Source organism: Acomys minous (genome assembly GCF_964271855.1).
Source record: "Acomys minous genome assembly, chromosome: 13".
NCBI classification, from domain to species: Eukaryota; Metazoa; Chordata; class Mammalia; order Rodentia; family Muridae; genus Acomys; species Acomys minous.
The window spans coordinates 47,774,924-47,912,008 of NC_140495.1; the positions used below are offsets into that span (position 1 = coordinate 47,774,924).

Here is a 137,085-nt window from a genome sequence, read left to right on the forward strand (position 1 = left end):
GTACCATATGGTAAGCATCCAGTATACATCTGCCTGGGGTCCTCTGGAAGCCATATGGACCCTACCCCCTTCCACAGAGGCCTTTCTGGTCTATAGTTGAAGTTCCCAAGGGCTGATGGCAGCCCGAGAAGGAGAGTGAGCCACCAAAGAGGCGGTATGAGAATTTATCTTGAGACCAAGGCCTCCTCAGTGAGCCTGCAGGGCTTGTGAAAAGGGACTCCAAGCATTCCACACAGAGGGCTGCTGGGAAGTGGTCTAGATCAAATGTCTTTGTGGGAATCACAATTTGAGATGATGCTTGGAATTTCTAAGCCAAGAAAATAATTGCTGCTCGATGATCGTTGGCCCATTAGAATGTCATGCATTGCTTAAGGGGACGGCTGGTCTAACCCAGAACAAAACAGGAGATTGAAGGTCTGAGCAGTTTGTGTGTGTGTGTGTGTGTGCCCTGGGATTTTTTTTTTAAGACAGGGTCTCTCTGTGTAGCCTTAACTGTCCTGGACTCCCTTTGTAGACCAGGCTGGCCTCGAACTCACAGTGATTCACCTGCCTCTGCCTCTCGAGGGCTGGGATTAAAGGTGTGCACCACCACGCCCGGCCCTGGGATTTCTTGTTTCAGATGCTGTCTCACCACCGTGTGCATCCAACAGAGGCTAGAGGTGTGCACCTTGACATGGCCGTGTGTGTTTAAACCCAGGGTCAGCACATGTGCCTGAAAGGGTACACACATACCAGGTTTGAAGTTTATGGCTACAATGACTCAAATACAAAGACATTTAGCTTGGTTTGTATGCCAGTGAAACCAGAAAGTGCTAAAAACATTTCACGCTGCCTCTTTAAGGGAATGTAGATACTTCTAGTTTAGACCCGTCTTTTGGGAAAAAGCAACTGAGATTCACATTTAGTTAAGTTAGAATCTATCTTTAGGCAGTCCTCAGGCATTCTTTCCCTCTTCACCTCAGGCTGAGCGCAAGTGGCAGGTGGCAGGTGACCATCACACCACCTAGTTCTGAGCCTCTGCTAAGATTTTTTTTGTTTTTTTTTCTGGGCTGGAGAGAAGGCTCAGCAGTTAAGAGCACTGCCTGCTCTTCCAAAGGACCTGGGTTCAATTTCCAGCACCCACATGGCAGCTCACAACTGTCTGTAACTCCAAGATCTGACACCCTCACACCAACGCACATAAATTAAAATTAAATAAAAAATATTTTTTTTTAAAAAAAGATTTTTTTTTCCTTTACTGTGGTTAGCATTTGCTGCTGGGACTGCTGTCTCCTGGCCTGGATGCTCCCCACCCCCACCCCCCGCCCCCGAATTTGCCTTGGTCTCTTGCTTGGCATATAGGCCCTCCCAGACTCAGTCCAATCCTTTGGGGTCCACAGGTCTGCACAGTACTTGTGGACCCCACCCAAAGGCCCCAAACTTATTGTAACCAGCCTAGCAGGATGACTGCTATTCTAAAGAGACACTGTGTTCTTCACTCTCCTCATCCGACTATTGAAACGTTGGGCCCCAATAAACTGGAATTCCTCCAGAGCCTCATGCCGGGAGAAGAGAAAGTCTAAACCCTGGGCCAGTCAGAGGGGGGAAAAATACAGGACAGAGATTTGCAATTTGTCAGACTGCCTTACAGGGAGGGGCCTGATGGGACAGTGGTAGGCAGGACCACAGCTTGTGTGGCCCCCTTCACCCCTCCCCCCAGATTGCTTTGCCTGGCCCCTACTCAGCCTTCCTTCAGGGCCCTAAAATAAACGTGAGGGGGGTCACTAGATCTCTTTGTCCCTCTTCTCAATGTGGCCCCATTGAATAAAAAAAAATCTCTTCCCTCTGTTTTCATTATTAATTTGGCTTCTTTAATCAGTTTACGGAGGATGGGCGTTAAAGCCTGGCTTGTTGAGGTGCAGGCTGGGACCTCAAATCCAGCAACATCGTCGGTCTTAAGTCAGGATTCTTTTTTTTTTTTTTTCTTCTTCTTCTTTTTTTTTTTTTTAAGTCAGGATTCTTAGGATCTTTGAAAGCTCACAACTCCCAGCTACACAGCTCTCTGCTCACCCACCCCCCTCCAGCCCTGCTGTTCGTTTGAAACCCTCCTTTGGTGTGTGGTGTTTTTCCAAGTCCCCGGACAGAAAGAATGCCTGAGCTGCCTCTCTCCTAAGATTCCCTTTCACCCAGCTGGAGAATTCCACCCTCCTGGCCTTCTCCCTAGGCTCCTCCTCCCTAACCAGGAAGGGCTTTTATTGCCTTTTTGTGTGACAGGAAATTGCCATGACCTCATGTCTTATGGTTTATATTAAAAATTATACTATACCACGTCTCAGATCTAGATATTTGAGGATATTTTCTAAGCTTGAAACAGAACAAGCTGGCCGTTCTTATCAGCAAGCAGGCCCCGAGTCTGTTTGCGCTGCGGGTCATTCCTGCCCTCCCCCCTTTCCAGCTCTGGAGCTGGCCGCTTGCTGGTCACGTGGTCTGCAAAAGCCTAGCGGGGTTCGGCCCTCTGAGAACAGTGTGAGTGGCGCTGGGAGAAGTCTGGGTATTTCCTGAGCTGGAGCGGTGTGTTGTGGGTACTGCTGTGCGCCACGGTGGATCCAGCTTCGTCCTAGGATCTTCTCCCTGCCTCTCAGGTCTTGATGTTGTGACCAGTTTCTGAGCGAACGTCAGCATTCAGTCTGCTTTTTCACTGCCTCCATTTCCTGCGTATCTAATTATCTGTTCGTTATTGAACCCTTCTGTAAGGTTTTCGTTGTTCCTTTGTGTTTCTTTTGTTGTTGTTTGATTATTTTGTTTTGTTTTTGTTTTTGTTTTTTGAGACAGAGTTTCTCTGGGTAGCCTTGGCTGTCCTGGACTCACTTTGTAGACCAGGCTGGCCTCGAACTCACACGATCCACTTGCTGGGATTGCAGGCGTGCGCCACCACGCCCGGCCCGTTGTTGCTGTTTTGAGACAGTCACCTGTATCCCAGGCTGGCCTCAGGCTCTCACTAAGTAGCAGAGGGCCTCTTTGAGCTCCTGATTTCCTCCACGTCCTGAGTGTGTGCACCGCCATGCCTGCTTGATATGGTGCTGGGGACTGAACCCAGGGGTTTGTGCATGCCAGGATACCTGAGTTGCTGCTTCTTTTTCCTCCTCCTCCTCCTCCTCCTCCTCCTCCTCCTCCTCCTCCTCCTCCTCTTCCTCCTCTTCCTCTTTGGTTTTTCAAGACAGGGTTTCTCTGTGTAGCCCTGGCTGTCTTAGAACTCACTCTGTAGACTAGGGTGGCCTCAAACTCAGAGATCTGCCTGTGTCTGCCTCCTGAGTGCAGGAGCAAACGTGTGCCCCACCACCAACCTGTTCACTGGAGGTTCTTGAATGTGTTTTTTCTTGGTTAGAATCTAATAGAGAGACCTGGCTTTGAACACTTTTACTTCTGAAATGAGGTTAAAGAGGAAAAGAGTCATTCTTTGCAATCCTGTTGTAAAAATCCTAAACCTTTTGAAGGCAGTGATGTTTACGCTAGGGGGGAAGTCATGAACAAGAAACACAAAAATAAAAATGCACATCAACGCCGAGTGTGGTGGTGCAAGCCTTTAATCCCAGCACTTGGGAGGCAGAGGCAGGTGGATCGATATGAGTTTGAGACCAGCCTGCTCTAAAGAGTGAGTTCCCATGACAGCCAGAGCTATACAGAGAAACCCTGTCTCAAAAAACAAAAACAAAAACAAAAACAAAAACAAAACAAACCAACCAACAAAAAGCATATCAACATAATTCAAAACCTCTCATTACCAAAGCCCCCAAGGGTACTGTGTCCATCATATTGCTCCATGAGCAGCCATTTGCTGGCCTCTCTGCTCATGAGCAGAGTCCTCAGCTGTTACACTCATTTGACTATTTTGGTCCTGTACAGCTATGTCATATCCCAAGTAAACAGTTTTTAACCTCTATCCTAACTGGACATTTTTTGTTTGTTTGTTTGTTTATTTTTTGTGAGACAGGGTTTCTCTGTGTAGCCTCGGCTGTCCTGGACTCACTTTGTAGACCAGGCTGGCCTCGAACTCACAGTGATCCGCCTGCCTCTGCCTCCCAAGTGCTGGGATTAAAGGTGTGTGCCACCATGCCCGGCTCTAACTGGACATTTTTATTGGAACAATATACATTAGATGCTCAAGTAATGCCATCTCAAGAACATTTGCAGGCAGTTTTTTTTTTTTTTTTGGTTTTTTGAGACAGGGTTTCTCTGTGTAGCCTTGGCTGTCCTGGACTCGCTTTGTAGACCAGGCTGGCCTCGAACTCACAGCGATCCACCTGCCTCTGCCTCCCGAGTGCTGGGATTAAAGGTGTGTGCCACCACGCCCGGCCTGCAGACAGGTTTTAAAGTTACGTTCATAATAGTATATTCATTTGAATATTTTCATTTGTGTGTAACCTAGATTCCTTCACTTAGGTTAATTTTTTACATCTGCTATTGTTGCTATTGTTATTATTATTGTTGTTGGTATTATTATTATTATTATTGTTATTATTGTTGTTGTTATTATTATTATTATTGTTATTATTATTATTATTATTATTATTATTATTATTATTATTATTATTATTGTCTTTTGAGATAGGGTTTCTCTACATAACCAAGTCCAACCTGGGATTTGTGAGTCCCCAAATTCAGTCTTCTGAGTGTTCAGAGTATAGGCAAACAATGCCATCTCTTGTTCTCTCTCTCTCTTTTCTCTCTCTCTCTCTCTCTCTCTCTCTCTCTTTGATACAGGGTTTTTCTATGTAGCCCTAGCTGTCCTGGAACTCACTATGTAGACCAGGCTATTGAGTGCTGGGATTAAAGGCATATACCACCACCACCATCTGTCTCTCTTTTGTGTGTTTTTTTTTTTTTTTGGTTTTTCGAGACAGGGTTTCTCTATGTAGCCTTGGCCATCCTGGACTCACTTTGTAGACCAGGCTGGCCTCGAACTCACAGCGATCCGCCTGCCTCTGCCTCCCGAGTGCTGGGATTAAAGGCATGCGCCACCACGCCCGGCTCTCTTTTGTGTTTTTAAGCATCTCAAATTAATAGTGTGAATATCTTTTATAATGGAAAAAAGGTAGGGAAAATTAGCTTGGGCTTACATCTTCTCTCACTTTACCATCTTATATATGTATTTATTGTAATGCATTCAAGTCTGCCTCTGAAATGCCTCTGCACCACATCCTCACTGAGGCCTTCCCTCTTCAGTCATTACAAGTTACCCTGGTTAAACTGGTCCAATGCTTTCTCACTTCTCCAGGATTCCAGGCTCTGCATCTTCCTTTGGAGCAGCTACTATAACAGGCCCCCAGATCTTAGCTCCACAATGGAAGTATCATTCAGGCTGTGAAACTCAGCACATAGATAGATAGCCCACCTGCCAAAACAAAAACAAAGACCTAATCCATCAAAACTCATAGTTCTGGGAAAGTCTCTAAATGTACTAACTAGCTTTCTGGCTTCTGTAGTTCTGCCTCTGGCTAACTGTTCTTGTTAGCTGAAGTATGTTAACCAAAGATATGGTTTTTGTGCTTACAAGTTCACCCTGAGAAGGTTTCAGGGCTTCCCTGGGACCCTGAGCATTCAATAAAGACTTTCTACTGGCTTAAACCCAGATCCAAACGGTCTTCTCTGGTGGATACCCCACAGCACTACCACACATCAGGAACAATGCTATGGATTTTCTGCCCTCAAGAAATTCATATTCTAGTCACTCCAGTGGGGAGTATATGATGCTATGTGGGAAAGGGGGCTCTTAGTGATCCCAAGGATGGGACATGGAGGACCAGGGCCACACACACAGACACACACACACACACACACACACACACACACACACACACTGCGATGATGCAGTTTTGAGTTTATAGCACACACCACGGCTGAATGTGTTGGTAAACATCTGTCCCCCCCAGCTATCCAGGAAGCTGAAGCAGAAGATTATTTGAGTTAAGTTCCAAATCTGCCTAGACAGCACAGGAAGAAAAATAGTACTGTTTTAAATTTAGAAATAGATTGCTATAAGTCAGGAGCAGTGACACACACCTTTCAGGAGGCAGACGCAGGTGGATCTCTTCGAGTTTGAGGCCAATCTGATCTACATAGTGAGTTCCAGGACAGCCAAGGCTATACACAGAGAAACCCTGTCTCAAAAAACAGAACAAAAACAAAAACCAAACAAAACTTTATAAATTTAGAACTATAAAATGAGAAATTTAAAGCTCCATGTTGCTTTGAGGCGTAGCTTCTTGATTTCCTGTCTTTCTCTACTGGACTATAAGGCTGCTCTTGCATTGTCTGCGTTTTGGATTTGGTCTCAAATGGCCCCTAGTGCTGCCCCACACAGATGCTATTCAAGATTTGTCTTGAGCTGGTGAGAAGATAGATTCTCCATCTAGTGGTCAGACTGAGAAACTTCATGTGGCTTTGTGCTTAGCTGACAAAACTGTGGAGCAAACCTGGAAATGGCAGCGAAACGTAACAAAAACTAGAGGAGCACCTACTTGACAGCACAGGTTGCTTCACTCTTGGTCTGTTTTGGGGAGAACCCAAACAGGTACAAATCCTTCTTGATGCATTTTCCATACAAATTCCTAACATGATAAAAGAAATCATTACGACTGTTTTCAATGGCTGGCTGGGTCTACCTCCCCCACCCTGCTCTTCCCTTTTCTTCCCTCCTCCTCCTTCTTCTTCCTATTTCCCCATAGCCTTGTAAGAAAGACGAGTTCCATGTATTGCAGACTGGCCTCTCACTCCATATATAGCTGAGGATGACCTTGAACTTATGACCCTGCTGCCTCTATCCCCCGGTTCAGTAACTGAATCTAGGGCTTTGTGGGATGCTAGGCAAGCAGTATACCAACTGAGCAGCATCCCCAGGCCCTAGGTTTACTTAAAGAAAAAAAAAATCAAAGCCGGGTGTAGTGGTGCATGCTTTTAATCCCAGCACTCGGGAGGCAGAGGAAGGTGGATCTCTGTGAGTTCAAGGCCAGCCTGGTCTATAAAGTGAGTCCAGGTCAGCCAGGGCTACACAGAGAAACCCTGGCTCGGGGAAAAAAAGAAAGAAAAAAACAAAAGAAAAAAGAAAAAAAAATCACAGACAAGAATTTGTTACTAGTTTCTGATCCACGACAAGGGACAGATGGTCTCAGACTCCTCTAAGTTCTTCAACTTCTGTGCAATTTGTGAACTGAAGGTTTCTTTTTGATACCTGATTTTCGACACTACGCTTTGTAGAATTCAAGGACGAATCCAGGAAGTCAAGGCTAACACTAGGAAGTGCATGTCTTAGGGCAGGCCTGTGAGTAGCTTGGGACCTGCCCATTGACCTGGGGTCTCATCTGGCAAGGCTTCCATTCTCTGCTGCTTTCTGGCTTAGCCCCCACCTGTAGCCTCGGCCTTACCAGGACGCTTCCATTCTGCTCAGAGACACATGAAGACTGAGGTCCAGAGTTGAGGAAAGGCTCAGCACAGCGTGAAATGCTTTGCAGAGCATGTTACTATGCTTGGTGTTCTTTTCCAATTGGTTCCAAAAGATGTGGGGATTGGAAAGTTGGAGGAAGAAAGAGAGGAAAGGAGCAAGCAGAAGTGGGTGAGGGGAGGAAGGAGAGAGGAGAATTGATGGAGGGAGAAGGTTAAGATAGTTTTGACATAAAATAAAAATTTATGCTATAAGTTCCTATGAAATGAATGTGTTTTCGGTGCTGGGGAATGAATGCAGGGCCTCGCATATGCCAGGCAAGCACTCTATCACTGAATTCTATCTCCAGCCCATACATGAGACTCATTTTTTTTTGGTTTTTCAAGGCAGGGTTTCTCTGTGTAGCCTTGACTGTCCTGGACTCACGGCCTGGAACTCACAGCGATCCGCCTGCCTCTGCCTCCCGAGTGCTAGGATTAAAGGTGTGTGCCACCACGCCCGGCTCGAGACTAATTTTTTTGTTTTGTTTTGGAGACAGGGTTTATCTGTGTAGCCCTGGCTGTCTTGAACTTGCTTTGTAGATCAGGCTGGCCTGGAACTCACAGCGATCCACCTGCTTCTGCCTCCCTGAGTGCTGAGATTAAAGGTGTGCACCACTACACCCAGCTAATGAGGCTAATTTTTAAAGTCATCTATTTTATTTTAATCAGTCCTGTTCTATTTAGCACTTACATTATTTCTTTTTCTTTTCTTTTTTAAAAAATAAAACATTTACATTGGCTTACTGCACCAGAGGGCTTCCTGTCCACAAAGCAGCATGGGCAGCTGAGTTTCTCTGTGTAGCCTTAGCTGTCCTGGACTCACTTTGTAGACCAGGCTAGCCTCAAATTCACAGTGATCCACCTGCCTCTGCCTCCTGAGTGCTGGGATTAACATTAATGTTATTTACATTCTTAACGATTGTGTTTTCTAAAGTTTTTTGAGAATAGTATGATTCTCTTAAGTATTTGTTGCACTTCTGGTCTAGTGGTCTTGAATTCCCTTAAATTATTCTTAAAATGCAAGGCCTTTACTTCTCCTTCTAATATATCCTTGCTGGGTACAATAATCTGGGTTGGCAGTTATTTATTTATTTATTTATTCATAGAATACATCATTCCATACCGTCCTGGAATTTAAGAGTTCCTTCTGAGAAAACTGATGCCAATCTGAATGTATTTGTCTTTATTTATTTATTTATTTTTGAGACAGGGTTTCACTGTATAGCCTTGACTGTTTTGGAACTTGCTCTGTAGATCAGGCTGGCCTGGAACTCACAGAGATCTGCCTGCACCTGCCTCCCGAGTGCTGGGATTGAAGGCGTGCACCACTGCTCAGCTTGTCCAATATTTTTAACAACTTAACTAAAATAGGTCCTAGCAATGTGCTTCTATAAAGTCATGTGTGTTTGAGGTTCTAAATGCTTCATGACCATGTCTTTCCCAAGATTAAGGGGAGTTTTCTACTGTTGTTTTCCTGGGGAGGTTTTCTCTGCTCCCAATCTGTACTATTTCTCCCAATCATCTGAATAGTTCAGCTTTTAAGAGCATCCAAAATCTCTTGCATTTTCTCCTCATGCTTTTTAAAAACCTCTTTTTTTTTCTTTCTGTTGGCTACTAACAACTCAGAAGATCTGTCTTCAAGCTGTTATTTTTTCTTTCTTTTTTGTTAAGTCCTTGTGCTCACAAATAAGCACTAGGGAAACTAGGAATGTTAAACAAACAGCATATATATATATCAAACCTGTTTTCTGCCCAAAAGGCTGGAAACAATGTGGCTAAGTCTAGTGACTTCTGCACTATCTGGGTAGCCATGCCACACTAGCTCCCCCAGACTCTTATCTTGAGCTTGCTTGCCTTAGCCTATAGCTATCCTCCTCAAGACCCTAACTATGTGTTTGCTTATCTTGAGTCTGCTTCCTTGGTTAATCTGTAGAACCTACCTTTGTGGAAGAAGTCACTTGTACTTTACAACAGTTTCGATGTAGTCATGTCTTAAGCTTTGTTGTGCACACAGGATTGAGTTAATTATCACTAGGAAATCTTTCCCTAAATTGTTCTGTGCTTAAATATGCCTAAAATAAACTACCCAGTGTCAGACTCTTCTTTTTTATGAGGAATGATTTATCTTTGAAGCTACGCAATCTCCTACAGGAAGACCTCTGTGCTTTGGAGATGAGGTCCCAAAACATATCCTATAGCAGAATTCTCAATTTGACCTTGGAGATTAAAGTCACATCTTGTGGGACGGTTTCTGAGGCCTACCCTTCCTTCCTTCCCTTCTTGCTCTTTCTTTCCTTCTTTTTTAAAAAATAGATTTTATTTATTAATATGAATACAGTGCTCTGCTGCATGTACACCTCCAGGCCAGAAGAGGGCATCAGATCACATTATAGATGGTTGTGAGCCACCATGTGGTTGCTGGGAATTGAACTCAGGACCTCTGGAAGAGCAGCCAGTGCCCTTAACCTCTGAGCCACCTCTCCAGCTCCCACTGTTTTTATTTCTAAAAATTGTTTGTGTGTGCTTGTGAATGCATGCAACTGTGCTCTACTGTACACGTTGAAGTCACAGAACTGCTTGGGGGGCAGTCAGCTCTCTCCTTTCACCTTGTGGGTCTCAGGTCTCAAACTCAGGTCATCAGGCTTAGTGGCAGGTGCCTCTCCTTCTGGAACCATCTTGCTAGCCACCCAGGCCATTTCTTGCTGTGAGAATCCTCAGGAAAAGATTAGAATGAAAAAGAATTCTGTTTTTCAATTCAACAAGCTCTATGTTGGAAGTATTTACTCTAAATTCAGCTTGAAAACTGCATTTCTCCTTCCTTGATTCACGTCTCCTTCCAATATTTTAACATAGGCAGCTTAGAAGAAGCAAATTAGTTTTGTTATTTGTCATTCAATTCGAAATTTTTGTTTGACCAAATCCACAGGCACATCATGTTACTGTAGGCATCAAGTTCATTTATCGGTCTAATATCTTTTTTTTTTTCAAGACAGGGTTTCTTTGTGTAGCCCTGGCTGTCCTGGGCTCACTCTGTAGACCAGGCTGGCCTCAAAGTGCTGGAACTAAAGGTGTGCACCACTGTACCTCACTGTCATTCTGTTATCCCAAAGCACAGACGAGCATCCTCCCTGTCACCAAGAATAATTTCCTTACTGGCTTCCTGACATGCTGGCATCAAATCACCTGTAGCCACCACATCTCACTTCAAATACTTAGTTTTAGTAACCTACTGACATGTAAAACACCTACATCAGATAACTTGTTATTTCCTAGGCCTTGTGGGGTTACTGAAATAATAGATACATACATCTAGTGGTCTACAGTGTACAGAGATACATTCTATTAGGTATCAAATGAAATGTCACCTTCCTTCCCAGTTACTGCCACATTGTTGTCTTTGATTGTTTTGAAACTGGGTTTTATGTATCACAGACTAGCCTTACACTAGCTTTGTAGTCAAGGACGATTTTGAATTTCTGATCCTTTTACTTCCAATTCCCAAGGTGTGCATCGCCAAGACCATGTAAGATGTATGCAGTGCTAAGGATGGAAGCCAGGGCTCTGTGCATATGAGACAAGCACTCAATCAAGCAAGCTACAGTCCCAGGCCACATTTTTTCTTTGACATGATAATCTGTTAATTAACTTTTAAATTATTGTTCCTTTCTTTATAAAAATATGAGTTCAGGGTTGCCTGTGTTACTTACTCACAGTATTCCCAGAACCTCAAATAAGCTGTGAATCAATGTAAAAGATTATAATGTCTGAATGTCTATAGAGACTGTGGAGATGGACCAGATGCTAAAATGCTGACTCTGTAAGCATGAGGATCTGAATTCAGCTCTCCAGAACCATGTAAATGGGTGTTTACATCACACACACACACACACACACACACACACACACACACACACACATACACACACGTGCACACAAATGCATATACTGCACATACACAGGTGTTTTGTTGTTGTTGTTGTTGTTTTTGCTTGTTTTTTTTGAGACAGGGCTTCTCTGTGTAGCCTTGATGTCCTGGACTCACTTTGTAGACCAGGCTGGCCTCCAACTCACAGTGATCCGCCTGCCTCTGCCTCCCAAGTGCTGGGATTAAAGGTGTGCACCACCACCGCCTGGCTCCCACATAAACAATTTTTAAAATAAGTATTTCTACTTTTATAGAACTATCTCAACATTTAAACAACCGTGTCTCAGAAAAAAACAAAACAAAAAACCAAAACAAAACAAATAAAAAACTCCAACTGCTGACTAGTACAAGCCAAGAGTGAATGATTAAAATGTTAAAATAAATGGTTTTTACATTGAATAGAGCTTTGGGATATATCTGAAATTTGTTTCAATAATCTGGAGAACAGGGAAAGGTGTATTAAAATACAAATGAAATGAGGTTATGAGTTTATATCTATTAAAGTTGAGTTAAGGCTTCATAAAGGTTCTCTATACTTTTAATTTTCATATTAATTTTATATATAGGGTTTAAAAACACTTGTAGATTGCTGAGACTGAAGAATATTATAATGATTGTAATGTCCCCATAACTATGAATTAATTTATATATCATTACTATTCCTCCAGCTTCTTTTAGAGTAGTGGTTCTCAACTCACAGAGGTCACCTAAGACCATTAGAAAGCACAGATATTTACATTATGAGTCATAACAGTAGCAAAATTACAGTTGTGAAGTACCAACAAAAATAATTTTATGGTTGGGGCGTCACTGCAACAAGAGGAGCTGTATTGAAGGGTCACAGCACTAGGAAGGTTGAGACCACTGTTTTAGAGATTATTTTTTCCGTGTTACCATCTTTACTAATAAGACTTACACAATAGTGGATAATGATTAATTAACTTTTTTTTTTTCAAATCAGGGTTTCTTTGCACAGCCTTGGCTGTCCTGGAACACTCTGGAGAACAGACTATATAGCCTCAAACTGAGAGATCTGACTACCTCTGCCTCCCAAGTGCTTGGAATAAAGATATCTGCCACCATGCTCAGCTAACTAATTAGCTCTTAGCTAATTCTGTGGATATATGAATGGTTCTTCCTTTTTTTTTCTTCTTCTTCTTGTTTTTCTCCTCTTCTATTATGGAGTACAGACATCTCTTACATGCCAAAGCTGCTTTAAGCTTCTTGATCAGAGCTGGGACCACCCGACAGTTCATGGCATCACTTCTCTTCCCAGAGGCCCAGATCCAGGCAAACTGCCAGTGCTTACAACATCGTCTGCACTTCCTTTGCGCTGCCCTGAGCTATAATTAGCAGTCAGAGAAATCAACAGGAGGCAGGGAGAGTTATGTTTCAAAACTACATGGAAACCCATTAGGAAATGGCTTGCTTTAAACCCAGAGTTCCAGGAACATCTCAAGCGATGCCTGTTGCACTAATGAGAGATCGGAGTGGATAGTGGGGTCTAGTGAATGGCAGTATAGAAAAGAACTCGGCTATAGTTATTGTTTTCCAAGCCAGGGTTTCTCTTGTAGCCTGGCTGTCCTGGGCTCACTTTCTAGCCCAGGCTGGCCTCAAACTCACAGAGACCAGCCTGCCTCTGCCTCCCAGAGTGCTGGAAGCACAGGAGTGTGCCACCACACCTGGTTTTAGTTATCTTTAAATGTCTCCTCTTCATTGGTGTACTGGCCTTTTACTCAATTTCCTTGCCTGTCCAAACCTCATCTTTCCACTGAGGACAGAGGGCCTAATCCATTCTTTGCAACATTACTGGGCCCTAAAGCACCAGGAGTCACTGAGCACTAAGTCAAGCATTTGCAGACTGTCTCAGAGTCAAGCTTAGAGGTAGTTTTGTATTCAGAGCCTCAGGAGACTCTGGGCTCCCTGAGGTAGGGAAGGGATCATTAAGAAGCGGGAGGAAGCTGGGAGTGGTGGCGCAAGCCTTTGATCCCAGCACTTGGGAAGCCAGAGCCTGGTGGATCTCTGTGAGTTCAAGGCCAGCCTGGTCTACAAAGTGAGTCCAGAACAGCCAAGGCTACAGAGATAAACTGTCTCCAAAAACCAAAACCAAACAAACCAAAAAAAGTGAGAGGAAATAGTTTCTTAGTTTGTGATCCATCCATCCAAAGCACTTGGATGTTCAGAACTTGGTGTTCTTTCTTTTTTCCTTCTTTTTTTTTCCTTCAAGACAGGGTTTCTCTGTGTAACAGCCCTGGCTGTCCTGGACTCATTTTGTAGACCAGGCTGGCCTCAAACTCACAGAGATCTGCCTGCCTCTGCCTCCTGAGTGCTGGGATTAAAGGTGTGTGCCAACACACCTGGCTCAGAACTTAGTGTTCTGTACTGAGTTAATGGAAGATTTTGCATAGCTAGTCTCTGTTCCTTTCACTTTCCATCCATAAGACCACCATAACCAGAAAAGACAGAAGGCAGGAGCTTATCTGACTGTCAAAGTCAAACAGGCCTACATTGAGTCTTCCTGGAAAAATCTAAGCACTTATCAAAAACATTTTTTTAAACAATATACTTGGATAGGACAGATTCACAGTTGGGATTGTATACTGTGGATCAGTGATCAAATTAAAACCACAAAACATTCTCACTTAATTTTCTTTCAGTTTGAAGATGTTCTCAGGAGTATATAGTAAAATGGTAGTTTAATCAAAGATTAGTTTAATGCAAATATTTAGCCTCTTCCCAGAAAGACCATATGGTTATTGTCATATCAGTTAAAAATTTTGTGGAAAGCAGTCAGGGTGGCCATCTGCTGGGGCTGGCAAAGAAAGTAACATATTTCAAAATGCAAACACATCAAAATCTCCCCCTGCAGATCCGTAAGCAGGCATCGTGGCTGTGGATGCCGTCTTAGGCATGGCTCATCCCACTCACTCGCTGTTTGTTAGCTTAGTACTCTTCTCATCCTATGCCCAGTCTTTGTTACCTTCCTACTGTGGTAACAGGGTCTCGTGGCCAAGGCACTTACAAAAGAAGCCATTTAACTTGAGGCTCACTGTTTTCGGTTATAGTCCATGACCGTCATGACAGGGAGCATGGCAGCAGCAGGCACGGTTCTGGAGAAGTAGCTGAGAGCTTGCACCTGATTCACAAGCACAAGGCACAGAGGGGCGTGGGATGGGACTGGCATAGGCTTTTAAAACCTCAGTGACACACCTCTACCAGCAAGGCTACACCTCCTAATCCTTCCCAGACAGTTCTAACAACTGTGGATTAAAATATGAGCTTATGAAAGACATACTCAAACCAATCTCTCTCTCTCTCTCTCTCTCTCTCTCTCTCTCTCTCTCTCTCTCTCTCTCTCTCTCTCTCTCTCTCTCTCTCTCCTTTGTGAGTTTATGTGCATCACATGCATTTAGGAGTTCAGAGGCCAGAAAACTATGTTAGATCTCCTGAAACTGGAGTTACAGGTGTTTTAAGCCATTGTGTAGGTGCTGGGACCTAAATTCAGGTTCTCTGTAAAAGCAGTGATGACTCGTAACTACTGAGCCATCTTTCCATCCTCCTTCGTGCCCTTGCTACAGGAGTTATTAGGCCTGTGTTCTGATGTACACCAAGGAAGGAGACTCTAAGAAGCTACTAGTTTGCAGGCAGTGGTGGTGCACACCTTTAATCCTAGCACTCAGGAGGCAGAGGCAGGCAGATCTCTGCGAGTTTGAGGCCAGCCTGGTCTACATAGCAAATTCCAGGACATCCAGGGCGCACGCGTGCACGCGCACGCGCACACACACACACACACACACACACACTCACACACACACACACACACACACCTTGCCTCAAAAAAAGGGGGAGATAGGAAGATATATGCCTATATAGGGCAAAATATTGTTACAAACACCTCAATCTGATACTACTGGAGCCTTCTTAATGCCAGATGTAGAGACTGGCAAAGGCTTTCCCCTCAGATGGCAGTTGGTATGATTTTAAAGAAAAATATTTTTATTTTATTTTTTTAAAAGATCATTTATTTATTTATTATGTATACAGTGCTCTACCTGCAGGCTAGAAGAGGGTGTCAGATCACATTATAGATGGTCCAGAGCCACCATATGGTTGCTGGGAATTGAACTCAGGAACTCAGGAGAGCAGTCAGTGCCCTCAACCTCTGAGCCATCTCTCCAGCCCTATTTTATTTTTTGAGATAGGGTCTTACACATTTCAGGCTACCTAGCCAATGTTATTCCTTCTACCTTTTTTTTTTTTTTTTTTTTGAGATAGGGTTTCTCTATGCAGCCTTGGCTGTCCTGGACTCGCTTTGTAGACCAGACTGGCCTCAAACTAACAGTGATCCTCCTGCATTTGCCTCTCGAATGCTGGGATTAAAAGGTGTGCGCCACTATGTGCAATTTGGCTGCAACCCATGCCTTGTTAATGCTAGGCAAGCACTCCACCAATTAAACTGCATCTCTATATCCCCAGGTCAAAAAGTTGTTGTTTTTTTTTTTAAACGGCGCAGTTGAAGTAAGATAAGAGGCAAGAGTACGTCCTTTATTCAAGAAACACCAACTGTTTCTGTTTGGCAGGACAGGGTTTGACAGATAAGATGGGCATGACTGTTAGTGTGCATGGCATGATTTTCTGTTGTGATCAGCCCTACCCCCTTCTCATCTGGAAAAAATTTGAAGGAGTTGACTGCCCAGAACCCTCAGCAGCGCCCCAAAAGCTTGGATTTTGAGTTATGTCCATTAAATCTAGTATATGACAGAAAGTGGGGGATGATAAAAAACTGTTTCTCATGAAAACATTTAAATATAGGGCAAACCCCAAATCTGAACTATGATGAACTTGCACAAATTCATATGCAGATTAAATAACTGTCACAATCCTAAGCAACAGTCTTTCTGTTTTCCACCCCTACCCATCATCTCAACCTCCCCAGAGCATTCCAGAACACATCCAGGGCATCCTGTGTTCTCTGTATGTATTTCAGTATGCATCTACAAAAAAGATGAATAGTATTTATTTATTTTTCAAGAAAAGGGTTTCCCTGTGTAGCCTTGGCTGTCCTGGAACTCACTTTATAGGCCATTCTGGCCTGGAACTCAGAGTGCTGGTATTAAAGGCAAGTACCACTACACCCAACAGGTGGGTATTATCTTACAAACAAATGCCATTAACACACCCAACAATTTTTGGTATCCTTGAGTAACCGGCCTTTATTCAAATTTCCTCAATTATTCAGTTGTCTTGTTGTCTGTGAAACAGGGTCTTACTGTGTAGCTTTGGCTGAAGTAGAAAACACAGGGGTATTACCAGCAGGTATATACCTGCAGCGCCTCTCTAGAGCTGGATTAAAAGTAGAAAACTTTAACAGATTTTATTAAGCTGGATGGGTTGGCACATGCCTTTAATCCCACCACTCAGGGAGGTGAATTTGAGGCCAGCCTGGTCTACAAAACAGCAACGAAAAGATATTTTATTATTAATTATTTTCTAAGGGATGGCTCAACAGTTAAGAGCACTTGCTGCTATTGTAAAGGGCCCAGATTTGGTTCCCAGCACCCATATGGAAGCTCATAACCACCTGAACTCTAGGTCTAGGGGGACCCAATGCTCTCTTCTAACCTCTGTGGGCACTGAACAAATGTGGTTCACATGCAGACACTCAGGCAAGCTGGGTGTGGTGGTGCACACTTTTAATCCCAGCACTTGGAAGGCAAAGGCAGGTGGATCTCTGGGAGTTGGAGACCAGCATGGTCTACAAAATGAGTCCAGAACAGCCAGAGCTACAAAGAGAAACCCTGTCTTAAAAACAAACAAACAAACAATGACAAAACCCATTCAGGCAAGACTCATACACATAAAGCTAACAACAACAACAACTAAACAACCAGTCAAAACCAGAAAATGAGCCAAAGCAATCATGAAGGAAAAAAAAAGTTGAAAGGCAAAAGACTGAAGAGAGATACCTCTTCATAAAAGTCAACTCAATCCTAGTTTTAAAACTAGAATGAAGAACGTCAAAGGCTCTACCAGCTCAGATTACTGTAGTAGGTGGTGTGAGCAAGCGTCATATGGACAGTGCACATGAGGTGCAGCGCTGGACTTCAAGATGGAGGTGGCTCTAGTTCTACTTCGTAGTGCCGCTGGTGCCTCCATCAACTCATCGCTGGAATACAATTTTCTCATCTGACAAAATAATATTCTTTCAGGTTTGTTATAATCAGGAAATGAGAACATACGCAAACTATTTAGTATAGGATTTTATAGAAAGAAATGCTCTACACATGGCAGTAAGGTCATCTCAGGAAAGACGTGAGCCTTTCTGTCTCCATCCACTTCCTTCTCCTGAAAGATTACTAACTCTAGAGCAGACATACACTAAAATACACCTTTACATTATGTTACTCAGTTAACACATTTGTAATTATCTAAAAGTTGACTAAGAGCAATACATTAACATCCACTATACACCTTTAATAATAAAAGGTGGTCTACTGCAGTAACAGAAACTGAGACAATTTGTAGTCATGAGAATATCACTCAATGTGTCAGCTCACAGAGAAGGGTGGGCAGCAGCTAACAGCTGCTTCTAAATGAAGCCTTCAGAACGTTTAGCCGCCTTCTTGCCTTCTCGCTCCTTTTCTTCTATATAGCATGTTATGTATCTAACTTTGTGATAAATTCTTTAGTAGACTTTATGCTCCCCAATGGTGGGCTTAGTAACTTAAAAGGCTGGAGAGATGGCTTAGTAGTTAGGGGCCTGTACTTTAACTCCAGCTCCAGTAAATTCAGTATTTCTTTTAGCTCTGTGGGCACCAGCACACATAGTGGATAGACACACACACACACACACACACACACACACACACACACACACACACACATATTTAAAAAACCCATTGATTTTACTCAGCTGTTGTTTTCATTTCAACCACTAACTGTCATCTCCCAAAAATGAAGTCCTTAATATTTTTAGGCTATGAAATTCAAACTTACAGTGTTTTTGTTATTCTTTGTGTGTCCATGTCTATCACAGTGTGCCTGTGGAGGTCAGGGGACAGCTGTGGGAATCATTCTCCTTTCACCACATGGGTCCTGGTTACTGAACTTACACTTGGGGGAGGGTACCGTTACCTGGTGCGCCATCTCGGTGGCTCCACATGCCACACAAAGTAGCCTCCTCTTCCAATCATGAATGACCAAGAACCTAACAATTTGGCACTTTGGGCTTTTGCTTGTTCAGTGAGACTAGAAGGGTGTGAAGACTCTGGAAAAGCTGTTCTTTTCTGTTAACGGCAGTAAGAATTTCCCTCATTGGCCTCCTTAGAGTGAAGGATGGATTTAAGTCACAGAAGCAGTGACTATGAGATAACATGAAATCAAAGGTGGTGATGAAACAACTCAAATACAGAAAGCCAGAACCTGTCCTTGCAAACAAGCCACTGAATGAATTCCTTGAACCTTCTCTCAAATTTTACTTTCCAGGGCTGAGGTCTCATTATTTTGACCAAATTGGTCTCAATCTCCTAGGCTGGGTAAATCCTCCTGCCTCAGCCTCCCAGCAGCTGGGACTACAGTACATGCTACTCCTTTTGTCATTAAAATCGTTACTATGCTAAGTTTCCTTACAGCTTGAGGCAGTTTTAAACCATCATAATTAAAGTGACATCCAGGTGGTCCATAGCTTTCATCTTGTAAGACTTATCTTTTTCAGAGTTACTTTGATTTTCAAGTGCTTTGGAGTTTTGGGTTGTAGGTTCAATCTATGCAGCAGCCTTCCCGTAGTTCACCCACCTCCTTTCTCAAGCTTCATTCTCTTTTGTGACTGCTTCCACCTGTCTAATGTGTGGGTCTTCCTATAGTTTACCCACTTCCTTTCTCAATTTTCACCCTTTGTGACTGCTTCCACTTGTCTGAACTTGGGGCTCCAGCTCAGGGGTGGTGTTTGGACCGTCACAGGTATACTGAGATCTGCTTCACTGAGAACATGTCTGTGATGCGCTATAGTCCCAAGAAACTGGTTCTTGTTGGTTCTGTATCAAAAGTGACCAAATTCCATCCTAGACCCTGGTTCCAAGACTTTTAGTAGCTCAAGTTTCAGGTTCTTCTGTGTGCCTGTAGACTCATGACCTGTGTCCTGGCACTTGTGAACATATTTGGGACTTGAAATTTTTCATTTTTGTATTCAATGCTCATGAAATACAACAACATAGATAGTCCTCAACCTGACACCTGAAAGTAAATGTGAAAGAGCAAAAAGAAAAGATGGCGTTCTGGCAAACACACGCTCTATGTCATGTACCACTGGCAACAACATGCAAGTGAACAACGAAGTTCCAGAGAATGGAAAGAGTTGTCACTTCTTTTGGATCAGCAGAGATGTGGCACATTTTGTCAAGTATCATTTTTTTTTTTTCGAGACAGGGTTTCTCTGTGTAGCCCTGGCTGTCCTGGACTCACTTTGTAGACCAGGCTGGCCTCGAACTCAGAGATCCACCTGCCTCTGCCTCCCGAGTGCTGGGATTACAGGTGTGCGCCACCACGCCCGGCTTGCCAAGTACCATTTTTTACACACCCTGCCCCCCACCATTTCACCCGCTAAAGAGAAATACAGCATAAGGTGCATATTTATAAAATGGCAAATTGTCTGTAAAAATACACCCTATAAATCATCTTAACATCCAGTCAGTATAATATAAAATGTTTTTAATTGTTTTTGAAAACATTTAAAAAACAATTTGAGCACTTTTAATAAAAAAAGAGAACTGAAATGCTACTGCGCAATGCTCAACTACTGTAATCTCAGCAGGTACAACAGACAACAAAGCACCGGGGTCTGACTCTGCACTAAATGAAACAAACAACAGGGCTTGCTTTTGTCACCTCTGGTGTAGTAAGCACACTGTAGTACAAGACTGTTATCTGAACCTTAGATGCACTGCACAAAACACGCTCCTTCTTTCTCAGTTCAAAAGTCAGTGCTTATTGCAATTATATGCAAAATTATTTACTTCATGAAGTCCTATCATGATAAAACAGTATGCAAAATGTTTTAAACATCAAAACAACAACAACAACAACAAAAATCCCAAGAAAAGAACATATTCAACAACTAAGCAGAATTAGTAAACATTAAGAAAGCAAAATAACCTGTGAATAACTATGCTCACCTGGTTAACACAGAGCCAGTTTCAATACAGCCGAGAGGGGAAAAAAAGTGGTTACAGGGTTATCTAGTACTGTACAAGGTAAGCCAAGAACACTCATGCACATTTTGTGGTCATGTATTAACATGGTGAAGCAAACTAAACTTAATTCTTCCTGCTGTAATATTCTCGTGTATGAGAACAAGAATAGAAATATCTCATTGAGATCAGTGCACATTGCTACATAAGACAATTTCATCTGTCACTTTGATGATATTTTGTCTTTTCATAATGAAACACATTTAAAAATTTTAATCTGTGGACTGTACTGGTTGCATTTATCCTAAGAGATGTGCCTACCACAGGTTCAACAAATTTAGTGCAATATATGAACCCCAAAAAGTTTGCTGGACGAATTCAGCCAAATTTAAAGAGTTTGCTGCAATACTGTACAGGGGGGTTAAAAATTCTCCAGTCTCTATACTTTTTTTTTTTATCAAAAAAGATTTCCATTATTTTTATATTAGTAGGAAGCTAACAATGTAAACAAGGGATTAGAATGGCCTCAAAGTCTCCTTTTCAGAGTATCTCACTGAGAAAGGGCCCCATCATTTGTTAGAAGAAATCACACAGTTTCCTTTGGGTATTACATACTTTGGTGTGCAGTAGTGCTGTATCTCAATGTACAGTGAAGAAGTAACTAGTATCAAGAAAAAAAATCTAACAGATCATTAAATCAAATTAACAGCAAACACACACATATGCCAGTAACTAGGACATATTCATAGATAAACCTCTGAGCCAACTCTAGCACCATTGATTTATTAGAATATGTTAATACCCTACTTTTCAAATCTGTTGAACAATAGACCCTTATTAAGTTAACCCTTTTTATCATATTTGTTAAATATTCAGTTTGTAGTCTTCTGATTTATTTTTGAATGAAGGTAAAGAAAAACTTGGCTAGGTTCAGGAGAGTACAGTGAATGGTTTCATGTTAGCTTTTAGGAACTTAAGGTTAACTTAATGTAATGTCTCTGAAAATTATCTTGAAACTCACTTAAATGGAGCTGCCCACTAGTTTTGTGTTAACATGGAGTTCATAAATACTATTCATAAAAGAAAATGGGAGCCACAGAGAAACACCTTAAAACAAATCCTGAGTGTTTTTGCTTCTTTTGCAACTGTGTCCATCACAATAAATAAGTTAAGCATGTAATAAAATGCTCTTCTTCTTCAAGTACTATTATCATCCCCTTTGTTTTATCAGAGATATAAAGATCTGAGGCTGCAGACCTTGTGTGAGGAAATGTTTTGTTTTTTTTTTGCTGGGTTCTTAACGTTATCTCTTTCCTGCTTGGTGTTTTGCAAAGGATCCATGATCAGACTGCATTACTACATTCAGAGAAGTGAAGGAGCCAGTCAGCAAACTGAGGAGGAAGGCTGATTACTAAAGAATATGCATTATTAATGCAAAAAACTTAAAAATAATGCTTCAGTAGAATTTCAGTATGTACACGGAGCTATGGTGAAAAACTAAGAAAAAGCCTCTACTTTCCTTCTAACACTCCAATCTCAACAAGCAAATAATAAAACACGAGACAGTTTTCTAACATGCTTGTATTTCTATTACATTTTAATGGTGTGTGTGTGTGTGTGTGTGTGTGTGTGTGTGTGTGTGTGTGTGTGTGTGTGTAAGAGATGAGGAGGGGATGGGGGGGAGAGAGAGAGGGAGAGAGGGGGAGAAAGAGGGAGAGGAGCAGAGAGGGAGAGCTAGAGAGTTCCATTTTAAAAGTCACCTTCTAAAATTGGACTAATACAATGTCACAAATAAATGGCTACTAGTTTTCCTCTTAAAATTTTTAGTGCAGCTTTTACTTTCCTTAAATTAACATTTGTTTTCCATTATTTTCTCCTACAGAAGCCCTTCATTGTGGGAGTAAATGGTACCGAAGCCCCAGAAAGTCCTACAGAGATTTCTCACTCTACAGTAGCTTTATGTTTCAAGCTTAAATATTTATAATAACCTGAATATTATCCCTGTTTTAAGGAAGACTTTCTTGCCTACAGCTTTCCTTAGCTATGATTTCATACCTAAAAGATAATGCCAACAACAAAACAGTCTATAACTAAAGATGAATGGTTTCTTTTAAATTCTGTGTAGATCAATTGATGAATTAAAATGAACTTATACAAAATAAAGACCCAGACTGCTCTTGTAAAAAGCTGGATTCTTTACTAGCAAATGTGATTAAACGGGGGAACATTATAAAATTTAAAACCTAATACTTGCTCTACAGCCTACTGTCTTCAGAAACGTGTCCAGAACTGAGGCAAGTCTAACCATTTCCTACTGAAGAAGAAACCACTTCTGCAGCAAACGCTTTTAAAATGTCACAATTAATAGTGTTTCTGCTGCGGGAGGCACTTCCATTAAGACAAATACAATACATATGTCTTAGATACAGTGTGCTACATATTATAAAACACAATTTATCCCAACATTTCAACAGTAGGATGGTCCTTGCTTTCTATCCATTCAAAACCTGATGAAGTCATAGAGTTCATGGACTCACTGCAAATCTGTTGAAACAGTGGGTCATTCTTTAATTCTTCCAGTGTGGCTTCATCATCTTGTCCCTGCTGACGGCCTGGGTCAAACAGCAGATTTGGATCTAAGGTGTTCAAATCGTTGATGCTGCCTGAGAGGTCAGAAGACAACCTGATGTCGCTAGGGAACTCGGATGCAGCGCTGGTGAGATCGGAGGCCACCTGACCTCCTAGCTGCTGGCTGCTTTGCAGGTTGTCTCCACTCAACAGGTCTTTAACAGTGCTATTGAAATCTAACTGCTGCTCTCCAATTTCAGGTTGTGCTTGATTATCTCCAGGAGAAAAGCTGATCTGATCGGTGCTATTACTTTTGGTGAGGTAAGATGGTGTTTGGAATTCATAAACAGAAGTGCTGGAATCGATCATATTTTGTGAATTGGCACTAGGAAAAACAGGGGAAGTTTCCAAAATCTGGGTGAGATTCATCCGGGCTGTGTAATTGGAGGGCATGTTGTTCACTCCCAAACCTCTCACTGCATCATCATTGTCAGAATCAAGTTTACTCAACAACACGTTAGTGATCTTTTTATTGTTTGTTTGCTTCTGCAGAGCGTTTGGGAAGGCTGTCTGCATCATGACTGTCAATGGAACCGACTGACTTCTTTGAGCTATGTTGTTGGCACATGCATCTGTGTGAACATTTGTGAAAACATGAACTTCTGGAGCTACTGGACTTCCAAAGGGAGTTACGTTAGACCGTGGGATATTAGACACAGGATAGAGGGTGCTTCCACTAAGATTCCGTTGGCGGTGGACAGCAGGGCTCACACTCCGGCACCTGAAGTTGCTGCTGGCAGATGAATTAGTTCCTTTATTATCAAGAGGGGCGGGGACTGCAAACCCTTCTTGTTTGTTGGTGTTTACAGTGGCACCTTGATGTTGCACAGGAGACACAGGAGTCAAACGACCAAAATGGGTGTCATGATGTCTGGACTGAGATTGATAGGACTGTCCGGGCACAGCAAAAGCATGAGGTTTCCTGAAACGGTCCTCTACTAGCTCCTGATAGCTCGGGAGAATGCCATGGCCAGAAACCGATGAATTGCCAACCCCACCATACCCGTTATTCATCCATTCAAGCTTGGTCTTATCAGGGTGCGTGGCCATGGGCCTTTGCATTGGTTTCACAGGACTGCTTGAGACAATGCTGGCATCGTGATAAGCCATACTGGAGCTTATTGGGGTGAATGCAAATGGATTCCTGCATTCAACAGGGCTTGGAGGGACGCTGCTGCTACAATTAGAATGGGGAGTTCCAATGGGTGTGTGCCGGCTACTTCCTAAAGCACTATCCACAGGTGTCGTCTGGGCAAGCCTGGAGCAAGGGCTCTCCCGTGACAGACTCTGAGACCCAGCAATCATTTCAGAAGTTGGGGTTGGGGTTGGGGTTGGAGTGGGTGTAGGAGTGGGTGTGGGTGTGGGCGTGTGAATTGGAGTGCCATTGCTATGGACTGGATGATAGAAGTGGGCACTGGAAGCATGAGAAGACATCGGAGCTCCTGCAGTTACTGACTGACTCTGAAGGGCCATTCCCAAGCAGTTACTGTAAGAATGCGAATTATTCATGGACATCTGCTGCTCCATAAGCACCAGCTCTTCCACAATGCTATCTTGTGTAAGTTCATCATCAAAAGGAAAGTAGCTTTCATTAGTCTGGGGAACAGAGGACTCAAACTCTTTCAGTTCGGACTGCAATGGTAGCTGATCTGAAGACTGTGCTTGGATTTGATTCAAAGAAGATTCTGGTATCTGGCTATGTAGCTGCTGGCTGTATGTGTCCTGTGGTATCCCTTCTAATTCCCAAACAGATTTCTCTAAATCATGGATATCAGAATGCTCAGGAATTGTCATAACACTAATATCTTGCTGTTGTTCACAGCTGGCAGCTATGAAGTCAGAATCCTTAGTAACTTGTTGCCATTCGTTAGGATTAAAGCTGGCATCAGATTTGGACTCATGATCCAAGAGAAAGACACTCCCTTCGAGTTTCACTTTTACATCTGGAGACGACGATGACGATGATGACGACGACGACGGCGTTTGCTGCTCCAGAACTGATTCACTGGCAGCCAGAGTAGGGTTCAAGGGCTGATCCTCCACAATGTGTGCACTGACGCTGATGGACACCTTGTTAGGGGCCTGAGCACCTGCTGTTGAGCTTTCTGGTTTCCCTGAATGCGGAACCTTTTGGTCCTTCTTAACAGTGCCTGGTTTCTGACCTTCCATGGTCACTGCAGAAAGCTGTTCCACAATTGGTTTCTTTACAGGAGGCACCTGAGACTCTTGCAGTGCAGCAGACAGTCGCTTTCTTGGACTTTTAGTGCATAATTTAGGGTCTTTATTTACTGAATCACCATTGGATGGTGAGCTGGTGCTGGTGAAAGGTAAGTTTTGAGTAGCAACCGAGAGAGTAACAGTGCTTTGATTATTGCCTGCCGAGGTGCCTGGCAGAATTTCATTACAGCGACTTTTACATTTGGTCCTCTGGTCACAGACCTTAACTGTTTTCAGGTCAGTGACACCTTCACTAGAAGATTTTGGTACTGCTCCGTCTGTGCTACTTTTCTGCCCCCAAAGGGCTCCAGATGTCGTCAGGGGAGCTTTCACCCCCTCAGAGTTCTCTTGGCACTGTAGATGATGCTCCTCTGATGAACCTTCTGATTCTATTTTGACTTCAACAGCAGAAGTCCCCCCAGTGCTGCCGGCCCTGGACCCTGGAGCCTGGAGAGAAACAACAGAACCATTCTTGATCTGAGGAATGCTCCTCGAGTCCTCTGTTGCCCCAGTAGCACTGCTGACTGAGGCGGACTGTTTAAGAGGGGCGTTGCTGTTACTGGGAGTGAGGGAGATTGTTGTCATTTTCACCACATTTAGAGAGCTCATGTGCGATGCGGGCACAACGGCAGTTTTGATGGGACTGCTGGTAAAGAGCACAGTTGTAGGAGAGCGGATGGTGAGTGCACTGCTGTTTGCTGGCTTGGGTAGGATCTGAGGGTAGCGGTGCCGCGCAGAACGGTCCCCACCAGGACTGGCTGGAACGTTCTGAGGAGTCTTTGGTGTCTGCTTCACAGACTGCATGTGCTGAGTGACCACCTGCACATTGAGGGGAAGAACCTTGCCATCAGGAGAACTCATTGGACTTGGTGAAGTTACTAACTGCCTGGTCCGCTGGACCTGCAAGAAGGTAGAAAATGAAAAGTCCATTTTATAAGTCCAGGATACAACAGTTAGGTTGTACTCTGTATATTAGCAAAGGAATTATTAACTGTTAATTAGAAGGAAAAAAAGGGTAGTTTTTAATGTTAGAAGAGAATTTTGTTGTTGTTTTCTCTTTGAGACAGGGTTTCTCTGTGTAGCCATGGCTGCCCTGGAACTCACTTTGTGGACCAGGCTGGCTTCAAACTCACAGAGATCCACCTGCCTCCACCTCCGCAGTGCTGGGATTAAAGGTGGGCATGACTACTGCCTGGCGTAGAAGAGAGTTCTCTTGGATCACTTTGAAAACAAGTAGGCCCTCAATACTTTAACAAATATAGCCATAACACAATATAGTTATGAAATATAGTAACACTGGAAAAAAAAACCAGGTTACTTATCAGTTAAGAAGAGAAAATACTATATGACAAGTACTTACCTAGTTAGTGAGCTAAAGAGGTTACAGAGAAGAGATACAATCATGAAGAAAGGCAAACTCTAAAGTATCTAGCGGAATGTTTTCTAAGAAGACATTATACTCCTGGGGAGGCTCTTAAAGTCCAGATCTGCTCTGGACTTGAGTAACTAAGTTCTCCTGAAGTTTGTGCCTCAAGAGGATAGTATGGCCATCACTACTGGAATTGTTAATGTAATAGCAATGATGAAGATACTGATAACAAGAAAAACAACAAGAGAATAGATCTCCTTAATAATAATACCAATAATAGTGTAAGGTTCTCACTTTACTTGAGCAGGACACATTTGCATTTGAAAAGCCCCCCCCCATAATGCTAGTTGTGTGTTAGTGACCTGAATAATATTCTACTCCTATATCCCTGCAGCCGGTCACAGAAGCAGGCCTACGTTAAACTATAAAACCAGTCAGTAGTTTCTTGACTCAGCCAGGGATGAAACAACTTTTAAATAATTTTTTTTTCTTACTAAAGTTCTGACTAATCACATGCACACTTTATACATCTTCATCTTTATATCTTCACCTCTGTTAAGTATACAGATTGCTTTTCATCAGCAGTACACACTTGCAATTAAAGACAAACAACTGAAGGATGGGTAGTCTGGTCATAAAACTAGTTCACGATTATATCTACACACAGCCTTGCCTTCTTCTCATCTGCTACGTCTAGTAAAATAAATGACTTCCCACGTCTCAGTAAGGCCAAACTCTAGTAATGGTATTACCGGAATGGGACTAGGGACAGCTGCCACTACAATCCCAATGGGCTGGGGAGAGAGGATCGCAGGGTTCCCATTGGGTAGATTAGCCACTCCGTTGGCAGTAGTGCCTTCTGATTTTTTTGCTGAGGATTCTCCTGGCAATGGGGATTGTAGTTTCTGTTCTTGCTGCTTTTTTTGAATCTTCCGTTGCAACTGCTGTTTAGCATCAATTGGAGATGGCAAAGTCTTTACTTGAGGCTGAAAGGAATTACTTTCAGCTGTAGGTATAAAAGCAGAAGGCTGGGAGATTCCTTTAAGTCCTGAAAATAAACACAAAGGGGAGCTAAAATCAACACTGTCTTTTGTGAAAGGCCATATCACTTAGTTTCTTTGAATATGTAGCCATCTACTGGACAAAGCAACTAAGCCAGCAAGCACATCCTAACTCGCAACTTATTTACAAAGCCAACTAACAGCCTTCCACTTATAAACATCTGCCAACAAAATTTTGGACATCTTAAAATATGGTTTAACCAGGCCAGTTTCAGTTAATAAAAAATGGCAGACAATTTAAAAAGATATCATAAATGTGGAGACATTAAGAGAAATGCATGCTAACAGAGTATTTTTTACAGTGTATTAGATGCCAGCATTTTTCCCTATCCCTTTCTGTAATTAGAATGAAATTAATAAATATTCATAATTTTAATATTCAACCCATACGGATAACCTAACAAATATTTTCCAACACCACTCCATAGCCTAGAAAAATTTATGTGGGGAAAACAAGTTTTTTATCTTACCAGAAATTCACAAAAATATGAACCATTATTTTAATTGTTACTTTATGATTATTCCAGTGTGACCTAGAGAAATTAAGAAGCAGAATTTCTTAGTAAGACTAAGGTTAAGGCATTTTGGAAAGTGTCACTGAGAAAACTTTTTAAGAGTAGTAAGATAGCAGAAAAAAAAAAAGGAAAAAAAAAGAGCAAGATATAAATTTTAAGAAAACTAAGTCTGTAGTGAAAGTGCTCTTTATGAAGCTGATTTCCTACGCTGGAAGTGCACTAAGGTAGTTAGCAGGACAGTCTGCGCTTGCACCCTGCCTTCTGCCCCCAGCCAGGCTCTGCTCTCCATCACTCTAGTTAACAGCCACAACTTGGTGCGGGTGGGGGAGGAAGGCTGGGAGGAGGAGAAAGACACAGGTTCTCTCTGCAAACTCTGCTCTGTAATCCTTCATTTTTTGATCCTTTCTTTTTCTTTTCAATCATGTAATTACTGTTTCTCTCTTTGAACTCAGTCTCGCTCTGGTCTCCGCGTTCCTCCCAGCACCTGCACCCAGGGGAGCCTCTGCCAATGGCTCAGAGGTTTCTGTCTTGTCTTCCTGCCAAGGCTTCTGGGCAGGAATGAGTTCCAAGCAGCTGACTTACAGACAGGACATTTGTAACACAACCTGTCCTCAAGATGGATACTATATTTATAAAAAATTAATTTGCCTTCAAAGGGTGAAAATTAATTTACCATGAATATTCTTTTAACAATTTATTAAGAGTTGAGAGCCAAACTACGAGATTTAAAAAGTGTTTTCGGTAATGATATAATTGGTAAAAAGTTTAGCATTCCCATATACTGCTTTAAAAAAATGGAAATCACTTATTCATGTGAAATTTTTAGTGTTTTTTAGATTTATTTATTATTTTATGTGTATGAGTGTTTTGCTGTTGGGAATGTATGTGTATTATGTGCATGCCTGGTGCCTGCAAAGGTCAGAAGGGGTCAGATCCCTTGGGAGAGAAGTAATAGTGGGTTGGCTGTACGCTACCACATGGGCCTCGGGAATAGAACCTGGGTCTACTGCATCAGCAACATGTGCTGTTAACTTCACTTTACACTTACACCTCAAAAATCCCTTCATTCTCTTTTAGTCAGTCTTACAAATAATGGGAAACAGATGGAGCTGCCTCCTTTACGAAAAAGTCTGAACCCCCATCCACCAGAGGTACCCTTCCCACCGGCGGTGGGCAGCAGGAGAGAGCTCAGCACTTCTGGAAGCTCCACCCCTTATTTTGCCAGAAGATAAGAAGGTAGTATGAAACAACTGAGGTAACCTGGACTTTCGAGACAGGCAAACAGGATTCAAATCCTAGCTGCATTACTTATCTGGCCAAGGATAAACTACTTCACTTCCCCCGGTCTGTTTCCTAGAATGAGTATCATCTATTTCGTAGACCTGCTGAGGGAATTAATGGAGTTAACATACATGTGGGCTCCTTAGCTACCAACAATGGACTTACTAAGCACCACCATGTTTCTGTCTAAGTAAGTGAAAAGTCAGGTTTCGTCATATCCAATTTATATTTCGAGAAGAAAAGTTATGACTAGCTATTGTGGGAGGCTGTTTTATTGATACTGGTTCTCAACTGGCCATAAAATGAAGAGGAGAGATTACAAACACATCACAAACAATATGTCTCTTCAGGATAAATTACTGCAAATTTAAAGATATTTAGATTTAACTTAGAAGAATTATCTTGAAAAACAAATTTCATGTTAATAAAAAATAATTTTCTAAAATAATGTAATTTAATGACTCTACAATCTGTTAGGTATAAATAAGGCATTAATTTTTTTCCATTAGAATTGATACCTTACACACAGCTGCTATTAATTTAGGAATGCATCAAATATTCCAATAATAATGTTAATTGCTAAAATTATCAATTACAAAAATTTCTTTGTGAATTAAACATTCTCACTTAAACTGCCATTAAAAAAATTCTTTTTGCAGCCAGGTGTGGTGGTGAATACCTTGGAGAGAGGCAGGAGGATTTCTATGGGTTCAAGGTCAACCTGCTTTACATTGCAAGTCTCAGGACAGCCTAGGCTCTAGTAATAGAGAGATTCCATCTCAAAATTATCCAAACCACAAATAAACAAAAACCAAAACTCTCATTATTTTTATAGTACCACTTCACAAAGTTTATTTTTATGAAACCAGGTAACTAGTCAACGATGCTCAAAGACCATTTATTTACAAGCTTAATTTCTGGGATAGGAGCCTAGCACATAATTTAAAAATCTAATCTTATTTTACTTTTTAACATCAAACTAACCTAGACACAGAGACTTAGAAATACAATATATTCTTTACATTTAAAACAACCATAAAAATATGATAGGGGAATTCAAATAGTTGATCCTAGGAAAGCAATATACTAAAGTATAGGATTAAGCTCTACAATTTAACAATATAGTTTTAATTTTGTTGGCTTAATAAAACATTTGCATAAAGTGTGACCTGGATTAAGAATAAACTCGTACAAATACTAAAATGATGAAATTCTTTGGTCAAATAGTTCATTAATGAGTTGTTTACACTTTACTCATGTATTTATGGGTGCCCACGTACTATGGAGTGCATTTAGATAGAGACCATGTACGTAGGACAACTTGCAGGAAGGAAGTCAGTGCTCTGGGTTCTGAGGCTTGAACTCAGGTTATAAGGCTTGGCAGCAAGCGCCCTTACCTACTGTGCAATCTTTCTGTCCCCAAGCTCTCATTTTGCTACCAGCTCTAAATATAGCAATGTGGTAAGTTTACATACCTGCTGGTGCTGCTGCCATCACAGTCAGAGCTGCCATTGACTTGGTGCCTATGTAATGGCTCTTTACAAGGAAGTGGGCTAATTCCAAGACTGTGTCAAATGGCTGGCTTAACACTTTCTGGGCCCACTCACACACAAGACGGCAAGCAGAAGAAATAACTTCCTCATCAATATTTTGAAGCTGCCCAGATGGTTCAACTCCTTCCAACTATACAAAGGAAAGATGAAAAGTTAACTTTAATAATAATAATAATAATAATAATAACAACAACAACAACAACAACAACAACAACAACAACAACGTTCAAACAAAGATGTACATTGAAGACTTGTATTCTTTTTGTTTGTTTGTTTTGAGACAAGGTTTCTCTGTGTAGCCTTGGCTGTCCTGGACTCCCTTTGTAGACCAGGCTGGCCTTGGACAAACTCAGAGATCTGCCTGCCTCTGATTCCCTGAGTGCTGGAATCACAGGTGTGCACCGCTGCGCCACCTGGCTGAAGATTTGGATTCTTATTGGGAGACGCAACATACATCTCTTGGGTCAAAACAGCATGACAGAGCTGTTGGTAGATATGTAACAGCTTTGCACATGAGAGTGAATCTGTAAACAGTCAATCAAGTGCACTTTAAATGGCAACTAGAGCTGCATGTGGTGGTGCATACCTTTAATCCCAGCACTTGAGAGGCAGAGGCAGGTGGATCTCTTTTAAGTTCAAGGCCAGTATGGTCCACATAGTTCTAGGACAGACATGTCTATATAGAGAGCCTCTGTCTCAAAAAATAAAGACAAACCAAATGGCAGCTAGACACAAACAGGTATTTTTGATATTTCTAAAACTTTCTCTACCAATAAAGTATTAATAAAAATTACATTGCTTAGTAGTCCTGTTTTCTTTTCTAGAGAGGTCATTCTACAGTTATCCTACAAATTTTCCTTATGCATACAGCATCATCAATATACATTATGGACATATCTAAAATCAGTATTACTAGGTCTTTATTCTCCTGAATTTCATGGTGATGTAGGTCTTGCTAACATCCTTTGGCCACCGTGGATGGATTTTTCTCTCCCTCTTCTTATTTGCAGAAGGAACAGTACTCAGTTCCTAATATTAACCAACATATTGTACAGCATGCATTCAACTAAAGGTATATTTCTGTCTATTAAAAAGAAATGGTAGAATTCTTACCCCATCTCCAGTTTTATGAAAGTCAAGGTTGGGCAGTGTTGGCATATGAACAAAAGCTTTTTTCCTTAGTCCACTGTAGCAATATGTGATAAACAGTTAAGGTTGAAACCACTTTAAATTAAATGGGCTGCCTATACAGACAGCACTTGAGAAGGAACTGTATATGAAATGAGAGTAAAATTATCAGGAGCTAACATCTACTTTCTGAATTTGCCAGTAAAAATGCAATTTACTAGTAGAACCTCAGAACACTTCACTGCTTTCAAAACTAAACATTTCTTGTAGAATGCTCAGTATTACTGTCTTAGATGAAAAGATTCTCCTCTGTTATAACATTATGAGCAAATGTTCCCACTATGCAGTGCCAGCCGCCCATAACAAGCAGGTCAGGGGGAAGGAGTCACCAGATGGAAACCTGGCAAAGGGATGGGAAACTTGAGTTGAGAGCACAGGGACAAAAACAACTCTTAAGAGTATCACAAGGGCTTTAACCTTTACATTTCTTTTTCCATTGAAACATACAGGATTATCGCCTGTAATATGCCAAAAACACATCAAGACTTTTTCTGTCCGTGTTCAGGAAACTGAGCACCTGTGACTCCTTTAGAAAAGCAGCCTTTCACTCATGGCCACAGTAGCTAATTTAAGGCCTTAAAAAGGCCAAGAGCTAAGCAAGGAAAATATGAATGCATTTCTAGTAAAAGACAGTCTCTACTTTATAATTTTCTAGGAGCAAAAAAACCTTTAATAAATTAATTTAAAACTTCTTAGTGAGTTTTGCAACCTTGTTATTATGACATCATGCACCCCAATTCCACTCATCTCCCTGTCCCCTCATATCCACCCTGCCGTGGAAGTTTTGGTTTTTTTAAAAACTCAGTTATGTTATGAAAACAGGTTTTAGTTTTAATCCCAAGTGTGGGATACAGAGTTGTTTTTAGTTTGTCCACAGCTGACAAGTGTCTTGTGCGGCCTGAAGAGGGGTGTGGTCATTGGCAGCTGGCAACAGCCTCATGTGGCTCAAAGAGGCATGTAGTCTTTGCCGGCTGCAGTTAGTGGAGTTCCGAGGAAGAAGGCTCCTGGTCTGTTTGCTGGACTGCTGGGTATCCTGACAACTGACATTGGTACTGCCCCAAAGAACCTGAGTTCCCTTAACCAGCTAGAAGTGGCTACACACAACTCCCCACCAGTCTTTCTCTCCTACCTGGTGTTGGGGGATTGGTGGAAGCGGGGTAGAGGCATAAGAAACCTGAATTAAAAAATAGCGCCTAAACCACCCTCTGCTCTTTCAGCCCCCACCAAAAGAAAATTGGAAGGAGGAGGGGGAGGAGAGAACATCTTGTTGTGGAAGCTGTAGTGTATCACAGTGTGCCCCACAGTATATACTCTTCTGTCCACACATCTTCACATAGCAATGAGTCACTGGTCTGGTTTGAGGTCTCTGGTTTCTGCTACACAATCAATACTGGATTCTCACAGGGACTCCTCTTGAATATCCTGTTGGTGCCCTGTGTCACAGAGACCCTGAAGCGTTGGGTCTGCAGGACTGTCCCTTTCACACACTCCAGCAGACCACAGACAGGGTAGATGTTAGGGTAGGCCAACTCAGAGCCCTGGATCGGGGCCTAGGAGGTAGTGAGTTGGTTAACCTGCCAGCTCTTCCATGACCGTACCAGCATGGCCTCTCCCCTGTGCTCACACACTTGGAGCTGGCTCACTTAGTCCCCACTCCAAATCAGGGTCAGCTCTACTGTGCTACACAGGTGAGGGGCAGGACCAGCTCTCTGAAATGCAGAAGCTGGGGAGGGCCAGGGCAGCAGTGCAGGCCAGGGATATCAACACAGACCCAGGCTGCCAGAGGATCATGAACCTAGACATGGACCTGGACCTGGATGTCGCCATGACCTAATGTGGCAGCACAGGCCACACAGATCAGCATGTCCCCCTGTGGCAGCGAGGCCCTTAGATATTCACATGGACTCCTGTGGCAGCCCATACCATGGATACCCGCTTGGCCCTTGGTGGTAACTTGGGCCACAGATATGAATACAGAGCCCAGAAGTAGCAGGACCACAGACCTAGAAACGTCTCTCAGTAGCAGGCTGGGCCAGGATCTCACCATGGCCTCCTCATATCTCCCTATTCCTCACCACCGTCATTTCCAGTTCCATCTTTCTCTACAGTGTACAAACTCCTCAGCCTCACTTTCTCTTCGGTCTCTCTACCTTATACTCCATCTTTCCCATCTCTCCATCACACATTCTTCCACTGTAGTGGTACCAGCAGCAGGGACGTGGGTGTCTTTCTTCTGGCTGTCCCAGGTCATTGTGACCAGGACAGGCACTTCAGTGTCCTTCTTCCAGCTTCCTGAGGCTGGTGTGGCCAGGGCAGGTGCGTGGCTGTCATTCTTCTGGCCATAGGCCAGACACTTGGGTCAACCTAATAAATTTTAAAATTTCACCTCCTTACTTCTATTTGCTTATACATATTTCCCTGACACAAAAAGGGCCCGTAATGGCTGCCAAAAAATAAAGTTAATACTAATCATTCAATACAAGGTCAGAACATTTTTAGTGTGTTACTAACATTTGTTGTTGCCATTACTATTATTGTTGTTATTATTATTATATTATAAAACCAGTAAGAGTCCCATGTTTTTTAATTAGAGGAGAGAAAGAAGATAAGCTAACATTTTTCTCCACTTTTATGGATATAATTTACAGTTACTAAGTACAGCATTTCTTAATTTTATTGTTAAAGTAAAGGTGACTGGATAATAACAAAGTGATAAAAGGGGCTAGAAAGATGACTCAGGGCTTAAAAGCACTTGCTGCTCTTACAGAGAACCTGGACTTGGTTCCCGGCACCCACACTTGGAGGCTTACAGCCACCTGTGGCTCCAGTTCCAGAGAATTCAACATTTTCTGGTCTCTGAGGGCACATGCACACGCAAGTGGTACACATATAGGCACACTGGAACATACACATAAAGATGAATAAAATAAATAAAATTAAAATGATAAAAACTATCAGAATCAAAATAAACTCACAAACCATTTGCTATTTCTTATGTAGTTCAGTAACAGCTATGGAAATGGCATTTGTAGTTATTCTACTGAGGACGTTGAGCTGGTTACTTGTTGTTTTACATTTCTTTCTTTTTTTTTTTTTCTGTTAACCTCAAATTTCTTTTTTTAAATTTTATTAATTTATTTATATTACATCTCAATTGTTATCCCATTCCTTGTATCCTCCCATTCCTCCCTCCCTCCCATTTTCCCCTTACTCCCTCCCCTATGTCTGTGACTGAGGGGGACCTCCTCCCCCTGTATATGCTCATAGGGTATCATGTCTCTTCTTGGTGACTTGTTATCCTTCCTCTGTGTGCCGCCAGGTCTCCCCATCAAGGGGACATGGTCAAGAATGGGGCACCTAAATGGAGTTGCCAGCTGAGCTACAACAGCAGATGAGCCAGAAGAGACTACTGACAGCACTCTGATAAAGGATATTTAGATTTGCCTCTAGTGCCCAAACGGCGTGCCTTCATGTTTGGAAAGACGTTTTTCATGATTTTTCCAAAGTCAGCAGCACTTAATGGATGGTAGCCAAGATTGTCACAATAGCTCCTGCAAAAGAAGAGGAGACCAATTCAAATAGTCACAGAATTCACCATCACACAGCATGGCGTTGGTTCAATACACTTTTGGTAAAGTGAAGCAATGGACCTTCCCATAATTCAGGACAATTTATAGGAGCTGCATATTAAATTCAGATTAAATCTGCTGGATTCACTCTAACAATCTATAGCACTGTTTTCAACAGCATCTGGGAAATTTGTATAGCCACACTATGTTGGTAAAACATTTCCAGCTATGGTCAAACTCAGGGTCCTAAATGAGTACATGTAAGCTCATGTAGCAGAACTACAATTTATACACACACAAGGTACACAACAGAAATCACTGCCAGTCTCACACCATGACTGTTAGACATCACAGTTAATGCCACGAGATAGTTTAAAACTTCAAAACATGTATGTAAACTCAAAGAGACCTCAGAGATCATCTGCACCAACATTTTTGTTCCACTGATAAGGCTGACAATAAGGGCAATGGAAATTCTCGAAGGTCTAGAGTCACCCTTTCCCTTTGTATTACTTTAGTTTTGTAAAGCTTAGAATAAGAAATACATTCTATTTGTATAGCACAACTTTGTGTCACACACAGAGGTGATAATAGCGTTGAATACTGGGACATCTCATGTGAGTGCCTCCTTGATAAGGACATTTCCACTGTGAGGTGGCCTATCTAGATTTTAGTAGTTTTAATTTTTTCAGTAGTTTTAATTTTTAAAGAAAAAGAATTTCATTATTACTCATTGGGAAATCCTGAATAGTCAATGATTCTGTTTAAAGTCTAATTTACGGAGCATTTATAGGGTAAGCCCAGTCATGATTTAGAAACGAGGGCTGTATTTCAAGCCACAGGTCATGCCAGGTCAAATGAAGATGTTGGTTAGCTTACATCTCATTTTCCTGCTTTAACTGCAGAGTTCATTAAGCAAAATTTTGTGTCAATTAACACCTAACTCAGTGTTAGGTTATATTTATACTGCTTATAAAAAAGTAAAGAACAAAGGATGCTCTGTTTATAGGATAACTAACTCTAACATCATTCTTAAAATGAGATCATTTGGTCTTTTTCTTTTTTCTTTACTTAAAATTATGTTTTAAAGACTGGAAGTACAATTAATGTTTAATGGGCTGAAAAGGTCACTCAAAATACATGGGATTTAGTCTTTAGTACTTTTTAATGTCATTTACAATTACATAATTGTGAAAGTAAATATTTAATGCTACAAAAATAAACTAAAACACAGTAGAGAAGATTGGTGCAAGCATCAGAAAGTAACTGTCTTTACACCATTGAGTGCTTTATAGAAAGTATTATTTCTCTCAAACCCTTGAGATAAAGGTTTCTATTAGAAAATTTGTAGACAGAAACTTGTACAAAGAGGTTTGATCTAACCTAATCTAATCCATATATCTTTTTTATAAATAATATTTATTTATTAATTATTATTACAATGTACTTATTATTTATACAGTATTCTGCCCACACGTGTGCCTGCCCACCAGATCTCATTCCAGATGGCCATGAGCCACCATGTGGTTGCTGGGAATTGAACTCAGGACCTTTTGGAAGAGCAAACAGTGCTCTTGAGCCATCTCTCCTGCCCCTAATCCATATATCTTATGTTTTAGACAATTAAACTTCTAATTAATAGCTTCAAGCACACTTGGATACTTTGGATGTAACCAAAATTTTATCATTTTTTTCTAACATATGGAATAATTCAATAAAATGAACATTTTTTCTAATTAAGCCTTTACAAATTTTTAAAATCAGCCCACACTAATTTTTTTTTCCAAGACAGGGTTTCTCTGTGTCACCTTGGCTGTCCTGGACTTGCTTTATAAACTAGGCTGTCCTCAAATTCACAGAGATCTGCCTGCCTCTGCCTCCCCCAGTGATGGGATTATAGGTATGCGCCATAGAACCTGGCTCCACACTATTATTTAATGGGTCTTAGCACTCATACATTACAAATGACAACAAATTACAAAATAGGGTAGCTATTTAGCATGGTGGCATATACCCTTCAGTCCAGCACTTAGGATCTATGTCATCCTGGACTAAATAGTGAGCTTCCGGCCACCAAGCTGCATGGTTAGAGCCGGTCTGGAAAAGCATGGAGGGAAGCCCAGAGATACGGCTGGATAATGGTCTCTCTAAAGTGTCAATTAAATAACATATCTGCAAGGTAATTTGGTAGATACATTTAGTAAAGAATAATGATTGTTGAAGCTGGACGTAGTGGTGCATGCCTGTAATCCCAGCACTTGGGAGGCAGAGACAGGTGGATTGCTGTAAGTTTGAGGACAGCCTGGTCCACAAAGTGAGTCCAGGACAGCCAAGGCTACATAGACAAACCCTGTCTCGAAAACATAAACAAACAAACCAAAACAAACACAGAAAAAAGAAAAAAGATTGTAGAAGTGCTCCAACAGTTTAAAGGAATAATACATTGAGACTGTAGAGAAACTCTGAAAGTGTCTAATATTTACCTATAAATAATACGCCCTTTTCATATGGCTGCCTACTCCAGGGCAGAACAATGACACACATGCAGCTATGGTATGGCTACGTACACTGGAGCCGGAGTTTGTCACAGACATCCAAGGATGGTAGAGCGCACAGTTTGGTGTAGTTAATGGCAGCTGTGCCCCAAGTTAATCAGTTCCCAGGCTTGTGCTATAGTGTCTTTTAGGTTAGGCCTTGATGAGGTTGGAGCTGTTGGTATCATTAAGCAGAGCTCAAATTAAGATCAAACAATTATTCTTGAAGTTCACTTGATTTATTTGAGGTAACTATATATGCCTGAAAGACTGCTCTGTTAGAAGTTAATGAAAGTAATTTAAAGCAGAGCTAAATTATTGTGCATATAAATAATTACCATGTTCAACCACTTGGAAGGTTATGTATACATATTATGATCTAGAGCTTGTCCGGCATAAAGGTCCTTCTCCTTGGGGAGATGCGATAGGTCAAAAATAACTAAGTATTCTGTTTTGTGGGCTGCCTAAGACTGTGTGCAAACTACAATTGCAGTAACCTGTAAACTGACCAGAAAGAGTAAAGAGAAGGTGGGAAATAAGATGGATGGGTTGCTGTGAAAATCTGAACAATCTTGAGACTCCGGAAGATCACATATATTTGGAGGGCTATGTGCATGCTCAAGAGAGGTTTGAGAAAGCCCAAGTTCCCACTTCAGGCTCAAGAGAAAGCCACCCCATAGCAGGAAGCAAAGGCTGAGGACAGTTACTCCATGCCTGAGTGCTGATGCTGGATCCCAGCACACACTCATGGAGACCTCAGTGAATAGAGACTGGGAGACTGATTGGTTCCTTAGTAAGATCTTTATCTTATTAGCTGACTATTAAGCTAGGCAGACTTCTGTAGGTCAACATAGTAACACAGTATAGCACAAAAAAGTCACTTAAAGATCATTATTCCCCCAAGCAGCCAACAAATATTAATAACCATAAGCAGTACACACACACTCCTTGGGCAGGGACTGAATGTAGTTTCTAGAGTACTGTATTACATGTCCAACTTGCAACAAAGAATTATGAGCTCTATTAAAAAAATAAAAAATTTTGCCCCCCCAAAATTGTAATCATTATAAACTATGCCTGAGAAGTCTAGATGGACGTTAGACTTGTTACAAACCTGCTACTCAAAATATATTCAAACCTCACCAAACAGGAAATATCAATAGAAAGCCAGAAACGTGATACATTAATAATAGTCATAGTTCTAGAAAATATGTAATTAAACTTTGCTATGATGAAAATAAATATTTAAAACTAGCAGATGTGTCACACAAGAAATGCTAAAGGCAGCCCTTAAGGCTGAAATGGGCACTAGAGAGCAGCTCTGAAAAAATTTCACATGAAGAAATAAAGAATACCAATAAAGACAACTAAATATAAAGTACAGAGTAATAGATCTTGCATGTGTGATTGTGATATTCTCCTATCTGAGTTGAAAGGCAATTGCATAAAACACCAATGATAACACCATTTATAAGTTGATGGGTATTAGATTCTGGGCCAACTATTAGGAAAAAAAACCCACTGAAATGTAGAAAGTGAAAAAAAGAAATAATTTATCAGAAAATAACTGTTTATTGGAGACGCAGCAATAGGAGAACAGAGGAACAGAATGAGGTACAGCACACAGAAAATGACCAACAAAACCAGGTAATGCAATGCAAACCTTATCAGCAATTACACTAAGTGTAAAAGACTGCAACATTTGAATTAAATCAGGTATTAGTATAACAAATTATATATATACATATATATATGATCAAATGAGATTCATCCTAGAAATTAATGATAGATTAAAAAATGTAATATATCATTTTGACTACATTAAAAAAAAAAAGAAACAAAATAGTTATCTTACCTCAGATCCTGGTAAGAACATTTGACAAACAGCAGGCAGACTAATAAAAGAATGAAAATTCCTCAACCCAATGAAGCTCATCCAAGGAAAACCCATAACCAAAATAATATTTCATGGTGAAAGAATGGAAGCTTTCCACTACAGAATAGGTTTCTGACAAAGCTAAACATCTGCACATGATAAAATCTCTGCAGAAACGAGGTTTGGAGGGAACATATTCAGCAAAATAAAGACTGTTATGATAAACCTAGAACAAAAATACTAAGTGAGGAAAGGTAAGAGGATTTCCCCTAAAATCTGGAATAATATTATGCCGACCTTTTTCCTGGGGGGTCATGAAATATAGTGCTTTAAGTCTTAGCTAAAGCAATAAAGACAAGAAATAAAAGGAACATGTCAAATTGTTCGTATTTGCAGGTGACATGATTCTACACTAAGGGACCATAAACAAGGTTTCTTTCAGATAACTCTCAGATCTGATAAACACCTGTAGGAGAGCGGCAGAATACAAAAACCCAGCATGCAAGTTGTCTATACATTAGTAACAAACGTGCCAAGAAAGCATTAGACAAAAGAATCCCACTCACAATGGATATGTGTACATACACGCTCGCGTGCGCGTGCACACGGAGGAAACCTAACCAAGGAGATGGAAGATCTCTACAGTGAAATTTTTTAAGTGATTGAAGAAAGAAACTAAAGTCCCCAGAAGATGGAAAAATTTTCCATGTTTGTGAAGTGGAAAAATTGATATTGTGATAGTGAAAGCAGCTATACTGTGTTACTGAAAGCAATTCACAGGGTTTACTTGTAATGCCAATCAAAATCCCCTATCAACATTCAATGACATTCTTCATAGAGCTAGAAATAAAATCCCCAAATTCATATGGAAGCACAAAAAGCTCTCCAATAGTTAGGGCAATCCTTAGCACAAAGAGTCATGTTGGATATACCACAGAAACAGTACCAGCACAACACCAGCACAAAAACAAGACATGCAGACCAACAGAACAGGGCAGGGGAGAGAGAAATAAACCCAGGCAGTTACAGTCAGGGCACCTTAGGAAAAAGACAACCAACGGGTTTCTACGTGAGGAACAATGAAATGATCCTTATCTCTCACCCAGGACAAAAATCAGTCCAAAATGAATTAGACAAGTAAGACCTCAAACTCTGACAGTGCTAGAGGAAAAGATAATAAGGCACTTTGAGATACTGGCACAGGCCAGGGTTTTCTGAATAAGCTTCTAGCAGTATAGAAAATAATCCCAAGAAATGACAAACGGGATCATGTGAAATCAGGAAGCTCCTGCAAAGCAAAGGAAACAATCGCTAGAATGTAAAACCAACTTACAGGATGGAAGAGAATCTTTGGTAATTATGTATCAGATAAGTGACCAGTATCCAGGATAAAGAAAGGTAAAAATTAAACACCCACATCAAAAAACAAACCATCCAATTAATAAATGGGCTCTTCTTAAAAGAAATACAAGCCAAGCCAAAGTGGCGCACACCTGTAATCCCAGCACTCGGAGAGGCAGAGCCAGGTGTATCTCTGTGAGTTTGACGCCAGCTTGGTCTATAAAGCAAGCCTAGGAAAACTGCCTCGAAAAACCAGAGACTAGGCTGGCCTCTAACTTACAGCGATCTGTCCGCCTGTGCCTCCTCAGTGCTGGGATTACAGGTGTGTGACACCATGCCCAGCTCATAATACAGTTTTAAAAGTTAAAAAATAAGGCCAGGCGTGGTGGCGCACACCTGTAATCCCAGTATTCGGGAGGCAGAGAGAGGTGGATCACTCAGAGTTCGAGGCCAGCCTGGTCTACAAAGTGAGTCCAGGACAGCCAGGGCTACACAGAGAAACCCTGTCTCGAAAAACAAAAACAAAAAACAAAACAAATAAAAGTTAAAAAATGAAAATATTCTTAGCCAGACACACTGGCACAAGGCTTTAATTCCAGCACTTGGTGAGACAGAGGCAGGCGGATCTCTGTGAGTTCAAGGTCAGCCTGGCCTACAGAGTGAGTCCAGGATAGCCAGGGCTACACAAAGAACCCTGTCTCGGAAAAAAAAGAAAAAAGAAAAAAAAAAAAAGAAAAAGAAAATATTAATACTATATGGCCCAGCTGTACCGCTCTTTTGTATATACCTGAAGAACTTTAACATTCAGAGATTCTTATACATTTGTGTTTATAGCTTCAATATTTGTACTCGACAGAAAAAGAACTATCAATAAATGAATTAATAAGAGAAATGTGGTACATTTACACAATAAAATTTTATAAAACTATGTAGATAAATAAAACATTTACAGGAAAATGGATGCAAGTGGAAACCATTATGTTACACAGAATAAGCCAGACTTGGAAAGACAGATACCATGCTTTATATGCAGAACCTAAATTTTCATATATGATGCAAGTACACTTTTAGGTCACAAGACCAGAAAAGAAGAATGATTTTGTAGGAGGTGAAAAGCAAGAAAGCTAACAGAATACAAAGAGTGGGGACTAACTGGTGGGAGAAAGAAGGGCTAAGGCAGTAGAGAAGAGGTGCAAATGCCAACACAGTAGAATGACTCATACGTGCGAAAATTCCATGTTGAAATCTATTACCTTGTATAACCTAAAAAAAAAAAAAAACCTAATAAAAACTGAAACAAAATAAGTAAAAGGGCTACTTACTAAAAAAACAAACCAAAACAAAACAAAAGAAAAAAAACCCCAAAGATTAACACACTAATTAACTTTCCTACAATCTAAAACTGCTTCTTACAGTTAGGGTGTGAGATCCCAGGACAAACGATGCTGTGATCACTGGAGTACAAGTTACAGATGTACACACAACATCCAAAGTTTGTATATTTTGCTCCCCACGTTTAAATATTAAACAGATAGAAGTTGGACATGTGGGTGGCTTGTGTCTGTAATCCTGTAATCCAAGAAGTGAAGGCAGAAAGAGGTAAAAGTAGAGATAGGAAGATCAAGAGTTCATGGACAGCCTCAGCTATATTGTGAGGTTAGGTCAGCCTGGGCTATGTGAGACACTTTCTTGATATGTTCTACTAGAACATTAAAACAACCTAGAGGAATGTAAAATAGTGTCTAAACACACTTTACATGACAAATAGCATACATTAATGACAGCTGTTAAAGATAATTTATGTTTGCTATAGAATGACCTTAGGTTCTGTTTCTGGTTAAAGAAATGCAAAGTACAAAATCATATTATGCTTCAGTGGCAGCTGATGTCCACTGTCAGCTTAAGAAATGCAAATCAGGCTGGAGAGATGGCTGATGGTTAAGAGCACCATCTACTCTTCCAACGGTCCTGAGTTCAATTCCCAGGAACCACATGGAGGCTCACAACCATCTATAATGAGATCTGGTGCCTTCTTGTGTCGGACAGGCACACAGTCAGGCAGAATACTGTATAAATAATAAATAAAAATTTCTTAAAAAAAGAAATTAAATTCATCTATTAGGCTGATACGGTAATTCTCTGGGTGTTTATTTCCAGATAGATTCACTGCTGAATTTCACCAATGCTTCAAGAAGAGCTAACATCAATGCTCCTTAGACTCTTCTATACAGGAAGAAGAGAAGGAACACTACCAAACCTAATGTGTGAAACTAGCATCACTTTGATACCAAAATGAGATAAGAATACAAAAAATAACAAAAAGAAAATCACAAGCTAGTCAATGCAGATGCAAAAATTCTCCAAGAAACATGGGTAAGCCAAATTCAAGCATATACATAGAAGATCAAGTACCTTGACCAAGTCAGTTTCATTCCAAAGATGCAAATTTGGTTCAACACACAAAAATTAATAAATGTAATGCAGCATTAAGTTGATATAAGGGTAGAAATGGCATGAGAGCTCAACAGATCCAGAAAAAGGCTTTTGATCAAGTCAACATTCCTTGTGACTTCAAGATAAAAGCCCCAAAGAAGCTAAAAATAGAAGGAAAATACTTCAACATAGTAAAGACCAACAAACTAAGAGAAAACATTTTACAATATGAGTGAAAACTCAATACATTTTCTTTTCTAAAATCAGGAACAAGAAAAGAGTGTCAGTTCTGTCTACTCTATTCAAAACAATTCTTGATTGAAGGTAAGATCCTCTAGCTGAAGATGCCATACATTTCGGTCATGGGACTTGCAAATCAAGCTGATAATGATCTGGAAGCCTCTTTCCTACTGGCTAGCTCTCATGATGTAGAAATGTGTTATTCAGGATGCTGGAGTAAAGTTCTCAACAGTTTCACCCAGCTGTAAATCCCACAAACTACAATAACGACACGCTCAGCATTAGTAATACTAGTATCTTGAACATAACCAATGCTGTCTGATTAGACTTATGGCTGGCTCAATATGAGGAAACTCATACTTGCTACTGTAAACTTAGCCAAGAACTGGAGGCTGGAGGTCACAGATCCCAGAGAAGAACCTACTACCATTTTGCATCCAACTACCTTCTAAAATTATACCCATAGATTAATGTACCTCTCATCCTTCATCAAGGATGTTTCTTTTGTAGCAGACAGAGAATCATAACTGGTCAAAATTCAGAGAGAAGTGACTATAGAGTACTTATCTGCAAATAGGACATCTATGTTAACACCTTACATCCAAAGCTCAGGAATCATCACAGAAGGGATAGAAAAACTCTAAGAGCCTGAAGCCTGGGAAGACCGCTTTGAAAGTCTCTTCTGGTCATGACAGGGATGGTGTATCCATACGCTTTCTATAGCTATGTCTGCCTGGTCAAGATCACACCAGCCAACGTTCTGTCTAGCACAGATGGGGACAGAGTTCACAAGGCCCCTAGTTGAGAAGCTATAGGTAGCAGCCAGCTGCAGAGGGAGAAAAATAAATCCTCTTCAAGGATGAGCCCCCGGGTTGGTTGTATATATCCCACTGGTCAACCTATTCCCTTTTACATATGGGCAATACTAACTGAATTCAGATAAGGATGTGAATTTGAGAGGGAGATATGGGAGAGAGTGTGAGTAGGAGGGTAAGGACAGAAGGGATGGGCATGGACAAAATACATGAAATTCTAGAACAAACCAAAATTCACCCCCTACCCAACTTGTAGTATCTCAGCTATAGCAATAAGACAAGTAACAAACAGGACACAAATAAGAAAGAATTTTTCTTTTGTGAAAATGTCACGATTCTGTATTTAAAATGTAGACCCTAAACATTCTGCCAGGAAAATCTAGAATCTGATACTTTCAGCCAAGTATTCGGATATAAAACCAACACACAAAAATTAGTTGCTTTCCTATATATTGGTAATGAACATGCTAAATAAAGACTAGGAGAGACATCCCATTTACAACAATTTAATGCCCCTCCCCCAAATTCAACAGAATACTTAGGAATAATTCTAACCAAGAACATGAAAGATCTCTACATGAAAAGTAAGACATTGAGTGAAAACACTGAAGAGGTAACAAGATGGAAACAACTCTCATGCTTATGGTTTAGGAGAATATTGTGAAAATTGCTATGTTACTAAAAAATCATCTACAGATTCAATGCAATCTCCATCAAAATCCCAATAATATTCTTTACAGAACTCAACTAAGCTGCGAATAGATTGGAAGGGTCACTAGTACTCTTTATCAATGTGAGAGTTCAATCTCTTAAAAAACTATTTTTAGTTGGGTGTGGTAGCTCACATCTGTAACCCCAGCACTCAGGGAGGTCGAGGCAGGTGGATTGCTGTGAGTTCAACGCCAGCCTGGTCTATAAAGTGATCTAGGACAGGAAAGGCAACACAGAGAAACCCTGTCTCGAAAAAAATTTTTTTAATTATATATATATGTTTTCCCTACATGTCTGTACTTTATGTGCATGTGTGTACACAGCCCATAGAGGACAGAATAAGTTGTCTGATCCCCCAGAACTGGAGTTAGGACAGATGTGGAGGAACATGTGGGTTGTAGGAACTGAACTTGTTGCGAGTGCTCCCACACATTGCGCCATCTCTCCAATCCTTCAACTTCTTTTATTTAAGAAGGACCTTTGATATTTCTTAATTTTCAAGAAAAATTTAATAGTAAAATATAGCCAAGCTTTACCTAAGACAAACATTAGGAAAATATGAATTGCTTTCAATGCATTAAGGTCACATTTTCACAGATGGAGGTGATGCTCTGTTGGTGATAAGAGTTACTGAATGCAAGGCAACACTTCCAGAATACATGCATGGTGACAGTCTCTTCGTGGTCTACTATGAAAACATCATTTGCCGGGGCTGGAGAGGTGACATGCACATGGGTGCTCACAACTGTCTGTAGAATGACATCTGAAGCCCTCTTCTGGTGTGTAGGTGTGCATACGGACAAAGCACCCATTTCACAAAATACACAAATAAATCTTTTAAAAAACCCAATAACATCACTTGTCAAATTTTTCTTTTAGGAAATACCAAGACATCTCTGGATAATTTCTCAACATATCCTACTTCAGCCAAGTTTATAAAACTAAAAGAAATCTCATGCATCTTCATTTTTTCAGTTTTATAGATGTACCAAATGATAAAAAGAATAGTTAAACACTTGTCCACATCACAGAAGTTTGTTGACAACATCTATTTCCTTGATCTTCATAAGAGGGTTTCTTCAACATATCATACAAGTGTTCTTTTATTGAATTCATATTAGCTTCTTAGAAGTTTCAGAAAGATTGCTTCTCAGTCTTTTGGCTAAGATCAAATGTAGAAATTGCACAAGGTTTTCTCTATTTTAATTACCCTGCTTGCACTAAATCTATGTTTACCATAAATATACATCTTTTTCTCCTCCTTCCTTTCTTGTTTCATATGCAGCCCAGGCTAATTTTATACTTGGAATCCCTCTGGATCCGTGTGGGGTCACAGGCACATACTGTCACCATATCCAACCCACACATACCCAGATCCTGGGTGAAGACAGAGGCCGTGTCAGTCTTATCAGATACTCAGGGTCCAGCACAGAGCTGGTACTCATTAGACAGTTTCAGATTGTCTTTTGTTTGCTTTTTTTGTTTTCTGAGACAGGGTTTCTCTGTGTAATAGCCCTGGCTGGCCTTGAACTCACAGAGATCTGCCAGATTGTAAGAATGAATAACTTTCAGTTTTAACTTTTTTTAAAAAGAGAAAATACTAAAGTTCTTAATTTAAATTTGTTCTCTTGCTCACTTCATCTATGTATTCTGTTTTTTTCCTCATAGCTTGTATGTTTTCTTTCATGAGCAATTAAGACTTATGAGTAAAAGTAGGTATCAATCTTAATTTAAATTTGTTCTCTTGGGGCTGGAGAGATGGCTCAGAGGTTAAGAGCACCGACTGCTCTTCCAAAGGTCATGAGTTCAATTCCCAGCAACCACATGGTGGCTCACAACCATCTATAATGAGATCTGGTGTCCTCTTCTGGCTTGCAGGCAGGACATTGTATACATAATAAATAAAGAAATCTTTAAAATAAATAAATAAATTTGTTCTCTTGCTCACTTCAACTATGTATTCTGTGTTTTTTCCCTCGTAGCTAGTATGTTTTCTTTTATGAGCAATTAAGACTTATGAGTAAAAGTAGGTATCAGCAATCTTCTCACTAAGTACAGCTTCTCTGTATGGCTTTAAACCAATTAACAAAAGCGTTTACTTGACATTTTTATTATAAATTATATAGCACACTAGTTTTTGTTAGTTTGATATTTCAGCAACTACAAAATTTTGGCTTTATTTACTCTATCAGAATAAATTCTTCCTTTCAAATAAATTATAAACAGACCAAGCATGGTATGTCTGGTCATGCTCTGTCTTAGACGCCCTTTAACCTATACACTTTGTTTCCCATTTTTAAATAAATTATTTGCATAATCAAAGTTACTTGTGTAGTATTTTTGGTAAGCCACTTATCTCTCTTATTCTTGAATAAATAATTTACAACATTCTTTGGTTGGCATGGAGAATTAAGCAGTTTTAGAGTCATGAAAAGTAGCTTAAAATTTCAAGTAAAAAGCAGTTTTTTCTTACGCACTGATTTTTTTATTGCCATCCAGTGCCCCTCTAGCTCCTCCCATTATTCTTACCACTTAAGAATTCTGTAAGCATCTTTTAATTCCGAACCCCTCTACCCTCATTCACTACCTTCAGAGCCCCAGACACAAACCTCATTTTATAATCCTGCTCTATACTGTGTTCCCCCATAGAAGCTTTGCCCTGGTAGGAATCTTGGAAATTTCTTAATGCAATACCCAAGTAATAGCCAGATAGTAAACAATGACAAAATAAATCATTGCTGTTACACAGTGTTTATCGGCTTTAATACATCACAGACACGGAACACTTACTTGTATTCATCATAGACTTCTTGCTTGGGGAGTGAAGTCTCAGGATGCTCCTCTAAGGTATTCCGAATCCAGGAGAAGGCATGCATTTGCTGTGCCCGACTAGATGACATGGCATTCTGATCACTAATCATAAAATATACACATTTTAGCTGAACCAGAAAGCAATTCCATTAATAATTTTTAAGTAAGGCCTAAATGTTACATTAAAAACATATTAACAGATGAAACTGAACTCAGGACATATAGTGAATACTCAGTAATCTATATACAAACTGCTTCTCTGTGTCTGTGAGCCAGTTTTTACTATCACTTTCATACTAAAATTACTGGCCTGTTCTATTGCTGGCTTGGATTATAAAACATGGTAGGTGGTAGGAACATTACTATGTAAGGGATTTGTTTTAGTCAAAATTACTTTTGGTGAATATTTCCTAATTTACTTTCCTGTTCATTTGCCTATACTTACTAAATTATTAAGTATTTAAAACAAATACTGTGGTAAATTTTTTATATTTCATTTGCTCTGCACACTCTAAGATTATGCATACCCTGGAACACAAAAGCACTACACCCCTAGAATGCACAAGCACGATCTTAGGCTCAACCTCCCGCTACAACCCTCGTCACACCTGGGCTCTCTGCACCATGTCTACTAAACTAACTAAAAAGCGTTAACTTTATTATCTGGCAGTAACTTTATAAACCGATCTTATGAAATGGGCATTAAAGACATTATATAACAAGCTATTCTACTGATTCTGACATTAATCTCAGTCTCCTAGAAGAGTTGCCCGATTCCCAAATACTGTGCAGGTTTTTAGGACAGGAAATAATTTAAACAGTTATTATGCTTGATATGAGGTAAGAATAGGTAAAAGCAACTGAATTTTTATTGCATTTCTTCTCCTGTAAGTCTTAAATGAATATAATGTTGAAAATAACATGAGTGAAATGAATCCTCAGAAATATGCAAAAGGTAATGAAATTCTTAAGACTAAAACCTGCAGAAGTTTTTCTCCACATTCTCATTCTCCTCTGTCTCTGTCTGTCTGTCTGTCTGTCTGTCTGTCTGTCTCTCTTTCTCTCTCTCTCTGGGTTTTTTTGAGACAGGATTTCTCTGTGTAGCCTTGGCTGTCCTGGACTTGCTCTGTAGACCAGGTTGGCCTTGGCCTTGAACTCACAGTGATCCGCCGTGCTGAGTGCTGAGTGCTGGGATTAAAGGCACGTGCCATCACGCCTGGCTTACTTAAGTATTTTTAATGATGAAGCTAAAGCAATACCCTAAGTACTTAAAGTGAGGTATATCTATCACGAGTTATATATACTCAACACTGTCTCCTTTTTCTCTTACATTCTATGATGTGCTTACGTATCATTACACTAAGAACAACCCCACACCTTGCTCTTTAGAATACTTTCTTGTTATTCCTTGGTTTTCTGGGTTTTTTTCCACAATTTTAAAAATAACTTACTTTTAGTACATTGGTGTTTTGCCTGCATGTATGTCTGTGTAAGGCTGTCATATCTTGGAGTTACAGAGAGTTTTGAGCTGGGAGTCCTCTGGGAGAGCAGTTAGTGCTCTTAACCCCGAGCCATCTCTTCAGCCCCTTTTTCCACAATTTTTATACCGCGTAATACTCCCTTTGGCCTATACAACAACTAAAATTCCACAAGATTTAGCAAGTTACATAAATACATTTTAAAAACTACAGGTAACTATTTAAACAAATATTATCAAAGATCCAAATGATTTACTGCTTTGCTAGTCTGTGTTCTAAGAGCTTAGGAATACTAAAACAACAATCAATCATAATGCACACAGCTTACCACCCTCCTACAGACAAGGCAGCATCACAAAGACAAGGACATCTACCTTTTCTCTGCACTGCTGAGACCAGAAGGCAGCTGAAGGTAGAGGTAGAGTTTCTCTAGGTCTGTAAACTTCTCAACTTCTTGCTGGTTACAAAAGGTTAAGAAGAAAAATCATTACAAATATTTCCTCCTAACTAAATTTATTAATATTACCCTAAAAGCTACTGATCTTTTTCTAATCTTCAAATACCTAGAATGTGATTAATACTGATGGAGGCTAAAAACACAGAAATAAGCCCAACAAACTCTTCTGAGCTATGTAGGTAGAACTATAGATTGGCATTCTATTGGTTTCTATTTAGAGAAGCTATTTATAAGATTCTCTACTACTGTTGAACAACTGTGCCATTCCTTTATCTAGGTTTTACCCATGTCATAGCCTTTTTTAACAATAAAGACATCAATGGCAACTTGACAATGGCAAAATTACTTTATAATGGAAAGTAAACTGCTTAGTGGTGTGTTTTTGTTTGTTTGGTTTTGTTTTTTGTTGTTTTGTTTTTTGAGACAGAGTTTCTCTGTATAACAGAGCCCTGGCTGTCCTGGACTCACTTTGTAGACCAGGCTGGCCTGGAACTCAAAGATCTGCCTACCTCTGCCTCCTGAGTGCTGGGATTACAGGTGTGTGCCACCACAACTGCCCAGCTAGTAGTATTTGTAATGACAGAGTTTTTTTTGAATGGTGGTGGAGAAGGATGTGTTTAAGACAGGATCACTTTATTATGCAGTGCTGCCTGTTCTGGAACTTTACGTAGTCCAGGCTGGTCTCCAACTCACAGAGATCCACTTGCCTCTATTGGTGTCCAGCGTTGGGTATAGTATCCAGGCTTAGAACCTGAGAAATCCTGATTGGAAAAGCAGGGAATAAGCAAATCCCAGGCGAGAAGTGGGTCCAGAACAGGTCAGGCAGAGCCTCAGAGCACAGCAGCCTATGGTTTTCCCAAGCGCTGCTTGATTGTGTCTGGGAAATTTTTTCCTAGAAACCATAACCCAATTCAGGTCTGAACGGGAAAAGCCTCAGCCACCCAGAGCTGGAGCGAGTAAGACCAGCCCCTAGTGCCCGTGGATAAAGACCTGAAGCGCTGCCATCAGAGAGGCGGAGCCAACAGCGATAGGACGAGTGCCAGGGATAAATACCTAAAACTGCACAGAAGCATGGCAGGTCAGAGAGGAAAAACCAGACACCACAACCGCCTACACCTGAGCCAGCGAGCTGAATTAACTACCTATGTCAGATGGAGGAAGGCACAATGACACAAAACATCTATCTGGCTTTCATGTAATTTTATTTCTCTTAGCATACAAATAATTTTTTTCAATGGCAATTGCAGTTTTGTTTATCTACTTTAGGAGAGATCAGAATGGGCCAAATTTGGAGAAGGAAGGGACTAAATAGACCGCTGGATTGGAGAACATAGAACATAGATTAGAAAAAAATAGTTCCAGATGAGAAAAGTTCACAGAGGCTTGAGGAATTAGAACAGCAACCCATAGAGATAAATGTATCGAGTTTTTCTGCTTGTTGATACATGTTCAGAATTCCAATGGGCTTTTGCCTTGAATTCTGGGAAAGATGATTCTGAGGTTGTGCATTTATTGAAAGTAATGACTATCTTGGAAATTCCTTTACAGATGGAAGCTGATGATGCTTTAACATATGTATCCATTAGAGTACAGTGATATTTAAAACAATATGGCATAGAAAATACTGCATGTATATCTTATTATCTTACAGGACGAATCATTGTAGAGAGATCTAAAGGACTTTAATGAAAATGGTCATGGAACAGAAGGGGATATAGTATCTACCAGAAATAAATGAAATGGTACTTTGTGGACTTTAAATTTTTTTAATGAGACAAATAACACAACAGCTAAAATACACTGGAAAGTAGAAAGGACTGACAAATTAGATCAGTACATATATTTATATATATATGAATGATAACCTCAGAATGGAAAAAGAAATGTTGCACTGGGTAGGAGGTTATGCATGTCTTTCCACAGGAGAAGAAAAGCTATGTATTCCAGTCAAACTGTTAGAAATCAGATTTGACTAGGGAAGGCCTTCTGAAGATCTTGGCTACAGACAGACCAACAAAGCAGGTAACTCGTATTGCTGATCCGGCTACTTGGGAACAGCTTTGAGACTGGCTAAGACATGACTGTCTTTGCATAAGCAATAAATCTTGTTGGCTACAGAGTCCTAATGGCTTTTTGGTAAACACCATCATATGGCATGGATGGAGATTTATATTATATACAGTCCAAACTAACTTATAAAGACAGACAGATGTCTTTCACCTGCTCAAAGGACAGAGAATCATCTTAACTGATCTGTGAGTATTGTACATTCCATACATATGTAATTGCAGAACTGTGTGTTACTTGTGAGAGTTTATATGCTTACAGAACGAGATGGCCAACCAAACACCACTGGAATGGAGGTGGCCTTGACAAGAGTCGCCCATGAGGATGCAGAGACGTATTTACTCCAGCATCCTGCTTGGTCCAACCTCAGACTTCCTCTGCTTTGTCACAGCTTACTTCCAGGACAGCTTCAAAGAAGGCTGCTAATCTCAATTGGTCCAGCCTTTTAAATCTTACCAGTCAAACTTCATTTAAGCCTGCATTTTCACTACATTAAAGACTGGACAACAATTTACAGCTGGGTTTCTTAAGACTTAACCATTCTTCCAATTTCTTTGGGTTCCAAAAATGATAACTCTAAAACAACAACAACAAAAAACAATTTTAGGGAAAAAAAGTGCCTCATTCCCTGGAGGCAGGGTCGGTAGTTTTTTGGTTGTTTGATGGGTTATGGATATTTTTTGTCATTTGGGGGGTGGTTACAAGTTATTAAATGATCTTATTTAGGGAAGAAACAAGATACAGGAGGTTAGACTCAGGGATCTCTGTCTTTACTTTCCTCTATCCTTTCTTTCTTATGTAGGAGAAGGATCGAAAAGAACAAAGAGGGAATATGGTATGATAAAGGAACAGGGACAAAAGAGTAGACTATTAAATTTACTCTTAAACTAAAGACCATTGCCAAAAATTTTTACATTGATATAGGTTATTGTATATTGATAAAATTTAAGGTTTACATTGGTTTAGATTACTGCATATTGGTAAAATTTAAGGTTTTTAAAAAATACAACAGTGCATATTATGTTTCAACTCTTGTATAAGGTATTAGGCCTATGCAACTCATTTAAAAATACAAGGTTTAGTTCTAGTCTTTTTTTTTTTTTTTTTAGTTCTAGTCTTTTATAACCTGCTATTCCAAACTGTTTAGGATAATTGAGTAATACAGGTTAATAGTTAGTAAAACTCATCCATGTCAGATACTAGTCTAGTTTATCAGAGAAATATTTATGTTGAACAAATAGTAAATAGCTAGAAGAAAGCAAAGATGTATTATAGATATAGACAGTCTCAAAAAACCTTAGAGACCTACAGAATATGGAATTTAAAAATTTCCTTTGAGACATGTCAGCTCCTGGCAGCACCCCCATTCATCTTCAAAGAAGAGGACAGACAACGAAGGACCTCTATTTTAGAGTTTGCTTCAAATGTAGCAAGCTGCCACTGGGCAAAAATTGCCCTTTCTCTGACTACAGACAGAATGCTATCCAAAATGGGCACACTTGGACGTAGGGAAGTCTACTGCCAAGCTCTGCCAAAACAGGGTAAGCAGCCCTTCATAATACCTGTTTCACAAATATGTCTGACAGCTTTACTGGGCCAGAAGGCTAAAGATAGATGCCCCAACTTTATATAGAAATTCCGAGGGCTGTACAGGCAGCCAACTATTCTCTGTCAAATCTATAGTATTGGAAGTTGCTTCTCTGCACTTCCTACATACTCAGGTAATATTTATTCCTTTTCAAGTCTCGGATGGGACCGATGACTAGATAGGTAGTTTCACAATTAAACTTAAGTTATTTAGGATTTTAGAAAATATTTTAGGATCTAAATAGAACTTTAAAGTTGTTAATTACAAACTATGATAGAAAGTGATTTGGGTACAGAACTCTAAACTCATCAAGATAGGCTAGCCAATAAAATTCTTTCTCCTAAGTTACCAAATACAGGTAGACTGTACATTATGAATGTAATTCCTACATGGTAGTTTTCTTAATTGTTTCATATTTTTCTTAATGTAATGTAGTTTATTATTATAAGAGAAAGAACCTTTTTACTTAGACAAAAAGGGGGGTTGTTGGGGGCTGGTCTGGTGTTATGTATTCAAATGTATTCTCATGAACACCAGTCTTTGTTGTGTAAACCTTGCTCCCCAGTTTAAAGCTGGCTGGTTAATAAAATAGAGAGAAGCCTGTAAGTGGGCAGAAGAGAAAGAGGCGGAGCTTAAGGTCTCAGATGGGGACCACAAGGGGGGGGGGGACGGAAGGAAGTCACTGGCTTCCTTCTCTCCTATGAACAAGTGACCATGACAGCTGGTCTGATGGAACAGAAGCAGCCCAGGAAAGAACATTTATGTCAAGTAACTTGGAGTGTGTAGCTGGCAAACAGCAAAACAGCTCAGAGGGCTGATATCTGCCCAGTTATTGTGCTTTAAAGCTTATCATAGATCTAAAAGGCCCATTAAGTGGGAACTAGGTGGGGTGCAGAAGCCCTCTAGAGTCTAATAATTATTCCACAATATGTCTCAGCTTCCCAGGAGCTGGAATTATAGGCATGTACCACTATGCCTGGCTCAAAATTATTTCATCATATCATCATCATCATCATGGGTTTTCAAGACAGGGTTTCTTTGTATACCCTTGGCTGACCAGGACTTACTTTGTAAACCAGGTTGGCCTCAAACTCACAGAGATCTGCCTGATTTTGTCTCCTGAGTGCTGGAATTACAGGTGTGTGCCACCACACCCAGCTCAGAATTTATTCTTAAACAGTTTAAACACAGATTCACTGGGCATGGTGGTACACACCTGTAATCAAATCAAAACAAAACAAAAGCAAAAATTAAACTTTTGAAGGGAAAACAATCCCACAATTTTGAATAACCTATTTATTTTGTTTATGTGTGTTATATACAACTGTATCCATGAGTGTATATACATAGAGGCAAAGAGGATGTTGGGTGCTTTCCTTTATTGTCTTCTGCTTTATTTCCTTGAGAAATGGTCTTTCAGTTAATGTGGAGTTGGCCATTTACTGGGGAGGTGGGTGGTCAGCAAGCCTCAGAGATGCTCCAGTCTCTCCCCACCTCCCTCAGCAACACTGGGGTTACAGGTGCTGGTCCCTATGCTGGCGTCTTATATGAGTGCTGAAGACATAAATCAGACGCTGATGTTTGTGCAGCAACATTCTTACCTACTGAGCCATCTCTCTAGACCACAGTTCTTATTATCAAAATTATCCATAAGTTTAATCTTAGACCTAATTTGTAATTATTTGCATATAGGTCCTAAGTGTACACTTCATTATCCCATTATCTATGGGTATTTTCCAAATGGCTTTTGTTTTAATGCCTAATGAGCTTTATCTCTTACAGAAAAAGAACAAAAGAAAAACAAAAACAAAAAAGCAGGCATCCCTTCCTCAATTAAAAAAACGATTACTTTCTTTTCTTAGTTCCCGCAACATGCGGCTTTGGAGTGCATATTCCACATCAATCCTCCAGTTAGACAACTCACGTTCTGCCCCCTAATGTGTCAGTGTCATTATGTTCCCTGCTACAGTCGTCTAGGTCTTTTAGCTCTTTCCTTCATCAATAAAAAGGAGTTCATTTACTCAGTGCGTATGTTTTAGGTTTGCCATGTTTCACAATCTTCAGCTAGATTATGAATTATACATTACACTTAATGTATACTTAGCACAACATAATCCTGATGAACACCACAAATTTTTCTGCCCTTAAGGACTTAAGGCAATACTTATCTAACTGCCTTTCCTGACCCCAACCTCTTCTTTATTAAATTTGTCTCCTTATATATTTTTATTAAATATATTTATTTAAAAATATATTTGAATTCCCATTCAACCCTCAAAGTGCCTATCATACTGAACCTAGGGAGGTTACACTGTAATAATAAAATATACATAATATTATGGACAAAGCCTGAGAACTATAACTAAAATCACAGTCTTTGGACAGCCAAGGCTACACAGAGAAACCTTGTCTTGAAAAATGAGAGAGAGAAGGGGAGGATATAGTGGGGGTGGGCGGCAAGGAAGGGGGAGGAGGGAGAAAGGGAGAGGGATTTTGAGGTTGATTTGACATAGACTTGGAGTTCTACTTAATTTTACAGATATGAAAAAAAAAAAAAAAAGAACAGAGAAGAGATTTCAAAATCTATTTCAAATTAGGACAAAGTACCAGAAAGGAGACTTATAAGATGTCAAAGAATACTTTTGAAAAAAAAAAAAATCAAACTTTTCCCCTCTGTTTCAAGCAACAAAACCCTGTAAATGCACTGTTATTTCTTTATTGCATTTGGTGCTTAACACCCAAAAGAAAAAGTACAGAAAAACACTAAAATCAAACTCTATGAAGACAATGGAAACAAAATGACCTAGGTGTGTATCAACGGCATTGTACTCTAGTGTGAGTTCGCCACAGTTTTCTGGTGAATATACCAATTCATAGGAAGGTTAACTTCAGGATCAAGTAACTGCAAAAGACTGACCCCTGGAGTGCCCTAGACAGTTCCTTAAATTATACAAAATCTAACAAACAGGAACAAAATCTGACCATGGCTAGGAAATAATATCCAGTAGGAGATTACTCTAAACACACACATACATACTAAGGAAAAAGATTTTCCCCAAGGTTACCTTCAGCACAGCACAAACAACTTAAAAGCTCATGTCTATGGACTGCACCTCAAGCGGATGACTACAAAAAGATTACAGAATAGATCACATGTGGTAAAGATGATGTTACATGATCAAGAGATGCTAATCACCTATGTCAGTCAAGGAAGGAATCCCTCCTTTTGTCTTTTAACCTAAAAGCCCTTGTGTACTTCCTGGAGCCCATTCTGCCCCGTGGCATGTACGTGGCTTTCATTCTCACTACATCTATGGCTGCCACTCTTGCTTCCCTGTGTTTCGCTTAATTCTTTGAGACACAAAGAACTGAACATTGTATCATGAAATAGCCCGAGTACCCTTTCTACTAACATAAACAAGGGAAAACTTGAGTACAAATCAGATAACGGAAACTAACTAACTAACTGACTGACAGTATTTTATAGTCTAGGTTGGCCCTGAACTCACAACCATCCTGCTTCAGCTTCTGGGTCCTCAGTTTAGAAAATTTTAACAGAGAACTTATAGTAGAGAGAAAGACAGAGAAAAAGAACAGTTTTTTGAGACCAGAATAGTAACACCAGTGATTTCAACATTATGTATAATAAAAATTATAAAAGGGGGTGAAAAACTTAAGGAACAGAAAAGTATTTGGAGAGATAATGCCTGAAAACTCTCCAAATTTAACTAATCTACTGAAGATGAATTCAATAAACCCCGGGTAGGATGATTCAAAGCCATAAATAGCCGTACACATAACAGTCAAACAGATGAGAGCCAGAGTTTGTGGGCAAGTTAGCAAGCAAGAGACAGGATGAATACAAAGGAATTTTGATAGCAATTAAGAGAAAAAGAACTCATCACGTTCAGGAAAACAGTGATGGACTAACTGCTAACTTCATGTCAGAAACAATAAAGACTGGAAGGCAACAAAACAACATATTCATAGCAATAAAAGTGTTAAGCAGTGATTCTGCTTCCAGCAAAATTATCCCTTAAAACTGAAAGCAAAAAGAAGATAATACACCAAATGACTTATTATCAATATTCCATATGGAAACTTGTTATTTTGTAATTTTAAAAAATAAAGTGTATTATTTAAAAATAACTAACATCATTTGGACAAACTCTTTAATGTCCTACTGGGTGGATGAACAGCCTAGCTAGTTTGCTACTTTCATTCTGCTCCCCTTATCTGTACTGTGCTTTCTTTCAAAATAGATATGTAAATATTTTTGAAGGAGTTGTCTTTTTTAAACATTTTTTATAACTTATTTATTTTTATTTTATGTGCACTGGTGTTTAGCCTGCACGTATATCTGTGTGAGGGTGTCAGCTCTTGGAGTTATAGACAGTTGTGAGCTGCTATGTGAGTTCTGGGAATTGAACCCTGGTCCTCTGGAACAACAGTCAGCGTTCTTCACTGCTGAGCCATCTCTCCAGCCCCTGTGCTTGTTTTTTTGTTTTGTTTTGAGATAGGACCTTTCTATGCAATCTGGTTGTCCTAGTACCCTCTATATAGGCCAGGTTGGCTTTGAACTTGCAGAGATCCTCCTGAGTGCTGTGTCCAGCTCAACAGTATTTTTTAAAAATCTGAGCACTCTGTCCTGTTACAAGCCTTGTACTTGGCTTTCAGTGCACTTAGGATGAACACATACTTCCTGTCATAGCTAAGCACACCAGACATAAACTACTCCCTACACTACTATAATACTGCTACCATCCCCCTTCATTCCATGAATTTTAGCTCACTGAAATCTTTATATTTCTCAAATATTCAAAACTCATTCTTGGTTTTAACTTTGTTACCTCTGTCTACAATGTATTGCACTGGCAATGGTCGGACATTATACAACATTGATTTATTTGTTTTTGTTTGTTTATTATTTATATTATGTGTATTATGGAGGTCAGAGGATACATTTGTGGTGCTGGCTCTCTTTTTATTTGAGTTCTGGGGACGGAATCAGGTTGCTAGGCTGGTGCACCAAGTGCTTCTTTATCCGCCGAGCCACTTGCCAGATCACGGCTGGCTCCTCAGGTCTGCTCATCTATCAGGACTTCAAAGAGGCCTTTCCTCTTCACACCCACTGTTTATCTGGCCAGCATCATTTATTTGCTTCAATGTGCCATTTTCAAATTTTGTGTTGGAATTTATCAATATCTGATATTTCAAGTTTATCTGTATAGTATAAAACCTTTTGTTATTATTTAATATTTTATAATTGGTATCACTCATTTTCTTATTTTCTCCATGATGAGAAAACATGAATAAAATAAAACTAGTAAGATATAGTCTTATTATAACACCAGCTACCTCAAACTACCCAGACAAAAACCATAGGATTTGGATAGAAGCTTCTAAAATGACAAGGAAAGGGAACTAGTTATCTTGACAATACATAATTTAATAGTGGCAAAGCTGTTGGATGCTCAGGTACATAGGGTATAGCCTAGGCTCCTATGAAAGCTGGTAGTATTAACTCTTATCCCAAAGTTACACGTGTGTGTGTGTGTGTGTGTGTGTGTGTGTGTGTGTGTGTGTGTCACTAAGTAGTCTATATTGGTTTTCAAACTTGTCATCAGCTTGCCTTCATCTCTGTGAGGGCTGGGATTACAACCCAGGCAGGATGGCTTGGTTTTCTCTATACATTTAAAAGAGCTGAAGGCTGGAGAGATGGTGCAGCAGTTGTGAGTGCGTGAAGAAGACCCAAATGTGGTCCCTGAGACCCATGTCAGGGTATTGCTCAGTCCCCTGTAACCCTAGCTCCAGGGCATTTAACAGCCTCCTCTGGTCTGCAGCTAACTGTGCACAGATGGCAGGCACTCATACATACACATAAACAAAAAGAAAATAGACTTAAGGAATCAAAAATTTAAAGCTATTACTGTGGCTTAAATTCTTAAAAGCTGTAACCCAAAGATGAAAATACAATAACAAGAACAAATTCAACAAGAATATTAAAAACTTCCATTAAAGTAAACACTTACAGGGTTTTATAAGTATAACCAAATTTTGAAATATCTTTGTAGCTGAATTCCAAAAAGCTAGCCACCAAAACAATGATGACAAAAAGTTTATCTAATAAATCAATCCACCAAACATCTAAAAGTGCTTTCTTTAAATAATTTCTTACATAGTAATTAGAATTTTAAAAATTACCCATTTAATTAAATGTTTAAGTAATTTTTCAGTAAAGGTCAATAAGATTAAAAAACCCAACTGCTTCCAATTGTGATTTTAGGACTGATGAGCTACATACAAGAAAATAGATAATTGATTATAGATATATCCAGAGGGTTGTAAATGTAAGATTTACTCACAAAACTCAAGTGGTATTTAGAATCTATATTTATTTAAGAATGGTAGATTTTTAGGCATTACACTTACCAAAATGCAGTCAACTTTAGATTGTACAGATTTGCTAAAGGAAAAAGAAAGTTAGAATTAATAAAAAATAGAGCATTATTAAGTATAACAACTATCTTAAACAGTAATTATACACACTATAGAAAACTGAAGCATCTTATTAAGTACTACATTTTGTGACAATACCCATGAAAGCAAATAATGCAAAATGTTTAGATACTTTACAGTCTTAAAAGATACCATAAATTAAATTACCTTTCCCAGAAAGCCTAAGAGCCAAGTAGATTCAACAAAACCTAAGATGGCTCAATGGTTATGAGTACTTGCTACTCTTGTAAAGGACCTGGTTCCCATTCCCAGCAGCCACATGATGACAGCTTAAAACAACTTGTAACTCTAGTTCGAGAAGCGTGCACACGGTGAACATACATATATACATACACAGGTGTAGGCAAACACTGTAAAAAAATCTTTTAAAAACCTCAGCTATGGGCTGGAGAGATGGCTCAGTGGTTAAGAGCACTGCCTGCTCTTCCAAAGGTCCTGAGTTCAGTTCCCAGCAACCACATGGTGGCTCACAAACCATCTGTAATGTTATCTGATGCCCTCTTCTGGTGTGCAGGTGTACATGCAGGCAGAACACTGTATACATAATAATAATAAATAAATCTTTAAAAAAAAAACCCCAGCTATTCGATATAAGTTATAAAGTAAAAATCAGTATGAAAATCTTATTTCAGTTAATGTACGCAGCATCCAAATTGTATGCCTACATTTCAATTTTGTAAAACAATGCCAACAAAAACAACATCAAGGTATGATGGGATTGGCTTCAGTTATAAAGTTAACAGCGTCTGAAAGTAGCAGAGTAACAGGTACTTCCAGGTAGTTAAGGTTCGAATTCTCTTTCAATAACCCTACCGATTTGTGTTGTTGTTGTTCTTCAGGACAGGGTTTCTCTGTGTAGCCCTGGCTATCCGTCTCCACCTCCCAATTAGAGATGTGCACCACCACCACTTGGCTACGGAAGATTTTTTATAGCTTTTAATATCTACTATGAGGTCACTTATATAGCATATCTCTGGTGATCAGCTACTGTGTACTTTTTTCTTTAGTCTCAACTCCTGAAGTAGGGCATAAAGTCAGAAAATAATCCATAGATTAAGTACTGCTGTTAAAATTTTTAGTTGAATAAAAGAAAACATTATGTGAAACTTAATCTACTCTAACTTTTCATTTTCATATATTGAAATGGAGACGCAAAACAATAAAATGGAGCTGGTGAGATGGCTATGATGATCGCAGTTTTGATCCCTGCAAACGATGGATTCTGGAGACTGGTTCTGTGACCTCCACATGCACGCATGCCATGGTACATGTGTATGCTTACACACACATCATAAATACATGCAATAAGTTAAATTCAAATGCAGAAATTACTTATGCAAGGTCACTCTTTTTAAAAAATAAGATTTATTTATTATTTATACAGTATTTTGCCCGCATGTGTGTCTGCATCCCAGAAGAGGGCACCAGATCTCATTATAGAAGATTATGAGCCACCATGTGGTTGCTGGGAATTGAACTCAGGACCTCTGAAAGAACAGCCAGCTCCATCTCTCTAGCCCCACACATTTATTTTTATTTGCACTGTTACATCTGATAATAATGCTTCTATTGTACATTGGGATTTTAATCAATCAAGAATATTTTGTGCCCTAGCCTCATGATTTTAGACCTTCCTTTTCCATAAACCCATTACGTATTCCGTGAGTGAGCTGGAGGAAGGGTCTGGCTATACCCCAAGATCCTGACTCTTTGCTGAACTTCAGTGCCTTCTAGTGCTGATCCCACAGAGCTAACTGCAGGATCTAAACACAGGCCAAAAGTTACATCCCCTGGAGGGAGAGGGAGAGGGAGAGGGAGAGGGAGAGGGAGAGGGAGAGGGAGAGGGAGAGGGAGAGGGAGAGGGAGAGGGAGAGGGAGAGGGAGAGGGAGAGGGAGAGGGAGAGGGACAGAGACAGACAGAGAGACAGAGAGAGAATATTTCCCCAAAGTAAAAGGCTCTCAGAACACGAAGTAATCATCTATCTACAGAGCTATACTATCTACATCCTACCTACAGTCAAATAAAGTGGCTATGGAATATAAGACAAATTTAATTAAAATTTTATCTCACATAACCACTTTATGCTCTAGTAAACCAAAAACAAGAGAAAGCTTTATGAAATCAAATGTAAATAAGGATAAAAACCTCTAATCACAGTGAATAAGTAATATACACAAAAACATTTTCTATAAAAAAAAAGGAGGGGCTGAAATGCCTACTGGGGGTCAATTAAGTCAACAAACAGGTATTTCTCCTGAGGAAGATTTTTCCTAAGGCTGTAGAGAACATGTAAGTCAAAACATACTCCAAAAGATGTTCGCTGATCTTCCAAAATCCTGACTCCAGACGAAATGGTTTTTAAACATGATCAAAGTACAGAGAACATACAATAAAGCTATGAACAGACTGACACTGAGACACTTCCAACAAGACAGTTACAGTTGCCAGCAGGGACACACCTTCATGTTGTGCCCATTTTATGGGTATGAAAACCTTTTCTTAACCTGCTTTTCCCTGAGAACTATCAAGCCTGAGCAACTTTAATAGATTCATTGACCTTACTTCTTACAATGTCTGATTAATTTTGCCCAAATGGCTACCTGCTTGTTTTTCTCTTAGAAAATTAAAGGATGACTACCTATTTCAGATACTAATCTTTTTTAGTAGGGAAGGGGGACTGAAGTTATTTTTAGTTAGGGCTTTCCAAGGGTGACAAAGTGAGCTGAAGGTCAGAAGGAAGCTGGGTATAGGCTTATCATAAGGTCTTATTCCAAAGCCTGAAAATGAGAATTGAGCCTTCCTGGGAACTGAATGGATCATCAGGCACTCCTTGGTGGGGTGGGCAGAGCTACCCTTCGTCAATGGCATGGCCTACATGGGCTCTCAGGCAGCCACCATGTACCCACTGACATGATTAGTACTTATTCATGGGGGGAATTAAATTAAGGAATGACACAGGAAGCCAAAACAGTGGCATATTCAGTTGGATTCTGATTCACAATCAAGAAATAGTCTTTATCCAGTTCCACCATAATAAAGTTTTTCTTGGAAGGTTAGGTTATTCTGGGGGTCAGTTTCATGTACAGTGTACTATAGAGCAACAGTAATAAAAACAGCATGGACTGGCATACAAACAGTCTAGTTGATCAATGGAATCGAATTGAGGACCCAGAAATAAACCCACACACCTATGGACACTTGATTTTTGACAAAGAAGCCAAAACCATGCAATGGGGAAAAAAGATAGCATCTTCAACAAACGGTGCTGGTCTAACTGGATGTCTACACGTAGAAAAACGCAGATAGATCCATATTTATTACCCTATATAAAACTAAAGTCCAAGTGTATTAAAGATCTCAACATAAAACCAGACACACTAAATCTGTTAGAAGAAAAAGTGGAGAAGATCCTTGAACTCATTGGCACAGCTTCCTGAATGCAACATCAATAGCTCAGGCTCTAAGATCAACAATTAATAAATAGGACCTCATGAAACTGAAAAGCTTCTGTAAGGCAAAGACACTGTCAACAGAACAAAACGACAGTCTACAGACTGGGGAAATTTCCTTGTCATTATGATCTTAAAGATACCTCCTTTTCCCCAACCTTTAGGACTTAAGTGAATGTTAGCATTTTTTGTTGCTTTATTTTTTAGTTATCTTATCATATTTTGACTTTGGTCAGTTTTTTTCCTTCTGCTTTTTTGCTTTGGTGTTTTTTTTTTTTAATTGAAATACTCTGAGCTCAAATTCATTCTTCAAACTTCTTTGGTCTACCAGTAAGCCTGTTGAAGTGGAAATACGTATTTTCTGTTGTAGTGCTTTTGCTCTCTGGTTTTTCAGCCTGTCCTATCACAGTCTGATTCTGATACTTGCCCTTGTCTGGAAACCAGATTTCTGCCTCTTCCATCACTGTCCCGGGTGGAAGGAGCTGCTGTGAACAGGCTTTGGCACCACAGTAGATGGGGCATTGTGGGAGAGAAGAGGCCCTGTAGACTCCCCTAAGTCGGTCTGTCTTTTAGTGAGCCTATCCCGCTAGACTACACATTTCATATTTTTTTCTCATTCCTTTGCTGTCACACACATTTTCTTCAGTGACACAGACAGCTGGAGGAGTCCACAGTTAGAACTCAGATAATGCCCCAGTGGGTTAACAGGTTTTTCTTGAAGGTAGAACTAGTTAAAAAACAACCAATCTTCTGGCATCTTTCACAATAGTCCTTTCCCCCTCCTCCTCCCTGAGTCACAAAGAGAGTCTTCTCTTGTATGCACCGAGGGAACTTGGCTGAACTGGGAAAGGTAATACAGGAAGTGTGGCTAGCCTCCCGTTATTTCAGGGCTCTCCTGCAGTTTGTCTCTCAGCCTTTCCCCACTGAGCCATTTTAGTCACACTTAAAATGCTGGAGCTCACAGAGATTTGTGTTGGTGACTCTATGTCACTCTCTCAAGTTCAAGGGGATTGGGATCATTCCTGTGACTTCACCCTGATAGATCTAAGAAGAGATCTGTTTATTTTTCGGTATTTTCCTAATTGGAGGACTAAACGGTGAATTTTTAGTCTTTATATGCTGAATCAGAAACCTGAAGTCTTGTTTGTTTTGTTTTTAATCCATTTAACAGAGTCCTTTACCAGTTTTTCTTTTAATAGATAGTGATTTGATGTCAAATCTAAGAACTATCTTGGTCTAAATCTGATTTTATCCTATTTCCCCCTCAAAGGTTATATATTTTTGTTTTGGGTTTGTCTATGATCTATTTTGAGTTAATTTGTAAAATAAGGAATGAGACACAGCTTGAATTTCATTTTTAAATCTGTTCTAAGTACAATGAAACACATACAACAATATTTACTGTCTTAACCATTTTTAAGAGTATGATTGCCAAGCCCAGTGGCACACACCTGTGATCCGAGCACTCAGGGAGGCAGAAGAAGGCAGATCTGTGTGAGCTCGAGACCTGCCTGGTCTACAAAGCAAGCCCAGGACAGTCAAGGGTTAAAAAAAATATGGTTAAAGCTAAGTATGATGGCACAGGCCTTTGTAAGTTCAAGGTCAGCTTGATCTACACAGTGAGTTGCATACCAGGCAAGGCTACAAAGTTAGACCATATCTCTAACAAAACAAAAAACACCCTGGTCCCACTGCCTCTTAATCCCTGTTACTCAAGTTCCTTTTTCCTCTGAGTTTGATTGTCCTTAAGTGTAACATGGAATTACAAAGTTTTTGGCCTTTGGGGCATGGTGTGTTTCAAACTCACCTCACTGTTAGTCTTGTGTGTTTATAACATGTATTAGAATTTCTTGCTTTTTAAGGCTGAATAATACTGTGTGTGAACATGTCATATTTCATGTCCATTTATCTACTCATAGACACTAAGGTTGCTTTTATAGTTTCTCTTATGAATAATATGACCTGCACATGGGGATACAGCTAACTGCTGAGTCCTGTGTCAACTGCTATGTTTATGTATTCTAACAGGGGGACTAGTAGAGTCTGTGCTTATTTATGTTTTGTATTTTGAGGATTCCTATATTGCTTCCTGTATTGTTTCACTATTTTACTTTCCTTGCCAGCTTTGCACAATGTTTCGTTTTTATGCCTTTTCACCCTCATATATGTTTTAGCTTTGGTTTGTATTTTAATAGTAGCCTTCCTAAAGAGTATGAGGTTCTCCATAATGTGCAATGTCCAGCTGTCACAATACTATTTGTTTACAAAACTTTCTTTTCTCCATTTAATTGCATTTGCACCTTTGTCAGAAAAATACTTCAGCATAGTTGAGTGGGTTTATTTCCTTGCTCTCTGTCCTGTTCTATTGATGCCTATTTCTGCCACCTGTCAGAAGTTCTGTGCTAATACTGGGGTGGGGGTGGGGGAGAAGGTACAGGTGGGGGTGGGGGGGCACTGCCTCTGACGTGAGACTTGATCACTTCCCCTTGGTGCAGCAGCCTTGCGGGCACACAGAGGAAGGGGATTTGGGCTATTCTGATGAGAGCTGATAGGCTGTGGTGAGATGGTGGGGGCGGAGGGCCCACCCCTGTCAGAAGTCTAGGAGAGGAGAAGAGAGCAGAAGGGGGCGGGGTGGGAACAGGAAGATAAGAGTGAGGAGATAACAATCGGGATGGAATGTGAATAAATTATAGTAAGTAAAAACATCTTTAAAAGAAATTAGGGCAATGACAATAATAAAAGCTGAAAGCATTCAGTCAAAAGAAAGAAAGAGAGAAAAGAAATTCCTCCAAATTAATACCATACCAGAGATCCAGGAAGACAATCTCTAAATGAACCGCACACGCCAGCAGCGCTCCTCACCAATACAACCGCAGTATTCTCAAACGTCAGTGGTCAAGGATAAAAGGAAAAAAATCCTGACAGCAGTGGGGGCAGAGGGAGGAAAACATACCTTATCTACACAGGAGCAATGTTGAGAATTATATTCAACTACGATGAGACATCACAGAATCAGGTTCAGAGTACAAGAGAAATATCTCAAGTATTGAAAGGGAAAACCCCTCCAAACTAAAACTGAAAAACACCCTTCAAAACTGAAGCTGGAGTATCTTCTCTTCTTAACCAAACCTGAGGAAGTTTGTGGACAGTAGTTCTGCTCTGCAAGAAATGTTAAAGGAAGTGCTGCAGAGACGGCTCGGCAGTAAAGAGTGTTTGCTGCTCTTCTAGAGGACCTGAGTTCCGTTCCCAGCACCCACACTGGGCAACTCACAAATGCCTCTAACTCTAGCTTTACAGGATCTGACATATTTTCTGAGCCTTTGTGGGTACATATGATGGACATACACACAAATAAAAAATAAAAATGAATGTTAAAGGAAACGAATAGAGAAGACCGACAAAGATTAGAATCCAAGTGCACAGGAAGGAAGGAAGAACATCGGAGCAGAGAAATATGTTGGTTAAATTCGTTACTTCTAAGAGATTCAACACATCAGTTTATTCAAAATAACAACAATGTATTCAGTCATACTTATGTTTATGCACACATTCCCTGTGCTTGCTTCTGTAAGAATAAGTTGTATGATAAAACAAGAGACTATAAGCAAGAATTCATATGACTTTGCTATTTAAGGCTAAGCTCACTAGTATTTGTGCAGCAGCAGTAGTAGTAATTGTTGTTGTTTTAAGTAGGGTCAGATTAGCTATGTATATGCTCTGAAGATTTGGGAACGTATAGGGAAAACATGTTCAAAAGAGAAATATAAATAATAAGCCAATAAAGGAGATAAAATGGAATAGAAAATGCTCAATTAAGATTCAAAAGGATAGAAATAGAATGACAGATAAAGAACAAAGACAATGATGAGAAATATGCTCAATATTAATCCACCTGATCAATAATCACTGAAATTTTGGAGGTCCAAACAAACTAGTTTTAAAAAATATTATCAGGCTGGGCGCAGTAGCGCACACCTGTAATCCCAGCACTCCGGAGGCAGAGGCAGGCAGATGTCTGTGATTTCAAGGCCAACTCGGTCAACAGAGTAAGTTCCAGGACAGCCAAGGCTACACAGAGAAACCCTGTCTCAATAAGCCAAATACACACACTGGGGGAGGGGAGTCGGGGTAGGGTGGAGGGGGGGAAGGGCAGGGGGTGGGGGAAGGGAGGGACGGAGGGAAGAAACAAACCAAACACAAGATTTAAGCACTGCCAGAAATAAAAGAAACTTCCCTTATCTCCATTTTTCCCCTGAGGTATCTGCAATCAATTAAAGACTGAAAATGTTAAATGAAAAAATTCAGAAATAATTTGTAGTTTTGTATTTTAGTATTAGTCCTAGTTGTTAATTGTTTGTAGTTTATTAATTAAACTTACTCACAGTTATGTGTGACTAAACAGTGAGTAATGGGGGTTAGGACTCAAGTTTCAGGCATGTGGTGGATGTCTCGCAACACGTTTTCCAGGAAGAAGAGACAACAGCAATGTGGGACCGAGAAGATTTGAAAGCAGGCAAGGCTATGGAGCTGGAGCAGCATTACAAAATAAAGGGCTGAATTTTCCAAAAAGATGTAACACACCATAAGGTGTGCAAGTCAAACAAGATAAACTCTGTAAGAAAAGCTAACAAGAAGAAAAAGAACCCACTGTTTCAGCCGGATATGTCAACACCCCTCTACCAGAAATTGACAGAACCAGCTGGCACATAATCAGTTTAGAACACCAGACCCTAATACTATCATTAATCACCTTTAATGGGTATCTGCAGAGTAATTAATTCAACAACTGGCAAGGAATACATAGAACATTCACAAAGACAGACCACACTCTGGGGTCTGAGAGCATGCCTTAACAAATTTTCTTTCATATTACAATGACATAAACTTAGAAATAAAATATAAAGATAGCTGGGAAGTCCCAAATATGCAGAGATAAAGCAAAAGACTTGTAAACAACATAGGAGTTTAAAATGAGATCTTGAGGGGCTGAAGAGATGGCTCAGAGGTTAAGAACACTGGCTGTTCTTCCAAAGACCCTGAGTTCAATTCCCAGCAATCATATGGTGGCTCATAACTATCTGATAATGAGATCTGGTGCCCTCTTCTGGCCTCGAGCCATACATACAGGCAGAATACTGTATAAATAATAAATAAATCTTAAAAAAAAAAGAGAGAGAGATCGAGAGAAATCTTTTTAATTTAGTTTTTAATAATTATTTTAGGTATATGAGTATTGTAACTGAGCATATGTATATGCACCATGTCTGATGCCCACAGAAGTCAGAAAAAGGCATCCGGTCCCCTGAGAATAAAGTTACAGACAGCTGTGAACTGCCATATGTGATGGGGATCGAACTCAGGTTCTTTGTAAGAGCAACAAACATTCTTAACTACTGATCTAACTCTCCAACCACAACAGAAATTTTAAGATCCTTTTAGTTGAATAAAAACACAATACATCAAAATATATGGTTAGCAACAAATGTGCTTTAAAAAGAAATTATTTCAGAGTGTGTGTATTAGAAAATAAGATGAAAGCCGGGCGTGGTGGCGCACGCCTTTAATCCCAGCACTCGGGAGGCAGAGGCAGGCGGATCGCTGTGAGTTCGAGGCCAGCCTGGTCTACAAAGCGAGTCCAGGACAGCCAAGGCTACACAGAGAAACCCTGTCTCAAAAAAACAAAAAAAACAAAACAAACAAACAAAAAAAAAAAAAAAAAAAAAAAAAAAAAAAAAAAAGAAAAAGAAAAAGATGCAAAACTCAGTAACCTAAGCTGTAAAAGGTGGAAAGTGAGGTGCTATGGTGTGAATGTAAATAGGCTCAGTTACATGTTTAATCACGTGATCCCCAGCTCGTGGTGGTGTTCTGGGCGGCTGTGGAGCCTTTTGAGGCAGGGGGCATGTTTGACAAGAGTAAAGCTACTGATGGTGAGCCCTTGAAAGTCCCCACTCCATTTTTTAAATTTTATTTAATGAATTTATTCAGATTACATCTCTACTGTTATCCCCCTCCCTCCCGCTTTCACCCTTTTCCCCTCCCCTATGTCTGTGACTGAGGGGGACCTCCTCCCCAACTATATGGTCACAGCCTAGCAAGTCTCATCTTGGTAGCCCGCTTATTCTTTCTCTGAGTGCCACCAGGCCTCCCCACCATGGGGAAGTGGTCAAATATGGGGCACCAGAGTTCACGTCCGAGTCAGTGCCCACTCTCCACTCAGCTGTGGAGAATGTCCTGTCCATTGGCTAGATCTGAGAAGGGGTTCGATGTTTACTGCAAGTATTGTCTTTGGATGGTGTAGTAGTTTGTGCAGAACCCCTGGACCCAGATCCGCCCATCATGATGTTCTTCTTGTAGGTTTCTAGGACCCTCTGGATCCTTCTGTTTCCCCATTCTCCCATGCTTCTCTCACCTAGAGCACCAACAGGACCCACTGCATTTTGGTTTTGGTCTGCTGCAAAGATATGAGAACATGAACCTCACACTAAGGCAGACGCACTCCTGACAGGAGGCCTCCCCTGCTCAATAATGATGAGTCCAAATAAATCTTTACAGTGCTCCAAAAGTCAAGAATCAGACGGCTCAGGGTAAAACTAAGGACCAGAACATTCATAAAACGCTCGGTGGGCATGATGGTCCACCTGTAACTCCAGCCAAATAAATGGGAGCCTGGCGTCCACAGAGTAAGCTGGCCAGCTATAACAGGACTAGCCACATAGGCAAGGTCCAAATTTAATTTAAACCTTGTTTCAGTAAATATGATAGAAGAGTGATTGAGAATAACATTGGGCATTAACCTTGGGCCTCAGTGTGTATGTGCACATGTTTATAGGAGCACCCACACAGAGGGAGAAGTCTGTACTCAATGCAGACATGTATACATACCTACACACAGGAAATGGAGAAAGAATCATCTTAGCACAGAAGTGAGAAAAGGAACACAAAAAAAACCATAAATCACTAATATCAGAAATGAAAAAGTGGACACCACGACCATTAAAAGCTCAATAAAGAAAATTCTACACAACTTTATGCCATAAAATTTGATAACATACAAAAAATTTCTTGTTTAAAAAAATCTGTCAAAATTAGGGAACAAAGAAATAGGCCTGGATCCACTGAAGAAAGAATAAGTAAATAAGAGCCTTCTAAAGCAGAAAACAATAGGCCTAGGTGAGTTCACGAGAAAACTGCACCAAGCATGTTCACTGGTTTTCAACAAAAGAACAAAAGCAGTGTATTGTGAAAGTGTTTAAATGGCTACGAAGCTACTGGATAGCTACATGCAGAAAGAGGTAAGACGACAAGCACTGTACCCAAACAAAAATTCAAAATGGTTTACAGAAGTAAATGTAAATGAAAAATATCGTACAGATACTAGCAAAGGAGAACATCCTTATAAGCCTGTGTACTCATATCAAGCTTATACTGAGTGTGGTGTGGCTTTTAAGATGTAAAACCAAAGGCATAATCTATGAAAAGAAAAACTGATGAGTTAGACCTTATTAAAATTAAAAACATCTGTTCTATGAAAGACACTGTCAAGAGAATGAAAAGACCAAAGATAAGCTAGGTGACAAAATCTGTAGAAAATGAATCTGTCAAAGATTGTCAAATGCATTGTAAGACCAAGTCTTAATCACCCGCCCTCAAAGCTATAGGTTTACCACTCCACATTAAATGTACAAGAATTTAACGCTGTAGGTGGTGGCGCACGCCTTTAATCCTGGCACTCAGGAGGCAGAGGCAGGGGGATCTCTGTGTGAGTTTGAGGCCAGGCTGGTCTGTAAAGCGAGTTCTAGGACAGCCAGGGTTACACAGAGAAACCCTATCTCAGAAAACAAAAAGCAAAAAGACGACAAAAGAACTACAGACAAACCTTAACAAAGAAAATACACGGATGGAAAACAAGCAGGTGCATAGATGCCCCATGTATACACATCGTTAGAGAAACGCACATTGAAACACAACGAGATATTGCTACACATCTATTAGAATGTCCAGAGCCCAGAAGCCTAGCAACATCAAGTACTGTAATGACACAGAACACATTTTTACTGCTAGTGAGAACATAAGCTGGAGGAGCCTCTTCAAAGAAAAGTTTCCTACAAGATGAAGGGTATTCTTAACATATGGTCCAGCAATTGCACTCCTTGGCATGCATCCAAAAGAGGTGAAAACATGTGTTTACACAAAACCCGGCACATATGTGTTTATAGCAGCTTGATTCATAATAGCCCAAAATTAAAAGCAGTAAAAATGTCATTCTGCTGGTGAATGGATAAATAAACCATGGGAAAATAATCCATCAATGGAGTATTATTCAGCACTAAAAAGAAATGAGCTATACAAGCCACAAAAAGACATGCATGAACATACTAAATGTACATTAGTAAGTGAAGTAAGCCAATGTGAAGAAAAGCACATATTGTATGAACACATCCATGAACAGTTTATAAGGTAACCTTATAAAAACAGTAAAAAGATCAGTGACTGCCAAAGTTTGGGGAGGAACTAGAGCTATACAGGCAGGGAAGACAGGAAGTTTAGGGCAGTGAGACTACCCTTCATGGTGCACATCAAGAGTGAAGCCCATATGAATACGTACTGTGGGGATAAATGTGTCAAGGTAGCTTTAAAATTCAGGTAAATCTACCACTGGGCAACAGTGAGAATGCAGGCAAAGAGATTTCTGTATTTGGTGAAGCATTGCTACAAATCTAAAACTGCTCTAAAAAATCAGTTTACAGAAGATGAGATTCAGGGTAAGAAATATTCCATTTTAATATTTAGAATATATAAATATATAAGCATATACTTAGAATATATATAAAACCATTAGTTAAAAGTAAACAAGCCAATGAGAAAACATGTAAAAGATAAAGAAATGTACACATACACACATATTATGAAGAACACATTAAAAAACACTAGCCACAGACATAGCACTACACACACCCACGAGAACAAATGCAGGCAAGGAGCAGCAACAACAAATGGGATCACTCAGACATGGTAATGGAAATGTTTCCCAATCCCTAAAAAAACCAAAACTGAACAGGAATCCTTACTCTTGGGCAGTTATCCAAGAGAAATGTAGATTGTGTTTACATAAAAACCTGTATAGGGATGCCCACAGCAGCTAGCTTCTAAGAATTCAAGCTAAAATCAACCAGGTATCCTTCAACAGGGGAATTGCTACACAAACTATGGTGCAGGTAGATCATGTTGTAGTACTTGGCAATAAAGAGGAATAAATTATTGACAAAATGAACAACATAGGCAAGTAATCAGAGAATTACACCAAGTGAAAAAGGCCAGTCCCAAAAGATTACTATAAAATTTGACCTATTTTCTTGAAATGGCAGAACTTTTAGAAAAGGAGAACAGAACAGTAATCACTGAGCGTTAAGGAGGTCAAGGGTGAGGATGCTGTACCATCAGGAACTTGTGAGTTATGCAGACTGTCCTGACCCTACCAACAAAAGACATCTTGGTTTTGACTCCTGACTGAAGTGCTGTAAGACGTGACCACTAGAGCAAACTGGGCGAAGGGTAGATGGATCATTTTTCCATTTCTTAAAATTGTCTGTGAGGCAATCAACAGTTCCTCAAAATAGACAATTTAATTGAAACTTAATTATTAGCATATGCAGTAGTTATTCTGTTCTGAAATATGCATTTGTCTCTTTCCCTTATGAATTTGTATCCTATGAACATTGTCCTGTATTTCTGAAGGTTTTCTTTTAGTCTATTAATTTAGAATTGACTATGGATCAAGGGTAAAAAGGAGGGTTATTCTACTTTGCTTTTAACAGCCCCGTCTTCTCTGCCCCACAACAAATGTCTATGTGCACACGTCTTGGGTTACTTAACTGAATGTAAACACCACCCTCTTCAGATGCTGTCATCTGTCAGCCTCGTATGTGGTGCAGCTATTTCCCGAGCTCCCTTCTTTAGGTACATACTAACTATGCCCATTCACATGGTTTTATGAAAAAATACAGCTCAGATTTAACCTGTGAGGAATCAATCTGAGTTGTTTATAGCCTGCAATCCCATTACTTGGGAAGTTGAGCAAGGAGGGTCGTGATTTCCGGGTCAATTACTAGGCCATTACCCTGCCCCAAACCCAACGATATAAAGTGAAACAAATTATTAGAAATTACATTAGGGCCAACAAGAAGGCTCAGAAGATAAACGCCCTTACCACCAAATCTTGAAGACCTGAATTTGATTTCCAGGATTCATATGGTAGACAAGAAAACAAGTCATGATTTTTTGTGTGGAGCTTTCTTCATAGACTAACCCATGTCAAGTTTAATGTGATAAATGTCTTTAGTAGTATACTGTGTGGGCTTTCTCCCCACCCCCCTTTCTTCAGAGACAAGGTTTCTCTGTGTAGCCCTGACCAGGCTGGCCTTGAACTCAAGAGATCTACCTGTCTCTGCTTCCTGAGTGCTGGGATTAAAATCATGCATCACCACTGTCCTCTCCCATACTTTTTATTAAGGAAAATCTATTGTATTGTTAATTAGCGAAGAGCTTTAACATGAATAGATACCAAACATCACTGTGTCTGTCTACAGAGACTGGACACTGAGAGTGTTAACACTGTCCAAGTTTGAACTTCCTTCAAAGTGTATTTTGTCTGTCGTGAAGTTAATTTATTAGTAGTTCAATTTGACATCTTTGAGTATTAGCTTAACATTTTGTCAGAATCAGTGTAGAACAGCTATATTTGTAGAATAAAACTAGTCCTATACTATAGAATTTATATAATCTTAACTAATGCCAACAAGCAGCAAAATGTACTAGATCTAGCTTGAGGAAAAATTGTTTCTCAATACCATGCGGCTTCTTTAACTACAAGTCCCAACAGCTGCTTCCGGAGTTGACTCTGTACATGTGACATTCAATACTCAGGCAGAGTATCTTTAAAATGGTGTCTCAAACTTCTCAAGCTGCCTTCTTCTCTCCAGTCTCTGGACATAGAGTCCAGCTGCTTTAGCAGCTGTGCCCTCTAATAATGCTTTAGTCCATCTTAGACCTCTGTGTAAGAACGGTCTGGTCTCTGCCTAGCTGAACTACAGTATGGATAGTCAAGGAAAGCACACCTGTTAAGACTTCCCTTCTCTATGCTTTATTATTTAGTAATAAATGTAACTAATATATATGTATTTTTATTCAGCTTTACAACTGGTTCTAGAGAGGGTAAATTCAATATCCATTACTCCATTAAGGCAGGACATAAAGTGGGTATATGTTAAAATTAATTTTAGGTATTTTATAAAGTAGTATTTATATATATCATTACGAAAATTGAGAAATAAAAACTGTAAAAAATTTAAACCAAGAACTTTTTCTGTAATAAGTGTCTGCTAACTTTGGTGTATTTTCTCCTAATTATACACAAATACTTGGATATATACATGTACATTAAGATCATTTCAGTATTAGGCAGAATTCTATATTTTCCTACTTAGCATTACATGATAAATATATTCTCAAGTTATTACACATTACTTAAACAATAGGATCCTTATAATAAAACCTTGATAGCAATTAAACTTATTCTGTCCTAATATTGAAATGATCTTAATGTATATTATATGCCAAATTATTTGGGTATAAACAGAAGAACACACATCAAAGTTAGCATATATGGAATATAGAAAATGTTCTTGGTTTTTTTTACATGTCTCCTTCCATCATGTGTGTGGGCTTAGTTTTGTGTGTGAAACTGTGTAACTATATTGTATTTTATCCCGCTAATATTCTACCCAAGGAATGCATTCATATATTAGTATACAGTAAACATTTTAATAGTGTATAATGTTCTAAATTTTATTCATTCCAAACATCAGCTATTTGGTTTTTTACTTTAGGTAGTAAAATCTAGTTTTTGTTTCAGATATTTTCTACCACTTTTACTACAGAAAATCTTCAATTTCATCCATTTAACTAGATTTTTGTTAATCTACTCTGACTTTTGTTCTCACTTATGTATCTATGCATCTGGAATTCTGCTGATAACTCTTTCTGTATCAATAAATCAAACAATCTCACTAATGCTCATTATATAAAGGACTCTCTTGCTGATTCATAATGTCTCTTTTAACATCTATTTGTATTATATTGTAAATACAATTTTATTATGATTCTTAAAGGAAAGAAAAAGGAATATAAATACAAGTCTTACAAGATTTGTGTCATTAAATGTTTCTGAATTTAAAAGTCTTATATTTGGAACTTAAGTAATGAACAACTGCAATCTAAAATGCCACAATCATTCTAAAGTTCATTTGTCTTTTTAAGTTCTTGCAAAGATTAAATGCATGCTACTCAACCATAGAATTAAGAAACAAAACCACAAAGCACTGTAGACATCCCTAGACAATCTTCTAAAAAACTGGATTATTTCTGTGCCCAAGCCACCTCATCTCCAGACTGCTCACGCAGCTTCTATACTGTTCATATTGAGCTGACACATGTTTCAGATTACTTAAAAAAAATAACTGCACGCCAGGCGTGGCTGCGCACTTGGGGAGGCAGAGGCAGGTAGATCTCTGTGTAGGTTCCAGGCTAGCCTACAAAGTGAATCCAGGACAGGTAAGAATATACAGAGAAATCCTGTCCAACCTATTAGAAAGTATTATAATTTAGGATATATATGAATATTTAGAACAACCCATAATATATATTTCTATCAAAAATCTGAAAATGTACAGAATTCACATTTTATATCTCACGGCAGAGTCAAGAATCCACAAATGAGCCAGGCACAGTGGTGCATGCCTTTAATCCCACACTCAGGCTCTGTGAGTTCAAGGCCAGCCTGGTCTACAGAGGATGTTGGCAAGCCAGGGCTACACAGTGAGATCCCATCTCAAAAAAGAAAGAATGAACAAATCCCAAATATCCTTTCAACTCAGTTCCTCTGATTCAGTAGCTTAGGATTTAGTAGCCTTATATATGGGGACCACAGCAAGCAAACAATCCACCTAACATAACCCTTTCCTCCAAACACCTGCCTGTTGACTTACCCCTTCTCTTCAGCACATTATCAATGATTTTTATTAATTTTTACATCAGTTTCATTACATATTTTCTCCTCCTCCTCCTCTTCTTCCTCTTCCTCCTCCTCCTTGTTTTTCTGAGACAAGGTTTCTCTGTGTAGACCTGGCTTTGTAGATCAGGCTGGCCTGGAACTCACAGGGATCTGCCTGCCTCTGTCTTCTGAGTGCTGAGATTAAAGGCATATGCCCGGCTCATTATATGTTTCTTAACTAATCCAATTAATCTTTGAAACAACCTGATTTCCAAAACAACACAACACAGCAATCTACTCTGGATTCTAAACATAAGACAAGCAGGTTTTTGGAATTCACCCACTGACCTCACTACGCTCCTGTCACTTGGCCTCCTTTCATTTTTTTAATTTTAAGTAATTTATTCAGATTACATCTCAATTGTTATCCCCTCACTTACATCTTCCCATTCGCCCTTCCCTCCCCCTTTCATCCAGTTCCTCTCCCCTAGGTCTGTGACAGAAGGGGACCTCCTCCCCCACCACATGACCACAGCCTGTCAGGTCTCATTCTGGTAGCCAGCTTACCCTTCCTCTGAGTGCCATCAGTTGGCCTCCTTTCTTATAGCCTCTCCACTTAAAGTGAGGCTTCCATACCTGTGGGTTCAACGTGTGGAATACACATGCATGTATTCAACCAACTACAGATGTTTCAAAAAAAAGTCTCCATAATGAACACACTGGCTTTTTTTTTCTTGTCATTATTTCTAAATATAGTTTAACAAGTATCCACATAGCATCCACACAATATTAGAAATTAAATTAGAACTAAAGACGAGTTAGGCATATGGAATGACATGTGTAGGTTAAACGCAGATACTGTGCTGTATAAGAGAACTCAGCGTCTACCAGGGCCTTGGCATCAGTCTTCTGCAAATACAAGAGCATCAACTGATTCAGCACTACTAGAAATGCTCCTTCCACATAGCACTACACCCCCTTTACCACTATGTTTAATACTCTAACAAAAACCAAAAATAACAACATTCCTTATTTACTGATAGTATGTTAATGTATGTTTACTGAATCTTACTGGGGTTAAAAATAGCAGCTGAGTATATACCATGTGACTCTTTCTGCTTCTGGGTTAACTCGCTCAGTATGATCCTTTCTAGTTCCATCCATTTGTCCACAAATTTCAGGATTTCCTTGTTTTTAATAGCTGAGTAGTAGTCCATAGTGTAAATGTATCACAGTTTCTTTATCCATTCTTCTACTGATGGACACTTAGGCTGTTTCTAGGTTCTGGCGATTATGAATAAGGCTGCTATGAACATGGTTGAGCATATGTCCTAGTTGTGTGCTGGAGCATCTTCTGGGTATATTCCAAGGAGTGGAATAGTTGGGTCCCAGTTTTCTGAGATAGCATCAGATACATTTCCAAAGTGGTTGTACTAGTTTGCATTCCCGCCAGCAATGAAGGAGTGTTCCTCTCTCTCCATATCCTCACTAACATGTGCTGTCACTTGAATTTTTGATGTTAGCCATTCTGATGGGTATAAGATGGAATCTCAGAGTTGTTTTGATTTGCATTTCCCTGATGACTAAAGACGTTAAGCATTTCTTTAAGTGTTTCTCAGCCATTCGATATTCCTCTGTTGAGAATTCTGTTTAGCTCTGAGCCCCATTTCTCAATTGGGTTATTTGGTTTGGTGGTTTTTAATTTCTTAAGTTCTTTATGTATTTTGGAAATTAGACCTTAGATGTAGGGTTGGTGAAGATCTTTTCCCAGTCTGTAGGCTGTCACTTTGTTCTGTCACTAGCCCAAGCAAGGGGCATGTCCCATGAAAGTCTTCATTTACCAGGAAACTGGGATAGATGTGAGGACATCCTACTGGGACTCTAGGTGAGAGAAGGATGAGAGAATAGGGAAATAGAAGGATCCAGAGGGTCCTAGAAACCTACAAGAAGAACATTATGACAGGCGGATCTGGGCCCAGGGGTTCTGCTCAAACTATGGCACCAGCCAAGGACAGTATGTGCAGTAAACACCTAGTCAATGAACAGGACAGGACATTCTCCACAGTTGAGTGGAGAGTGAGGACTGGCTTTCACACGAACTCTGATGCCCCATATTTGACCGCGTCCCCTTGATGGGGAGGCCCGGTGGCACTCAGAGGAAGGACAGCAGGCTACCAAGAAGAGACTTGATACCCTATGATCATATAAAGGGGGAGGAGGTCCCCCTCAGTCACAGACATAGGGGAGGGTGAAAGCGGGAGGGAGAGAGGGACGGGAGGATACCAAGGGTGGGATAACAACTGAGATGTAATATGAATAAATTAATTAAAATTAATTCATTCATTAATTAAAGTAATCACTAATGTCATAAAAAAGCAGCTGACACTTTGCCAAGTACTTACCATATATAAGATTCTATAGTATATGTTTTATATGAAATATCTCAATTTGTACTATAATCTTACAAGGTATACAATGAAAAAGAAAACAGATTCAAAATGTTAGGTTATGTGGGTATGGAAATCTAACAATTCTAGAATATTTTATAAGGTTTGCTGCCTCTTTGAATTCTGAGTTTTCACCTTAACGCTTTTTAAAATAAAAGTTTATTTTGGAAGATTTTGTTCTTCACAACAATTTTCTATCCATCTTAATGAGAAAATTAATTTAGAGATATTATTTTACTAGTTCAAAACACGCTAAAGAAAAAAATGTGTATCCATAAATATGGATAAAGGCAGACTTGTTTGAAAATGTGCTCTACAGAAGACCCACATGAGTATGTGATTATTGACGTTGAAATTCAACGCAGCATATAAAACAGCTTTGTAGCAAGCCAGGCAGTGGTGGCACACACCTTTGATCCCAGCACTCGGGAGGTAGAGGCAGGTGGATCTCAGTCAGTTTGGGGTCAGCCTGGTCTACAAAGTGAGTCCAGGACAGCCAAGGCTTCAGAGAGAAACCCTGTCTTCAAAAACCAAAACCAAAACAGAACAAAAGCTTGGTAGCCTATCTGAAGTACTACAAGCCTGATCATAAGACTGTTAAGAAAAAGAACAGAGCCAAGTTCTCCATGAGTCTCAAAATCTATGTACTATAATTAGCCATATCAAGGTAGATAAAAATACCTTATACAAATATATTATCTTTGTTACTCTAGAATTGCAAATGGATAATAACGTTTTTACCCCTAATTGTTATGCAACTCAGGCAACACAAAACACTTTTTTTCTTTTGTTTATTGAGACAGGGTTTCTCACAGAGACCTGCTTGCTTCTGCCTCCCTGAGTGCTGGGATTACAGGTGAGGTCCAACGTGACCAGCTTAAGACACTTTTTAAATACTTAAAAAAATCAAAGTGTGGGCCAGTGAAATGGATCAGTAGGTAAAATTCTTGCTGCTAAGGTCAATTCTGACCCTGCAACTGTAGGAGAGAAGGAAAGAACTCTTGAAAGTTATTTTCTGGGCCCCACACGTATGCCACTGCATGTGGACATGTGTACTTGCACATAAATGCACAAACACAATAGATGACATAAAAATTTTTAATCAATGTTCTAAAATCAGATGATGGTAATGACTTCACAACTTTACAATCACACTAAAAATAATTTCATTGTTTGCTCAAAAAATAAATTTAATGGTATGTAAGCCACAGAAATACAGTTATCATGTAAAAAACAAAAACAAACAAACAAAACCCACGTCACCAAACTGTTCAACAATCACTCGAAGAAATAAGATGAAACTAAGGGTTCATATGTAAAACTAGGTAAAAAAAAAATTGTGACAAACTTTCCTTGCAGTCTTCTTAATTTTATCACCTTAGCATCTGCTCGCAACTTGTGTAACAAAGGTTGTCAGATTCAGTGACCACATATACAAGAAGTATGTTACAATTAGCTGGTTACTAAACAATAAAAGTAGTAAGGTCTGCAAATGATACTCTTGTAGACAACATATGGCAAGGTCTTTTAAATCTAGTCTAGCAATTTCCATTTTAACATTTTATATGTATAGGTGTTTTGCCTGCATGCATGTCTGTGTGCCACATGTATGTCTGGTACCCACAGAAGTCAGAAAATGACATTAGATCCCCTGGAACTGGAGATACAGATGGTTGTGAGCCACCATGGGTGGTGGGAACCAAACCTGGGTCTTCTTCAAGAGCAGCCAGTGCTCTTAACCACTGAGGTACCTCTCCAGCTCAACAATTTGTCTGTTATTTGCTGTGTTTAAAATATTAATAATAGGGGCTGCAGAGATAGCTCAGAGGTTAAGAGCGCTGACTGCTCTTCCAAAGTTTGAGCTCAATTCCCTGCAACTACATGGTGGCTTCCAACCATCTATGAGCTCTAGTGTCTTCTTCTGGTGTGCAGGCATACATGCAGGCAGAATACTGTACACAACATAAATAAACAAATCTTTAAATTATATTAATAATAAAAGCCAAAGGCAAATTGGGACTAGTCACTACAATATTGCCAATTCTTTGTTGTCTTTAATTTCCATTATTTTTTGTCTATTCCTGACTTTTAGATCTTTATAAATGACTGAGCTACATCTTCCTAGTACACTTTTCTACTTTCTGGTGTGTGCATGTTCCTATATGTAAAAGAGCATATGGAAAGTAGGAGGCAACCTCAGGTGTTGGTGATCTTCACAAAGTGGCAACCTTTCTCCCTCCTCAAATGTCTGAGTGTTTGCCTGCATGCATGCCCTGTGCAGCACGTGTGTGCCTAGTTCCCACAAAGGCCAGAAAAGGGTGTTGGATACCCTGAAACTGTAGTTACCACGTGAGCTGTCCTGAGAATCAAACCCAGATCCCTAGAAGAGCAATAGTACTCTTTCCCCCGGACCCCACCCACAGACTCTCCCATCTCTGCCTCCCTGAGTGCTGGGTTTACAGGCATGTGCCACCACATCCAGCTGAGCAATATACTCTTAATCCTCGAATCATTGCTCCAGTCCCATCCTTTTAAAAATATAATTATTAATTATTTATTCACTTTACATCCTAGTCGTAGCCCCTTCCCTCCTCTCTCTTCAAGACCCACTCGCCCTCCCTCTGACCTAGAAAAGTGGAGCCCCCTTATCCACCCACCCCAGCTCGCATCAGGACTGAGCGTGTCCTTTTTCCTGTGGCCTGGCAAGGCAGTCCCATTAGGGAGAAGTGATCAAAAAGCAGGTCCCAGTGTATATCAGGGGACGGCCCCCACTCCCCTTACTAGAGGACCCACATGAGGCCTGAGCTGCCCATCGGCTACATTAGGGTAGGCAGCCTAGATCCAGCACATTCATGAACCTTGGCTGGTGCTCCAGTCTCTACAAGCCCCTCTGGGCCCTGGTTAGTTAGCTCAGTTGCTCTTCTTATGTAGCTCCTGTCACTTCCAGGTGCTTTTCTCCCTTCCCCCTAGTCCTCCCCCGCAACTTTTCTGTAAGACTCTCTACACATCAGCCAAAGAGTTTCAGCATCTATTTCTATCTGCTGCTGGGTGGAGTCTTTCGGAGGACAACTCTGCTAGGCTTCTGTCTGCAAGCATAGCAGAGTATCCTTAATACTATCAGGGTTTGGCTCTCTTCTATGGGCTGGGTCTTGGGTTGAGCCAGGCATCGGTTGGACATTCTCTCAATCTCTGCTCTATCTGTTCCATATTTATCTCTGTATGTCTTGTAGGTAGGGTAATTTTTTGGATCAAAGTTTTTGTGGGTGTGTTGGTGTTCCCCTCCCTCCACTAGGAGTCTTGTCTAGTTAGAGGGTAACATCTTCAGTCCCCATAGGCCCTGATACTAGGAGTCTCAGGTAGAGCCAGCCAGGTCATAACCTCCCAGAAGTCTACCCTGATTTAGGTCTCCAGCTTGTCACAGAAATGGCTCCACTGGCAGTTTCTCTTTTCTCTGCAGGCCTTCCGTGCTATCCTTGTTTTTTAAGTCAGGGTTTCTCAATGGCCTGGGACTTGCCAAATAGGTGAGGCAAACCCAGGGATCTGAATGTCTCTATCTCCTCAGTGATAGGAATATAAGCTAGTAATACAGTACCTGGCTTGGTTTTTTGTTTTGTTTTGTTTTTTTGTTTGTTTGTTTTCCTCATCATAAATTCTGGGGTTTGAACACAATCCTCAGGTAAGGCAAACACTTTTATCAGCTGTGCTATCTACCTAACCTGATTCCATTTTCTATATTCTTTTGGTACATGGTATTAGTTGACTTTCTATTGCTGTAACAAAATACCTGGGGTAATCAGCGTAATAAGAGAAAAAGTTTATTCTGAGAGAGAGTCAGATCATCTTGGTTCCAATACCCACTTCAATGGCAAGCCTCCAATGATCTAACATCTTCTAAGTAGGCTGCTTTTAAATGTTCCATTACCTTTCAAACGCTGGCTACAGACAAAGCCCATAACATGAGTCTTTGAAAGATATTTTTGATTCAAACTGTAGTTGGTATCAACTACATTTCCTTTTATTTAGTCTCCTTTAGTCATATGGCCCTACAGTTTGCAATATAATTAAACTAATCCAAGTCTATGGTCTATGTCCAATAACATTATACTCCCTTATAGGGTGTCAGTCCCAAGTCCACTGTGCCATCTATTGAAACACTGTTATTATTATTTATTCATGAGCTAAATACTGGTTTATCTAAGAATTATTCATAAATTTATTGTTGCTGCTATTATTTTGAACAAACTCTTATTAGCCATATCAACCTAAGAAAAATATTCTTTTTCCTTCTTATAATTTTTCCTGCTCTTCCTTTATGTAGATCAAAAGATCTATTTAAACCTATTTCATTATTACTCTCTCTGCTGTATATTTCACATTCCTTGCAAACCAAGCATTTCAGTGGTAAATTCTCTTAATAGTTATTTATCCTTCATTTTATTACACTTATTTATTTCATATGTTGTGGGAACACATGCCATGACATAACACGTGTGCAGATCAGAGTGCAACTCCCAGGAGTCAGTTCTTTCCTTCTACCACGTCCCAGGGATTGAACTCAGAGGTCCTCTAAGGTCTTCTTGGTAGCACATGCCTACACCTTCTGAGCCATCTCTCTGGCCTTCTTCATCATTTTAAAGGACAGTTTTGGTAAGCACAGAATTCTACACTGGTGTTTTTGATGCTAAATATTTCACTTCCCTTTCTTGCCTGAATAGTTATAAACAGAAGTCTGATATAGTTTTTATTTTGGGTTTTTTTCTTTGAATTCTTTCAAGATTTTTTTTTTTGCCTATGGCTATCTGTAGTTAGAATAAAATATGTCAAGGTGTAATGTTTTTAGTATTTATTCTGGGGTTCTCTGGGATTCCAGGATCTGTTTTGGCATCTAGTCATTAACTTTGGAAAAGTTTCAAGACCTTATCATGTCAAACATTTCTCTATTGATATTCTAATACACATTACACCTTCTATAAGTCCTTTTGTATTCATTACATGTCAGTTTTGGAAATGTTTGAAATATTTTCATATTCCATGATTCTTGCCTCAGTCATGTCTGCTCTACCAATAAGCCATTGTTAATGAGTATTTAGTTGCTTTTCATCGTACTGGGGGGTTGAACCCAGGGACTGAGATACACTAGTCATTTAAGTGTACTTCAACTGAAGTAGCTATATCCTTAACCCTAAGAGTTATTTATTTCTATCTTTTCCTTGGATTTTCCTATTCCTATGCTTATCTACTGGTTCTTGCATGTCATCTCCTTCCAAGCATGCATGGTATTACTCACAGTTAAAGAACCATTCTATTCACTCAGATCGATCTAAAATACCTGATTCTATGCTTAGTTTGCTTAATCAGACTTTCCCTGTTTTGCTTTTTGCCTTTTAGCATGTCTTGTATCCTGCTGAAGACCAAACAGTGATATGGAGCAGAGGCAGAGGGTTTCTGTAACCTTTGCATTATTTGGCAGCAATTTGTTACTCCACGGTGTTGAGAGGCTAATATTTTGTTGTTGTTGTTGTTGTCATCCTTGATTTTTGTCTCCTGCTATTTTAGGCTTCCTTTGAGATTCCCAAACAGGGTGTAAGGCTGGCAGTTCCTTCAGACAGGATCCTCTGTGATTAGACAAGAGCTCTACCAATAGGGTGGTACAGTGTAAAGGACAGGAACAGTCTATACTCCTATGATTAATTCATAGTCTTTTCAGAGGCCGAGCTGATTTCTCTCCTTTTGTGTTAAAGACCAGACAGGGCTGAAGTTGGGTATTTTCCTTTCTCCAGGTCATTTTAGGTTTTGGTAAAAATCCAGTTGATTGGGCTGTGGTAAAACAGTTTCCTTTGAGGGCAGGCCTTGCTAAAGAGAGAGATAGCTATGAACATATTTTAAAATGGGTGCTTTTCTCTCCCCACTGCAGGAAGCACAGAGGGACTTTTCTCTTATCTTCACTGTTAAAACCAGCTAAAGCCCCTGAAAGTGTGACTAAGGATTGTGTAGCTCCCAACCTCCCAAACTAGACCTTTTTTAGAGTACGTGTCTGCCTTTTAACTGCCGATTTGACTTGAACATACACAGTACAAATGAAGATAAATTAGAACTATATTCAAATATCATGAAAGTTAAAACAAAGAAATTATTAAGTTCACCTCGGGTACTTAGGAATGACTGAGAATGCAGCTTTACTATACTTGGAATAACACTTTTTCATAGATGAAACTTCTAAAGATTTGCACACTTAGGTTTGAGATGCTGACTCATCTGGAGGACTAATTAAAACTATGACTACTACTTACCCACCAAGTTTCCATTCAAGTAAATATGGTGGAGCTTCAAAATTTGTCAGCAAGTTTTCAAGTGGGTAATATAATAAACAATCTGAGAAATTCTACTCTAACAAACCAAGCAGAATTGAAGAATAATTATAGCTGAAAAGATTTTTCTGATTTTTAAAATAATTTTTTTGTTTTATTTTATGTGCACAAGTATTTTGCCTCCGTGTATGTATGTGCACAATATGAATGCCTAGTACCTATGGAAGAATAAGGCACCAGGCCTGCTAGAAACGGATCCAGGGATGGCTGTGAGCATGCTGGGCATGCAATCTGGCTCCTCCGCAAGAAACACATGTTATCTTAACTGCTGAGCCATCTCTCTAACTACTAAAAAGTCTTTTAAAACAAAAAAGTATCAGACAAACAAAACAAAAGCAAATACAACAAAACAAAGCAAAAAACAAGTTCTATGTCAGACAAGGTTTGGGAGCATAGGTGGCCAATTTTGTGAATGTTTCAGTCATTCACCCTTCCTGCAACCACTCAGATCTCCTATGCCATCTTCAGAATCTGGCCAATATGAAACGTCCCCCATGGGTTCATGTGTTTGAACACTTGGCCCTCAGATAGTGGTGCTGTCTAGGGAGGTGGCAGAACTTATGGGAAGTAGAGGCCAGGTGGAAAAAAAAGAAGATTGCTGGAAGAGCAGGTGATGGGTATACTCTGGTCCAGTTTCCACCTCAGCTCTCTGCTTCCTGATTTGTACCATTTAGCAAAGCAGCTGCTGCAAGCCCCTCCCACTAGAACCAGCTGTTCCAGCCACCATGCCTTCCCCACCATGATGGTGTCTGTGTGTACTCTCCCAAACCAAGAACCAAAATTAAAAGTTCTTCTCATAGATTGCTCTGTTAGATACTTTGTCACAGAGATGAGAAAAACAATCAGTACAGCATGAGTTAGCAAGTTGCCTCAGTTATGTCTTGTAGCCTAAGTAGGCCAAAACCTATGCCAGGACCAGATCCTCAAATTCAGAGCTGAACCAACTGTATGGAAGTGACATTGCTTGTAGACCTTGTAAACAGAATGAAAATCTTTACCCAGTATGGTGAACAAGAAATTACTACAAACTTAGGAAGGAGCCATAGAAAACTAACATTTGTAAACACATATTTAGATAGCAGAACACTAGTTTATTGAGGGACAATCACCAAGAGCAATGTATTGCTTTTTCATCATTAATGACAAAATGATAGAACAATTTAAGTGAGGAAAGGTTTACTTTTGGCTCATGGTTTCAGAAGCTTTAGTCCAGGATGGTGGAGAAAAAGGCAGAATGAATAGGGGCTGAAGAAAAGCAGCAGAAAAGCTGGGCCCACACCCTAGCCGCCTACTTCTTAAGGTCCCATAATATCCCAAAACGTAGCCACCAGCTGGGAATCTAGTATTTAACTTTTAATCCTATGAAGAACATCTTACATTGTAATTCTAATATTCTGCCTCTGTCCCCTCCACCTACTCAGTGTCACAGCTATCTCATAATGGAAATTCATCTAGTCTAACTTCAAGAATTCCTAGTCTTAAACCAAGTTTAAAAGTCCATAGCCTCATTTGTGACTCAAGGCAGCCACTTAGGTATGAGCTCCCTCAAATTCAAATCATGAGCTACATGGCATAAATATACAAATGCCACGGAATAAAAAATCTATTGCAAAGGGTAGTGGAGAATAACAAGGAAAGACTAGACCAAAGCAAGATGGAAATGCAACAGGGCAAACATCAAAACCTGCAGCTAACCGTCTCCTATCAGGGTATATGGTGGCTCCTATAGTGCTGTTTGTAGCACACATGGCCTGTCTCAGTGCCTGCAGCTTTCTTCAGCAGATGTCCCATGTTCCTGGTATTTGCAACATTCTGGTCTCTGCTGCAAATCAGGCTTCACCTTAAGGCTTCAAACATAACTTACTCGGTGACAAGGAGCTACACAATGCCTGGCCTCACAGGGCTTCCTCTGGAATATTTGTACAAGCCACTTTCACTCCACAACTTCTGTTGTCAGCTTCAGAGGTGGCCCAGGCCTCCATTTACTGCAGCTCAGTAACTTTTGATGCCTGAGTGGTTGTCTCAGGAAAAAGACTTCCCAACAGTATACCATGGAAGCTGTATCTTAGAATCAATTTGTTTACTTAAATTATATGTTTAGTGTGAATATGTGCACAAATACAGGTGTCCATGAAGTTCAGAAGAGGAAGTTAGACGCCCTGGAGCTTGAATTACTGGCCATTGAGAACTCCTGTTGATGTGAGGAACTCAACTCTGGCCAGGCCAGTCCTCTGCAAGAGTATAGTAACTGCTAAGCTATCTCTTTAGCACTGTTCCACCCCACACTTTTTTTAATATTATTTTTTATTTTATTTATTATGTATACAGTGTTCAGTCTGCATGTACAGAGGGCACCAGATCTCATTACAGATGGTTATGAGCTACCATGTGGTTGCTGGGAGTTGAACTCAGGACCTTTGGAAGGGCAGTCAGTGCTCTTAACCTCTGAGCCATCTCTCCAGCCACCACCCCACACTTTTTAAAGTTTTTAAAATATGTTATATCCCCGAGCCTTTGCTGGATGGGACCTCACCATCAAGGTACCTTTCCCTTTTATACAGTGCAGAGTGCTCAGTTTCTCTAATGGTGCTAATCTCTTTAACAGTTAACAGTCATCGCATCTGTATGTGCCTCACCTCTAAATATGATTAATTTTCTTTCCTTCAAAAAAACTGTACGTTTTCATATCTTGTTTCACTTTCTGTTTTCATTCACTATAAATCTGGGTAAATGCAATGAGCAAAACTTATGTCACAGCCTGGCACTAATAATGTCTTGAAATTTCTTCCATAAAATAGGTTAATTCATTACTTCTGATTTCAACCTCATTCAAATTCTCAGGACATGGACAGAATAGTTAGATTTTTTTTTCCAAATGTTACACAAATGGCCCCTAGCCCACTTCTCAGTAAGGGTCTTTGTTCCCTTTGAAGCTCCGTGAGCATAATCTTTACTGTGTCGTCTGTGTGGACATTCTGGTCTTCTCAATTCCAAACGGGAGGGCACATTACAGAGTGTGTATAGTTCTCTAGCCGACGGCTCTAAAACTGCTCCGCGCTGCTCCTGCAAACCAACTCTGAAGATCTATAAAGCAAATGGTCAGGTTCATTACAATGATGACCCCACTCTCACTATCAATTTTCTGTACTACGTTTTTCACGACTATGTCAAAGCAATGCGGGAAGGAAAGGTTGTTTTGGTTTAGGGTTCGGAAGTTGTAACCGTGGTGGTGGGAGTGCCTGGCTAGGACTCCCACCCCAGTGGCAGGCAGGAAGCGGAGAGCAAGGGCTAAGGTAGCCTACAACTTGCAGTGGTCCACTTCTGGGAGCCAAGCCCCGTTTCCTACAAGTCCCACAACCTCCAAACGGGAGCGACAGCTGTGAACTTGACACCCAAACACAGGAGCCACAAGAGACATTTTAGACTCAAATAATGACAAGCAATTAACTATCACTACTCTTACTAATACAGGTAGAGAAGGTTCAAACACTGAACTATGGTTTGGGGAGTGGAAATATAAAAACAAAAAGAAATTTAAGTTATACTACAAATTAGTCAACTAGTTAGATAATAAATATTGGACACAGGCATGGTCAGGAAAAACAAACAAACAAACAAAAACCTCAATATTGCTGGAATGATTTTAGAAAAAGATATAGTGGTATCCACTATCAAAAGGAGTAGATAAACAGAAAACGAGAACAAATTGAGGCCATAAGATATGAAGGCACAGAGAAAAGACTATTGTGAAGTTTAGGGCTGGAGAGACGGCTTAGTGGGTAAGCCAGAGAACCCAGGTTCTGCTCCGAGCACCTATGTGGTGGCTCACAACTAACTGCAATTTTAATCCCAGGGCATCCAACACCCTCGTCTCACCTTCATGGGCACCAGGCATGTAAGCACATGGCTTACATGCAGGGAAAACATTCATATACATAAAAGAAATCTAGAAACATAAATAAATAGTTAACCTTCAAGTAACAACTCATGTTAGTTCTGTTGCCTAGTGCTCATCCATACCTATCATTTTCTTCTGTTATTATTTTATATTTTTGTCTACCTATGTAAATGAAAACTTAGGTAAGAGCATTATAAATGGTTGGTACTACCATTGATATTTGGGAACTACATTTGTTAAGTTTTCCAAATACATTCTCTCTAGAGCTATCTTCCTTTATTCACCTACATTATTGATAAGGCTCACTGTCATCAAAACTCTAAATCTAATTCATGACAGAGAGAATAAAGAAGCCACAGTAAGGAACTGTTAAGTAGCACATTTAAATCTACAGTCTATCTTTTGATATTTTTTTAAACTAAGTCCATACCCTGAGCTTGGCAAATAAAATTAATGCCCTCATTCATTGAATGCCCACTCATCTACTACTTATTACATCATTACTGCATTAAATAAAATCTTATTTTTATATATAAAATCCAAGTGGCTACTGTTTTAAAAGTTAGGATAGTCCCCTTTTAAATGTTTAATTTTCCTAAGCTTTGCACATGGAATCATTACAATAAATGTATACTGAACTTACCTTTCATGACTACTTTGTTTTCAAGAATTTAGGATTAACCTTTGACTTAATTACTTCGGAAACTTTCAGATATAGAACTTGACCGATTGCTGCTTGCTAATAGCTTTTGCTCCAGAAAAAAAAATGGGGGAATCATATAATAATAATATATAATATAATAATCTGACTGTGATATTTCTATTATAGATTCCTATATACATATGCCTTTAATAGCACTAATGGCTACAATCAAAGTAAGGAAATGATTCATTTGTAATAACTGAATCATTTTGTTGAAATACATGTTTTGGTTCCCAGAAACATAAACTTTAATTCAAGTAAGATGTTAGAAAAGTCTTCTGCAATTACATTCCTAAATCTCATATATTTATTGCAAAAATATAAGTTGTTGGCCTCTATATAAAAATAAGTTTTTATACTATATATTACTTATGATTTTTGCAGTGATGGATTTGCTTCATATATATTTAGTCTCTAAATTCCTTTGGACTTCACATATTAGAAAATAAGAGCCGAGTATGGTGGTGCATGCCTTTAATCCCAGCACTCGGGAGGCAGAGGCTGGTAGGTCGTTGTGAGCTCGAGGCCAGCCTGGTCTACAAAGTGAGTCTAGGACAGGCAAGGATACACAGAGAAACCCTGTCTCAACAAACAAACAAACAAACAAACAAAAGATAAAAAAGAAAAGACATTTGATTTAATTAAACTCGATTAAAAAAAAAAATCACTAAAATGGGCCTACCTCAGGTTAAGCCAGGCTCAATTGTCAAGAAACATTAAATAACACAACTCATAAAAGGTTCATAAGTCAGTGGTTCATCAGTGGCAGTGTATATCAGCAGGAAAAAAAAGAATAACAGACGCACTTAGTACAATAATCCTCTATCCTCATTTTGTACCTCTCTGACAGTATGAAATATGACAGCTACGGAAAACAGGAAGAAAACATAAACCCAAGTGCTCTTCACACACAGGTGTTTAGTGTGCCTACTGGAGGATGGTATGGATGTGTTCATGTGTAGTGTGTGTATGTGCATGCAGGTGTGCAAGGACATGGGTGTGTTCATGTGGAGGCCAGAGTTTGACACTGGATGTCTTTCTGAATCACTCGGCACCTTTATTTGAGACAGGGTTTATTTATTTTTTTGAGACATTTTTTAAAAGCATAATTTATTCATCTTTAGATCATTGACTGGTGTTTTGGTTGTAGGTATTAAGTGTCTTGCCTGCATGCATATCTGGGTGAAGGTGTCGGATCCCTTGAAATGGGAGTTACAGACAACTGTAAGCTGCAAGTGAACCCAGGTCCTCTGGAAGAGCAGACCCTGCTCTTCAGCACCGAGCCGTCTCGCCAGCCTCCTATCCCCATGCTCAATTTTATATTTTAAAATCATAAAGGTCAAAAACACAACAGCCCTAGTGATGACTTCACCCTCCAAGATAAGCAATCATTAGAGCTCAAATTCCAAGAAAACTGTTTTCAGAAAGGAAAAATAAGGCAAATACAAGGAATCTATATTGTCACATTCTATATATCCATGTTTTTGACAGGTTATCACTAATCAGAATTCAAATGTAAATCAATTTGTTAGTCCTGTGTTGGGATGAGTATAAACGCCTTCATACTGCTACCCAAACTTAAAGACAACAAATTCAAGTAAAATTTTTATTCTACATAAGGCTATTTGGAAGAGATGGGAAACTATGCCCTATTGACTCTTTAATTTCCTAAATTTCATAGCATAACAGACTGCAGTTTTTCCCTAGACAACCTCTTATTCTCTCAATTCAGTATCTCAAATGGAGATCCAAACAGCAAGAAATATCAGTATGCTTTTAGTTTTTTCTCAGATACAAGGAAATACAAAACCTTACCTCTATACAACTTTCTGTAATATATACACATATCACATATATGACATATATAACTACCATAATAGAAGCTTGATAAAAATACTGTAAAATTAATCAAATTTGTTTCTATTTCCTCTTGTAAATAGGATGTGTGTAGTCCATAAATCAAAAAGAGAAATGTTTATTTATAGTCTCAAAGAAGATTATTAAATCATTCTTTGATGTGGATCATTCTTTATTTATGTGGATTAAAGTTGCATGCTAACTATCTTAATCTCATAGAAGAAATGAAGAGCATTAAAGCCTTAGTGTGTTGACCTTCATCTCATTATCCTGTCCTAAATAAGATACTTTCTTATTGGACAATGCTGCTCATCTTTAACCTGACCACTTAGAAGCCTCCAGGAAGCAGAAGAGAAAGCAAATGCCTACACAAAGAGAGTAGAAATGGAGGCAGTGAATAGAGAGCGTGTGATTTTGTTAGAGTTGTGGAGCAATCATCTTATTGCTTTGTTCTTAAAAAGACACTGTCACAATAATTCACTAAAATACCTACCTAAATGAAGGAAATAACTGTGAAGCTTAACCCTACACTAAATTATTCTGAAAATAATATACAACTGTTTTGTTTACATTAACAATTTTATAAGATGGTATTCACTACTGCCTTAAAATACTTCATTGGTACCATAGGAAGGGTGCGTGTGTGTGTGTGTGTGTGTGTGTGTGTGTGTGTTAATGTGAAATGCTTGTAGGTCTAAGCAACTCTTAAAAAAACAAACAAGCAAAAGAAGCAAACAAACAGCCCTTGATCGCTGTCTCTCACCAGCAGCTCAGAGTCTCTGCAGCAACTGAGGACCATTCTGGAGGCTGTCATATTTGTATATGATAAACCAGCTTTTACAACACTTTAAATGTTACACACTTTCAGTAAATATTTGCACTTAATCTCATGTAACAAAACACTTGCACATGGTAACAGTAAGAGGAGAACACCTTCAGATAGTTCTGGGTTAACACCCAAGCAGACACCAGCAAATCCTAATAACCTGTTGACAGCTTATGGTAACTAAACTATATTAGTCTTTCACTGCACTTATGGTGTGCTTTATTATTGCTGTCAATATTAACTTAGTAGCAGACTCAAAATTTAAAAACTAAAAGAACTTGCAAGGTCATTCAATATGACCCTCTCATTTTATAAATGAGGAGACGAAGGTGTACTTTTGACAGAATCCAATACTTTGACATGTGTCTTTTCTTTCTCTGTTCAGCCCCTAACTGAATATGACAAGTTTCACTGCACATTTTCCACCTTAAGTTAACATTACAGGCAAATGAGCATTCCTTAAATGCCAGTGTTTATTTAGCATTGCACTTTGTATACAGTGGATATTTAGTTGAGCACAATTCTTTAAGTGTTTAAATTTTAGTAAATGACAGTGTTTAATATTTGTTTTCAAACTTTTAGGTAAAAGCAAGTTAACATAATTTTTATTCAAGGCACCCCTTTCTTGACGAACAAGATACTTCTGTCCTTTCTACTAGCTTATCCCCCCACTAAATCTCTGAAGCCAGTAATAAGACAGAAGTCAAATCAGTTTGCAAATACCATCCTTCAAGACATCTTCCAGGTGGGAGAGCTAACTGATCAATTATTTAAACACATATCATTAAGCTGAACAGGACGAGAAATTTGACAGGCTTGAAAACTGCTTAACTGGCCTTTTTGGATGACAGGGGAGACAATTTCTTTCTGGAATCAGAGCCATTTAGTGCTGGGACTCACACATCATAGCTGGCCTCAATACAGACAAGCGAAAGCGAATCAAGTCTTTTCTGTGCTGACTACAGAACACAAGCTCACCTCAGGGTGGGTAGTATTTAACCAACTGAACTAAAATATATGCAAGACAAAAAGAAAAAAGACCCTGGACTTAAAAAATAAACTAAAGATAATAAGCTATTTAACAACATGTTTCCCACTATAGTCGGATGAATAACAATTACTTCTTACAGTGCTAATAAACTGCATGGCTCAAGAACAAAACTGAACTAAACTGTTCTATGCCGGAGGACAGAAAAAAAACAACAACAACCAAGAATAATATGGTATTACTATGTAAGTGTTATAGAGCACCATACTCTATTCACTGCAATAAAATGGAAATGAGATCAATCATCTAATATCGAGATGCTTATTATCATAAGAATAAGAAAATAAAGTTAACTGGGTATAAATGATAATCTAGAAAATAATCCAAAATAATTCTTAGAATACAACTCTAAGTCTAAATTATGCCAGGTCAGTATTGAATAACAAGGAACTCTTGACTGTCTAGTATTGTCTCCAAGGTTGGCTAATGATTCTAGAAATTCCACAGCTTCATTTTTTGGCTTTTGTTTTTTGAGACAGGGTTTCTCTGTGTAGCGCTGGCTGTCCTGGACTCACTTTGCAGACCAGGCTGGCCTCGAACTCACCGAGATCCACCTGCCTCTGCCTCCTAAGTGCTGGGATTACAGGCGTGCACCACCACACCTGGCATCACTCAGTTTCTTAACATAAAATAGGTAGAATAATGATACATCTTAGTGTTTAAAGACTTATAAGATTTTACCTGAAAATGTTATTAAAATCTGAATTTTCTGAGTATTGCATTACAATATTTTTATAATAAAACTTTAACACTTTTTTTTTGTTTTTAGGTGAAAGTTTATTATCTAAGTTACAACTTAATAGCAAATATAGTGTTTGGTATTCTCCTTTTTAAATTTAATTCTGTACTGGTTTCAAGTAAAACATTTTTTAAAAGAGAAAGAGGGAGCCAGGTGAGGTGGCGCATGCCTTTAGCCCCAGCAGCAGGCAGGCAGAGGTGGCCTGCTCTACTGTGAAAGCTCCAGAAAGCCAGCATTACAGAGGGACCCTGTCTCAAAACACAAAACAAAACAAAAACAAACACAAACGAGGGTTGGGTAGTAAAAGTTTTTGTTGCTTAAACCAAATAGAAATTTTCACATATTTTTTTCAACCATGAAGTCACTGAGAAAGGAAAACGTAAATCACCAAAGAGAAGCAACGTGAAAGAAGCTCACACTGAAGTTGTCTATGGCTTTTAGGCTGTCAGTGTGAGTCTTCCTTAAAAAAAAAAAAAAAGAAAAAAAAAAAAGAAAGAAAGAAAGAAAAAAGTAACCAGGTATCATGGCACACAATTCCAACACGTGAAAGGCTGAGGCAAGAGGACTGTGAATTCCAAGCCAGCCAGGGTCACAGATCAAAACCTATTCAAAAACCAAAAAGAAAAACTATGTGTGTATATTTTAATATTTTCTTCCTTTCTCTGTCCTTTTAGGGAAAATTATCTTCAAGTTATATCATTTATAGTATATGAAAACATTTTTATAGCCTACTCAGAATTAAAATACCTTTACAAATAAAAATCCTTTCAAGTGAGGCATATAAATAATTTGGACTCTGTCTATGGAACGAGAAGGTGTAAGGTCAAGAAACATACAGACAACAGGCAGATAGTTTTATTAACCTACGCTTAATTTGAAGATATTCACAAACACATTAATATAAACAGTATCAAGTTAGCAGTATATTTTCTAGAATTATGTTAAAAGTCTATACTCTTTCCAACTCTTGAGAAATAGTTTTAATTTCATTAAATACTATGGTCTTAACACTGAATATTTATTCCTTTTTTAGAGATGTATTTATGCTTGAAATTACAGTGGAATACTTTTATCAAACAGCATTTAATAAATGGAATAAATTAATTGTGAGTCAAGACAATAAATAACTCACTGTCCAGCTAAAGGCCTACATCACATGCTATATTTATATTTGTAGAGTAGGAGGACAAGTACAGACTTGTTTGTGATCTGCAAGCCCAGTAATTTAGAAACCACGATCAACCTAACGCAAAACCCAGTTGATAATTTTTAAACGCCACTTTTATTTTGAATCTCATCTTAACTCTTAATAATGAAGGAATCGCAAAAGCAACACAAAACTGACAATCTCTTACAACACTACCAGGTGTTCTTTTTCTTAATGGTGGAAAAAGTGCTGCCTAAAAAATATGAAACAACATACATATTGAACTGTAGCTATATCTATTAAAATCGCTCTTATTTTTTAAAAAGCATTATTATTATTATTATTTATAATGGTAGCCATGAACCAGGCATGGCAGTATATGCCCTTAAACCCAGAATTTAGAAAGCAGGAAGACAGACTAGACTTCTGAGTTCGGAGCCAGCACAAGGTTCCAGAGTAAGCTCTCAACTCAAAAAAAAAGAAAAGAAAGAGAAAAAAAGTACCCATGGAACTTTCTACATAGCTACGCAATGAATAATATGTGCTTGTGGATGAGTTACAAGTCTATGTTAAATATGGTCACTAATGTTTATTATTTACTATGGTTGTTTACACTAAAGTTTTAAATATAAAGGAATAAGAAATACTTTACTAAAGTTGGAAACTTTATATTGTCAATACAAGATGAAGATAGAGAATAGCACATTTTGATAGTAAGGTGTGTTATTTACTCATTAATTACTCAGAGCCAAGTCCAGAAACTGAAGTGTACTCCCTCTACTTCAGAAGTTTTTCCATGTGAAAGTCAGCACAGTTAAGTTGTAATAGACATGTAAATATCATTACCAATGAAGGAATTAAATCATGATTTAGTAAAAATAAATAAATAAGAAGGCACTCCATGATCATCCACTCCTCAGTGTCTACGCAACTCACTCTGTCTGTGAAATTACAAAGTAAAATTTCTTCTTATTGTTCTCATAATAAAAAAAAAAAGCCTGACTAATTCAATCTTTAACATTTACCTTTCTTAAAAGATTTGGGTCCTGTAACTGGGACGTTCCTCATATGAGTATAAGAAACAAGGGGATTTTACTTCAGTTCAGTGATGATTTCAGGGACCCTAAGTTACATTATCCAGTGATAAACAAAACATCTGGCTTTGTGGAGCCTATCACAGTAAGCAGGAAACTAATGATATCTTTATTTAAATTACAGCTTCTAAAACAGGGCAAAGGTATCCACTGAATAAAGGTATTTCCACCTCCATAAACAAACACATATAAGCACTCAAGCACAAAATTATCTCACATGTCTGACCTATTCAAGTTGCCACATAACTATTGTCAAAGCCTAAAAAAAAATTCCTTCTAAAATAATTGTTTCATATTAAAATTAAAAATAAAAGAAAGGCATTCAATTGTCAACTACTGTATAGTATGAAACTAGTAAAACCTGCACTGACCTACTTCATATTAGCATGCCATGGAAGCATGCCAAGAAAATAATGAAAATTACTATATAACAATTCTTAACTTTGTATTTAAAATTGGTTACTGTCTTGAAATGTTTAAATGCTGAACATACAATGCCAGTTGCTTTATGATAACCTTTGTCTTTAAATTGCAAGTTTTGTTATTTTAGTAGTCATATTCAATAACGACCCTGCCAGATTCATGCTAAAAAAAAAAAAAATCAAGGCTATTTTTTCAAATCATACTTAATTCTATTTTTTAAAACTTCTATTAAAAGCAATCTTAGAACAAATTCCAAATATTGCTTTCCATTTTAAAAATAGTGCTATACTTTAAAAAAAGTCAGTTAATAAAGAATCCTACAAAGCGAGGCAAGTTCACATTTAAAGACTGTTTTGCAATGGTTCTAATAGAAGATGGACTTAATTCTGAATTTATTAATATTGTTATTAGCCTTTAAGAGTTCAAATAGCATTGAAATATTGCAAATTCCCATACAAGAAAATACAGGACTAGCAAAGGGTGTTCCATCTAGTTTCTTTTTAATAATTACATAAAATAGCAAGAACTTTTACATAAAAATTAATTTACCTTGTAAATAACCACATTAATATAAACACTCTATGCGAAAGAAGCATTTCCTTTGCAGCCAATGCAAAGAATAAATTCCCTAAAAGGGAAATTCAGTGCGAGAATAAAAGAGGCAAAACCATCCAGAAGCAGCAGCTAATCCAACTGAATGAAAAAGACACGTTAGGTTTTGTGCTGCATATCAATGCTGTTATGTACAACGTCTTGTTTGGCCAAAATTCACAATGCACTTCTTCCTCCCTCTATGACTACAAAAAGAGTCAACACATTTTACATTCCAAGTTTCCATTTCATGCCACTATCATGCAATGACTTAATCTTGACCCATATTTCCCTCACTGTATGTGGAAAACGCACAAATAACTTGTTTATCTGCTTTACAATTGAGGAGAGGGAAGCATGGGGTGTTTGTGTGTGTGTGTGTGTGTGTGTGTGTGTGTGTGTGTGTGTCTCTAAGGAGACCGGGGTGGGTGCAACCTCCCCCCTCCATAAGTGCCATAGCCATGCACCGGGCTCTGGGAACCCACCTTCAATGAACGCATCAGCCTGCTGCTCTTCGGATGCCGCCGCCGCCCCCCACCCCTTTGCAGCAGCAATGTGCCTAGGTTGCTCTACCCCAGCGATGGAGGATCCTCTTACCAGATGGAGTTCTTGATCTTGTGTTGCAGAGCGCTGGCCTCTGTCCCTGGCAGCCCGGGCACAAGGGCTGGCAGAGCCACCCCGGGGTTGGGGGCGCTGAGGGGAAGCTGCTGATGGGCATCGGGCTGCTGTGGTGGCGGCTGTTGTTGTTCCTCTGCCATCGCTGCTGGAGGGGAGGGAGGGAGGGAAGATGGGGGCGCGGGGAAGGGTGAGGGAAGAGACGCGGAGGGGAGGACAACGAGGGGGGGAGGAGGGGGAGGAGAGGAAGAGGAGGAGGAGGAGGAGGAGGAGGAGGAGGAGGAGGAAGGAGGAAGCTGGATAAGCTAGGCCTATACCCCAGGGCTCGAGTGAGTCGCTTTCGCCGGCCGCCTGAGGGACATCCCCGGGGAGACCGCGCGGCTCCTCACAGCTCTCGTCACCGTTCCTCTCCCGGTTCTCCCCCGCGGTTCTCCTCACGGCCCCGCGCGTCACCGCGGCAGAGGCATGGCGGCGCCCCTCAGCCCCCCGTCAGCGGCCGGGGCTGGGGGGCGTCTGAAGAACGAGGTCCGTGGCCAGGCGCCCCTTCGCCCCCAAATCCAACCCGACGGGTCTCTCGGGGGCCTGCCTCCCCGGCCGCCCTCCCCCGGGGGCCTGGCGCCTCGGAGCTCCCCCGCGCCGCCTGCCCGCCCGCCCGCTCGCTCCCGGCCCCGCCGCGGCCGCCGCTGCCCTGCCAGCCCCGAGAGCAGCCCAGCGCGCGCAGCCGCACTGCGGCCCGGCGCAGACGGCACAACACCTACCGCGCGGCCGGGGGGCGTGGACGCGCGTGTGCGGGCGCGGCGCGGGGGCCGCAGGGGGGCGCGGAGCGCGCGGGGCGGAGCGGCCGTGGGCCGCGGGCCCAGGAAGCCGCGGCGGGGGCCCCGAGGGAGCGGCCAGGCGGGAGGGCACGAGGACAGGGTGGGGTGGGGTGCGGGGGGGGGGCGCGAGGGGAAGGAGCGGCCTCGCGTGACGGCGGCGGGGAGTGGACCCGTGCCACTGCGCGGCGTGCAAGGGGGAATTTGTTGCTTCCTAGCGTGTAAGGTGAAACGAAGCTACACGGCGCGCGCGCGCACACGCAGACACACACACACACACTCGCGCGCGATTCCCCTCAACTAGTCGGGATTTTGCTTCCTCCCTCAGTCCGCGGGTGGCACTGAAGCAGGTGAGAGCTTTTCGAGGTTCTCAGACAGCCCCCCTCCTCCCTCTTCCCCCTCCTACCCCTCCCCCCCCCCGCCCCCAAGAAGAGTTAGCGCCGCGAGGTAATTCGGTCTGGTAGGAAAATGGCAAGTGAGTAGCTGGGTTGAAGTGCTCCTCGGTCGGGCATTCAAAGCCCTCCAAATCTGGCCCCACTTTAGCTATCCAATCACAGCCGCCTCCATCCCCCCTGCAGGAACTCCCAGCTCCAATCAGTGAAGTCTCCATGCCATCCTCAGCGCGCAGCAGATTCATTCTTCCTTGGTGCCTTTTGCCCACGCTGTGCCAGGAGTGCCCTCCCTGCGTTAGACCTCCAGTTCAGCCCAGGCCCAGAGACACGGCTCAAGTCGCGGCATGTCAGGGTCCCTTGGCAGCCAAAGGCCCCTCCTGCTTCTCAAAGCAAACGCGTGTAATCCAACATGGAGTCACAGGCTTCAGCCAAGAGCTCTTCCTTTGCAGCCATCTAAGCCCACCCCAGCCAGAGACTGCCTGCCGCTCGGCCTCTTCCCATTCATACTTAGAGAGCTTTGCTGGCTGAGAGTGAGGTTTTCTGTCCTCAGCGAATCATTCCTCCAAGAACACAAGAATTGGCTTTTCAGGTGGGGCTGGTCGGGAAGGCTAAGCGCCTGGGTTCAGAAGACAGCAGCCAAAGCCTCTGGCACCGGAGGAAACAGCTGCGCAGCTCTCACTGACCTTTCTCTGTGCCTGTGGCTGTCATGAGCCTTTCCAGCTCCTAACTTTTCTGACGGTGTTTCTGTCAGGCTTCTTCCTGTCAGATTTTCTGGCCACATTCCTGCATGGACTTTGAGCGAGGAAGGAGGCTCTGCCACCTTTCAGACTTCTAAGCGGGTGGCGAATCTGATTGGCTTGGCTTGCATGGGCTTTGGAGCGCTCTGTTCCCCGCCTTGGCCTGAGACTATCTTGCTTTTGTCTATGTTGCCTCAGGCCCGGTTCACAGACGCCAGGCCCAGACTCACAGTGTTTGCACCTGGGGAGGTGGAGGGACAGACACCTATGTGCAAAACAGAGCTCCTTCACGAGGCTCCGGACTGTGTTCCAAGCACCCAGCGCGTGGATGGTATGACAAATGAGCCCTCTTTCTCCAACCTCAGGACACGACGGCTTTGGGCTAAGTGTAGGCTGCTAGCTGCACAGATGCCCGTGTGTCTGTGTACACTGCATTTTTCTGGCACTGACAGATGGCTGTTTCCACAGCGGTGTAAATGGTAGCTCATGCTCAGTGAACACTTACTATGCCGCCGTAGCTCCCTTTGCACGTGACTATAGTTATGCTTTCCTAAAACTGTGCTATGTAGATACTGTTATTCTCTGTATTTTACAGATGAAACAAAGGCTTAGGAAAGTTAAGTGACATTCTTAAAGTTATCCACGTACAAAATATAAGAGCCAGGATTTACATCGTGGAGGTTGGTTTTACACCCTGCAAACCATTGTTGAGGCTAGGATTGTAATGGAAGATTTTGAATGCATACCTATAAATTCTGTATCCATGGGGATGAGGATATTTAAAAAAATGAGAAAAGTGGCCCAGACTCCTTTTTCTAATTTTTTTAAAAAACCTTCTAAAGAGAGAATGGTGGTTTTACCGTGCCACACCCTGACAGGGAGAATCATCAAAGAAAGGTAACTGAGGCCTGCTAAAGAAAGATCTTAAAAAAGGAAGTCGAGAACCGAGATGTCTTTAAAATAACTTCACTACCGGGTGTCACACAGGCTGACTTCCCGAGTGCAACTTTTCAGTTTTTAATAGGTTCCATAAAGAGCTACGTATTCCACAGTCACCACTAGAGGGCTCAGCGGAGTTACAGCCCCCGAGTTGCCCTCTAGCGGCGATTCTGAATGGAGCGTGTTTACGCAGACTTGGGGCCTTTGGAAACTGGCAGCAAGGCAGTTTGAACAGACATCTGGAACCATTAGGTTCAACCAGCCATGAATATAGTAACAAGGTTAAAGAGATTCTATTGCCAGAAGGAGAGTAACCTCCTTTCAGGAAAAGGAGGATTATTTCTTACACTTAACATCTGAGAGGTAAGTTTGAACTTTGTTATAGTTTTCATAGGAGACTGAATTTAGAAACAAACCAAAAAAAAAAAAAAAACAAAAAAAAACAAAACCACAAACCAAAAACAAACCAAAACACACACACACACACACACACACACACACACACACACACACACACACAAAACCCCCACAAAACCCCCACAAAACAACAACAACAACAAAAAACTATACCTTTAAGAAACTTGGTAGTTACCTAAAAATGTGAGTGGAGAGTAAAACCAAGCCCACAGACCCTGAGTAAAGGCCAGACTTAGAATCAGTGTGACTCATCTTCTTAGTTTCAGTTCACTCCCGTGGGGGGTGATATAAAACATTTTAGTAAATATGAATTTTTAAGATAACATTGATTAGCTGGGCATTGTGGCATACACTTGTAATCTCAGGACTCTGGGAGGCAGAGGCGGGTGGATCTCTGTGAGTTCAAGGCCAGCCTGGTCTACAAAGCAAGTCCAGAACAGCCACAGGTACACAGAGAAACCCTGTCTCAAAAAAAAAAACAAACCCTCGCTTATGAACACATCCCACCCAATCTCAGAGAGGGTGTGTATGACAATGGGGGAAAAAATCTAAGAAATGCCAATGTAATGGGGAAGAGTCAGAAGATCTAGGAATTCAAATGTTGTTTTCATTTCTGTGAACATGAAAATAATGGTGCCTTTCACAGGACTGCTGTAAGGAACAGCAGGGAGAGTGACCTGTAAACCACTGAAGTATTTTAACAAGAGAATTGACAAAATGGCTTGTGGATGCCTCAGAAGCAGACTAACTTATGCTAATAGTCCTAGGACATAATTCCTGACTCTGAGGTGTTTAGTAAATGTCATTTGAATTCAGTAACCTTTTTCCTAGTACTCTTTTTTTTTAAATAAATGATTTATTTATTTTTATTTTATGTGCATTGAGGTGTTTTACCTGCAAGTATGTCTGTGTGAGGGTGTCGGATCCCCTGGGACTGTAGTTACAGGCAGTTGTGAGCTGTTATGTGGGTGCTTGGAATTGACCAGGGCCTCTGGAAGAGCAGGCAGTGCTCTCAACTGCCCTCTCCAGTCCCTTTTCTAGTACTTTTATGTATGTAAACATCTCCCTTATAAAAACTATCCAGAGTGTGACATATATATTTATATTATATATATCTTATATGATACACTTATCTCTAAGGATTAATGAGATAAAGCTCACATAATATACTAGGTATGAGGAAAACTAATACCACATAATATTGGGTACAGAAAGTATAAATAAGGCCCAACTCAAAGTAGTTTATATTCTGTGGAGTAGAGATTAACATATTGAAATATATTAGATGAATTCCAAAATATACTTGTCTTAGTTTATTTTTTTATTGCTATGATGAGACACAATGCCCAAGGTAACATAAAGCATTTAACTGGGCTTATAGCTTCAGAGGGTTGGAGTCCATGATGGCAGAGAGCAGTGTGGCAGTACAAACGGGCGAGAATTCATATCTCAAACCACAAGTAGTGGGCAGACAGGCACAACTGAGAGTGACAACCCCCAGTGACACTCCTCTTCCAACAAAGTCACAGTTCCTAATACTTCCCAAACAGTTCACCAACTAAAGATTAAGGACTCAAACACATGAGCCAATGTGGGCTAATCTCATTCAAATCACAACAATAACGCCTATTAGTGGTGAGAGAGTGTGCAGGGGTTGGGCTGTTAAAGTCAGAAGAACTATCTAGAGAAGGCCCCTTGCTGGCCTTTGAATGAACAGGAGACAGAACCTGGGTGTGCTGTCTAGTTTTATGCTGACTTGTGTCAAGCTGCAGTCATCTGAGAGGAAGGAACCTCAATTCAGAAAAATGCCTCTATTAAAACCGGGCTGTATGCATTTTCTTAATTAGTGATTGATGGGGGAAGATCCAGCCAATTGTGGGTGGTGCCACCCCTGGGCTGTTGATCCTGGGTTCTATAAGAAAGCAGGCTGAGCCAGGTGGTGGCAGCACAGGACTTTAATCCGAGTAGGTAGAGGCAGGCAGATCTCTGTGAATTGGAGGCCAGCCTGGTCCACAAATCCAGTCCAGGACAGTGTAGGCTACACAAAGAAACCCTGTCTGGAAACAAACAAAACAAAACAAAACAAACAAACAAAAGAGAGTCACCCAGGTGGTACTGGTTTTGAAGTCATGAAAGGGTCATGGAGAGCAACTGAGGCTTGGCACTGTGTGGCAGAGCTGGAGTCCCAGAAGAGAGCCCAGGAGAGACTATTCGTGAAAATGCCCCTGTTGTGCAAGAGACCCCAGCACTTAGAAGATGCCGGTACCGTGTGATGGCTGTTAGGAACAGTGGCAGCAGTGGAGTGGAGCCAGCCAGAGTCTTGAAGACAAGCTGTGTGTGCTGTAGAGAGTGGAGCCAGAGAAGTGCCCCAAGCCCGTGGAGGAGCTCAGAAGATCACAAGGAAATCCCAGTATTGGACATTGGGTCATTTACACAGATGGAGTTTGGTTTTGATTTGATTTGATTGTGGCTGAGCCTTGGTTATTTCCTCTTAAAATAAGAAAGTATTTAACTTATTTTTGATTTTGTAAGCGCCCATAGCTGAGAGACTTTGGATTTTAGAAGAGACTGAATTTTTAACAGTGTTCGAATTTGTAAGACTTGTAAAACATTTTAGGTTTTATAAGTAACCAGCAGTGGTGTTGCACACTTTTAGCCCCAGCACTCATGAGACAGAGGCGGGCAGATCTTTGTGAGTCTGAGGCCAGCCTGGTCTACAGAGTAAGTTCCAGGACAGCCAGGGCTACATAGAGAAACCCTGTCTCGAAAGAATAAAAGCAAGCAAGCAAAAAAATAGAATGTTGTCTATTGTGATGTTGCTGTTAGTGTGTGATTGCTGGGATGGACAAGAAAGGAAAGGCTGTGGCTTAACAGTGATGTGTCGGTGTGTCAAGCTGACAAGGGGTCAGATGTGCTGGTTAATCTTATGTCCACTTGACATGGCTATAGCCATCTGAGAGGACGGAACCTCAGCTGAGAAAACACCTCCACGAGATTGCGCTGTAAGCAAGCCTGTAGGACAGTTTATTAACTAGTGTTTGATGTGGGAGGGGCCAATCCCTGGGCTGGTGATCCTGGGTGCTACGAGAAGACAAGTTGAGCAAACCCTGAAGAACAAGCCGGTACGGAAAAATCCCTTCAGGGCCTCTGCATCAGCTTCTGCTTCTAGGCTCCAACCCTGCCTTCCTTCAGTGGTGGACTATGATGTGAAAGGGTAAGCTTGAAATTGGTTCCATCCTTAATAAATATTAAGTGCCAAATACAATGTTGGCTTAGCATAGAAATGGTGAGGTTCTCACCTTACACATGTGAGCATCCTCTTCCCCCTTAGCTGTAGAACCCTTTGCCTTAAAGTAGAAAGAAGCTTCTCCGTTCACTTAGAAGAACCAGGAAACAAAGCCTCCTACAACCTCTACCCTTCCTTGTCCAATTTCTGATATTTTTAACTGATGAGTACTTCTTTTTGGCTTGTCTTTCAAAATTCAAGTAGTCCTAGGGAGTTCTATGTTAAGTTCCATTTGCTGTAATATGATGCACAGCCTTGCCTTTCATGGCCTTAAGAGAGGGGAAGAAGCGGGGAGTGCGAAGAAAGAAGATAAAACAGGAAGCAAGATTACAAAAGAGAGAAGTTGCAGAGTTTAAAAGTAAGTGAATATTGGTGAATTTGGAAAGATGTTCCAAATGTCTTATGTACTAAGAAGTCCAATGTGAAAATGTGAGTTCTGTTAGAGTACACACATGTCATTCTGTGATTAAAACAATAATTTATTAAGGCAAGCTAGCTGACCTGTTCAAATACTGAGTCAGGCTGTTAATACTGTCTGGCTATGAGGCCCTAGAGATGCAAGCCTTCTTTCAAGTTTACTTATCTTTAAGGATTAATGGGCTAAAGTTCACATAATGTACTTGGCTATTCAAATGAAAGGCATAAAAATTAATGCCAAATATTGCTTGGATTTCACTTAGAAAAAAATTTCCATTGTTTGGTAGTACATAGATGCTTATGTTGACCTAAAATTCATAAGGAGTGTTCAAGTTAATATCAACTGTCAGAATTTTAAAGGAGGTGTTTACTTTCACTTGTGGCCAAAAGGTCCTAAGTAGAAATCCAATACCTCAGAAATTGAGACCAGCAGCAGCTATGAACAGAAGCAAGCAAAGTGAAAGTATATTTACCTAACTCTAAAAGTGACAATGAAAAGACCTTAAGAGCCAATCCTACATACAATGAGGAAGTCAGTTCAGGTGTAGGCTGAACTGGAGGGAGCCTAACCAAGAACCTCCAAATCATTTCAGTTTGAGGCACACTGAAGTACATATAGCATACAAATTAGTATTCTGGGACTTTGAAAAAAATTAAGCACAGCATCATGAAAGATACTGTTCTTACCTTCAAGAGGTTTATAAATCTAATTGGACTCCTAACATACATATTTTTCTTTCTTTCTTAAAACTCCCTCTATAGGCCAGGCTGGCCTTGAACTCATAATCTACCTGCCTATGCCTCCCAAGTACAGAGATTAAAGGCATGTGCCGCCACCACCTGGACCATATATTTTTTTCTTAAAGTAAGACAAAAATATAAGCCTCTTGAACTTGCTCTGAAGAGTCTGTTATTTCTTTTTTGGTTCTGATTTTCAAATTCATTGTACAAGACAGGAGTCTACCAGAAACAGCTTCTACGAGACTATGCACACACACAAACACACGTTATATTTATTATTTTTTATTTCGACATACACGTTATACTAACTTGTACATGAGCTTAGTCCAAAGAAAAGGTTAAAAGTGAAATAGCAGATTGATTCCTTTTTTTTTTACAGACTATGTCCATGCTAATGAGAAAGGGCCAGGCAGTTGGCAGTAAAACCAGTAGCTGAAAGACACACAGACGAGGGCCTCCTTCAGAAACCATTAGGCAGCAGTAACCGGTAGAGACAGAGGCTAAGTGGGAACTATGAGAAGACACACCGAAAGGGCTTACAGAAGATAAGATGGTTGCTTAGTGATGCCTGAAGTTTGACAGGATTTAAGTAATTTTCGATGTAGCGCTAAAGCAGGAAGGGCACAAATAAGGAAAAGAGAGATTAATGGTCTGGCACTGGGGGACCCAAAAATAACACAAATGGTAACACTCTGAAGGAGAGCTAAGCAATGGGAAGTTCTCTTAGATGCTATGTTGGTTAAATTTCATTTCAATTTGATTAGCTAAACAAACAAAATCTGCCTGGACATTAATGCGGTCTATTTTTAGGTATATCTGTACATGTGTGATGCAGGGGCGATCAACGCAGAGTGCGGATGGCGCTGTCCCATCGGCTGGGTTCCAGGACTGAACAAGGTGGGGAAAGGAAAACGCCAGGCGAGCGTCAGCATTTGCCTCTCGCCACTCAGCTGTGACCCGTCTCCCACGCCTACGGCCTCCGTCTCAAGCAAGTCCTGCCACGCTGCCTGCACCATGTATTTTGCCAGTGTGCCTTCCCGGCCATGATGGCCTACTCCGTGTGCCAAAATAAATCTCCTCAGCCTAGAAAGGACTCCTACCTCCTAGGCTGGCCACCAGCTCAGTGAACTCCTGACCCTTGTGCTTCTGTGTGGTGCTGGCGGTTGAGCTCAGGGCTTCATGCCTGCTAGGAAAGCAATCTATCTGCTAACTGAGCTACAGCTCCAGCCCCAGCATTTTCTTCCTTAATTTGCTGCTTGTTGCGCGCATGGTCATAGCCATGAGGAAAGCGACTGATCCAGTTGCCAACGCAGCTCTAGCGAGGGGTTTGCCTTCTCAGACCTCAGTAGCAGGTTTGATGTGACTCTGTCTTCCTCCAATAGTGTTTTCTACAGAGATATTCCTGATGGCCTGAGGGCTGTTATTGGTTCAGAACTGCATCTTCTCTAAACGGTTCCCTTACCCACTCCCCAATCCGCCCACACCCACACCTCTTTTCTGTGTTTCCTGTAGTACCTTGCACAGCCTTCTAGCAGACACAGTCTCATAAGTGGGCATCTTGGCTCCTGTTTCTACCCTCCCTATATCATGGCTTGTATCCTGTGAATCATGCGTGGTCAGGAAGTGTGCTTTTAGTCTCTATATCTGCGGCCTAAAAGGTAATGATTAAACAATCGCAGCCAAACAGTCCGTGCTGTTGAGTTCAGTTACTGAATTTGAAACATTCTAGGTTAGGAAACAAAAGCTTGCATAAGAGAAAAGGGAATGGGCTAGCAAGAAATCTGCACGATAGTGTGTAAGAGTCCAACTGTATAGTAGTGGGGAGTTGAGGACTTAGTTAGTTTGTACTCACATTTTATCTCTCTGTGACACTGTACAGCTTTTCTCAGCAGCTGACATCTGGTCCTGAGGCTGGAGCCTCTGTGCTAAAGGAATTCAGGCCAGCCCCTTGTTCCCAAAGAGAACAGTCAGCCATGTCCAATTTCTCATGTGGAGACAGATCTACTCTTGGAGCTCATCTCAAGGGGCTCGTGTGGACGTCAGAGACTAACACCTCAGCCCTAGTCTTTACAAGTTTTTACCCTTTTCCCCACAGGAAGAAATGTGACTATTAAAAATTCACTCACACAGTTACATTATGGATTCAATGAAAACCATTCTTGAAAATACCACTGCAATGTTTTGTAGAGAGTAAGAGCTAACTGCTTGTAATTTCCCCTTCCTTTCTACTTCTGGCAGGGAGAGAAGGGAAGTGAGTAGGGGAGTGGAAGACAGAGTCAGGAGTATTGAGAAGCAAAGCAGAGCCGGGCATGGTAGTGTATATTATCCCAGTCTCGGGGGAAGCTAAACTGGAATGATGCGTTTGTGGCCTACCTGAGCTACAGAACTAGGGCTGTATACAAAGAAAAGAAGGAAAAACAAAAATTAGCCAAGAAGCAAAGTGACAGCACTTGGCTATTTTGTCATTGTTTAAAATTTGATGAAGTACAGTTGCTTACCAGATCCACACTGCTCCTAAGGAGCTGCCCCTAGAGAGTCCTTGATCAGATCATGGAAGGACTTTCAAGCACTGACAACAGACAGCAGGACAGCCCAACACTACATGGGAAGGAGCAGACGTGCCTACATGGATGACAGGACAGCCCAATACTACACGGCAAGCAGCAGACATACCTACACAGACAGCAGGACAGCCCAACACTACATGGGAAGCAGCAGACATGCCTACACAGATAGCAGGACAGCCCAGCATTACATGGCAAGCAGCAGACGTGCCTACACAGACAGCAGGACAGCCCAACACTACATGGTCAGGAGGTGACATGCCTACACAGACAGCAGGACAGCCCAACACTACATGGTCAGGAGGTGACATGCCTACACTGACAGCAGGACAGCCCAGCATTACATGGCAAGCAGCAGACGTGCCTACACAGACAGCAGGACAGCCCAACACTACATAGCAAGGAGCAGACGTGCCTACACAGACAGCAGGACAGCCCAGCACTACATGACAAGGAGCTGACGTGCCTACACAGACAGCAAGACAGCCCAACACTACATGACAAGGAGCAGACGTGCCTACACAGATGGCAGGACAGCCCAACACTACATGGCTGACTACACTACAAGGAGCTGACATGCCGACACCCCGGGGAGAGCATGGAGATTCAGTTGTTCCCATCTGTTGTTGTTTGACTCTATGGTGTCCCCTACAGATCATGCTTTTATCATGTATTCACTTACTGTTGTAGAAGAGGGACCTGTGTGTGCCGCATCACCTGTGTGGAGGTCACAGGCAGCGTTGTCACATCACCGGTGCGGAGGTCACGGGCAGTGTTGTGACGTGCGCTCTCATCTTCTACCTTTAATGGATTCCAGGAATGAAGCTTAGGTTGTTAGACTTGGTGGCAAGTAATTACTTACTAAACCATTTTGCCAACCCCAGATTTAAGTTTGAATGTTTGTGTTCTCAGCTGGGGACCCTTTAGGAGCCTGGCCCACCTGGTGGAGCTAGGCACTAGGAGAGCGTCTTTGAAGGGCGAGGTCCGGCTTCTGGGCTCTGACTGTTTCCTCGTCTATGCCATGCAAACAGCTACCACAAGTACCATGGACTAAGTAAGCCATTTGCTATTTCTTCCCTGCTCCTCTGAGTATGTGAACCAAGTTAAAATTTTCTTCTCCGGAGTGTCCCCCCACCCCCACCCCCGCCCTTTCACCAAGGATTGAACACAGGACTTCACACATGCTGGCCAATGTACCCATCCCCCGGCAGTTCTTAGGTTGTTTCCCTCAGGTATTTAGGCCACAGCAATGCAGAGGTGACTAATACCCCATCTCAGACAATTCTAAGAAAGTATAGAGGTGTGCTACAACAATTCCTCCAAACAACAGCTGTGCTTCTGCAGTCCACTGAGCCGGAAGGTCCGACAGCCATTGGTCTCTGGGTGGAAAACGGTGAAGCGAAGAATCCCAAGGTCCACTTCTCTCATCCTGTCCGAGAGAAGCGTAGAACACGAAATAAAACTAGTTCCGAGTCAGAGGATCTCCAGGCTGGCATTAGGGCTCTTTGAGGCGAACTGTTGACACCAAAAGGCAATGAAAGCTCAGGGTTCTGCGGGTCGAGGCAGGCAGCAATAGGAGCCTGACCTGATTCGGGCAAACGGAGGTAGCAGCTGTTTTGGGAACAGCACTGTTATAACTCTTTGGTGGCTGAGGGCACACGGTGCGGATAAGCATAGTTGATCTGCACCTGCCCAGGTTGCAGTTGGAACTCGGCTCCAGAGCTGAATCAAATGGTGGCGTTGCGGACTCATTGGGAATAGCGACAGCTTGCTGCAGCAGATGGACACGAGCCTCACGAAAAGACGGAGCAGCTGACCAGGCAAGCCTCCATAAGAGTCGACCTGCAATCAGATCTGCAATCGTTGGACTCCGATTAATTCTTCGGGGGTGGGAGAGGAAGGGCAGTTTTACAGCCCAAGTCTCAGTCAATCTTTTATGAAGTAAATGGTGTGCTTTCTCTTGTGAATAGCAACATTATAAACCTTGGACAGTGGGGAGGGGCTTTGGGGGGTGTGAATGCGTTTGATTGGCTGAGACTAGGATGCTGGTGATGCTCTGTTTGTATGGTGAAAGATAACAGGTAACAAAACTTACATGACTGACAACCTATAGCCACCAAGGAGTTGTGTCACGTGCTCCCCAGGCAAGCACAGAATCTGGGAGAGAGCTTGTCCTGCACCTTCCGTTCTCAGGATGAGATTTCCGGGGTTTAAACACACTCTCTCTCAGCAGCTCCATGCCAGTTTCTCTGGAGGCACAGTCCCCGAGCCCCACAACACAGTACCAAAGAGAGTGGAAGGCGGGAAATGTCAAGGACTACTCCCAGGAATTCCAAAACAGTATTTCACCTGAGGCTCCTAAGGAAGACTTAAACCAACCAGTCATATTAAGGTCTTTATAAAAACAACAACAACAACAACAACAACAAAAACAAATGTAGGAGGTACGGGCCTGTTGTTTCTAGCTATTCTAGGAAGAGTTTGCTTAATCAGTACTAAAAATTGTTAAAGTCCCATTGGACTCTGCACAGGCTGCTCAGTAGGCAGATATTGATAGAGCAGAGATGGGTGTGGAATTCTAAACAGGATATAACTTGTTAGCTCAATTTTTCTGTCTGGAAATGCTAACTGTGTCAGTGATTGCTCCTCAGTATTAAAGATGGAGAAAGTGGTCAGAAGTCACAGCTCTGCAGCCAGTGTCTCCTGTCCCTGTGACGGATACTTGAAAAAAGATCAGCTGACAAGACTACCCAATTCGTTCTGGAAGGCAAATGGCTCAAGACCAAATGCCCTGTCTACTGCTGTTGATGAAAGCCATCTAGTGAATTTCAATCTTATCGGAAATATCCCAGGAGATGGGCTTAAATTTCCTTTCTGTGTCATAGATACGTAGTTTCTTTTCAAATGTTTGGAAATAAAAATGGCAAGATCACAGGTTGCCACTCATAAGTGATGTTTCTTGGTGTTCTGAAAGAGTTTTAATTAAAACTCTTGTGCAGGTTAAATCAAGAGTTAAGGCTGGAGAAAATTTACCTCAATACACACTTACGGGAGTCAGAGAAAAGACTGAGGGACGGGAGTGTGGGTAACAGATCTGGGAACAAAACGTGTCAGCAATGATGCAGATATTCTTAGGAGATGGTATCAGTCCTTGGAAAAACAAACTAGAACATTCCCACCACAGATACAGACTCCAGACTACTGAGAAGGTGGAAGAAACGTGGGGCTGACTGAACAGCAGGCCCTAGAGTAACAAGCAGAGCGATTAGTTAAGATACAGCCAGCTTCCTTCCCTTCATCTGCTTGTAATGTCCACAGTTAAAGTGCACTCTCAGATCCCGGAAGAAGGAGAGGAGTTTACTCTGCAAATAAATGTTCTGTCTCCAGCATGCCTGTCCCTTCCTCGGAGATCACAAGTCCACCTGTTTCAAGCCGAAGCAGAGAGCTAGAAGGAGTCTTGTCTACCGAGTAGAAGAAAATGACACAAGAACCATACAGGCTAAGTGAAACTCCGGCTCAACAAATAAAAGATGCAGACAAATGAAAGAAAGGGGTAAGGAATTATGTTATAAATGTATAATTTAAGAAAAGCATCAGTGGGCTGGAGAGATGGTTCAGAGGTTAAGAGCACTGGCTGTTCTTTGAAAGGTTCAGAGTTCAATTCCCAGCAACCACATGGTGGCTCACGACCATCTATAGTGAGATCTGGTGCCCTCTTCTGGTGTGCAGGCTCACACGCAGGCAGAATACTGTAAACATCATAAATAAACAATTCTTTAAAAAGAAATAAAGAAAAGCATACATACCTGTATTACACATAAAACAATGAATATTCTGTAAGTGTTCTTCAGGAAGCAAACAGTGATTTTATAGCTTAAAACCACAATATTTCCCTTTCTTTTAGTCTTCCTCCTTTTGAGACAGGCTCTACTATGTAGCCAAGCTGGCCTTGCACTCTCAATCACCTTCCCTCATCCTCCTGAGTGCTAGATTATAGGTATGTACCACCAGGCCTGTCAAATGTTGCAGCTTTAGTCCCAGCAGTCAGAAGGCAGAGGCAGGCAGAGCTCTATGAGTTTAAGGCCAGCCTCGTCTACATAGCAAGTTCTAGCGCAGCCAGAGCTACATGGACTCTCACAAAATTTTGTTGTTGTTGTTCTTTTTATTTGCATGGCTGTGTGAGAGTACACGTATGTATGGGTACTCACAGAGGTCAGAAGAAGGCATCAGATTTTCTGGAGCTAGGGACCCAGGAGGTTGTGAGTTGCCAGATATGGCTGCTAGGAACTGAACTTGAGACAGCAACTATTCTTAAATGCTGAGACATTTCTTCAGCCCCTGAAATATTGTATTTGAAGTTAAAATTTTAATAGTTATGTATCAACAATAGAATCTTTGAAACAAATACTGTATAATAAGCTTCAACAAAATAACAGTCAAAAAATATTGAAGACAAGGTTCAAGAATCAATGTAGAGGGGAAAATTAGTTAATTTGCAGTTGTCTAACTACAATGTAGATAAGATTTTCACAGATCTGCTTCAATAACAGGCCAGACAGTAGTTACTTCAGTTTTATGATACATATGGTGTAACATCACAACTGTGAAAGCAGTCATAGATAAATTAGTGCCTGAATGGTGTGCCTGTGTTCTAGTGAACTTTATTTACAAAAAGAGGAAACAGACCAACTCCTAGTCTAGATGACTGCAACATCAGAGTGTCAGAATAAAGCCAGGATGAACAGATATAAATTCTGAAAGTATAAACACACACACACACACACATACACACACACACACACAATTAAGTGGCAGGGAAAAATCAGTCTGTCATTCAGTGACAATGGATGAATGAAATTTCTTCAATAAAAGGAACTACTTTAAAATTTGGTAAAAGAATAACAACATATCTAGCTATGTTATATAAATAATGTTATAAAGAGTCCATGAGGGGCCGGAGAGATGGTTTGAGAGTACTTTTTGCTCTTTCAGAGGGCTGGGGTTCAGTTCCCAGCAACTATGTGGTGGCTCACAGCTCTCTGTAACTCCAATTCCAGGGGACCCAACTCCCTCTTCTGACTTCTGTGGGCACCAGCATGCACAAAGTGTATGCACACTCATGCAGGCAAAATACTCATACACATAAAAAATAACTTAAAGAGGAGCTTTTGAAGCTCTTTCACCTCTGCCATAGTTTGCTGTCGTCGTTGTCTTCCTTGTGGTAGGTCAGTGCACACACTGCAACTGATAGTCAAAGTGTAAAACCTTAAGCAAAGCCCATGGCTTCAGACTGTAGGTAAGTTCAGTGAAATGTATAGTGTTTAGGAGTGGACAAATATTCATTTGAGTGGCTATTTAAAATAAAATAACATACAATAAAATATCATGTAGTTCCTACCAGAAGAAAAGAAACAAGGTAACAGTGTTAGACTACACCAGTGAATTGAATGTAAAAAGAAATTTGACATTCCTACTGATGAACTTTAATTTCATGAGAAGTCTTACTAGTAGTGGACCTTTATAAATTACACTATCGTCAAAATCATGTTTAGCACAGTAAGCATTTTCAGAAGTAGAAGAAAAAACTTCATAACTGTTGGAAAACTAACACGTACCTCAGAAACTGACAGATCAGGTAGGAGAACTGTTGGAGTAGACAGAATTGGAACAACACAATAAAGCAGCTCGCTTCAGTAAAGGACTTTGTCCACAATAAACAGTGAATGTCCCGTCTCCTCAAACATATGAAACATTAACCAGCTTCCTAAAGCACAAAGGAGATGTTAATGAAGTTCCAGGTAAGAACTCACTTAGTTACAGGCATGCCTTAATCTCAGCACTTGGGCAGCTGAGCTAGGAAGACTCAGTAGACGCTGAGCCAAGCCCGGGAGATGTACTGAGTTTCACGTCAGCCTAGGCTACAGAGTAAGATGCTCTGTCATAAAAACACTGTAGTGACTTCAACAAGAATGTTCCCCCAAAGAGGCGGGGGGGGGGGGGGTGCTGCACAAGCATTGAGGTTTCAAAGTTTTGTGCTGTTCAAGCTAATGCTCTCTGCTTCAAGGTATGAGTTACCAGCTTCCGGCTCCAGCTGCCATACCTGTTGCTTGCTACCATGAAGATGACAATGTTAGTCGCTCAAAACCTAAGTGATCAAAATGGACAACATGAAGTGGTAGCCAATCCAAGGACTGCATTAATCAGTGATGCCTTGTGTTTCTACCGCTACCAGCACCCTTCTAAGACACTCCCAAGGGAGTAAGGTCACCCCCCCCCCCCACTGCTGCTGCCAAATTCCTGAGTCAGTTCATTGTCTCGTAGTTAAAAGAATGGCAGAGGGACAAACAGGCGTTCACTGAGGGTTAGTGAGAGCAGCAGCCGATGGAGGATGGGAAAGATGTGGTGGCAGGAGCAGTTTGAATGTAGTTTTAATATCCTGGGAAACAGGCCAATTTGGTCCTGCCCGTATGCAAACGATGCACAGAGTTGTGATGCATATGGTTAATTTGAGTGTATACAGGGGGTTCTGATTATTTAGCGGGTCAGAATGAAAGAATGTAGACTCTGTAGGAAAAAGGTCTTCTAAAAACTCTAAGGGATGGAGGTGGGGTGGGGTGGGGGGAACCAGGAAGTAGAAAGAACAAAGGCCGGTGGTTAGTAGATATTTTGGTGAGATGGGGCTCACTGATTGTGCAGACTTCACGCTTCAGTGGTCCCAGGACTGACTATGGATTTTACTAGGATTTGATCATCTGTTTTCCTTGGGCCTGTAACCCCAACTTACTGCTTACAGGATGGGGTAGCCTTGTTCGTATCACTGCACAGGGACATGGGTAGCAAGTCCCATATGTGAAGGAGAGAAGCTTCAGTAGGCACTGGATATGCTGATGCCTTGACCTCAGACTTCTCCAGAAATATAAGCAGTACTTATATTTATATAAAATAAATATAATATGCTTATAAGCAATACTTAAGTTTCATTTCTAAGTCACCCAAGGTTTATGGGGCTGGAGAGATGGCTCAGAGGTTAAGAGCACTGTCTGCTCTTCCAGAGGTCCTGAGTTCAATTCCCAGCAACCACATGGTGGCTCACAACCATCTATAACGAGATCTGGTGTGCAGGTGTACATGCAAGCAGAACACTGTATATGTAATAAATAAATCTTTTTTTAAAAAATGTCACCCAAGGTTTCCTTACAGCAGGCAGCAGTGGTTAAGATTTTCTTTTCTTTTTTAAGGTGGGCATTTGCCTTGGTTCAGTTTTTATAGATTTATTTTATTATATATCTACATATGTATATGGGTATTTTGCCTGCACATATGTCTGTGAGTCACATGCATGCATGGTGCCCAAGGAGGCCAACAGAGGGTGTCGGATTCCCGGGGCTGGGATTACAGAGGGCTGAGAACTGTCGTGGGGCCCTGGGAATCGAATTAGCACCCGATGGAAAAATGGCCTCTGCGTTTCACAGCTCAGCCATCTCTCCAGCCCCTTGGTTCATTTTTTATCAACTTGGATGATATGTTTTATAGAAATCATTTTAATCTGGACTTTAAAAGTTGTGAGTTTAAAGCCTGGGTATGACAGCACACACCTTTAATCCCAGAACTCTGGAGGCAGAGGCACGCAGATCTCTGTGAATTCCAGGACAGCCAGAACTACATAGTAAGAACTTATCTCAAAAACAAACAAAAACAAAAAATTATGAGCTAAAGTTTAATATCCATCTTGGACATTACAGAATCTATAATTGAAGCTGATCTCTGACCCTGACTCTCACTATGGTCTTCTCCTTTGGTCAAATTATACACTTTCTTGCAGTTTTTTCTCTCTTTCTTCAAAGACTCATCTTTTAGTTTTATACAAACTTACTCTATCTTCCTCATTTCATTCTTTTCAAGACTTTTTCTCTCAGTTATATTTTAACTGTCTTTTGTTAACTTCTTGAGCTATATACATAGTTTATTTCTGTTCGTATTTATTTATCCTAAGACCCTGGTGACCTACAGGCCATAATAACAGACACTGAGAACTTTTAATATTTTAGATCTTAGGCCTTAGCTGGGCAGACTCTCAACTAGCTCATCTAAGTTAGCCTGACCACTAGCCCCAACCTGCCCTGTGGGGAGCTGCACCTTCCAAGCCCACAGGCATGCCTGCCTCCTCTCAGGTTTCCCTATCAGGAAGTCCCGCTTTCCACTTCCTGCTCTGCTATTGGCCAGCGGCTTTTTATTAAAGCCAATCAGAGAATGCCTTAGGTAGATGAGGAAGGACAGAGTAGCATCCACACACAGTGTACCCCAACGATATATACCTCTTTTGTATATGCACACACACAGAGACACATGCATCATGGTGCATGAGTGTAAGTCAGGGTCACCTGAAGAAGTCGTTTCTCTCCTGCTACAGCGTGTGAGTCTGAGGACCCAACTCAGGTCATGAGGCTTGGCAGCAAGTGCCCTTGTCCACTGAGCCGTCTTGTTGGCCTTCTGTTTAGATTTCAATATGAACCCTGTTATTGATGACTGTGTGCTACTGGACAGGCTATTTAACCCAGAACTCTGCGTTTCAGTTCCTCGTCTTTGAAAAGATGATTGTGAAAATAAAAGGGCAACCCGCATGGCTCACTTAGCAACATGCTAGTTGTACAAGTATTACAAGTACATGCTGTAGTTTTTATGACTTATTTTGATTGTTTGGTTGCTTGAAAAAGGGGTTTCTCTGTGTAGCCTTGGCTGTCCTGGACTCGCTTTGTAGACCAGGCTGCTTGAGCTCACAGAGATCTCGTGCCTCTGCCTCCTGAGTGCTGGGAATTACTATTTCTTAACAGTGAACTTTAATTTGCACATTTACATTTTTATTTCTTATTCTTTTTAATGTGCATTGGTGTTTTGCCTGCATGTATGTCTGTGTGAGGATGTTGGATCACCTGAAACAGGGTGAGCTGCCACGTGGGTGCTGGGAATTGAACCAGAGTCCTCTGCAAGAGCAGCCAGTGCTCTGAACTGCTGAGCCCCTGCACAATTCTCTTTTATCCTTGCTTTGAGGGGATGTTATAACCCAGGTAGCCTCAAAAGAATCAAGTTTTCATGGTTTAGATTCCCAAGAGCTGGAATTTGAGGTACCATGTCTGGCTTTAAAGAAAACATTACTTCTGTTGGAACTGACATCTTTGCAGTATTGAGTGCCCAACTCCATGAATACAGTCTACCTATCCATTTGCTTACATCCTTTTACATTTTCCTGGAACATTTTGTAGTTTTCAGTTTATTGATCTTGAATGTCTTTTATCAGATTTATTTCTAGGTTTATGAAGATACGGTCTCTTAAATTAAGATTCTATTCACAATATATAATGTGCCATTATAACTCTGTAAGTTTAGTGACTTTTAGACCAGTATTATAAAATTTTCATTACTTTTTAAAATTATTTACTTATTCACTTTTTGTTTTTTGAGACCGGGTTTCTCTGTGTAGCCTTGACTGTCCTGTCACTTTGTAGACCAGGCTGGCCTCGAACTCTGCAGATCCACCTGCCTCTGTCTCCCAGAGTGCTGGGATTACAGGCGTGCACTGCCATGCCTGGCTTCATTTCTTCTTATCTTTATTTTTTATTTATTTTTATTATTTTTTCTGGTTTTTTGAGACAGAGTTTCTCTGTGTAGCCTTGACTGTCCTGGACTCACTGTGTAGACCAGGCTGGCCTTGAACTCACAGTGATCCCCTTGCCTTTGCCTCCTGAGTGTTGGGATTAAAGGCATGTGCCACCATGCCCAGCACATTATTTTTATTTTTATTTTTTTACAGTTTTTAAATTTTTACACATAAATACAATACACTATATACAACAAGAAGAACAATGAAACAATTAGGAATTATATAAATATTACATTCATAGTGTTTTGGCTATTTGTATTTGGCAAGCTTGAAGAAAACATCTTTCCTATCTTGGTGAGTCTAAAATTCTGAATGTAAATCAATATCTATCACATCTCATCTCTAACAACTTAAAACATCTATCTAGACCTAAAAATAACTTACCCCTTAAATAACTAAGCTTAATTGTAAAACTAAACTATCTGATCTTCAACCTTATCAGAGACTTGAGAAGGGATAAAACTTAATTACCTGAGTAAGCCAGAGGTACAGGTTAGCAGCTTCCAAAATGAAAAAATTGACAGAGACAATTTGGCATCTGATCCATCACCCAAAACTCTCTATAACATTGGAGCATCATCTTTAGTCTGTTGGCCTAGTATATCTGGCAGACATATTTGTGAGCCAGGAACTATCGAGGACACTTGCTTACCATGTCTTGGCAGAGATTGGCTGTAGACTCTGCCTGCATTTAAGCTTGCCCATTTTTAGGCAGAATTCTGTCTGTGGTAGAAATGAGGACATTTTTTCCCAGTAGTTTGTTTGCCACATTTGAAGTCATCTCCACAAGGAGACTCTCTGATGCTCATCATCTTCTTTAAGGTAGGCTTCATTTTTTTAAATCCCCAAACATTACCTTTTAGTAGTCAATATTATATTAATTTTGTCTCTAGGCCCCCATAGATGTTAATCTATTTCTTGTGCATATTCTGTTTATTTTACATAAATGTAACATACAATATATTGTGTTTATCATGTTTTTATGTGCATGTTATAGCCTGTATTATTTCATTCCTTTTTATGGCTGAATAATAGTATGTTGCATGGATATTCATGGCATTTTACTTTGAAATTCATCAGTTGATAAGTATTTGGTTCACTCTCACTTTCTGGTTAATATAAATAATGCTGCTAATGTGTTTGTGTACAACTTTTTATATAAACATTGTCTTAGTTACTTTCCTATTGCTATGATAAGACACTATGACCAAGGTAATTTATAGAAAAAGGAGTTTAGTGGAGGCTCACAGCTCCAAAGGCTTAGAGTCCCTGACCATTATGGCAGCGAGTATGGAACAGGCAGGCAGTTAAGGTGCTGGGGCAGCAGCTGAGAGCTTACATCTTGATCCACAAGCATAAGACAGAGAGCTCACCAGGGATGGCACAGGCTTTCGAAACCTCAGAGCCCACTGCCCACAGAGGTACATTTCCTCCAACAAGGCCACACCTCCTAATCCTTCCAAAACAGTTCCACCAACTGGGTACCACACATTCAGATACATGAGGCTGTGGGGCCATTCTCATTCAAATAATCATAAACACTTGGGGTTTTGTTGTTGTTTTTGAGACAGGATCTCTCTGTGTAGCCCTGGCTGTTCTAGGCTGGCCTAGAGCTCACTCTCTGCCTGTCTAGTGCTGAGATTAGATATATGTACCCCCACATCTGATCAATATATGAACATGCATTTTCAGTTCTGTTGGGTGAGTACACCCAAGGATGAAGCAGCTGTGTCAGATGGCAAGTCTGCTTTAACTTCCTGAGGAACCACTGAACTATTTTCTATAGTTGCTACATCATTTTCCATTCTCAATAGGTCTGACTTTGTACAGAATCTAAAATTTCTTTATTTAACTTTTTTTGGGGGGGGGGTTTCAAGACAGAGTCTCTCTGTGTAGCCTTGACTGTCCTGGACTGGCTTTGCAGACCAGGCTGGCCTCACAGCGATCCGCCTGCCTCTGCCTCCCGAGTGCTGGGATTAAAGGCGTGTGCCACCGTGCCTGGCTTTATTTAATCTTTATAGACAGTTTACAGTAATGTTTACCAACACCTGATATAAATTCAGGGTCTTGCTTATTGTTTGCTATCTACTTAGTTGTTTCCTAATTTTGTTGTTGTTGTTGTCATTTTACCACCTGTTAAATTGTTTTCTGAAATCCAGTTCTGTCTCTACCTTTCGTTTTTTAAATTTTTTAGTTGCTTACTGCGTCTTGTTGATCACTGTCTTCAGCCTATAATACTGCATTATTATTATGTGTATAAGCTTCCGGCAGGATACTCCCAATTCTTCCCCCCAACCTGTTGTTCTATTGTTTTGTGCCTTTCACCCTTCTGTGTGTTATAAACTCAAACGCAATATTCCCGTTTAGTTTTGGATGTGTGCCTGTAAGAGGCCAGAGGTTAACCTCAGTCCTCAGGTAATATCCACCTTGTGTTTGTTTGTTTATTTATTTATTTTGGTTTTTTGAGACAGGGTTTCTCTGTGTAGCCTTGGCTGTCCTGGACTCCCTTTGTAGACCAGGCTGGCCTCAAACTCACAGCAATCCGCCTGCCTCTGCCTCCGGAGTGCTGGGATTAAAGGCCTGTGCCACCACACCCGGCTAGTGTTTGTTTATTTTTAATGACTTTTATTTGTGTGTGTATGTGCTTGCATGATGCTTTAAGGATTGGTTCTCTGCTCTCCCCTTGTGAGTCCCAGGGACCAAATTCAGAGGTTGTCAGGCTTGGTGTCAAGTCCTTTACCCATGAGGCCGTCTTGCTGGCTCCATTTTGTTTTCTGAGTTAAGACTAGGTTTCTCTCTGATCTAGAACTGGCTGGCCAGTGAACCTTAGTGATCCACCTGTCTGTCCACCCAGTGCTGGCTCTGCAAGTAAGTGCCATCTTGCTTGGCTCTTTTTGCTCTAGGGACCTAGTGCAGGCATCTGACTTGGCAGCAGTGCCTTTACACATCTAGCCGTCTTACCAGTCCTGAAGAAGTTTCTTGAATACCTTTGTGGTGCGGGTTTAGTGGCAATGCCTTTTCTTCCATTATTTTTCACTAAAGGTCTGTAAAATTCTTCTCTGACAAACTTTCCTTCCAGTGCTCTGCAGCTTTCTTTCTATTGTTTGTAACTCGCATAATTGATGAGCTGTCTAATTTTGATCTGCATTTCTCTGTTCATAAAATTTCCTTCCATATCTGGAGGCCTTTATCTCTTATTTTTAGCCCTTTGAATATGATGGTTCCAGGTGGTTTAATCTTTGTTACTCTTATTTATCCTAACCAGGATCCTTTGATAGGTCTTGCCGATTACTTTTTCATTGCTGTAGCAAGAACCTAGATACTCAGCTTATGAGAGGGAAAGGCTTATTGGTCCACAGTTTTGGAGGTGTTAAGTTGTATTTGGTTGGGCCTATTGCTTTTGATAGGTTATGTAAGCAGCCCATCAGGGTGGAGTTGGTGGTGGGACAAAGCTGCACTCCCCGTGCCTGGGACACCAAAGGAGAGAATGAGGACCTGGGAGTTGGTGTCCTGTTCTCCCCTCAATGACATACCTCAGTGACAAAAAGCCTTTCTAATGGATCCCACCCCACCTTCATCTGCCTGCTTCCCTATGGAACCAGCAGTGGGAAAGTCTTTAACATGTGGCCAGCTGGGGGCGAATAACAGCAGCTAGCCCGCACAGAGTCACAACCCCCTCCCCTCCCCTCCTCGCCCTCTTGTTTCCATCCTTGGACTCTTGAACTTGAACCAGTGGCTCCAGCTTCTCAAACTTGAAGTCATAAATCCAAAACACTACAGGAATAGCAGGACTGAGTTCCTCCAATCCAAACTAATCTCTACTGACCTAGAGCTGCTACCATGTCAGCCCCCCCTACAGAGTAAAACATCTACCCGCTGATCTTCCCTCGTTTGTATTACAGTTACTGAAAAACAAGTAGCTCACAAGTAAAAACTTCTTTCCTTCGTATTGTACTTCACAACAAAAGATTCATCTTTTTCTATACTGATCAGACCTGGATGAATTTTTTTCATCTTCTACAACTCGAGGCCACCACCCTATCATCTCCATAACTGGCTGTGGGCCAGAACCTTTTGCTGCCAACCTTAGCTTTTATTCAGTTCGGCACTTGTCCCTGTGGATGGCACAGTTAAGACTCATACCCAGTGCTGTAAGCGAAACAGTTTTGTGGTAATCTCTCCCACCAGCGGCTCTTATTGCAAAGGCTTCCTCCCAGAGCAGCATACCCCTTATGGCTCTCCTCATGCATCGCCAGTCTTCCATGGCACATAAATCATGTGGTGGACTTCAGTTTGTTTGTTCACTTGGTGTTGCCTTATATGGTACATCTTGAGCTGTTTTCACTTGCCATAGGAATCCTGACATTTTGATTAGCTTTATACCTAGTTAGTGAGTTCACAGTCTCTTGAGCTCTTTGCTACAGATGTTAATCCTACATTTTAAGATTTTAAAAAATGTACATACCTCCAGTCTTTTGTTATAGTCCCTTTGAAGAAGCACTGCAGATTCAGTCCTGCGCGGACTGCTCTGGCTCTTCAGCACCCTTGGCTGAGCTATGCATGTTCTTGTCTTTTTATTGGGTCCTCATCCCCACCCTGGTTATGCTCTGACCTTCATTGTAATCTGCCTTGAAGTATTTGCCTCATTGTTTTGGGGAATGGTGGAACATATAGTGTCTCATAGAGGAGAGCTGCACTTTCTTACAGCAGTCGAAAGTGGTAGTTCTTAATAGGGAGTATCGTAAATTTCAGAGTTCAGTGGTCCCAGGGGTACCAACCCAAATATCCCAAGTGTCATATTCAGTACGTATAGGGACTCAACTGAAGTAGATTACAGTTTTCTTGCTTGGCAGTTGAGCAGTTTGTGGAGAGAATGTCAACAGTTAAGTTTGGGGCTTAGCTGTAAGTTCCCTCTGCCCTCCTGCCTTTGGAAACAGCCACTTCATATGCTGATGTGGCCTTCCCTCATCTTTTAACTGTGTTAGCTTGTCTGCTTCCTTTATCTTCTTCCTCAGTATCACTCTATGTTAGCATTCACCATATAAACTGATTGTCCCTGAATCCGTATTCCTTAATTGTCAGATACATCAGTCTAGCTGTGCTACTTATTTTCATTGATATGTAATCCCTGTTGACAGCTGGTGAAGTCTCAACAGCTGCAAAATTTGATATTTCCCTCATCGTCAGAGATAGTGAGTGGCCTTTCTATCAAAGCTATGGTGAATGATGTAGCTCCAAACTTACCATCTTACCTATTTTCTTGATGTCACCAGTACCAAGCCTGGTACTTGTTTTCCCTTGTTCAACATGGCCATACGCTGTTCTGTTGAAATTCATCTCAGCCTTTAGCCAATGTGCCTCAGTGCTGTTAGTATCCCAGCTAACTAGACCTTGAATGGTAGGATCACAAACACTTCTCATCCCTAGCATTTTCAGCCAGTAAACAGTTAACTTAGCAATTCTGGGGTTGTTTTATAGTAAATCAACTCATATTTCTTTAACAAAATGTCTCAGGCCAGGTGGTGGTGGCACATGGCTGTAATCCCAGCACTTGGGAGGCAGAGGCAGACAGATCTCTCATGTTTGAGGCCAGCCAGCCTGGTCTACAGAGTGAGGTGTAGGGTAGCCAAGGCCACACAGAGAACCTCTGTCTCAAAAAGCCTTGGGAAGCAGCTCCATGCCCACAGAGGGGGTTCTTCTTAGCATCCTTTTTCCTTATCACTCGACAACTACAAATCTGTCAACTATTTCTATGTATTTGCTCATCCTAGATATTTCAGATGAATGAAATCATACAACATTTGGCTTTTTGTGTCTGTTTCATTTCACTGAGCAGAACGTCTTTGAGGTTCATCCACACTGTACCGTGTTATCAATCAGTGTCTCATTCCTTTTTATGGCTGAGTAATATTTGTTCGTATGGATCTATCACATTTTATTTATACACTCATCAGCTGATGGACAGCTCAGTTGTTTCCATCTTTTGACAGCTGTGAACAGTGCTGCTGTAAATATCTCTTTTTTTGTCAATGTAAAGTCTTGTGCTGTCATGCTTGGATAACTAAAATCTCTCTATGGACTGGAGAGATGGCTCAGCAGTTAAGAGCACTGGGTGCTCGTCTAGAGGACTCAGGTTCAATTCCCAGCACCCACATGGCAGCTCACAACTGTGGAGAGCCACAGAGCCCTTTGTGGACCTCGCCCCAAGATGGCGCCTGGCATGCAGCCAGAGCTGCCTCGGTGGAGGTAAACAAGTCCTTATTTGGAAGACGCCCTCTGCTTGCATTAGCTCTGCCTCTATGAGCCTATCAGCGTGTGAGACGTGGCTTAGTGTGATTGGCTGTTTGGGTGGTATAAATGAGTGTGACAGGAGTGGCTCGGGGGATTCTCCTGGAAACAAAGCCTGAATAAACCGCTTGAGAGAAGAACTGGTGGTCGCGTCTTTCTTGCTGGTCGAGCGAGGCGCGGCAAACAACTTTCTGGAAATCCAGTCCCAGGGGATCCAACACAGACATACATGTAGGCAAAACACCTTTGCATATGAAATAAAAATAAATAAGTTTTTAAAAACTCAATAATTTTAAAATGTTTTTACTATCACTGACAGTTTTGCTCATTCCTTGCCTATCCAAATCCTCTAAAAAATAGTCAACAATTTTCCTGGCAAGAATATATCTTGTCTTCCTTTTAATGTCATAATCCTCCATATTTCTGTTCCAGATTTTACCCTCACATGTGTTTTTCCAAGACCTTCAGATAAAGTAGTTCACTCATAATTATCTGAGCATATTGTTTCTTAAATTATTTGGTTTTCCTGAAATATTTCTTCATTCATCCCCTAACCATCGTGACATTTTAAAGTATCCATGACTTAGTTACTTAACACAGTCATTTTCTCCCCAATCTAGATCACTTTTGAATGCCAGAATATTCTGATATGGTTAGAATTTTATTGAATTCAATTAGAAGATGTTATAAAACTTATGGAAAAGAAAAAAAATCCAGAACAGAGTATATGTTTTTTAAAAAAAAATGGTATAGGTATGAGTATTTTACCTGCATTTTAAGTGCACCCAATGCATGGAGTACATAAACAGACCAGAAGAGATCATCAGATCCCCTGGGGCTGGAGTAACAGTTGTGAGCTCCTGTGCTGGTGCTGGGGATTGAACACACGTCTTCTGGAAGAGCAGCCAGTGTTCCTAACCAGGGCCATCCCTTCAGCTAAGGATTATACAATTTTAAGGAAAACAGCGTTTCTTGGGAATGTAAATAAACTCATGTGAGTGTGTAAAGGAGACAACCCTGTCAAATTAATGGTAGTAGTTAAAATAATGTCGCTTGTCACCTTCTGTGTGTGAGCTCATGAAATGAAAGTGGTTTCTGAAAATACAAGGTATCCCTGAGAAAATTTTCATCTCTAAAGAGCAAAGCTAATGTGTAAGACTGAAACCTCTGGAAAGACCATAAGCTCTCTTGTTGCCTAATTTTGAGCCATCGACGGTAAAGTCAGTCATTTACTTTAAACATATCAAAATGTGTTGTGGTAAAGAGAAAGGCTATCCATAAAGGGATAGAGTTAAGCGTGCATAAGTAGTTGTTAGAAATATGGAATTGGTTAAAGCCATGCAGTAACTGTTTTACTAAGGAAAGTGAAATGCCTACACTATAGAGGAGTGGCATGTAACTAAGAGGCAGGCACCAACATGTGAACGGAATCTGTCCGGATCACAAGTGTCCCTATACCCACTGTTTTTCAAGCTAATGTTTCCTGAACTGAAGTTTCACCTTCTCCACTTTAGACTGGTAAAGTGATGCTTAAAGATGATAAATATGTACCTCTTGTTTCCCTAGCAAACAGCGCTCAGAGATGAAACTAACTGAAGGAGAGAATTAAAATTGCTGATAGGGTTTAAACTGATCTTGATGATTCAGATCAATTTAGAATTCTTCGTCTATAGCGATTGTGAGGTACACTGAGACACTTCCGTGTTGCTGCTCTGAGCAGGGACAAGGGGTACGGGGGGGGGGGCTGTTGTGACTGTACAGTGTGGTAGGAATTCGAAAGTGCAACAGTGTGTGAGTGGACTCTCCCCTTCTAAGGTGGGGCTTGCTGTGTTGCCTACACTGTCCTGAAGCTTGTTCTCTGCCTCAGCCTCCAAAGTGCTGGACTTACAGGCGTGCACCACCACACCCAGACAATCCGGCTCATTTTGCTTTAGATGGCCAAGAGGGTCTTTATGCTGCTTGCATATAGACCAATGAATTACTTTGTGGAAAGTTGACTACTTGCATTAACTTCCACTTTTTTTCTTTATTTGTATTTTTAATTGACAAGCCAAAAAAAAATGTTTTTGAGACAGAGGCTATATAGTCCTGGCTGTTCTGGAACTCACTAGATTGGTCTGGAAAGCACCCAGATGCTGGATTAAGGGCATGCGCCATCACATCCTGTGGACAAGGAAAGTTTTTGTGGATTTATGTTTTGACAGACATGCACAAATAGTTTAATTAGGCTATTTAACAACATGTTACCTCATATACTTATTTATTTGTAGAGAACACTTAAAGTCTATTCTTGTAGCAATTTAAAGGAATGTAGTATATTGTTATTAACTCTAGTTAGCATGACATATGGTAGATATCTAGAATTTTCCTCCTTCATAACTGAATTTTTTATATCCTTTGACGACATCATCTCAATCCTCCAAGTCTTTCACCTTAGTGCAAAGATCCCTTCTTGATATGGCTACCGCGGGTATGGGCGAGTCTTTAGCTGTCACAGTGCCTTGGGCAGCTCTGCCCTCTGTGGGTTGACATGAGATCTCAGGTGATATCTCCTAAGAACAAAAGACTCACCTCAGAGAAGATGAGGCAATTGTCTCAGGACTACGCAAACCTATGGTCCGATTACACAACCCTCCACCAAGAGAAGCAAGAATCTATCAGCTTAACCATGAATGGTGTGACCTTACCCCGCGGCTTATCGATGACTCCTGGGTGAGAAACAGAGCTGTTCTGCAGCGTGTTGTACACACACATCTTCAGGTCGTGATTAGTGGATGGCGTTCTGTGCCGTGTAACTAGTTAACTAACTTTCGTGCCGAGTGAGAGATGGGAATGGCGGTGTGCCTGCTCAGCCTAACGCTGTGTGCTATCCGTCTTGTTGGAGCGGCAGAGTATCTGACTAAAGAAGAAAGGGTTTATTTTGGGTCACAGTTTGAGGATACCGTCCACCATGGGGGAGAAGGCCTGGTGGCAAAGACCCGAAGCAGCTGGTCCGTCACACCCCGGGGGAAGCGCTGAGTGAGGAAGCTGGCGCTCAGCTCACCTGCGACCCCAGGCTGTGGGAGGCGTTGTCCACAGTTAAGATGATGGGCTTCCCACCTTACTTATGCTAATCTAGGCAACCCCTCCCAGCAGTTCCCAGAGGCTAACCTAATCCGGACACCCCTCACAGATGTCCCACAGGGGCTTGTCTCCTAGGTATTTCTAGCTCCTGTCAACTTCACACGGTTCGCCATCACACCGCAGATGAATCACTTGGAGAACGGATTCTAGTTATGTATTTTTTAGAGGCTGCGGGTTGAAAGGCCTGAACTTCTAGGGGGTGACTTCCTCTTACACCGCAAGGTAGATGTCCTCTAAATTCAAGACTGGAGTTGCTTCTTGGTTACTTGGGATACTTTCTCCCTCTGTAGCAGCTGGCAGAGTAAAAGAGCAATGAACTAACGAACCCATCGGCAGGGATTGCTAACCTGGCTTGTTGACACATGAAGAAACGGGATTGGTATTTGAGCAACCTACTAGAATATTTCTTAATATCTCTATGTCCAGTTTTAAAAGTCTGTAGGCCAAGATGATGATCGCAACCTGGGAGGGCCTCAGCATTCTGAGCATTGGAGACCTGAGAGATTCTATTGGATAAACCTAGACCACAGAGAATGAAGGGTAGAAGAAAATGCATTTACTCCCGAGCTGCTACCCAGTGGCCCATGCTGGCTCACAGCTGCATTCAGCAGTGTCTGTTAGGTACCTCACCCCCAATATACCTGGGAGGTATAGTCAATCTCCCACCTATCACTGACTCACACGCATGGTGACCCACAGCTCCTGGCTCACAGAGAGGTGAGTCCAAAGCCCCTTGCCTCAAGGAGAATGCTTCCAAGCTCTGGGCATGCTTAAAAGATTCCAGTGGGATTAGGCTGTGGCTGGATTTCAGCTTTTAGGCATTTCTTTGTTAAGCCTCTTCCATCTTGAAAGCTTTCTCCTGAGATCACGCCAACAAATTATTTGTATGAAAATCCTATGTCAGGCCCTGCTTCTAGGTCCACTCTCCATCTACAAAAGAACACCCAGGAGACAATATGAACTTGCCTGGCGTGCAGCTAAGAATAAGCCTTTCCAAGGAGAGGTGAGGCATCTGCCTGGGTGCAGCCGTCAGGGGGTAGGGGAGAATGAGGTGATTCATGGTGAGTGTTGGGCCATGTGGTGTCAGTATTGCCTGCAAGAAGGACTTGAGGAAAAGTTTTGTCCGTTTGGTATGATTAAAAACTCTGGGCAGAGGCAGGTGGCGGTGGCGGTGCACGCCTTGTATCCCAGCCCTCAGGGGGCAGGGGCAGGCGGATGTCTGAGTCTGAGGCCAGCCTGGTCTACAGAGTAAGTGCCAGGACAGCCAGGGCTACACAGAGAAACCTTGTCTCAAACAAGACATTGAGCAACTAAGACAGGCTGGGGAGGTGGTTCAGGGGAAAAAGTGCTTGCCTTGCAAGTGTGAGAACCTAAGTTCAAATCCCCAGAACCCGTGTGTATTAGTCAGAGCTCTCAAAGGAGCAGAACTGATAGGATGAACATATATTTATAGCTTAAGAAGGGATTGTTTTGTTTGGGGTTTCTGTTTTTGTCTTGCTTTGTTTTTTGGTTTTTCGAGACAGGGTTTCTCTGTGTAGCCCTGGCTGTCCTGGACTCACTTGGTAGACCAGGCTGGCCTCGAACTCACAATGATCGGCCTGCCTCTGCCTCCCAAATGCTGGGATTACAGGTGTGTGCCACCACGCCCGGCTTAAGAAGGGACTTTTAAGAGTGGCTTACAGGCTGGGGTTAAGTAGTCCAGCAATGACTGTTTCCTGATGGAAAGACCAAGGATCCGGTGGCCATTCGTTCCGGGAGACTGGCTGTCTCAGCAGTGTCAGTCTGGTGCTGGAGTCCCACGGATGTCCTCCTGCTGAGACCCTCTGATATATCTCCTCATGTTGTGGTGACCCCCAACCAACCATGAAACTGTTTTTATTGCTACTTCCTAACTGTAATGTTGCTGCTGTTATGAGTTCTAATGTAAATATCGGATATGCAGGACGCCTGATATGTGGCCCCTGCGAAAGGGCTGTTCACCACCCCGCAAAGGGGTTGCAACTCACAGGCTGAGACCCAGGGTCTTAGAGAGAGTCGTGAAGAGGTAGCGGCTAATGCCAACGAAGGAATGGCCAGGATAGAGAGGCTGCCAGTGAGAGTGAAGGCACACAGACCACATGTCCTCCTTCTCCCATGTCCTTTCATGTGCGCTGCCACCAGAAGGTGCGCACCAGATTTAGTATGTGTCCTCGGACTTCAGATGGTCCGATTTTAGGGTGGGTCTCCCACCTCAAATAATCCAACTGAGAAAAATCTCTCACAGGTGTGCCCTGCTTCTGGGGCTTTAATTCCAGATGTAGCCAAGTTAACAGATATTATTAGCCATCCGCCACGTAAAGCACAGTTTGCTAGCAAGTGACTATCAACAGTCTACTTTGCTACTCTTTTGGCTTTTTTATTTTAATATTTATTTATTTATTTATTTATTTATTATATATACAGTGTTCTACCTGTATGTGTGCCTGCACACCAGAAGAAGGCACCAGATCTCATTGTAGATGGTTGTGAACCACCATGTGGTTGCTGGGAATTGAACTCAGGACCTCTGGAAGAGCAACCAATGCTCTTAACCTCTGAGCCATCTCTCCAGCCCCCTACGGTTGCTACTCTTCAGTATTGGTTTCCTTAGAGTAAAATAGAAATATGTATATTACTACCTTCTAGAGATACGAGAGTATTATACATAATATATGAAAAAAAAATGCTTGACACAAATGAAGTGCTTAGAAATGTAGCTTTTACTAATTTAATTTTAACATTTAACTTATCAAGTATCCTAAAGGGGCACCTCTCTGGCATTCTATCTAGAGTGTGTGCTAATTAAGGTATAGAAATCACTCCATTTGGTGTGCTCCCTTCTCCTTATGTCACGGGGAACTTCTTGAGGACCAAGCTGCTTTCTGGAGTCCACTTTCCTTGGTCCTGTTCATTAAAGGCACTCTCTATGTGACATTCAGCTCCCCTGTTTCTCACTACCACTGTTGTTTTATCTTTCTCCCTAAGTTGGAACCAGAGCTGTTGAAACGTAAGTAAGAGTAAGTTTTGTGTGCCTGGGGAGACAGTGAGGTTAATTGTCAACTTAACAGAGTCTAGAATCACCAGGGAGATGGCCCTCTGAGCATGACACTGTGGGGTTATGTTGATGCCATTAGTTGATGCTCCAAGATTCATCATGGCTGTTGACAGTCCTATTCCCCTGGCAGAGGATTCTGGGTTGTACAAGATGGAGGAAGTAAGCAGAGCACTGAGAGGCATTCATCACTCCCTGCTTCTTGACAGGCAGTCAGTGTGACCAGTTGCCTCAAGCTCCTGCTGGCTTGGCTTTCCCACTGTGATGGACTATAGCTTGACCTCTAAGCCAAAAGCACTTGTAGGCCTTGATCTTTTTAAAACCCTACTTTATTTGGAGTTCTTTAATCCCTATGCCTCTCTACACCTACCCTAGATAGGAGAGAAAGACTGTGAACAGGGACAGGAGAAGTAGACCTTTTCAGAGGCAGTTCCTTGGGCTGATTCCACTCTTCCTGCTTGGATTCCAGAAGACCCATTAAACAGCAAACCGGAAATTCAGCAAAAGGGACGGCAACCACAGCAGCCAGAACCCCAAAGGATTCTCTGGAGCATTTCTCTCTAGAAGTATCTCGAGACGGAGCAATGAGCAGCCAAGAGATGCGAAGTGATGCAAAGGTGCTTGATCTTTGCTATTTGGAGTTTTTATACTCGCCCACAGTCTCTACAGGATGTTTTACAACAGGCAAAGACCATGCCCCCGGCACAAGGCAGTTCCCCTTCGAGCAGACAAATATCACGTGTCCTCTTACAAGTCTGTTTCTAGTGGACAAACATCACACACCCTCACACAAGTCTGTTTTACATCCCACATTTGGGATCAAAACAAAAACATGTTTACATTCACTACAAACTCTTTCTCCCTTGAGTTGCCTTTTTTTTTTTTTTAAGGGGAAAAGAACTAAGACATCTGACTTTTCACGTGTCTTGTTATCCTTCTGTTTTATCCCTGGCCATGCTTATGGGATTTCTGCCTCAGTTTACTGTTTAGAATTCAAGCTCCCTATTGGGATAGGAATAGTGAAACAAAGGTAGGTAGAAAAGGATGCTAACAGCCTGCTCTGGAGGGCTCGAATCCAAGGCTCCACAAACACAAGCTTTTGTGTTTTGATGGCCTTTCTTGGTCTCTTATTTGTCTACTCAGGCCCACTGAAAGAAATTCAGTGCCAATCTGAGTCTGCGAATTTGCCATATAAACCATGGCTTGCTACCCTGTGACAATCGTGTAACTAGGTCAGTTCTTCCTCTTGACCCACCCGGGACTCAGCTCCTGCTGGAGCTCAGGACAAAGCTATGAGCCTCAGTTCTATAAACAGCCTCCTGTTTCATGCCCTGAAGAACTTCTGCTCTGTGCTGCACTACACGTGTGCTGTTAAAATCTCCTAATCACCTGATTTTATGACAGACACTAATTTGTTTCTGAGCTTCAGATTCCATTTTTGTTTTAGTACCCTAGGAAAATTGCTCAAGTTGCTTTAATTAGTATCAATTTAGTTGTCAAATTTTCAAGATGAAGCCATTGTGTTCAAGCATTATTTAAGCTAGGGCATTAAAATTAGCTGGGTTTTTTTTCAAGAATCACTAATTATGACCCAATTTTAAATGTAACATTTAAAAAGAATTATTAATAAGTCTATATCCTACCTCTTTGGGCTACAATATCTCATAGTTATATAAAAAGCTAATTGCTAGCCAAAATTTGTATCCTTTTTCACTGTGTAAAATATGTCAAGGCAATTGTCTGTATTAAAAGAGGCAGAAGTTGAGTAATTGCAAAGTAATTTATATTTATCTTTGGAGTGCATTTGCCCTTAAATTTGAATATGTCTGAGTCTGATGTCTAGGGAATTCATATCAAAATAATGAAGCTGTGTTACAAAGATCTCAAATCAGGAGATTGCCTCTCCCACTGTTGTTGCTGTCCTGGGTTGAGAAAGAAAGCTAAATTGAACCCCATTCATCTTCAGTAAATTTTTATGTTGAACACAGATGTGCAGAAGTTAAGTCATTGGTCTAGGAGGAATTCAATAGCAGAGTAAAAATCTGTTAAAATAGTAATTTTTAGATCTCTATTGGACTGTCTGGTAAAGGCAAAGAAGAATTAATTAAAAAAAAAGAAATGTAGGAAACAAAGAAATAATACCAGGAAAAATAACATTTAGAGAAATCATTGCAGAATTCTCTAATAAGAACAGGGAGGCAGAACTGCCCAGGAATTAGGCTGGGGTGAAATACACCCACACATCCTGTGCCAGAGACACAGAAACAGCGATGAAGGTGGAGATGAAGGGGCAGGGATAAGCCAGTGAAGCAAACACTAGTACTTTTGAAAACTAGGTCATATCTTGTAGAAGGGCATCTGTTCACATGATAATAAAAACCTATCATGTTTGGGGGCCGGAGAGAGATGGCTCAGTAGTGAAGAGAACTGACTGCTTTCCCAGAGGCCCCGGGTTTGAATCCCAGCACCCACATGGTGACCACAGCAACAGATCATTTTCTCCAATTGTAAGTACATTAACATTCTACTCATCTAGTTTAGTTTTCCACAAATATTGAAAATGAAAGTATTCGTTAATGCCTCGTTTACTTTAACTAGAACGAGCACACAGACCCTGAGAGTAGTTAGCATGCCATAGATCTTCATATTTAGTATAAACACTTGGCACACATTAGGTCCATTTTTAAAGACTTATTTATTATATATACAATGTTATGTCTGCATGCACACCAGAAGAAGGATATCAGATCTCATAGATGGTTGTGAGCCACCATGGGGGTGCTGGGAATTGAACCCAGGACCTTTGGAAGAGCAGACAGTGCCTTCCTCTGAGCCTCTGAGCCATCTCTCCAGCCTCCTTAGGTCCATTTTTTAATGAATAGAGCACATTAAAACAAACGTATGTCCATCTCTAGGTCTATTTCATTATTCTGAATACCGAGCACATCGTTGTTTAATCATCTCAGCCTTTGTAAGGCCTTTCCGACTTGCTGCCCTCGTGTTGATTGTGTGAGCTCTGTGGGACAGTTATGGCTCCTTGCGGTTTATTTTGTTTGTATTGCTTCTTCACAGAGATTATTCGAGATGGCACCAGAATTACTACAGGGGACAAGCTGCTCTCCTTGCTTGCTTGCTTGCTTTCTCCTCTTCTCCTCCTTCTAGAAGCACTGCTTTCAAATTTTTTATGGTGTGGGGTGAGAAAGATGGCTCAGCAGCTGTTGCACAGCACCCGGACTCAGCTCCCAGTGCCCACATCAGGACGCTCATACCCAACTGTCACTCTACCTCCAGGTAACCCAATGCCCACTTTTGGCTTCTGTAGGTACTGCACAACATACATACATACATACATACATACATACATACATACATACATTCACACATATACATACATACATACATGAAGTACACACTTACATACATACATATATTAACACATATACATACATACATACATGTAGTGCACACACACATAGGCAAAACATGCATACACATTTAAAAAATACACTTCAAGAAAGTTTCTACGGTGGTGGCATTTAATCCCAGTACCTGGGAGGCAGAGGAGGCAGATCTCCATGAGTTCAAGGCCAGCCTGGTCTACAGAGTAAGTCTCAGGGCAGCCAAGACTACACAGAGAAACCCTGTCTCAACAAAACAAAACAAAACAAAACAAAACATCAGCTGGTTTTTTCACTGGGTCCATGAGGGTGTTTCCAAAGGCATCTGGCAATTAAGTCAGCAAGCGGAGTATGGCACTGTAATCTGGTGGTAGGTGAAATAAAAAAGCAGGAGTTAGCTCGCCAGTGAGTGGGTGCAAGCTTGGTTCCTCCTGAGTGACCTGGACTTGGCTGCTGCCATCACTGGTAGGACCAGCTTTATCATTTTTGAACTTGACCTCGTACTAGTATCTCAGCAGTCTCAATGGTTTCTTTTTCTGCGGCTTCTAGCTTCTTGGACTAAGCATCTACTAGTTTCTCTAGCTCTCTGCATTGTAGATAGCCACCACGGGACCAGCCAGAACCTGAATGAATAAGCAATTTCATGTCTGTCTGTCTGTCTGTCTGTCTGTCTGTCTGTCTTCCTACTCACTCTTCCATGACATCTGTTTCTCTAGAGGGCCTTAAGTGGCTGGTGAGATAGTTCAATGGTTAAAGAACTTCTCAGAAGCTTGAGGACCAAAGTTTCTACCCCCAGAAACCATGTAACTGCTGGGTGAGTGTGGCAGCCTCCCTGTAATTCCAGCCTCACCAGAACCCCCAGAGCAAGCTGACTAGCAAGATTAGCTGTATCTGCAAGCTCTGAGTTTGATTGAGAGTCCCTGCCTCAGTGAATTAGCTGTATCAGCAAGCTCTGAGTTTGATTGAGAGTCCCTGCCCCAGTGAATGAGGTGAAAGAACATGATTCCGGACAGCCTTGGTCCTCTACATACATGCACACCCATGTGCACAGACACCCACATGTGTGCCCATACAGATGGAAACATGTGAAAACACATGCATACCACATACTCAGGCAAAAAAGGGCTTATAGAGGAATGGTAGGGGAAGAGAGAGCCCTAATTAACCTACCTGGCATGAAAATGGTTGAAGGCCATGAACCCTAGCTTTCTAAAAATGAAACTTCCACTCAAAGAAGCTCAGTCGGGATTAGGGGAGTGGACTACGGTGTCTCTAACAGGAGAGAGAGAGTGTGGAGAAGTCAGTGAGAGCGGCCATTAGAAACCAGGAGGCGGCAAAGAAAGCGCCACTCTGCTTACATGGCTCTGCCAACACCAGGATTTTTTAAAAAAACATCTTACCCCTAGAGCCATGAGACATTTGTATTGTATTCAGCCACCAATTAGTATTACTTGTTAAAGCAGCCCAGACTTTCTTTCTTTCTTTCTTTCTTTCTTTTTTTGTTTGTTTGGCTTCTCGAGACAGGGTTTCTCTGTGTAGACTTGGCTGGCCTCGAACTGGACTCGCTTTGTAGACCAGGCTGGCCTCGAACTCACAGCAATCTGCCTGCCTCTGGCTCCAAAGTGCTGGGATTAAAGGCGTGTGCCACCACGCCTGGCAAATTTCTATTCTTGTTGTTGTTGTTGTATTGTTTTGTTTTTTTGACACAGGGTTTTTCTGTGTAGCCTGGACTTCCTTTGTAGACCAGGCTGGCCTTGAATTCACAGAGATCCACCAGCCTCTGCGTCTCACACGCTGGGATTAAAGACGTGTGGCCACCTTGCCCTGCCAGACTTTTTATTCTTTTAAAGTGTGTTTCCTGGCCCTGAGTGTGTGTATCTCAGTGAATCCCCATGGCTTCATGAAGAGGGAGCATTGTGCTGATTTTGGATGGGTTTTCTATAAATGTTGATTGGCTTGAGCTGGTTGCTACAGCTATTCAGGATACCCGTGTCCTTACTGGTATATTGCCATGTGACCTGTCAGTTATTGTAAGAGGCATGTGAAGTTGCCATCTGCATGCTGGTGTGACTATTTCTCCTTGTGGTTTACAGTCTTGCTAACTGCACCTAAACACTTCTGTATTAGGCAAGTGCATGCTAAGGGTCAGTATATCTCCTTAAAGAATTAA

General features: G+C 40.9%; 1 protein-coding gene and 2 long non-coding RNA genes across 9 annotated transcripts; 1 reads left to right on the plus strand and 2 right to left on the minus strand.

Moving 5' to 3' along the window:
* Positions 1-20,068: 20,068 nt before the first annotated feature.
* On the minus strand, positions 20,069-99,945 carry RFX7 (regulatory factor X7). Of its 6 annotated transcripts, none has more exons than XM_084752880.1 (10): positions 99,832-99,945; positions 99,056-99,218; positions 60,733-60,766; positions 50,563-50,645; positions 48,690-48,812; positions 35,811-35,931; positions 32,306-32,386; positions 31,115-31,322; positions 27,535-27,830; positions 20,069-26,313 (listed from the first exon to the last, which is right to left on the minus strand). In XM_084752880.1, exons 2-10 carry the CDS (start codon positions 99,214-99,216, stop codon positions 23,023-23,025), a joined length of 4,398 nt encoding a protein of 1,465 aa, XP_084609006.1. In that variant the 5' UTR covers positions 99,217-99,218; positions 99,832-99,945; the 3' UTR covers positions 20,069-23,022. The 6 variants fall into 6 exon arrangements, with proteins under 6 accessions (XP_084609006.1, XP_084609005.1, XP_084609007.1 ...); XM_084752879.1 differs by lacking the exon at positions 99,832-99,945 and adding an exon at positions 99,463-99,775; XM_084752881.1 differs by lacking the exon at positions 99,832-99,945 and adding an exon at positions 99,463-99,775 and having other exon boundaries at positions 99,056-99,221.
* Positions 99,470-103,557, plus strand: LOC311581024. 2 transcript variants are annotated; one of them, XR_014773631.1, is made up of 3 exons: positions 99,470-99,598; positions 100,464-102,316; positions 103,017-103,557. It is a non-coding gene; the product is annotated as an uncharacterized lncRNA (long non-coding RNA). The 2 variants fall into 2 exon arrangements; XR_014773632.1 differs by lacking the exon at positions 99,470-99,598 and adding an exon at positions 100,110-100,235.
* A 7,592-nt stretch (positions 103,558-111,149) lies between these two features.
* On the minus strand, positions 111,150-115,067 carry LOC311581028. Its single transcript, XR_014773638.1, has 3 exons — positions 114,994-115,067; positions 111,474-111,746; positions 111,150-111,232 (listed from the first exon to the last, which is right to left on the minus strand). It is a non-coding gene; the product is annotated as an uncharacterized lncRNA (long non-coding RNA).
* Between the last annotated feature and the right edge of the window lie 22,018 nt (positions 115,068-137,085).

Coding starts and splice junctions, on each gene's coding strand:
- RFX7 (XM_084752880.1), bottom strand. CDS start 99,216: ATGGCAGAGGAACAACAACAGCCGCCACCACAGCAGCCCGATGCCCAT. Junction 32,387..35,810: donor CTAGAGGCAAATCTAAATAT/CCTTTATCAGAG, acceptor TTTATCACATAT/TGCTACAGTGGACTAAGGAA. Junction 27,831..31,114: donor GATGGCAGCAGCACCAGCAG/GTATGTAAACTT, acceptor GTTTATTTTCAG/GACTTAAAGGAATCTCCCAG.